Source organism: Lepidochelys olivacea, assembly GCF_965140295.1.
Source record: "Lepidochelys olivacea isolate rLepOli2 genome assembly, chromosome: 2".
Classification (NCBI taxonomy): domain Eukaryota; kingdom Metazoa; phylum Chordata; order Testudines; family Cheloniidae; genus Lepidochelys; species Lepidochelys olivacea.
In genome coordinates, this window is record NC_140412.1 from 241,226,480 (window position 1) to 241,370,658 (window position 144,179).

General features: G+C 41.4%; 1 protein-coding gene across 3 annotated transcripts; it reads right to left on the reverse strand.

The window, feature by feature from the left end:
* Nucleotides 1–16,579: 16,579 nt before the first annotated feature.
* Nucleotides 16,580–84,252, reverse strand: KIF5B (kinesin family member 5B). Of its 3 annotated transcripts, none has more exons than XM_084620691.1 (26): nucleotides 83,880–84,252; nucleotides 72,623–72,710; nucleotides 70,067–70,140; nucleotides 69,214–69,318; nucleotides 68,687–68,735; nucleotides 68,237–68,292; nucleotides 68,068–68,155; nucleotides 66,208–66,332; nucleotides 63,298–63,402; nucleotides 62,672–62,817; nucleotides 54,657–54,805; nucleotides 51,571–51,764; nucleotides 50,608–50,676; nucleotides 45,258–45,464; nucleotides 38,004–38,147; nucleotides 36,884–37,069; nucleotides 31,629–31,746; nucleotides 31,194–31,255; nucleotides 30,998–31,107; nucleotides 30,187–30,288; nucleotides 27,145–27,205; nucleotides 26,980–27,051; nucleotides 26,769–26,873; nucleotides 26,080–26,296; nucleotides 22,317–22,449; nucleotides 16,580–19,585 (listed from the first exon to the last, which is right to left on the reverse strand). In XM_084620691.1, exons 1-26 carry the CDS (start codon nucleotides 84,003–84,005, stop codon nucleotides 19,579–19,581), a joined length of 2,898 nt encoding a protein of 965 aa, XP_084476817.1. In that variant the 5' UTR covers nucleotides 84,006–84,252; the 3' UTR covers nucleotides 16,580–19,578. The 3 variants fall into 3 exon arrangements, with proteins under 3 accessions (XP_084476817.1, XP_084476816.1, XP_084476815.1); XM_084620690.1 differs by having other exon boundaries at nucleotides 36,884–37,072; XM_084620689.1 differs by having other exon boundaries at nucleotides 36,884–37,072; nucleotides 68,068–68,292.
* Between the last annotated feature and the right edge of the window lie 59,927 nt (nucleotides 84,253–144,179).

A 144,179-nucleotide genomic window follows, 5' to 3' on the forward strand; every position in this document is an offset into this window, starting at 1 on the left:
GGCTCCATTCTACCTGGAGATTTTTAGCCCAGTCATGGCACTCTGGGTCACTCTGGCAGGGAAAAAAGAGCAGGTGCACCCACAACAAGCTGAGGGACAGCCTTCAGCACGCTACCTTATTGTCATTACAATTATCCCATTCTGCAGCTGCAGGCCAGTGTTTGTAACCATGGAAATGAAACATTCATTTAATACCAACTGCATTTGTTACAGACTGACTCAATTGTCAGTGGCTGCCAATGTTATCTGACAATCCACTAAAATACTGCGGTTGGAGGAAAAACCATTTATCATCCATAATGTGCACTTTTTCAAATCCTCTCCCATGCCTTTAAAAATATTGTCCGGTCAGAGTTAAGTGGGAGAAAACCATTAAGAATGGCTCCATCTCTGACCTAAGTACATTTATTCTAAATATCATTTAATACCAAGTCATCCATGTAGAAGTCCTGACTTCATGTCCTTTGCAGAGATATTTTACAAGTTCAAGCAAAGAGTGATCAGAGTTGGGGATCTGAACTGATATCTGCCTGCAAAAATTTAGTGAATTTAAGTAATGTCAGAGGAGCATTATAATAATATTTAAGACTTTCATTCCATTTTTATGTTAAATGTGCTTGACATAAATTAACTAATAGGCCCTCAAAATACCCTTTGAGTCGTAGATAAGTTTTATTAACTTTGTTTTACAGGTAGAAACACTGAAAAAGTGATTGAGGGCCTGTTTCTGTAACTCTTATCATGACTGGTCCTGTAACTGTCCAGTTACTGGTCAGTGATTTATATTCATAATGTCCCATTTCCACCTTCCTCTCTCAATATGACATTGCATGATATAATGAGATGCTATGTGATTTATTTTTCATATATACAGTCAGTCACTGGATAGTTATTTGCTCACAGAACAGAGTAAAGTAGCTGCTTTAAATTCATATCCACCTGGATGATTGACTCATGCGCTATTCTACAGGGCTCTTTGCTGTGGAATAGAGATAGGGCACCTATCCTACAAACCCTAGGGGGAAATAGAGTTCTAATGTATGCAAAGAAACAAGACATACAACGTCTTGAAGAAAACCTCAAATCATCAAGAGATCCCGGCATAGGTACAGTCTCAGTAGCTCAGATCTCTGTTGAAAGAAGCCCATGAACAAATACAACTTTTTGCCGTTGAAAGAGAGAAGGGAAAAAAGATTCTGCTGGTAAATAGTAATATTACTACTGAACTTTCTTGTATTAATACTCAAGAGCTGCTAAGCAATGTCTTGTAATACCGCAAACTGAAAAGGAAAAGCAAATAAGGCCTTTCATATTTTTTTTTAATTCCTACTTTACTTACCTGTTAATTTTGTTTCCTGTGGCTTGTTCAAAACACCACAGACCCTGGGTTTTCCTCTTTGGCCTGTATCAGACTGAAAGATTTTTGCACCCTCTAGTGGTTGCTTGTTATTCCTGCTTTCTAACAGAAGAACTGTTAAGCTTATCTTCATTCCATAATGGGAGCCTAGCTACATTTTATCTTGGAGCCAAATTCCCCCTGGGTTCTATTGATCAAGTGAGTCACAGAAACCAAGTAAATAGGTAAGCAGGAATAATTTGCCTTACCCCCTCATGATTTAATTAATATGGCACAAATTCAGGGTCCTGATCAGTGCTTAATTTGTAATGAAAGAGGTGCGGGGGCTCAAGCAATTAGGTGTCAGGCAATTTTTTTACATTCATAACTGATGCAACCCAAGGTGACCAGGCTACTGCCAATCCTATTTGTGCCAGGACTCAAACCTGGCAAAAATTAAGCACTGGTCCTGATTAGCAGAATCATAACACACATTTAGAGTAAAAAGAAAAGGAGTACTAGTGGCATCTTAGAGACTAACCAATTTATTTGAGCATAAGCTTTCATGAGCTACAGATCACTTCATTGGATGCATCCGATGACGTGAGCTGTAGCTCACGAAAGCTTATGCTCAAATAAATTGGTTAGTCTCTAAGGTGTCACTAGTACTCCTTTTCTTTTTGCGAATACAGACTAACACGGCTGCTACTCTGAAACAACACATTTAGAGTGTGTATGTGTGGGGGAGGCAGGGGAAGGGGAAGAATACACTGATAATTAGAGGAAGGGGGGGCACCTGGGGCTAAAGGGGAGTGGGCACTAGGGTCAGGGAATGCCTCACTCTTATTCCCTATTATTCTCAAGACTCCCTAAGGGAACACTGCAGCCAAAGGAAGCATCAGCTGGTGCTTGGTTATTCAGTCCATCGTATTTAGAGTACGGCTGCCAAGCCATTGAAAAAATTAATTGTGATTAATTGCACTGTTAAACAATAATAGAATACCCTTTATTCAAATATTTTGGATGTTTTCTACATTTTCAAATATATTGATTTCAATTACAACAGAATACAAAATGTACAGTATTCACTTTATATTTATTTTTGATTACAAATATTTGCAATGTAAAAAACAAATAGTATTTTTCAGTTCACCTAATAAAAGTACTGTAGTATAATCTCTTTATCATAAAAGTTTACCTTTAAAATTTAGAATTATGTACAAAAAAACCCTGCATTCAAAAATAAAACAAAGTAAAAATTTAGAGCCTACAAGTCCAATCAGTCCTACTTCTTGTTCAGCCAATCACTCAGACCAGGGGTCGACAACCTTTCAGAAGTGGTGTGCCGAGTCTTCATTTATTCACTCTAATTTAAGGTTTCGTGTGCCAGTAACACATTTTAACATTTTTAGAAGGTCTCTTTCAATAAGTCTATAATATATAACTAAACTATTGTTGTATGTAAAGTAAATAACGTTTTTAAAACGTTTAAGAAGCTTCATTTAAAATTAAATTAAAATGCAGTGTCCCCCAGACCGGTGGCCAAGACCCGGGAAGTGTGAGTGCGACTGAAAATCAGCTCACGTGCTGCCTTTGGCACGCATGCCATAGGTTGCCTACCCGTGACTCAGACAAACAAGTTTGTTTACATTTGCAGAAGATAATGCTGCCCACTTCTTGTTTGCAATGTCACCTGAAAATGAGAACAGGTGTTTGCATGGCACTGTTGTAGCTGGCGTCACAAGATATTCACATGCCAGATGTGCTAAAGATTCATATATCCCTTAATGCTTCAACCGCCATTCCAGACGGCATGTGTCCATGCTGATGACGGGTTCTGCTCAATAACAATCAAAAGTGATGCAGACCGACACATGTTCATTTTCATCATCTGAGTCAGTTTGGTTGGTTCGGGTTCTGTAGTTTCCTCGGTTCGGGTTCTGTAGTTTCCTCATCGGAGTGTTGCTCTTTAAAGACTTCTGAAACAGTGCTCCACACCCCATCCCTATCAGATTTTGGAAGGCACTTCAGATTCTTAAACCTTGGGTCAAGTGCTGTAGCTATCTTTAGAAATCTCACATTGGTACCTTCTTTGCATTTTGTCAACTCTGCAGTGAAAGTGTTCTTCAAAACAAACAGCATGCTGGGTCATCATCCAAGACTGCTATAACATGAAATATATGGAAAAACAGAGCAGGAGTCATACAATTCTCCCCCAAGGAGTTCAGTCACAAATTTAATCAATGCATTATTTTTCTAACGAGTGTCATCAGCATGGAAGCATATCCTCTGGAAAATGGCCGAAGCATCAAGAGGTATATGAATCTTTAGCACATCTGGCAAGTAAATATCTTACAAAGCCAACTACAATAGTACCATGTGAACGTCCATTCACACTTTCAGGCGACATTGTAACTAAGAAGTGAGCAGCATTATCTCCCGTAAATGTAAACAAACTTGTTTCTCTTAGCGGTTGGCTGAACAAGAAGTAGGACTGAGTGAACTTGTAGGCGCTGAAGTTTTACATTGTTTTGTTTTTGAGTGCAGTTATGTAACAAAAAAAACCCTACATTTGTAAGTTGCACTTTCATGATAAAGAGATTGCACTATGGTACTTGTATGAGCTGAACTGAAAAATACTATTTCTTTTGTTTATCATTTTTACAGTGCAAATATTTGTAATAAAAATTATATAAAGTGAGCACTGTACATTTCGTATTCTGTATTGTAATTGTGGATGTTTTTCTACATTTTCAGATATATCTTTTTCAAATATTTAATAAATTTCAATTGGTAGTCTATTGTTTAACAGTGCAAATAATCGTGATTAATTTTTTTAATTGCAATTAATTTTTTTGAGTTAATTGCGTGAGTTAACTGCAGTTAATCGACAGCCCTAATTTAGAGGAAATATGGAGGGAGGGCCAAGTAAACATATCCATGGATGATGATGATGCTTCTCTCCTCACACGAGGCAGACACCTTAAGTTCTGAAGAGGCAGGGATCTCTATTATCCTGAATATCTCCAAAATACATAACTTGATACATTAAGCCAAGATATACCTAGAAGCTTTGCAGTCCCTTTCCTAGATGCATTGAATAGGACAAACAAAAAATCCACCCTTTCCCAAAGGCTGACACTGTCAGATACATTTTCAGAGCTTTGAAATGTCATGGGGATGGGGACAAAAATTAGACAATGTGATGTCCTGAATCAGGTAAAGGAAGGTGAAACCTGAGACTTGGAGGTAAAGGCAGATAGAGAGGCCATACAGAGGGAAAGAGCGAGAGATCTAGAGCACTTGGGTTTGGATGCATCATCAGCCCTTGCTGGAACAAGTACTGACCACAAAGAAAATGACTACTCCTTTCCCTCAAGCTTCTTGGCTACTCTGGGAGCTTTGAGACTCAAATGGTGGAAGAACCCAAAGTGCGTTCAGGAGTTTCTCACAGCTCTTGGGAAGCTGATGGGCACCTCTTACTGTACAGACACTGAAAAAATCCCTAGGACGCTACCACCTGCCTAGTCTCTGTGAGTCAAGAGAAGTTGAAAAGGTCTAGGGAAATTGGAACCAAGAGCCCCAATCCCTTCAACCTCAATTTGAGGGAAACTAGAATACAGGGTGGCGGTAGAGAGAGCTGCACCACTGTAGCACTTCAGTGAAGGCATTACCTACACCAGTAGGAGGAGTTTTCCATGCTCCTGAGTGTCATACCTGGGTCAAGCTAATACTCTAGTGTAGATCAGCCCTCACATAAAATACTCTGTAAATGCCTAACATTTCTACCAGGATGCTGAATGATCATGTAAAACGTCCTATCGTATCAGCACAGATGAAGGTGTGAAACAGATAGGATAGCACTGAAATTTACAGGTTGTTGAGCTAATTTACATTTTATACTGTTGCTGACTTAAAGCAAAATCAAGCATCCACTGGCCCCACAACTGATGGAACAGATAGCGCCAATATGATATCAGCCATGAAATGTATTTCTTTAGTTCACTCTAATTCAGTGGTCTCCAAACTTTTTTGATCACGCACCCCTATCAGTAAAAAAATTTTGAGCACGCACCCCCAATATATGTATATTTATTTATGTATAAATTATATACATGTACTACTGTACTAATATATTGTGTAAATTATAAAACACACACAAAAAATAGAAATTAAAAAACAAAACAATATTTTTAAATAATTTTTTTATTTATTAATGGTACAAACAACCTTTTTGCTCTCACTAAAAATATTATTAATAATAATATTTTTAGTGAGAGTAATGTGATTGAGTATGCTTTATTATTTTTGAAAATCTTAGTTTAACGCTTTGTGATACGGGGGCGCTCAGGGTGGGGAGGCAGGCTCTGGGAGGGAGTTAGGGTGTGGGAGGGTGCTCAGGGTGGGGAGGCGGGCTCTGGGAGGGCGCTCAGGGTGGGGAGGCGGGCTCTGGGAGGGAGTTAGGGTGTGGGAGGGCGCTCAGGGTGGGGAGGCGGGGTCTGGGAGGGAGTTAGGGTGTGGGAGGGCGCTCGGGGTGGGGAGGCGGGCTCTGGGAGGGCGCTCAGGGTGGGGGTGCGGAGTCTGGGAGGGAGTTAGGGTGTGGGAGGGCGCTCGGGGTGGGGAGGCGGGCTCTGGGAGGGCGCTCAGGGTGGGGGTGCGGGGTCTGGGAGGGAGTTAGGGTGTGGGAGGGCGCTCGGGGTGGGGAGGCGGGCTCTGGGAGGGCGCTCGGGGTGGGGGTGCGGGGTCTGGGAGGGAGTTAGGGTGTGGGAGGGCGCTCGGGGTGGGGAGGCGGGCTCTGGGAGGGCGCTCGGGGTGGGGGTGCGGGGTCTGGGAGGGAGTTAGGGTGTGGGAGGGCGCTCGGGGTGGGGAGGCGGGCTCTGGGAGGGCGCTCGGGGTGGGGGTGCGGGGTCTGGGAGGGAGTTAGGGTGGGGGAGGGCGCTCGGGGTGGGAGTGCGGGGTCTGGGAGGGAGTTAGGGTGTGGGAGGGCGCTCGGGGTGGGGAGGCGGGCTCTGGGAGGGCGCTCAGGGTGGGGGTGCGGGGTCTGGGAGGGTGCTCAGGGTGGGGGTGCGGGGTCTGGGAGGGAGTTAGGGTGGGGGAGGGTGCTCGGGGTGGGGAGGCGGGCTCTGGGAGGGCGCTCGGGGTGGGGGTGCGGGGTCTGGGAGGGAGTTAGGGTGGGGGAGGGCGCTCAGGGTGGGGAGGCGGGGTCTGGGAGGGAGTTAGGGTGTGGGAGGGCGCTCGGGGTGGGGAGGCGGGCTCTGGGAGGGCGCTCAGGGTGGGGGTGCGGGGTCTGGGAGGGAGTTAGGGTGTGGGAGGGCGCTCGGGGTGGGGAGGCGGGCTCTGGGAGGGCGCTCAGGGTGGGGGTGCGGGGTCTGGGAGGGAGTTAGGGTGTGGGAGGGCGCTCGGGGTGGGGAGGCGGGCTCTGGGAGGGCGCTCGGGGTGGGGGTGCGGGGTCTGGGAGGGAGTTAGGGTGTGGGAGGGCGCTCGGGGTGGGGAGGCGGGCTCTGGGAGGGCGCTCGGGGTGGGGGTGCGGGGTCTGGGAGGGAGTTAGGGTGTGGGAGGGCGCTCGGGGTGGGGAGGCGGGCTCTGGGAGGGCGCTCGGGGTGGGGGTGCGGGGTCTGGGAGGGAGTTAGGGTGGGGGAGGGCGCTCGGGGTGGGAGTGCGGGGTCTGGGAGGGAGTTAGGGTGTGGGAGGGCGCTCGGGGTGGGGAGGCGGGCTCTGGGAGGGCGCTCAGGGTGGGGGTGCGGGGTCTGGGAGGGTGCTCAGGGTGGGGGTGCGGGGTCTGGGAGGGAGTTAGGGTGGGGGAGGGTGCTCGGGGTGGGGAGGCGGGCTCTGGGAGGGCGCTCGGGGTGGGGGTGCGGGGTCTGGGAGGGAGTTAGGGTGGGGGAGGGCGCTCGGGGTGGGAGTGCGGGGTCTGGGAGGGAGTTAGGGTGTGGGAGGGCGCTCGGGGTGGGGAGGCGGGAGGAGGCTCAGGGCTGGGGCAGGCAGGAGGGGCAGAGCACTTACCTGGGGCAGCTCCTGTTTGGTGCGGGGGTGGGGGGTGCAGGTGGCTCTGCGCAGGGCAGCACCACCCCCATGGCCACGATGCTGGGAGCTGCTCCGCCTCCTCCCCCCGCCGGCAGGCAGGCAGGGAGGCAGGGCCACCCGGACCGCAGCGGGCCCCGGGGCCCCGGCCTGCCGCTCTGAAGCCCCGTTCGGAAGGCGGCCCTGCGAGCACCGGCCGGAGGACTCAGGAGGAGCAGGGGCAGCCCGCGGCCGGAGAGACGCGGCGCTTTCCCCTTCAAAGCGCCGCGTCTCTCCGGCCAGCTTCGAAGGGGAAAGCACCGCTTCTTTCCGGCCGCGGGCTGCGCGGCTGCCCCTGCTCCTCCACGGGCCGGGGGACTCAGCGCCGGCCCCCTGTCCCCCCCTCCGCCTGCCGCGCCCCCAATGATCGTCTTGCGCACCCCGCTGTGGAGGCCGCTGCTCTGATTCACCCTAGCTTTGCATACGCCCAATTGAACACGTTTACAACACTGGGGGGAGGGGATCCATGCACAGTTTGGTCTCAGAACAGGCCGTGGGACTAACTTCCCGTTCAATTTGCAGGAAATAGATGTGAGAGGTGACATCTCCGCTCTGTTACACCCACAGTAGCGCAGGTCGAGGATTGCTCTGGTCTTGGTTTATGCCACTTTCCTTTTCTTCCTGGAGGCAGTCCTCAAGACGCCGCTTTCTGAACAGCTCAGAAGCAGAAGGCAGTTAGTATGCTTAGCTGTGGAGCGATTTCTCTGAACTATATAAATATGTGTATAAATATTGGGGCTTGGACTAGATGACCTTCAGGGGTCCCTTCCAACCCTGATATTCTATGATTCTATGTGTAGTGTATATCAATATTCTGGTCCAGCTGTGGATCATCAGTGTTGGTTGTTCCTTTTCAAAGACATTGGTGCGGCCTCTTGAAGCTACCATGTAGGTTTAGTGACAGGTTTCAGAGGAGCAGCCGTGTTAGTCTGTATTCGCAAAAAGAAAAGGAGGACTTGTGGCACCTTGGAGACTAACACATTTATTTGAGCATATGTAGGTTTAAGGGACTTTTAAGGTAAAGTAACTGTTACGCCCCAACCCCAGTCTAATTTCTTGCACCATCTTTACAACAACCATAACCAGCAACACCTGAAGTCAACAAAACACTGAGCGAGTGACTTGTCGGCTGCTTCCCCATGCTTATTGTTAGAAAGCACATGAAGAGGGGTTGGGCAGGTTGTGCAGAAGGGACAGAGTAATGGGACAGGTTTCAGAGTAGCAGCCGTGTTCGTCTGTATTTGCAAAAAGAAAAGGAGGACTTGTGGCACCTTAGAGACTAACACATTTATTTGAGCATGAGCTTTCGTGAGCTACATCCGATGAAGTGAGCTGTAGCTCACGAAAGCTCATGCTCAAATAAATGTGTTAGTCTCTAAGGTGCCACAAGTCCTCCTTTTCTTTTTAGTAATGGGACAGTATATTGTAGGGATGGTTATTAGCATGTGTGAAGGTTCTTTTAATGGTTTCTTTGTAACACTGTCACCTTAGGAATAAATGTACCTGTTTAGAAAGGGCTGTGTGGTAACTTTAAAACATGAGCAGTTGCAGCTGTTCACAGCCTCTGAAGAGAAAGCAAAGCAGAGGCTATGGCTTTTCGGGTGGTCTGACTTGCTGGGGAATTTACAGGGGAGGCAGGGAACTGTGCATCCTCAGTCACAAGCAACATTCCCTCTAATTTTTTTCATTCATGTGCGGAATACATTTTGTTATGTGCACGGAGGTATGTGCAGATGTGTGCCACCGGTAGAAACAAAAAAAACCTACATATAATATATGTTTTTTAAAAGTTACCATAGGGATAATTATTCCAGTCAGGACAAGTTAGGCATTTTAGAACTCACTAGTCAAAGAATTAAATTTACTACATTTACGTGTAAGAGAAATAAAAATTATGAAATGTATAGACCTGTCAAAACACTAAAACAACACATTTTGAAAGAATAAAATGAGAGAGAATATATGTGCAGAAAGAACCAAGAAGTAACAACAATAATACAAGTATGTGTGAGGAGGTGTGTGCAAGAGAATGTGTGTGTGTGAGACACAGAGACAGTGTGTGTTATAGCTGCTGGGGAAGTTTCTGAGGCCTGGTCTACACTATGAGTTTAGGTCGGATTTAGCAGCGTTAAATTGAATTAACCCTGCACCGATCCACACAACAAAGCCATTTTTTCCGACATAAAGGGCTCTTAAAACTGATTTCTGTACTCCTCCCCGACCAGGGGATTAGTGCTGAAATCGACATTGCCGTTTCAAATTAGGGTTAGTGTGGACGCAATTTGAAGGTATTGGCCTCCGGGAGCTATCCCACAGTCCACCATTGTGACCACTCTGGACAGCACTCTGAACTCGGATGCACTGGCCAGGTGTACAGGAAAAGCCCCGGGAACTTTTGAATCTCATTTCCTGTTTGGCCAGGCGAGTTCATCAGCACAGGTGACCATGCAGTCCCAGAATCGAAAAAAAGCTCCAGCATGGACCAAACGGGAGGTACTGGATCTGATTGCTGTATAGGGAGAGGAATCCGTGCTATCAGAACTCCGTTCCTAAAGACAAAATGCCAAAACATTTCAAAAAATCTCCGAGGCCATGAGGGACAGAGGCTACAGCAGGGATGCCACGTGAAACTTAAGGAGCTCAGACAAGCGTACCAGAAAATCAAAGAATCAAACTGACGCTGCGGGACAGACATGCCACTTCTATGCTGAGCTGCATGCAATTCTAGGGGGGCCTGCCACCACTACCCCACCCCTGTCCGTAGACTCCGATGATGGAGTACTCTCCGCCATGTCTGAGGATTTTGCAGACAAGGAGGATGAGCTTGAGGAGAGCACACAGCACACCATTCTCCCCGACAGCCAGGATCTTTTTATCACCCTGTCTGAAATACTCTCCCAACCCAACCAAGCTGGAGACGGGACCTCTGGTGAGTATACCTTTTTAAATATAATAAATGTTCTAAAAGCAAGCATTTTTTAATGATTAAATAGCCCTGAGGACTTGGGATGCATTCGTGGCCAGTACAGCTACTGGAAAAGTCTGTTAACGTGTCTGCGGATGAAGCGGAAATCCTCCAGGGACATCTCCATGAAGCTCTCCTGGAGGTACTCTAAAAGCCTTTGCAGAAGGTTTCTGGGGAGAGCAGCCTTATTCCGTCCTCCATGGTAGGACACTTTACCACACCACGCTAGTAGCAAGTAATCTGGTATCATTGCATGACAAAGCCTGGCAGCGTATGGTCCCAGTGTTTGCTGGCATTCAAGCAACAATCCGTTCTTTATCTCTCTGTGTTATCCTCAGGAGAGTGATATCGTTCATGGTAACCTGGTTGAAATAGGGGAATTTAATTAAGGGGACATTCAGAGGTAGCCATTCCTACTGGGCTATTTGCCTGTGGCTGAAAAGAAATCCTCCCCGCAGATAGCCACGTGGTGGGGGGGGGGGCGGAGGAGGGCATTGGCGCTGAGCTGTTCACGTTTGGCTAGCAGGGATCTTCCCTGATACCAGCCACGCGGTGGGGTGAGGGGTAAAGAAATCATCCCAGAGAATTGGATGGGGGAGAGGGGGTTAGTTTGGTTTCTGCTGCTGCACGTTAACAGGAAAACCGCAGCACTAAATGGCCAACTCAACGTGCTTTACTTGGTATGGGAAAGGAGGGCGCTGCTGTTCTGAAGGTTGCAGAAGCCAAAAGACTATGGCTTACCATGGCCGCCTGCAAGCCGAATTCTGTTGCCCAGCACTGCGTGTGTGATCTCTAACACCAAAGCCGCAGGCACTCAATATAAGATGCAAAATGCGACCTCATACCAAAATCACATGTGCTATGTAATGTGAATAGTGTTGTTCACCGTGAAAGAGTACAGCCACTGCTCTGTAAATGTATCTTTTTAAATTCTTCACTCCCTTTTTTTCCTCCAGCAGCTGCAAATGTTTCAAGCCTCCCTCCTCCGTCCCAAAGGCTATCTCAGATAAGGCGGCAAAAAAAACGCACGCACAATGAAATGTTCTATGAGCTCATTCAGTTGTCTGGCACTGACAGAGCTCAGCAGAATGTGTGGAGGGACACAATATCAGAGTACAAGAAAGTGGCCGATGAACGTGAGGAGAGGTGGCGGCAGGAAGATCAGAGGAGGCATGAGGCAACGCTGGGGCTACTGCGGGATCAAACAGACATGCTCTGGCGTCTGGTGGAGGTTCATGAACGGCAGCAGGATCACAGACCTCTGCTGCAGCCCCTGTTTAACTGCCCTCCCTCCTCCCCAAGTTCCATCGCCTCCTCACCCAGATGCCCAAGAACGCAGGGGGAGGCTCTGGGCACCCAACCACTCCACCCCAGTGGACAGCCCAAGCAACAGAAGGCTGTCATTCAACAAGTTTTGAAGTGGACTTTTCCTTCCCTCCTACTCTCCTCCCACATCCCACCTGGGCTACCTTGTGAGTTATCTCCCTATTTTTATAATAAATTAATAAAGAATACATGTTTTTTAAACGATAGTGACTTTATTTCCTTTGCAAGCAAGCTGTGATTGAAGGGGGGAGGGCGGGTGGCTTACAGGGAATTTAGAGGAAACGAAGGGGGAGGGTTTTCATCAAGGAGAAACAAACAGAAGTGTCACACAGTACCCTGGCCAGTCATGAAACTGGTTTTCAAAGCTTCTCTGATGCGCAGCACTTCCTGCTGTGCTCTTCTAACTGCCCTGGTGTCTGGCTGCACGTATTCAGTGGCCAGGCGATTTGCCTTAACCTCCCACCCTGCCATAAACGTCTCCCCCTTACTCTCACAGAGATTTTGGAGCATGCACCAAGCAGCAATAACAATGGGAATATTGGTTTCGCTGAGTCTGAGCAAGTCAGTAAACTGCGCCAGCGACCCTTTAAATGTCCAAATGCACACTCTACCACCATTCTGCACTTGCTAAGCCTACAGTTGAACAGCTCCTTACTACTGTCCAGGGTGCCTGTGTATGGCTTCATGAGCCAGGGCATTAAGGGGTAGGCTGAGTCCCCAAGGATAAGTACAGGCATTTCAACTACCCCAACAGTTATTTTCCAGTCTGGGAAGTAAATCCTTTCCTGCAGCAGTTTAAACAGACTAGAGTTCCTGAAGACACGAGCGTCATGAACCTTTCCCGGCCACCCCACGTTGATGTTGGTGAAAAGTCCTTTGTGATCCACCAGTGCTTGCAGCACCACTGAAAAGTACCCAGTGTGGTTTATGTACTGGTTGCCCTGGCGGCCTGGTCCCAAGAGAGGGATATGCGTTCTGTCTATAGCCCCACCACAGTTAGGGAATCCCATTGCAGCAAAGCCATCCACTATGACCTGCACATTTCCCAGAGTCACTACCTTTGATAGCAGCTGCTTAATGATTGCATTGGCTACTTGCATCACAGCAACCCCCACAGTAGATTTGCCCACTCCAAATTGATTACTGACAGGTAGCTGTCTGGCATTGCAAGCTTCCACAGGGCTATTGCCACTCTCTTGTGAACTGTGAGAGCTGCTCTTTTCTTGGTATTCTTCTGCTTCAGGGCAGGGGAAAGCAAGTCACAAAGTTCCATGAAAGTGCCCTTATGCATGTGAAAGTTTCGGAGACACTGGGAATCATCCCAAACCTGCAACACTATGTGGTCCCACCACTCTGTGCTAGTTTCCCAGGCCCAGAATCGGCGTTCCACAGCTTGACCCTGCCCAGTAACACCCTGATCTCCAAATTGCTGGGGACTGTGGTTTTAGAAAAATCTATGTTCATGTCCTCATCACCGCGCTGCCGTCACCTCCTCGCCTGGTTTTTCAGGTGCTGGTTCTGCATAAACTGCACAATAATGCGCAAGGTGTTTACAATGGTCATAACTGCTGCGGTGAGCTGAATGGGCTCCATGCTTGCCGTGCTATGGCGTCTGCTTGGGCAATCCAGGGAAAAGGGCGCAAAATGATTTTCTGCTGTTGCTTTCAAAGAGGGAGGGAGGGTTGACTGACGACATTTACCCATAACCACCCGCAACAAATTTTTGGCCCCATCAGGCATTGGGAGCTCAGCCCAGAATTCCAATGGGCAGTGGGGACTGTGGAAACTGTGGGATAGCTACCCACAGTGCACCGCTCAGAATGTCAATGCTTGCCACAGTACTGTAGACGCACACTGCCGAATTAATGTGCTTAGTGTGGATGCACGCATTCGACTTTATACAGTCTGTTCCCAAAAATTGACTTCTGTAAAATCAAAGTACTTTCGTAGTGTAGACATGGCCATTTTTAGAGACACTGTGTGCTGTCTCTTTAAGGCACTCACAGAAGGCTCCCCTGCTCTGTCCTGAGCCCTGCTGTCTCTTCTCATGGGGAGGCAGGGGAGAGAGAGAGTGTGTGAGAGTGAGACTGTGTGAGCTGGCTGCTGGGAAAGTCTCAGAAACCATGCACTATCTCTTTAAGAAAGGCACTCAGTCACTCATGGTTCAGACCTGAGATTGCAACAGCTCCACCTCCAAGTCCTCCTGAGCCAGGCTGTTCCCTCTCCCCTACTCTGTGGAGATGGGGTACAGGTGCGGGGAGAGGAAGGGGTCACCCTGACATCAGCACCTTCCTCTTTCCCGCCCTACTCTGCACAGCCAGCAGGAGGGTCCCAGGAGCAGGTGCAGCATGGAGCAATGTGGCTGCAAAGCAGCGGGGGAAGGAGCACCTCAACACATGCTGCCAGCTGTACACACTCGGCTAGTCAACTAGGCAGCACTTGAATCTCTCCTGGGTGGCCGCCCAACAGCGCAGCACAGCTTACAGGGAACACAGGTCACAAGGGAGCATGACATGTGTCTCCACCCAAGAGATGTAAGGGCTGTGGTGCTGGAAGCCTAAAGAGTGAGTGAGTACCCTTGCTGGATCATGAAGGGGAATATAGGTGCTCTTGCCATGAATTGTGATGATGACAAAGGGGTTTAATTGTACTTGGTTTTAGAGATCGATTAAGTGATCTTCGATCAGTTGGTTGTGCCCAGGAGAACTAATGAAACTGCTTTCATGCTTATTTCTCTATCTACTATCCTTTACTTATCCTGCTGTATAATACATGGCTCCATACAAAAAAAGTCAATTAGGAAGGCTTTTGAGAAAATTGTCTTGCTTTCAGAAAGGTCTAGTAAAATTAGATTTGAAGTCTAAAGGCCTAGAGAAGGCTGAGAAGACTGGTAGCAGTATTTAAAATAAAGTACCTCCCTTACCTCTTATTTTCCTGTTTTTATGCAACATTTTAATTAAGTAAAGCTAGAAAGCATTTTGTTAATCTGGAATAATGTGGACAGAGAAAAATATAACAAACTGAGGTAACTGGATCCAGAGGCTGAATTCTGCTTTGACCTCTTAACCCTATAGTATTGAAAATTTTTGTGCAAAGTGGCCATCTTTCAGATGTATCATGATGCTGAAAGGGCAGATTTTTGTGTGTCTCTTATTTTGCTTCTTTCCTGCATTGCTGCTGAAGCAAGCCCAGATCAAGGCATACGTACTATAAGTCTGCACATAAAACCCCAGTTTCTGGAGTCATGTGAGTACAGATTCAGTCAGCTTTCATTTAAAAGTTTCTCACCTCATGATTGTGTAGAAAATGTGAATGGAGTATGACTGGTGTACTGACATCTGCCAGAAGTGGGCAGAAAGCTGGAAGCAATAATTTAGATTTGAATTGCCCCATTCACTTCATTTGGGGTGTTAACTCCAAGACCATCTGCTCTGGTGGAGCCTTCTGCCACCTTTACAATGGACTGCGCAGCAGGAAAAGAGTTTAATAGGCCCAGTCCATTTAGGCTTATCTACACTAGAAAATTAGGTTGATTTAACTACATTGGTTCAGTGTGTGAAAAATCCACAGCCCTCAGCAGCATTGTTATGGTGACCTAAGTCCCTGCGTAGACAGCACTAGGTCCACAGAATTCTTCCATCAACTTAGCTACCCCCTCTCAGGGAAGTTCATTATCTACACAGCTGGTGCTCAAAGTTTTTCAGTTGCCACCGCCCCCCCCTTACCAGTAACTGAATCTGTCTGCGCCCCCCTCTCCAATTACTACACAGCCAAGGCTTCCTCAGCTGGGGAGCTTGGGCTGAAGGCACAGCCAAGGATAGAACTGAGGGGACGAGTGGAGCTGAGGGTGGAGGTTGAACAGGGTTGGAGACAGAGCTGGTCTGAGGGCAGAGTGTGGCTGGAAGCATGGTGCTCCATCCCTGCCCCGCATCATGGCTGGCCTTCTCTCTGCACCTCCCCTCCCAGGGGGTGTGCCCCACGGTTTGATCAACACTGATCTACACCAACGAGAACCCCACCCACAGGCATAGGTAGTGTCTACACCAAAGCACTACTGTGGTGTAGCTGTGCTGCTGTAGCATTTTAAGGGTAGACATACCCTCGGTAAAAGTACTAGGGATTCACATGCTGCAGCCCTCTGGCTCTTGAAGTAGGGGGACCTTGTTGCTGCATTCCCTGTTGCCATCCCTGTCTAGAATGGGAAGGCATCCTCTGTTGTTGCATGAGAGCATAGCCACAGTATGGGGAGGACATCATGCTGCCATTGTGCCTATGACCTCAGACTGCTTTACTCCTGCCCTGTTACCCATTTTTTGCATTCCTCAAATTGCTGGGGTGAGGGAGAGAAGCAGTGTCAGCATACTTTCTCTTCCCCACTGTCACTCTAACCTGCCCTCTAGAATAGTTTATGAAACATAATCTAACCAAGGGGACGTAGTGGAAGGTTGGTAATGACTCTCTCCCATAACCAGGAAATGGTGTACTGAAGTATTTTAAAGGCAAAATAGCAGTTAATATCCATGGATGTGCTTTTATCCCATTTTTAAGAAAAAGGAACTGGCTGCTGTAGTCAGACTTTAGCCAGTTCAGTGTGACCACTATTACTGACAAGCCAAGTGAAAGGGCTGCACTGAGCAATTAGGGAAGTCTCTATACCTAGAAGTTTCTCACACCTACCACATAGGCCTGTGTATTTAGAGTGCCTGTGTGTTTTCTACATCAAGCAAATCCCCTACAAATCATTCTGAGGAGGGGTGGGGTTTTTTTTGGGGGGGGGGGGTGAGGGGAGGGAGGAAGAGAGGAGGAGAGAAGAGAGATTTTGGCTTTATCCTGATTTCATACTTAATTAGAAGCAACTGTAGGAGTCAGTGAAGATACTGGTGAAAAGGAAATCAAATCCAAGCTCTTTTCTCCATATCAGTTTATTTAGGAAAACAGCATATACTATCAATGCCTCTGTCTTTGTGGTGGGTCGACAAATCCACTGCTGAAGCAGCTCACACCATATTTAAAAGTCTTGTCATGAATAAGATGCAATCAATCTTGGAAGCTTTTCATAACATGAATTTACAAGAGTGAAAAAACGCAAACTGTTAAGACTGATGGAATAATCTTTTTCCAACACCTACACTAACCGACATTAACTACACAACAAAGGCTCTAATAAAGTGGAGTATAATGATTATAACCCACAACAAAATACATGTTGTCTTGCCAAGTGAAAAGTATTAATATGAAGCTGACTCAATGACACTATTGCAAGGTCTTAATAAAGTTCACTACATTTCAAAGTTTTTTTTCCTCTTTATTTAAACACAGATACATTTACAGCATGCAGGTAAGTTAAAACTAGATGGCGTCTTCTCCAAACCAATTATGTTTTAATGCATCTTCATGTACTGAAATTAAGTCACTGTGTTCCACAGGTAGACTTGTCATCTCATGTCAAATTTAGAGTTACACACAGCAGTGAGTCAGTATTTAAGTTATGCAAATAATTTAGTTGCTCACCATGAATAAATATTATTCCTTTATTTAAGTTCCTACTCTAAACCATTTTTAAAAAATATGATCCAGAGGAACATAAAAATAAAAACCACTCAGACTGCAAATTGAAACAGCAATGCATTTAACAGTCTATTACAGATTTAATTTACAAAACAGTAACTGTCCTGTCCATATGACCTACCATAACTGAATCAAAAAGAACAAAAAAGCCATTCCTTTGAAAATTGTAAGTTGCAATTCTTGGTAAACTTCATAAAAGCTTAAAACAAAAAAGCTTAGATATAAAAAAGTGATGTACATTTTGAGCTACATGCTAGTTACAGTTTATTTTACTGCTTATTACACAGCAATGTTCAGCACCAATACCCGTGATACATTACTTACAGGAATGAAACTACCATCTACATGAGAAAAAGATCCTGTTCATCTGAGAATATTTCCAAGGAAGCCAGTTTTTAGCCAGTGTAAAGTAAAATATGTAGAGGTCTGAAAATGTGCAATTAATATTCAGAGATAATGGACAAGGCTGTTTCCATTAGGAGGACTCCATTTAAAACCATCTATCATAACTGCCACTTCACTGTCCTCTTTCCTTGATATGCTGCCTTTATCATGCTTCAGAAGAATTTGCACGATTAGGACTGATAGAAACACACTCCAAAGAGCAAAAATAGGTCTTTAAAGGTTGAAAACTCCAAAAGATTGAGGATTTCTGGCTGATGCAAACAAATAGGTTTAAAAATCTAACCTATTACAAAAGTCAAGCTGCAGTAGTTAGCAAGGAAACAGAAAAAAGTATGTTGAATTAAGGTCTAAGATTTGAGTATGCTATATCATAGCACAAATATTTTACTTTGTATAAAAAGTTTTTTAAAAAGTGATTTACTATTGAGGTCCTTATGGAGCTTTTAGGTTTCCATTATGCCTGATGAATAGCCAAAAAAGGTCAGACCACTAATATTAAAGATAACGTTAACTGGTTCAGGACAAAACTATTTGAACTCTCTTTCATATCGCTAAGTTCCTTCCCTCTCAAAGATCTGGTAACATTTCTATCTTTTGAGAAGGACTGTTCTAAAAATATAGTGGCTAAAACCCTAGGAATAAATTACACAAATGATGAAATTACCACATTAAAAGCCTGATCCTAATCTCAGTGGAAGTTATGGGTGCTCAAAACTTCTGAAAAATCAGCTCAAAACCAAAACAGTTTATTTGTTGTTAGCCAATCCTACAGAACTATATTGCAAAGAGAAAAAGAAAAAAGTTTGATACAACTACTGTAGAGTAGACATTTAAATATTTCTAGAAGTAAACAGATTACAATACAATTCAGTTTAGCACAGTTTTTACATACGTCTCTGGGATTACTGGCTGTATCAGCTATGAAAATGTTTCTTTGCCTCCATTATTAGTGGATTTTAATTAATTATCCAGCTCTTCAACTGACTCATTTTCTCAAATTGAAAGTTTAAATTTCATCTCAAGAATTCCAGTATGTATACAGTATTGGAAACAAAAGAACTGAATCCTAAATTACTCTAGCTCATTTCAGTGTATGCTAAATTAGTGAAAAATATCCATTTGTCCAACTCAGGTGACAGTGAACAAGCTCATCAGAATGAAGCAGAATGGTTTCATTCCATCAAGCTATGCATAGAATAAAGAACAGGACAGATGAAATATTCTATTGCCAAAGCCTTTTCCCATGTAAACTTAAGTTTACTCTTGTTACTTGTACAGTATTTAACTCAAAATAACATTACAGGTACTTAATGAGATAACAGTTAAACAGCCTTGTTCAAACTGAAATCTTTAGTTCTGTGGTTTCAAGATTTAAGTGCCTGATGGCAGCTGTCATAAGCACACTTCAGTATTTTCACACTGTACAAATAATATTAGTCCTGGCTACATAGAACATCACTTAAGGAGAACTTCAATGCACAGTGCTGTTCTAACTTAGAGTGGGAAAAGTAGTGTTATTTAAAGTGGTAAAAATTAAAAAAACGAAAAAAAATGTCAACATTGTTCCACATTCCCTCAGACAATAAAATGTACACAAATTAAGCTAGGAAATTTGAACTAAGATTTTCTTAACATACATTCAACTTGGCACAGTGCAGACTAAATTTAAGACATGAAAGACAAACTGTAATGGACAGAGCTACACTTGAAGTAACATGTCATTTTTCAAGACGCCAAAATTGCACTCTAGTTTTGTTGGGAAATCAGCAGAATTTGTAGGAGGGGAGAGCGCTGTACAGGCCAGGTATATTTTATACATTTTCAAAAAATAATCCTACAATCCTCAATGGGAGAGATTATTGTCATGGAATGACACACTCTGCATGATATCCAATCATCTTCATATTTCATTTACTTTTCAGCAACTATAAAGAAAAAACAGTTAAACAGATATGCAAACATATGCCAATGACATGAAATATAATCATTTATACTAATTAAGAACAAGGTGCTTAGTGCTATTTTTAATATCCCTATCCATTTCAACCTTTAGTCGGTTTCATCAAATTGACCGTCTGAAGTTTGCTTTATACCTCACAATGTCAAAATGAGCAACAGGCATGTTTGTTTTAAATACCTTGATGTCTACAATTTACAGGAAGATAAGTAGCTTGCAGTAATTACGATTGTTTTATGTAGCCAATTCCCTGGAAGGCAGGAAAAAAGACTTCTATCCTGTGTCTTCTTTTCTATTTCCAGAAGCTGGGAATGGGCGACAGGGGATGGATCACTTGATGATTACCTGTTCTGTTCATTCCCTCTGGGGTACCTGGCATTGGCCACTGTCAGAAGACAGGATACTGGTCTAGATGGATCTTTGGTCTGACCCAGTATGGCTGTTCTTACATTAATACAAACACATAATATGCCAATACTTCCTATGACCATTGCCCATGTATACAAATTTGGCAGCTACTTAGAACTGATATTTTGGCAGTTTTCAGCATGTAAAATTTTCACTGAGGCGGGTGGCGGTTGGGTGCAGCACCTGATAAAGATGCTCTTCAAATTGTATCTTTACAGCTGTTTTAGAAAGAAGGGGGTCTTTGGAATGAGACATCCTTACCCACTAGTCATCCCCAAAAGGCTGGGTTGTAAGGGTAGTAGACTAATAATTACCCTTCTTTTGTTTTATTAATATTTTTTCATGAAAACAATTAAATTACATTACCTATTAAAAAGTGGACACCCTGTTTCTTCCAAGACCCCTAAAAGCCTGCCACTCAGTAAGTTTCAAGTGTGAAATATCCATACTAACCCTGGCAGAAATGGTTAAATAATGTACCTACATTTCCAATCTCCCACACACTCTGCCACACACCTGTTCAGAACAAAATACCATTGTTGGGTGGCTGGAAAGTGGGGAGGTAGAGAGGAACAGGTGATAAGGTTTTTGACATGATCTGCACACTGAGGAGTAATTTATGAGTTTTCAGTGGTAAAACTGATGTAACTGCTCAAAGAGAGCACAACTTCATTTGTCCATACACTGGTAATGTTTTTTTACTCTGTAAAATTAAATGTGAAAAGCATAAATACAAGGGGCCATTACCATGCCTTTGATGGACACATGGAACTTACTACCGACATCAATGGGAGGTCTGCAGATCCCAGTGTTAAACAGAAGTTTCACAACTCTTCCATTTTTTAAAAACTTTAAAAAATTCATTTCTAACTAGCCCAGATGACTATCCCTCTTTTCCTCCCCCCCTCGCTCCCCCCGGGGGGAGCACTGCAATAACCTAATGCAGAAGTGATTTTCTTAGCACTGACAACAAAAATTTAAGGCTTCAAAAGTTATGTCACTTATCTCTCTTAGCTGGCTAATCTGCTAAACTTAAGAACTCAGTCTAACAGCTAACAGTCTACCTGCTTGAATTTCCCAATGCCAACTAGTATACAGCTACGAAGAGCGGAAGTTCTTTTTCTTTTCCAAGTGAGATGACAGCTCAATAGGCAATGAGAGTAAGAGAAAGTCAATATACAAATTCTATCAATGGGAGAGAACTATGATCTGAGTATTTATAAAACAGCCAATCACCAGGGTATCTAGGTGCTAATCAACAGCCAGCATCAGTTCGCTGTCTGATACTTAAGAGACTTGGACTTGAAAATCTTGTACTTCACACTCCTGTTCCCTGGCCCCTCTCTAATCCCAGAAACAAAAAGCATAACCCCTAATAGCCTTCAATAACTTAAACCAGTGTAAAGGAAAACTTTAGAAAATATGTTAATAGTAACTAGGAAAGAATGGAACTAAGATAAAAGCCAAATTCTGAGTCTTTACGGAGAGATTTATTACATATACAGGATCTGAAGACCTGCAGGGCTCTAACTGTGCTTCAACCTAAGACGCAGACAGTTTCAATACAGAAAACTAATTGTGCAGCAGATGCTCAGACAGATGGAATACTCAAAATGAGGCCGATGTTTTACAGTGAGCAAGGGGAGCAACCAACTGCCTGCCATGAATCTATCAGTGTGAAAATATGCTTTAAAGCCCCATATCAACACTGGTACTTAAGTATGTGAAGGGTCCCACTGATTTCAGTAAGTGCTCATTTGCTGTAATATATACTCTCATGCTTTTTTTAAAATCACATACTAATCTCAGTTACTGAAAATCTGACCACTGAAGCACTTTGTATAGTACTTTAAAAAAGTAACACTGAGAACTCAACTCAAACAGCAAGAGTATTTTTACATCTACATTCGATGTTTTATGTAGTATGGTTGTGGCAAATTGATCTATACATTACAGCTTCTGTATTTTGTTCAATTAGAAGTACGATTCCTAACCCCAGAACTGCCCCTTTACTACACAACTGGACTTTGGTGTACAAAAGGAGGCAACAGTATGGGCTGCTTATTTACATATTTTAGCATAGTCCTCTAGTTGCAAGATATAACCACAGAATATTCAAGTGGTTTGTTTACACAGCTGGATGGATTACGAACACAAACTATGAAATACAGTAATTTAAGGAGACACTAAAAAACAGCCCCGAGAAAGATTTAAGAGTGGTAGCCATGTTAGTCTGTATCACCAAAAAACAACGAGTCCTTGTAGCACCTTAGAGACAAAGAGAAACTTACACTTTATCCTGCCGTCCTCCACCTCCACGCAGTGTGACTGGCTGGCTGTTTTGAGTAAACGCACCTCCCCCACGAATTGCACTTGGATGAGTTGGAGAAGCTGCTGGATGCTGGCCGGGACGGATAGGCTTAGCTACACGAAATAAAATGTGACTGTTAGAAATCATATACCAAGCAATTCTAATCATTTGACCTTTTATTGTTTAAATTCATTAATATTTTGTTTTATGACACCCTGAGAAATGCATATTTTTACTATTTGCATCATGCTTTCTAAAATGAGAAAAACATTTTTAAAATCTAAGGAAGTGATGTTTTGGGGATTATAACAACCACATTGTTATACTCAGGTGATGTATCATATGATTGGTTGTATGAAACAGATGAATGCTAATTAGGATAATTAAAATTAGGTTCACAAGGCTGCAACAACTGTTGTAGGCAAAAGCTTGCTCTTAGATGTTTAAGTATCTTTTAAAACCAACTAGGTGAAGAACTATGTGCAAATTCAGTTACTCTGTGCCTTAAGGGCCAACCAGGCTGATTCTGCCTCATCAAGAAAACAAGCTACTGAAGTTTCTGCTGTTGTTATATCTGAGCTTCTTGAGTTATGCAGTTGCAGAAGCTGTGCAATATCCAAAGGTGGAGGTGCCAACTTTTTGCTAATGGCTAAGGTGTACCACATCAGGCATTCAGCAGTTGCTGTCAGATCCTCCCTTCAAAAAGCTGAATCAAAAGATCTGCCAGTGTGATCACCATATATAGCAACAGGGTTCATGGTGGTTATGCATTCTCTTACATCCTGACTAGGTATCTTCTTAGCTGACAGCACCAGCTGGAGAAGTTTTGGGGCCTAGGCTGAAAGCTATCAGGGTGAAGTCTTATCTTGGCAAACAGCTGCTACGCCCTGACAAAAATGAAGCTATGGCCCTTATCGAGCTACAGATTCTCTTCCTCTTTAGGAATCCCCCCAGGGAGAGAATGGGAGATCAGGGACAGGAGCACTACCATCACTCTCCAGCAACTCAACATGGGAAGGGCCTTTTCTCCCTCATCCTTTCCCAATTTATAGCAAAAATCATAAAATAGGCCCAGGACATGTCCCACTCTCCTCTTAGGGCTCTGAAGTTGGAGCAATTTCTCAAGCCTAGCTGACCTCAGCAGTAGGAGAGAGGGTACAGCTCTAAAACTGGGATTTTGGAAGCACAAGAAGCTCTGTGCTTGTGTTACAGTTAAAGTTGGTATGCTCAGAGAAATCTGCATGCACAATTCTATAAAATTGGACTAAAATAGTTTACCTCCCCGCTTCCCTGTCCAGCTAGCTGTTGGCCTTTCACAGAAAGCCACTCTCTGAATAGATCAGCCCAGGGCCTTTTTCTAGCATATCAGAGGCCTCTCCCTATGCTCTGTGACAAAGGTAGAACGAGACCCTCAAATCTTCCCCATTCCCTTGTCCTTCTGGTGATCTAAGAGGAAGCAGAAATAAGGGACTATTTTCCCCCCTCAACGCAAACTACTGTCTGCACAACCAAAACCATTTTAATACAGCAGTTCTCCCCCCTACTTCTGCAGCAAACATAAGACACTTTCTGCAGGGTTTATCCTGATCCCATTTCAGAAGTATGGCTTTTGGGGGAGACAGGCAAGATGGGAAAAGCTTTTCCAGTCCTGTCTCAGGGCTTCAGTGAAGACTGGATTACGGTTAGTGGATGAGGTGGTGCTCTGCTATTGACCAGTGGGGAACGTTCGCTCACTGCACTGGCCCCACCCCAGCAGCACAAAGAAAATTTTCCAGATTCCTACTTCTTTGAGCAACAAATCTTTAAATCCATTTTCAATATAGACTGATTGGCAAGATTCTACTGTGTTTTCAGGTTTAAATAAGCAAATACTCTTGATGTTGTTTAATCTGCCATTGAAATCTGAGGTTGAAAGCTGTTACTGTATAACACAAGAAAAATGGATAATAATGCTGTGTTAGACCACCCTCAGGTTAGCTAGATCGGATATCAGAATTGTTTTCAGTGACTTCACACAAATAATAGAAGAATGTGTGTCAAGTGAACTCCTGTTTAATAACTGGTATTTTGGATTAATGCGAGCTATAAAAGAGTTGTCTAGTGACTCATACCATTTTTTGGATACAGAACTTGCTCTCTGAGCATACATTTCTTCCCAGCCTTACCAATTTCTGTGAATGCAAGACATTTTAGAGAGATTAACTCTTTTCATCACTTTCTGTTCCCAGCATTAGAATGGCCATACTGGGTCAGACCAATAGTTTGTCTAGCCCAGTACCCTGTCTTTTGACAGTGGCAGATGCGGATGCTTCAGAGGGAATGAACAGAACAGGGTGATTATTGAGTGATCCATCCTCTGTCATACAGTCACAGCATCTTGCAGTCAGAGACTTGGGGACATCCAGAGCACAGGGTTGTATCTCTGACCATCTTGACTAACAGCCATTGATGGACCTATCCTCCATGAACTTACCTATTCTTTTTTGAACCCAGTTATAGTTTCACAAACATCCCTTGGCAACAAATTCCACAGGGCAACATCCTCTTTTTAGGGATGATACCATCTTATTCTTTATGTTGTGTAATAAATCATGGTAGGTGATAGCTGCTCAGGTACTAAGCCACAGCATTAAATCCTTGAGTAAAAAGCACTATATTTTGATTGGCAAGCACCTTCAATATTTAAGCATGCAGAGGAATGGCTTTACAGATTATGATAATTACTGCGCATAGTAACTTGTACCTATCCTACTGTTTAGAGTGGAAATTAGGGTAATTTTTTATAAATTAATAAAATGTATGTTCTATTCCATGTTCTTATACGGTTCTCACCACCACAGTATCCAAGTGCCTTACAGTCTTGCATTAAGAGATTTGAGTAACATCCATCACATGTGGTTTTGTTCTCATCCTCGCTAGAGGGGAAATTTTGCAAGCAATGGAGTGTTTTGAGATTGGGCTTTTTTTGTTTGTTTTGAAGTACATGTTGCTTTGTACTGATATTAGAGAAGACAAAGTTGAAAGAATGGACCTTGCATTCGGAATGGAAGTTGATGAGGATTGTTGTGTTTAAGTTCAAAACATTGAATTACAGAAGTCTTAGATCTTGCATTTTCTCCTTGGATTTTCCAGTTTTAGAGAGACATGAGAGTCAAGTTTTGATGAGATCCTTCTATTCAAAATACATAACTAAGCAAATCAATTACCAAAAAAGTACTGTGAAAATTGTGTTTGTTACTTTAGCAAAGGCATTACTAATTTGCTAATGAAATTAAGTACACTTAAGTTTCTTGTCCCTTCCCTTGTTTTGATAGCCACTTCGTAATCTTGCCATCACAAAAGTATAACAAAGACTTGCAGAGCAAATTATAGAATTTTTTGTTTATGTTCAAACTTTTGTTTTTAAAGGAGACAGAACATTCACCTTGGTAGTTACTGTTCCGTGCAGGTGAGGTTTTATATGGTGTGAAAGCCCACCCACCGAAGAGACAAATCACGTCAACAAAGCAATGACTTACAAATATTTGCATGTACTGTACACTGAAATTAACTTCTGCAGTTTTTGTACTAAGTGATAAATCCTGCCTTTTTTCACATGTGCAACTCTCACTGACATTACTAGGAGCTGCAGGCATGTATGCAGGACAGAATTTGGCCTTAAGTTATCCAAAAAGAAGAAGAATAGAGAGGAAAGAAAAGTTAACCAAAACATGTTTGGAAACTGCGGTATTTTCTTTACTAACCAATCTGTGCAGAGTGTCCTCTTCTGGCCATGTTCTTGGATCTCACGGCTTCCTTAATACGGTCTACCTCTTGCTGATATCGTTTGCGATCACGAGATGCATTCTCTTTGGCTTCCCTTAGTGCAGACTCCAAAGCTTTAACTCTCTCAGCTGTAGCTCTAAGTCGTTTCTCCAGTTTAGGAAGCTCACAGCGAAGATCTGCATTATCACGTACCAGCTGAGGATAAGCAAAATATCTTTAATTTTTCCCTGAAAAAATAATAATTACACTGTAGCAAGATGAAAGTAACCATAATAGACGGGACAACACTTACTTTGTTGAAAGTTTAAACTGAATAAACTAATTAAAATAATAAATATGAGCAGTAAAATTTCCTGTTAAGTATTAAGAGTCAATAGAACTATACCACTTAAACTATAGATAGATACCACTGTATTATATATACACAAACACACCACCATTTCAGTCTAAATTGTAAAAAACCTTCACAGGAATACATTAGTCTATGTATTTAATATTAAAAATTGAAGTTAAAATTTGAGACAAGCAAGCATCTCTGAAGTGTATGAACAACTACTCCAGGATACAAATATGTACACATGCATTATACCTTTAAAATACATCTCGAACAAGGAACAGTTTTTGAAGTTCTAAAGTTAATTTCATTTAGTCTTAAGTTTTACTATACCTGTTTGTGGACTTTTGTAAGCTGCTCAAGATTATTCTCAAGAAAGGAAATTTTCTGTTTTTGCGCAGCACTGCCTCCCGTATCATCTGAGTCAATCTCTGCACTCTATGGTAATAACAGAAAAGAGTGATACATTACATTAAATTAGTTAGGCTCACTTACTTACTACCACATTTAAATAGAGACAAGTCTTGCTATCATGCCATGTTACCTTTTTAACTCTAGTAGCCAGATCTTGAACAAACAGCTTCCGAAGGTTGTGTAGTGTTTGCAGTTCTTTTGCCTAAAACAATAAATAAGTATTTTACAGCTTACAATTCTTAACAGGAACAAAAGTTACAAGCATTTATCTTAAGTACACATTGTAATAACTTACCACAGTCTCTTCCAAACCCTTCAAATCTTGTCTTGCTTGTTCTCTTCTGTCTTGCATAACCCTAACAATCAAAACACAATATATATATACACTAATACAGCTAAACATTTATATTTGTGTAAAATACAAACCTTATAAATCCTATTTTAGGTTCCAAAATGAAAGGAGATTAAGTCCTTAATTATGCAAAGTGCAAAACCACCCTACAATCAGTCACAAATGGCAGAGAATTCAAGAGCCCAAGACCAGAAGAGCAGGGATATGGTGAGAAAATTTGTATACAATTAGTGTTAAAAGAGATTTTAATAAGTCAGTTCAGACAGCTGAGTTATAGAACATCCTAAAACAGCTATATTAACATACCAGAGGTTGAAAAGTTCTGATTATAGGTCCAGAGCCATTGCTTGGAAAGATCTACTGTTCCTACAAATATTTCTAACATTGACTGGTCAAGGAGATAACAGATATTATGTGCGGGTGGGCTGAGGGATTTATTCAATTTGAAAAAAACTTTTCATGTTGTTTTACTGATTTCTTTCTTTATATATGAGCAGTTCAGATTTCCATTTTCCAAAAGATACAACAGCCTAATGATACCAATCACATTATAGGGCTCTCTCAATCATCCTATTTAAGATTCGTTCCTGAGAAATAAGCATCAACTTTATTGTTAAGGGCTCTGGTTTCAGCTTCTTTCAAATTATGAGGCAACTGGAGAGTTCAGGCAGAATACTGGGGAAAGGACCCAGGAACTGTATTTTGATCAAAAACATAGTGAAGGGTGAAAAGTAGGGAATCAGTGTTGGGTTTAAGGAGAAAGGAAACCAAACTTTGCAAGTTTTTTTTTCCTGTCTTTATAACAACATTTTCCTCCCACCCAGTATCACCAAAAGTCTAAATTGATTAAGCTATTCTACCACTTCTAATGCTGCAACAGGAAACGCTCATGAGCTCCAACTACATTTCAGATCTCATCTGGAGGGAGCCACAGCAAATTTATAAATATGTTTTTGAGTTTGAGACTAGAGAAGTTTTACACTGTTAGTATTCAGCATGGTCTTTGGTTTGAAAAGGCCATGCACATTTATGATACTGTACTGTATTGTAAAAAGTTAAAAATGAATACCTTGGCCTACACTTTAAAATCATCTAATTGTGATAATCTTACACTTCATGCCATCAAAACTTCATATGATTCAGTTATGCATACTGTATGAGGAACTGCTAGATTAAGAGATTAATGCTTGATATAATTTGGTCCCAAGTTGCTTTCAGATGGTATAAATACAGCACCAGAGTTTCTAACTCCTACAGTTCAAGATGGCAGATACAAAAATTGTGTTGGAATTGAAGCTTTAGGGATGTGGACATAAAGCAAGAGTTAGAATGAAGTGACTTTATGGGCCAAAAAATCGTAACCTACCAGGATATAAAACAAAGCTGCGTTTTCCACTGGTGTAAGGGCATTTGTTTAAAAATCTCTGATGATTGATAATATTAGACCTTAGACATACTTTGGCTGCCATCACTCTAAAAGGGATTTTGTTTTGCCATTGGTCATTGACTAACCAGCAGCTCCCAGACCAATGTAACCAAGTTCATAACTGATTTTCAAGTTTTAGCTACACAAAATTAAAATCTCCTACAAGTTTGCAGGCATGAATAAAAATTTCAGGTTTTGTCTTTATGGAAAACTACAATACTACAGGGCAAAACATGACACCCAGTAAATGTAAATTACATAGTTCTACCATGTCAGTCAATAAAACAATGCATTCAACTCTCTGGTAACCCTTCCAAATACATGCTCACCAATTTTCTGTAAACTAGAATATGTTCTGTGTCCCAATCCCCACATAAATCAATGAATTTTTGGACAAAGTCTTTAAAAAGATATCCATGAGAGCTCCTCTGGCTAGAGGCATTTAGAGAAATTTCTTTTTACATTTGTACATCCAATTTTGAGCCATCATAACCAATTCCCTTAAACAGTTTATTTAGTTTCCTGAAGAAGTCTATACGAGAATTCAATCTTGCATGCACTGGGCAAACCATTACCCATTTTAAATTTGGCATGTGGGTAATCCAAAATGGTTCTCCCATAAAGAAATGGCATTACAGCCAACTAAATGGTAGCATGTTTATTTTTGGGGGTGGGGGTGGGGGAGGGGTGCCTCAGAATGAGGTCACACTTTCAGACTTTGATTTTTAAAAAGAGGAAGGGGAGAACAGTGAGATGAGAGGAAGAAAAAATATTAAAGATGAGTGAACAATCCTACAAGTAGTAGCCCATTTCCACTTCAGAACAGTAATGGAATTCCTAAATCACAATAAAAACCTCAAGTAACTGTGGCTGCCATGGGGAGGGAAAACAATTCTCTTAAAACACAGACTATTCTTTGAAGCAAAGTGGCACCAAACTAATATAACATTCTAATACTGGAGGAATTATCATGACTATAGATGGTGTGGCTGAGCCAGAATAAGCAGAGTTCTGGAGGCTTTAAGTAATGTGTAAGGCTAAGATTCTGTCACAGGTATTTTTTTTTAAGTAAAAGTCAGGGACAGGCTGCGGACAACAACAACAAAAAAATTCATGGAAGCCCACGACCTTGGGGGGCAGAGAGAGACAAACAGAGCTGCTGGGGCTTGCAGTTGCTCCAGCCCTGCAGGGGCTGACCACTGCTGCTCACCCAACCAAGCCACTGCTCTAGTGTCCCCTCGCCAGCCAGTTCCGCCTGCCCCCTGCTCCAGGGCTGGATGGTGGCCAGCTGTTCCATCAACCCCCGGGTGGCCACCAGTCAGCTGTTCCAGCAGCCGTTGCTCCAGCAGCCCAGGGCTGACAGCTGCTCCGGCCCTGCCTCAGAAGTAGTCTCAGAGGTCTACAGAAAGTCACAGAACTCGTGACCTCTGTGACAGAATCGTATCCTTAGTAATGTGTTAAGTAATGAACATCTCCCACACCACTTCAGCTCACTAGTATTTACAATTTTCAGATTTGCAGCCACACATTTTCTTGCCTGAAGTATGATTATTACTTACGTAAGTTCATGCAGTTTTTTGCTTTTTTCCTGATCTGTAGCTCTCAGTTTCTCATGCTCAACTCTAAGACGTTCTTGCTCAAGCATCATCTTCTGGTTTTGGCTGGACACAGAAAGTTAGGATTAATATACAAATATATAGAAACATAATGATACTCCAACAATGCTCCAAGTCTTCATCATTATATGCCATTCTTAGCAAAACTAAACTGAGACAGAAAGTGCTCTGCTCCCTTTAATAAAGGATTATAAGGTCCAAAAGGAATCTGTTCAGACTGCATTATAAATTTAAACAGAAATCTTTGCAACTAATTGTTACGCAGGACTGATCATCTGATAGAGGATCAGCAAATGAAATGATCTGTCAAATGAATGAACTCTTTATCAAAGCATCATGCTCACATTAAACAGGTTTACAATGCTGGAAAGGTTTTTTCACTATACCAATAGATGCTTAGTATATTATCTTTATTTTATCCACACTAAAGTTAGGATTTCCAAATGCTAAATGCCATTGTTTTTTCATTACTCATCACTTGTAGAAACCCTGAAACTCAGCACCAACAGACCAGTGTAAAAAAAAAAAAAAAAAAAAAAGGTGACATTCTTTGCTTTGAGCACTGTACCTCAGGTGACACCACAGTTATCCTACTCACTACTATGAAGAATGGTTAAAGACTTAACTGAAGAACTAATTAAATCAGAATAATCAAATATTACCCAGAAATTAATATCCTAAGGAATTCAGTAATCTGCTAGGTATAAAAATTTAAGTAAAAATCAATAAAATATTTTAACAGCACAACTCTTACTCTTGGAGTTCAGTAATAAGCTTCTCCTTTGCATCAACCTCATCTCTTAAGCTACTAATTTGCTTTTGATGGGTCTCACGGTGGCTTTGAATCTGCTGCTCAACAGCTTGCTATAGAAAAAAAATATTTGTTTTACTATTTAAAATATGAAGTTTTATATAAAACTATTAAGGAACAGCAAAATACATTAACTTGCCTTGACTTCATTTGCAGTTTCGACCTTATTTAAGTGCTCCTTCTCCATTTCATGGACTTTTTCTAATGAGAAAATAAAGTTTTCAGTTACAGAGCCTAGTCAATCATAGGAACAACTATCAGATTTACACTTACGTTTCATTTTAAACCTTGAATTAGGTTGCATGAAGTTTTTCGTATGCAGACAGATTAAGGTGCAGTCTTATATCTGTATCTTAATCCTTTTCTGAATAGTTCTTTCAGACAAGTGTCTCCAAATACATTATCTCTAACTACTTTACTTTGTTTTCTAATACTTCTAAATTACACATTATATAGCACTAGATTGCTATCTTAATAAGACAAACACTAACCACATATCTTCTCCAATGCCAGTTATGCATACTGCATGGCCACATTAATGGTTACATACTTAAATATAAAGAATAATTCAGACCCTGTGCCCGAAGCTGGACTAGTTCTTCATTAAGGGAATCCACAGACTCTTCCAGTTGCCTCCTTTTTTGTTCCACGTTCTGAAGATATTCTGTCAGTGACTTGATCTTGGCTTCATGCTTTCAGAATGAAAACGAGATTAATTTACGTTTAAACTAGGCATATGAAAATGAAGTTCCATGCAAGACTTAAAATATTAAAAATTTTAAAAGGCAAAAATAACTAATCTGAAAACCAAATGCATACCAATATTCTCCTTTTTTAGAAAAAGGAAGGCTTGACCCAATTCAGGATCAAGACCCTCATAGTATGCCTTGTACAGACTATCATAATACTTCAAAAACCTCTGCTCACACGTAAATACATTGATGGAATGAGAGAAAGGCAAGCTACAGATTTTTATCTTTGCACATCAGGGGGATAAAAAATTGTTTGTTTTTTGGGAAAAATATAAAAATGTTTTTAAAATTTAAATATATTATTTAAATAATTATTTAAAAAAATAAACCTGTTTACAATTAAATCTGAATCTAATGCAAGATTTGTTAAGGCCTAAAATTATAATCTCTTAAAATATTAAAATAAAAAATATGCTGAATCCACGAGTCTATCAAGAACTGAGTTAAATGCTGCTTTTCTCTATAAAGAAAGTCAGGGGAAAAATATCTAGCTTTTAAGGTCAAACTTTATAAATATGACATAATACATCATATACTGTTTAAGGGTTTGATCCTGTGGGGGGATCCAGGGGCTGTGCTACTTGGTGCAAGAGACTGGCAAAATCATCACAGGCACTGGAATCTGGCCTCTGACTTCAGGAGACATCATCATGCATCTCATTAGGATCATCCACTCCTGTTTTATAGCTTCTCTCCACGTGATCTCAAATTATGAATATTTAAGATTCCACCTTCCATTGAAACTTACTCTCCAGCTCATGGACAAACACCGATCTGCCTAGTAACTACCAGCCCTTGCTTCCTGATGGTTCTGGACACTTCAGGTAAATGACCTCCTTGCTCTGTCTCATGGCATGTGTACACAGAGTTACAAACAGAAATCCATTAATTTCTCAATTGGCTCCCTCTGTCTCCAAACAAAATACTGCAGTGCAAAAGGCATGTGGGTTACACAAGCAACAATCCTGGATTGTTGTTAGCCCTTGTTTTTCTGGAGGTAGTGATGGCGTAGATATGTAATAAGGGAGACGTAGTGTACATAACCCAAAGAGAGCAACACTGGTGTCAAAGCAGGACACTGTGAAGAAGGGATGACATTCATTTGAGTGCAGCCTCTACTGTTGATTTCAGCACCTGGAAACAGGAGGAAAAAACTGCTGTGGCTGCACGCCATAGTCCCTGTTTGGGAACATTTTCAAGAAAACCCTGTACCTCTGAATAAAAAAAGGAACATGTGCCAAATGTAAACAGTGCAACCAAGATGTAAGATCTAGTTGTCAGAATGAAACATTATGAAAAATGCTTCTCAGAATGCAATGACTCTGAAGATGATGTGGACATGTTTGAAACAATTTGGATCAACTGATTGGTCAACTTAGTTTTGCATCATTCTTAAGCACTGCCTACCATGTTTTACTATGCTAGTGAATAATAAATTTTTGACAGTAATCTAAGCTGAGTTTTGGATGGCTTGATTCCTTATGAATTTCAAAGTGTGTGTGCTCAAATGTTTGGTATGTTAGTTTGCTGTGGGAGTAGTTATCAGTTACATTTTACAGTAACTGCTGAACTTCTGAGACAATTTTTTATTGCTAACATGATCAAATATCCTAGATGCAGATTTCCTGTTTAACAGTAAAGTTTTATCAGGCATTCATGAATTTTAACATTTAATTTTTTTTTCCCCAAGCTGTTTGGTATGTTGCTAGAAATAAAGACTTAAATAGATTTAGATAATACTTATGATTTATTATTTTCCCTATGAAGTTGGGTTTACAATAAGTTATACTATTTAAACAGCTGCAGTACGTTGAATCAATTTACAAATCTCAGTGCACCGCTTTAAAAGTGCACTGAGTAATACTCAGCGTGAGTGGGACTTTTTTTTTTTTTTTTTTTAAACATTTTGTTTCAGGGCCCAGCTTAGACATAAAGAGTTATGAACATCCATCTGCAATGTCTACAGCTTCAGAGCCATCTGCTGGTATTACCAGCAGTGCTGCAACTAACAACAGACACCAGAGAGTAAATCACCTGCTTAAAAACAAAAAAGGGAGACTTTCTTCGTCATCCAGTAAAATCGTGGAAGAACTTATCACCTGGATCAGCAAATTCCAGCAAGACTCCATAGATGAAAAAAATGCATGGTTTATTTATGCATGAAGTTCTCCCCTTTTGTCTTGTTCAGAACAAATATTTTATTGATATGGTACAATCAATATGACCAGGCTATACTCAACCCAGCAGAGCAGACATTGCTGGAAGGTTGCTGGATACAGTGTATGAGAAGGAAATGAACCGTGTGCAAAAAACATTGACAGGAAATTTGTTAATTGCGGTCTTGATGGTTTAGCCATGCACACACTGATCCAGTAATATGTGCTGTGTAACACAAGATGTGGTTGTTTATCTTACCGAAATAATTGGAGCAATCAGTAAATGCCCATATATCAGAATACTTAAAAGAAACAGTAAAAGCTATAACAAATTGGACAAAAATTCAAGTGTCAAATGCATAGCTTTGTCAGAGGCAATGCTGTAAATGTAGTAAAGATGAGAAGAAATCTAGAAGATAATGAAGGGAACCTGAAACTTATAACAGGGGGGCCACGCTCATCTGGTGCATCTTTCAGCCAAAGATGTAAATACAACTGCATGAATAAAGGAAAATGTTGAAAGAGCAAAATACTTCCGTAACAACCACTTTGCTTCAGCTTCACTAAAGAGAGCAGGAGGATCCAAATTAATTCTCCTCCAAGACGTATGATGGAATTCAGTGGTTGACTGTTTTGTGCTACTTATTAAGAACTGGCCTATTCTGATGACAATTTGTAAGGAAAATTGTGACAAAACAAATGAAACTATCTAAGCCAAAGTATGGATTTAAGAGACATGAAAATAAGCTGGAACTGAATACTCTGAAATTTATTTCCATGGCTTTGGACAAACTGCAGAAAGATTGCTGCTGTATTGCTGATGCTGTTGAAATTTGGAAGTGTACTTCAAGAGACACTGAAGAAAGAAATGCCCCAATAACAAAAGTTAAATTGCAGGCAGTAAGGAAGTGAATGGATCAAGGACTTACTCCATCTCATTTTCTTGTCAATATTCTCAACCCAAAGTACCAGAGTAGATACCTAAGTAATGGAGAAGATGCTGCTGTAACAAGGGCATCACCCATCAATCATGGCAAACCTATTAAATTTCAGGAGTGGAGGTGAACCACTCAAGTAGTACATGTCTGCTGCTGCTGTTTTAAAGAAAGTCACACCAATGAACTGATGGAAGTCTGTAGAACCAGACATTGTTGAAATGCTAACCCAGCTTTTGACAGCACTAGCTTCTTCTGCAGGCATAGAAAGAATATTTTCTTCATTTGGACTCATTCAAAGTTGACAAACTGATTGGGAGTTGAAAAAGCAGCCTATGAATAAAAATGAGGTGGGAGGGGATGATATTTACTGTTTTAAAAGTCTGCAGGACAGCCTACGTAACGTAAGAGACTTCTGTCTCATTTTCAAGAGACTTAGGTGAGTAGGAACTTCAGCTCCAGTCACTTTTACTTAGGCATATTTGAAAATTTTCCCAGCAGACCTGAAAAAATCAGTTTAATTCATTGACTATTGTTAATACTTGTTTCTTTAATAAATAACAGAGTTGTAAATGTGAAACATGTTTTGATAAGTTTATGTATCCAAAACATTTAAGGTTATTTTGTTCAATAAAAATAAATGTTATATGTGGTTGTGTGTGTTTGTTTAAATACCAGTTACCATCCTAATGCAGCTTGACACACATCAAACAAAAAGTTAATTATCTAGTAAATAAATAAAATTTCATTCACCATTTTCTAACATACTTAAAATGTATAATTAATAAGAATCTGAAAATATAAAGCTATATAGTTGCTTAAATAAATGTATATAGTTATAGTGTAGCTTCCTAGGTATCAAAAAGATGTACCAAATCTAGTGTGGAGGCTCTATTTAGTTGTAAATCAACATGTTTTAATGGTTAGATCAACCAATGACAATGCATCTTTCTTTAGAAAATAACTGAAGTATAAATGGAAAAGTTGATTCAAAATGATTATTTAAATTGCCCTGATTTAAATCAATCAATCTACCCTGTTGCACTTGAGGATTTATCTACCCAGAAATGGAAAGTTGCTTTCCCTATAAGGTGGAGATAAAGTCATACCAGTCATACAGAGAAAGGAATTAGGGGAACAGCCAGACTGTTACATATAGACAGTTAATTTGAAATTTTTGAAAAGCTCAAACGAAAAAAAGAGAGCACTTCTACTGTGATAACCTCCTCATACTGTGTCTAAACCCTGATGCCTTTCCTCCCCTCCTCCTTTCAATTTGTGTTTAAACTGGCTGTCTCCTCAGAGCACTTCAGAAAAAGGGCAGCTTTTGTAAGCTTTGAGAAATTATTTGTATGCAACACTCCTCCAGCAGCAAAAAGAATGTCAGCCAGTCACAAAGAAAGATTAACCCAGTATAAGAATGTCGTTTCAGTGTTAAATAGAAAATTATGGAAATGGAGATTTAAGTCTAGGGACCTATAGTGGGGTTTTAAGACATCCTAAACCACATACCTGTGCTCTCATGTTTCACAGGAAGCATTAATCCCTTGGTGTCTATAGTTCTCAGTGCACTTTGTATCAAGAATGATAAGATTTTTTAAAGATAATCTTAAACACTTTAGTGTATTGCCGATATTAAAAACAGGTTGAGGAATACACCATTAAGACCGTTTGAAGAAACGGATGCCTGATTTCTCACCTGTTCTACAAAAAGAAGTTCAGATCAAAACCTCTGAATTACTATTTTTAAAATCTGACTTGAAAAAGAGTTCTGTGTAAGCTCGAAAGCTGGTTTTCCACCAGCAGAAGCTGGTTCAATAAAAAGATATTACCGCATCCACCTTGTTTGTCTATTTTCAAAATTGTATGCTATAGGTTAAGTGAGAGCAACCTAGCTACTGACCAGTAACTTGATAACCAACCAACACAGGAATCATGTTTCAAAAGTGACTTGAATCAGCAAAGCTAGAGTAATGCAACATTTACCTGTGAGATAAGAAGCTGACAAGCTGCCAGCTCCTTTTCGTTTTCTTCAATTTTTTTATTGCTTTCAGTTTGAGTGCTTTCTAGCTGCTTGCAGCGTTTTACCATGGTTTTCACTTCTGATTTCATTTTGCTAATGTACAGTCTTGCAACTGTGAATTCTTCATCTATCATGCCAGTTCCTTCAGGCTGCTGAAAGAGAAATTCAGAATTTGAAAGGTTTAAGTGATCAAAATATTCATATTAAATATGGGATGCGGCAGTTCAAAGTACAATCAGAAAACAGAAATGCCTAGTCCCTAGTACACAGTCATTGCACTGCTATTCAATTTCAGACCACGTTTATCGTAGCCACCGCTACTACTGTTTTTCATTTTTTCCTCTGCAGATTTAAATAAATTCATACACAACTTATACTAGCCTTTCTAGTGGGAAGCAGGTGGGGTTAAGTCATACTTATTTTTTTCCCCTCAAGAAATTCTGACTTGTGTTTGCCAAGCTGTAGGTCACTGCAAGTGTTTACAGGTCAGCAACAAACTCTTCAAAATAATTTAGTTTGTTAGTCTATATGGGAATTTTCTAAGTGAACAGATGTGAGCATTTGAAAAGAAACTGTCTGAAGTGGAAAATGAAGTCGTCTTATACCCACAGGGAAGGTATAGGCAGCTGTAGTATCTTCTATACATGGCTTATTAGTTAACTCAATTACTCTGGAAGGAACAGCTATTCCAGAAGTAAAAGCAACCATTACCAGTCAGTGCTCGGCCTTTCCTAAGCAGGTACCATCAACTGTGCCAAATTACATCTGGTGATTTAGCGATATGGACTGAAGTGACTTAAGTTGAGGAATGTTTGCACTGTATTTGCATAGTTAGACTAAACTGTTCTTGGACATTTTTATAATAAGGCATAGTGTACAAAGTCAGTTATAAACACTGTATAAAGCTGTAAAAGGCAAATACTAACACTTGGGTTCTCTTTATCCTCTCTCAGAACCTTACAGGAAGACATTTATATGGTTACAGGTGTTATAAATTACCCTAGTTATTACATCTTTACTACACTGAAAAGATCTAAACATGAATGAATGTATCATTTTACATTTGTGACAGCTCCTCTTTACCTTTGCATCATTATTTCCTACTGCAATTCCTATTTCCGCAAGATCTTTTAATAAGGAGGCCATCATCTCTGTTGCCCGTTTTTTCTGGTGGTTGGTCATTTCTTTAAGTTTCTGAAGCTCTGCATCTATACTGGCTAAAGTTACCTAGAACAAGGAATGAAGGTGTAAAATTAGATTTTATCAGTTTAAATCCTTACATGGGAATATTTTTCTTCTTGTTTTTCATCCAGCAACCTTAAAATGAATTTTCTATTTTTTTTATTAAAAGTGCCCCAATCTGGTAACTACATTATGTTTTAAAAGTAACTGTTAAAAATCCTGTAAGCACTGTACAGTAGCATAATATGCAAGACAAAAGTTTCAACAACTAGCAGTACTTCACCAAAACTCAGAGTTCTTTTCTGAAAGACACAAAGCCCTTCAGCACACCATACATAATCCTGCAACTCTGACAATAATTCTGCCAACACCCTAGAAGAGCATTTATGGTTACATCTACCAATGTGAGACAGCACAGGGGGTTCTCTTAAAGACATTAAAATGGGACCCATCCGTATCTGCTTTAAAATGGGACCCATCCATATCATCACTGTATGTTTTGCTTGTGGGACAATTTAGATGTTTATCTGCAGTCCTCTGCACAGAAGCAGATTATATCAATTCCAGTCCATCCCTGCCTAGAGCTTTCTGAACAGATATCGCCGTGGGAGAAGTTTGTAAGCCCTGGCCTGCACTGGGGTGGGGGGGAATGATCTAAGTTACACAACTTCAGGTACGTGAATAATGTAGCTGAAGTCGACGTACTTAGATCGACTTGGTGAGTCGACTGCTGCCGCTCCCCCGTCGACTCTGCCTGCGCCTCTCGCGGTGCTGAAGTACAGGAGTCGACGGGAGAGCACTCAGGGGTCAATCTATCGCGTCTAGACTAGACACGATAAATTGATCCCCAGTGGACTGATGGCTGCCTGCTCATCCGGCGCGTAGTGAAGACATACCCTAAGTTGTCTTTTTGTGCAGTGCCACTAATTCTAGAGTAGACATTCACAATAAAGGTATAACAATTTACACAGACTAAGGATTGGCCCATCCATGTGCAACCAACAGTTAACACTAAATCCAGGGTTAGACTTAAATTGAAAAGACCACTTTATGCCAATACCAGCTGCCAAACAGAACATACTTCTTCGTTGTTCTCCAACCTTAATTTCGATAAAGTCATCCAAAACACATTTAGATTCAGCATCAGAAACTTGTACCAAAAGACTGCCTTTTCTACAGACAGATACTGGATAATGGTAGACAGATACTGAATAATGACCCTAAGAGAACAGAGGGTTGTTTTAGTTTCCTTAGTCTTTGAGTGACTTCATTTTTTCCATTCTCACAAAGGTTTGCTGCCAGGTTCTTTACCTTCTGCTGAGTATCGATACAAAGGCTTGATGAATGCCGCCATACATGCCTGCAAGCATCAATGATAAATACTTATCACTATCACCTCAAACATCACAACAACAGAGATATCAATGCATTATCAAGGGAACCTTGCACCTGATGCGTGGTCACGTCCACCCTGTAGCACGTTAGTCTGTGAATTCTTTAAAGAAAGGTGCAACTTCTCCCACAGTTTGCTGATATTTTAGCAGGAAAGACAGTCCGCACAAATGTTGCCAACACTCCTCACTCTTAGCCTTGCATCCAAAGGCATCTTGGTATTCTGAACAATGGCTAGGGGACACTGTACCATAGGCACAGTGGGAAGGACAGCCTGTGACATCCTAAACCCAAATTGTACTTTCTACAATTGAGTGTTCTGCCATACTTTACCAACTGATCTAGAGTACAGTATAAGGGCCCCTTCTGTGGGAAGCATCTCTGTTCTTGGTACCATAATACCAAAGCCCTTGGGCTTTCCTAGACAGTCTCCATCTCAAATGCGATGGCTATAGCTACCTTTAAACAAAAAACAGAAAGCTGGATCATCCTGGGGGAACCTGGCAGTTCTTGCCCTTCTGAACAGTAAACAAATTTCTAACATTCCTGTTCCTTAGCAGCATTCACTTCATCCCAGACAAACATCAGTATGCTGTAGTAACACACAGCATTGTGGCCACACTGGCAGCAACATACACTGTTTACAAAGAGACCAACAATGTGGACAAGGCAACGATGTTTATGGTTCCAAGACTCAGTGCATGGGCACCAAAGCCAATGCACCCAGGTATTGCAGGAAGCAGAGGACACTGACCATTACAGCTGTTAGGCCAGTGCTTCAGTACAAAGGCCAGGAACACCGCCAAAGGCACCAGGCCTATCCTGAAGTGATCAGAAACTTTTGGTCTCTGAAGCTAAGAGCAGAGTATGGTCCAAATCAAGCATGGTCCACTCTCAAAGCTCAAGATATACAGAGGTGACATCTTACTCAATAAAGCAGATTCAGACACCTGAGGAGTCAAAGCCTTGACAGAGCAGTAGAAGTAGTGCATGGGATCCAGCTAGGTGTTTTAAAATGATGAGAATAACACCAGTGCCTGCATTTTGGATTTATGGCACCAATATAAAGTCTCAAATCACTTTTAAGTCTTAAGACTGGTTTTTTTTTAACAGGACTTGGCTAAAGAACTGTACGAAACCAGAGGAGCTTTCAGGTGTGTTCACTGGCTCCTGGCAACAATTGTTAACATATCCCACAGCCAATCATGGATGTTTCTGAAGAATGCCACATGTAAATCATACCATTCTATGACAGGCAAGTTAAAACTGCACTCTACACAGACTTAAAAGGCTCTGGCAAAAACTATTTTAAAAAAAGGTGGAGGGGGAAGCTACACGGAGGAGACTGTTTACACTACTTCTAGTAAAAATGTGAGGCCCATCCTTGTTGCTAAGGAATGATTTACTAAGATTAGAATAAAGCTTGGAATGCAAATAGTACACTTGTATCAAGGCAATTTTCAGAAGCCAAACAATGTTCCAATGAAGTTGGGATTAATAAGCTCACCGTCACTGCACATGTTGTGACTCTCTGGACTGCAAAGTAGCACCATGAAACCCCCATATTCACCACGGTCATAGGATATTTTTTGTACACTGAATGCTGGTGCGGTCTCATTTTATAACATTTTGGATTGTATGTACTATCATGGTATGTGAAGTTATGAAGTACTGCCCTAAGCGTTAGTGAAATATGTTGTGAGGTTGGGAGACATCCATAGCTGGCCTTTCAGTAGGGACAAAAGGAACAACTATCACTGGCCAGACAGGTGTCGATGCCAATCAAGAAAAATCCACTGTCTCAGAGGCTTCTCAGTAAGGACAGCCTAACCCACCTCACAGCAAGGATCTTTCTAGCAGCTGGAAGAAAGTACAAAAGAGGGACAGTGATGTCATCACTTGGCCTCTCTTCCCCCATCTCAAAACCTGGAAGGTCATCTGAAAGACAAAGACTTTGAGCTGGGGAGATTGGTCCCAGACTGGAAAGGGCATCCAGCCTGTGTACTGAGAACTGTGAGCTGCCTGTATGATCTATTAGAGTGAGAGACTGATTCAAATCCTCCTTAGTCTGTTAAAGTTAAAAATAAATTCACACTCAATTCTATTTCTTATGTAATCAACTTTGATCTATATACCTGCTACTTATAATCACTTAAAATCTTTCTGTAATTAATAAATCTGTTTTTATATTTTACCTGAACAGTGTATTTTTGGTTGAAGTGCTTGGGGAATCTCAGCTCAGATTACAAAGGCTGGTGCATGTCCACTTTCTTTTGATGAAGTGGCGAACTAATTAATGACAGTTGCACTGTCCAAGTGAGTCTTGAGCAATGTAAGACTGTAAATTTCTGGGGTGCAAGGTTGCGGTGATTTGCTGGTGGCTCTCTCTAGGATTCATGAGTGGCTCATGGAGCATTCATATAATTTAGCTGGATATGAGGCTCCATCTGCTGATGGCTGAGTGATCACAGCGTCTCTTTTGATCACAGGAGTTTTGCTGCTTGTCACTGGCATAGCTTTGAGAGAGACAGCCCAGGCTGGAGTGTTATGGGGCAACAGTGGTCCCACAGTTCCAGGTCGTACCCTGGGATCCCTGTCACACCTGTGATCAAGGGAGGCCTGAAACCAATTATCCCAATTATGGCACAAACATGCCCAGAAGAGACAGGCCTGTCACTGACAAAGGGACACCAGTTGTCAATCGTGTTTAAACAGAAAATTTATACCCGAAACAAAAAAAAGGTAACTGGGATACATGCAGCAATGACTTGACACCTTACACCGAGTTAAGAAAAGTTAGTGATCAGAGGATCCCACTCCTAAGAAACTTTTTTGATAACTATAATCAGAAGGAAACTAAGCCTCTAAATGCAGACTGAAGTTAGCAGATTTCCAGCCAAGAGGGATGCCATAGGCCTGCTGCTGAGCGCAAAAGTTTAGGATAACTATTTGAAGTCCCAAGCTGGCTTGCACACAGACACACAAGAGGGATTCCTGGAGTTAGGTTCTTTGGTGAAGTGCAAATTTAAAAATATTTTTGTACTGGTTCTAGATTGCTCATTTATAAAGTCTTTGTACTACTCAAGTTTGATAAAACCCACCAACAAAAAGATGGAGAAACACTTTCTAAAATCATTCCAGTGTCAAATAATCCTAATTTACCAGCATTCTTGTTCTTAAAAGTATCTGCTATCCACCCAACCTAGAATGTTTGGAGAGAAAACAAAAACAAAACCTTAGAGTTTTTCAGATCAGTCTGCAAAACAACAGCAGAAAACCCTTTTAGTTTTACAGACCTATGAGTGAACAAATTTTTCATTGGAAAATAGTACAGTCCTTGTGGACACAATAGACAAAAGTAAGTTTTCAAGAAATGTGTACATCCTGTAGCAAGCAAGGCCCTTATTATTCCCAACTGCTGGAAGAAAACATTACTTTGAATATTTCTAGGACAGCAGCACTAGTATTTTGTTTGTTCCAACAAATCAGTCACCATCAGGCTAGGAGCTTTAAAAAAAAAAAAAAAAAAGCTGGGCATGATGGCAGATACTAATTGCTATTTCAAATAAGGCCCAACTAGCTTTAGGTTGCTGACAGTCAACAAATACTGCCTCTTATGTACATCTAGTCACCATAGCAGAGAGTTTAGAACAAAATCGCTCAAGCTAGTATCTCCAGTTATTTACTCATTGGCATAGCAAGGAAGTGAAATGTAAATAGAGTCAGCACAGCAAAGGGAAGAGAAGAAAAGAACATTCCCCAGACTGGAGTACAGCTGACAGAACTAAAATTTTTCATGCAAATGAAGATCTAGTCTGGTATCACAAAATGTTTTTTAATTAAGAAACTCAGCAACTGGTTGGTAAGGAAACAAATGGAAACGTCTATGTTGCCTGTATGAAACTGCACAATTTTTATATAAGTAATAAACACAAAGAAAATTGCGTGTTACTAGTGTGATGGAAGCAAAGGCAAAATTCATCCCAAAAACAGAGTAGTTCTGGAAACTGAATCAACAAGAAAAATATTTTACCTGGGTAATAGTTTTGAAAAGTATTGAAAGAATCCACAGGAAAGAGGATTAAGTAAATTATTCAAAACCTGACAAATATTAGAACTTCTGAAGCAGCTCAAATAGAAGTATAGAACAGAATCTTTCTCCATCTTTTGGTTGGTGACATACCGCTAACACCGGGACTAGGACGGAACAGACCCACGGAATGAGACTTGGACACCAAAAGCGCAAGGCAAACAGGCACTTCTCTCATCAATAATACAGTAACTGCCTACTTTCCATCCTTAACTGCTGGTAGCTTTTGAAGAGTGATACGTTTGAATTGCCTACTGCATTAACGTGTTGAGAGTCAACACCTACCTCTGCTCACTTTAGTCAACAGAACTGACTGTACAACCTGCTGCTACAGCGACTTAACAGGATTTTGAAACCCCCCCAAGGCAAATTGCAAAAATTAGCAGCTATGGAATAACTCCTCAAAAGGGCAACTCCAAGCCAAGGCTCCAGAAGGGAAATCTGAGTGGCAGATATAAATTGCATTTTCTATCTTTCCCATTAACTATGATTTGTTGTTTAGATAATCAAATCAGAACTACACCTCTACCCCAATATAACGCAGTCTTCGGGAGACCAAAAAATCTCACCACGTTATAGGTGAGACCGCGTTATATCGAACTTGCTCTGGCCCACCCCGTTCCTTTTTCACTGACTGCCCCCTCCAAAGACCCCTGTTCCTAATCACCCTCAGGATCCCACCCCCTACCCAACCCTCCTGCTCCCTGTCCTCTGACTGCTTCGAACCCTATCCACACCCCCTGCCCCCGACTCACCGGCAGTCCCAGCCCGCTCCACTCCGCCACCTCCCAGCCACGACACTCCGCTTCCTGCCGCTGGTGCGCGTGGGGAGGTTGGGGAAAGGACGCCTCCCGTACTCACCTGCGGCGGGAAGCAGAGCACCACGGCTGGGAGCTGGCGGAGTCGAGCGGGCTGGGGCCGGGCTGCTCCGCTTCCTGCTGCCAGTGAGTACAGGGAGGTTGGGGAAAGGACACCCTCTGCACTCACCGGAGGCAGGAAGCAGAGCGATGTGGCCCCAGCCTGCTCTGCTTTCCTTGCCTCAGCCCCAGCCATGTTGCTGGGGGGGTTGGGAAAAGTCCCACACTCACCTGTGGCGGGAAGCGGAGCGCTGCGGCTGGGAGCTGGTGGAGTGGAGCGGGCTGGGGCCGGGTTGCTCTGCTTCCGCCGCTGTCGGTGAGTGTGGGGGGGATCCCTTCCCCCAAGCCTCCCTCCCCCGAGCGACATGGCTGGGGCCGGGGCAAGGGAAGAGGAGCGGGCTACTCCCAGCCCCCCACTAATCCCCCGGGGCCACTCTGGCACTGCGGGGCCCCCAAAAGTGGGCCCCCCCCCCAGCTCCTGCCTCCCAGACCCGGGGGGAGGGGAGGGAGGAGCTCCTGACCGCCCCCGAGACCCTCTGCCCCTTGTCCAATCCCTCAGCCCCAGCCCGGCCTGGCACCTTTAACACGCTGCTCACAGCGACGTGTCGGAGCTTTACCATGTTGTATGTGAACCCACGTTATATCGGGGTAGAGGTGTATTACAATTCCACATCAGAAAGAAATAAAGCTAAATTTCATGCTTTAACACTCAGAAAAGCCATTTAAAAGACAACGTATGTAAGCAGTTAAAAAAATGTTTCCTAATAAAAGAGTTACGTTACAGACATTTAGTAATTCCTTGACCTGATTTCCTACCGATTTCTGATTGAGTTCATCACTAAGCAGCTCATATTCCCTTGCTTTGTCTTCTACTTCCTGAGATTTCTGATCATAGTTGACAGCAAGTTCCTCAAGGGCTTGTAGCACCTCTTTTACTTCTTCTTTAGAGGCATCGTTTTCAGCTTGGAGGCGATTCAGCTCAGCTTGCATATTGTCTTGGTCCCGCCTGGTAGATGCTAGAAGCTACAAAAGCGATAAAAAAGTAATTAAACACAAGTCGTCACTTCAGAGACATTAAGAAATGCAAGTGAGAGCCCAAACTTACTGAACAGTTTCTCCTAGAGCATAAAGCCTTATTTATTTAGAATTTGTACATGGTCTACCATCATGAAATAGCAATCCCTGAATTTAGCCTCAGTACAACCAGATTTTAAGTAACAGATGGTTAAACTATTTGTCAAGGAGAGTAGACAAAGCTCATGTTGTATATTTCAATATCTGGTACAACTGACAAGATCTGCATTTTTATTTGAAGTTAACTATTAGTCAAAACCTTGGGGGATGAGGGGAGGGAGGAGTGGGAAGGCTTGAAAATCATATAGCAGATCTTCCTGGTGAACTTTAAAGAAGTTGCTAATCATTAGTTTAATTAGAATGTTCTAAACTCCCAACTGACTTAAACGGGGCCAGTACTTCACCCTCTCTGTATTTTAATATTTCATTACTGAATAGGCACATAACCAAGCAGAATGGAGAGTTTTCAAAATATTGAAAAACTAGAGCTGAAACCATTTTCTGAAGTATGGTCAAAGTCTTATATGCTCAGGTCTTGCCTACACTACAGTTTTGTCAACAAAAGTCAGCTTTCATTGACAAAACAGTGGAGGTGTACACACTACAATACTCCTCCCGCTGATTTAATATTCCTGCTATGCCGACAAAATAAAATCACCTCAATGAGAGGAGTAGAGCTTTTAGTGACAAAAGTTAGATCAACGCATTGTCAGTATCGACACTGTACTTGTTTATGTTGCTCTAACTGGCTTCCAGGTGTCGTCCCACAATGACTGCTCTAGTCAGCAGTTTGAACTCTGCTGCCCTGAAGAAACATAGGCATGCACCCCTTCCCCGTTTAAAGGATTGTGAATTTTTAAAATTCCTCTTCCTGTTTGCTCAGCATGGACAGTTAAACACAGCATCTTTCCAGCTGACCACGCCGGCTTTCCGCAGTAGACACGCTCCTGTGTGGAGTACACCAGAGTGGTTGGATCTTCTGGGTCTGTGGGAAGAGGAGGCTGTGCAGTTACAGCTTCATTTCAGCCACAGGAACTTTGATACCTACAGGCTGATTGGTAGAGGGATACAGGAGAAGGGGCATGAAAGGGACAAGCAGCAGTGCTGTACTAAGACCAATGAGTTGAGACAGGAATACCAGAAGGCAAGGGAGGCCAACCGTCACTCTGGTGCAGTGCAGAAGACATGCCGCTTCTACAAGGAGCTGCACACCATCCTTGGCGGCGACCCCACCTCGACCACCAAGAGCCTCAAGGATACTTTGGGAGGACCTGAGGCAGGGAACAGTGGAGTCAATCCTGAGGACAAAGTGGTAAAGTGACAGACGAGGAAGTGGAGTTGGAGGCAGCTGTGGAACACATGACAGGGTCATCCAGTGGCGTGGTTAGTCTGGACCTCTTTTTGACTCCAGAGAGGTCCAGCCAGTCCCAGCACTCCAGTTCTGGTATTCCTGAAGCAAGGGATGCGAGCTCTGGTAAGCTTTGATTTTGCTTTGATACAGCACAGCGAGAAGAGATTGAGCTCTCATGTACTTTGTTATATGGTAGAGGAGGGATAAGGCACAGAAACTAACAAATTTCTATGCAGCGTGGGCCCAGCGGATAAGTTCTTTAATGTACACCAGCATGTCCCGAGAATCCGCCATGGAGATCTCTAGGAAATTTTTCTGTAGGTATTCTGCAATCCTCTGCTGAAGGTTCCTTGGCAGAGCTGCCTTGTTTCTCCCCCGACTATAGGAAACTGCCACGCCAACTAGAAATTATTTCTGCAGGGATCAGACCAACACACTGGCGAGCAGCATACAGACCCAGTCTGAAGCCACATGCATGCAGGAGATGCACCCTGCATCCTGGGTTATAGGAGTGAGATATTGGGTTTGATTACCCAATATTCAGAATACTCTCCCTAGATGCATGTAGTGACCCTCTTTGCAAACCACCCAGACCCTTTGTCTCCTCTTGCTCATTCCCCCGTTCCCAACCCCACCCCATCTCCGTCAAACGCACCACATTGGGACTCTCACCAAGCTGTGTGATAGCAAAGGGACAGTGAGAAAGAGGTGTGTGTAACTTTTGTGATTCATGGTTCTGAGTGAATTCACAGTACTGTCTCTGTTAACGGTTTCTTTGCCTTCTGCAGATGTGCCCTTGAGGACCATTCCTCCACACCAGCAGAGCGCCTCAAATCAGATAAGGCAGCAAACCAGGAGGAGAAAGGAGGATATGTTTCGCAAAGTGCTGCAAATCAACAGAGGCAGGAGCAGATGATAAAGCTACACGACACAATGAAAGGTGCAGTTATATGCAGCTGTGAGAGCCATAACTGAGAGACTGTTCCTCATTACCATGTCCCATTCGAAAAAATTTGAGAGTTTCATCCTGTTATTAAACTTTAGTCTTTGAAATGAAATGAGTCTATTTGTTTCATACATGTTAGTTGGTGGCTACTGGCAGGAGTATTTGCTCAGTACAATTAAAGCTCAGGAAGCAAGCACAAAAGGGGTTGTTCAGGGTGGCAAGTAAATATTGCCTGGCCAAATGCATCACATAAAGACATTACTGCGAATCATTGTCAAAATGCTTCTTCAAAGCCTCCTTAATTCGAATAGCCTTGTCCCTGCTGTGCCCCTCTAATTGCCCTGGTATCTAGCGGCTCCAAATCAGTAGCCAGCTGATCCACCTCAGCACTCTATCCCTGGGGAAACTTTTCTCCCTTCACTTTGCAAATGTTATTCAGAGCACAGTCGACTGAAAATGATCAACCTGCCAAAAAGGCAGCACCAGCAATCTTCTAATCAGCCAAAGTCACATTAAATGGTCATTTGGCACCTACTGAACCACTCCTTTCCACTGTCTATGTTCCTGGTGTAAGGCTTCATGAACCACAAGAGCAAGGAGTAGATGGGGTCTCCCAGAATTACTATGGACATTTGACTCTTCTGGTCAGGAAAGGAAGTCCCACTGTGCGGCTTTCTATATAGTCCAGTGTTCCTAAAGATCATGCACCTTTCCTGACCACTCCGCACTGATGTCAGTGAAAAGGCCTTGGTGATCCACAATGGAGAGTAGCCCTTCCAGTTGATGTACTCCGTTGCAAGATGGTCTGGGGCCAAAATTGGGATATTTGTTTCATCTATTGCCCTGCTGCAGTTAGGGAATCCCATTGCCTCACAGCTATCCACTATTTCCTGCACATTACCATGAGTCACAGTCCTTCATAGCAGATTAATGGCCCTGCACACTTGCATCACTGCAGCTCCCACCGTGGACTTTCCAACTCCAAACTGATTTGTGACTGACCAGCAGCAGTCTGGAGTTGCAAGCTTCCACACAGCGACCACCACTTGCTTTTCCACAGTGAGGACAGCTCTCATTCTGGAGCACTAGGATGAGCTCTGCACACAGTTCCAGGAAGGTGGATTTGTGCATCCGAAAGTTCTGCAGCCACTGCTTGTCATCCCATACATGCATCACAATGCAATACCACCACTCAGTGATTGTTTCCCAAGCCCAGAACAGACAGTCCACTATGTGCAGCTGCTCCATGAATGCCAGCAGCAATCTTGAATTATTTCTTTACATGGCGGGCAGCAGGGCAGGCAACACTGATTCACAGCTCATGAAATACTGCAGAACTAGTCCCATTGTGTTCATAATGCTCATTATGCTTTCAGGCAGAGATGGTGGGCACACAGTTAACAAGGGCTGCTGAAAAACAGCACAAGGTTGGAAGCCCATGGAATGACAGGACTGAAAGAACTGCATCACGTGAGGATGAGTATGCCCCCATGATGCACCATATTCTGCTCCCAGAGCTCCCAGCGGCAGGGTTGCACAGTGGGATAGCTTCCTACAATGCAACACTGTCGATGCAAGAGCCCTCACTGTGGAAACATTCCGCCAACCCAAGGAGTGTTGTGTGGACATGCACAACTGATGTAATTAAAGTGGCTTATGATCGTCGACGTAACTTAATTCCTTCTTCCTCATCCCCAGATGAGGCAGTTATAATGGAGCCTATTTCTTCACCTTGGGACAATTTTAAGACTCATCAGGAGTTGTTGAGTAGGATGGCTATGGCCCGAGATATCCAACTAGAGGAGGTCCAGGAAAAATCTCTCAAGCTGGTGGAGATTTTGACATCTGCGGCTCCAGCCTGAATAGCTCTAACTTAAGTCAATATAACTCTGTAGTGTAGACATGGCTCAAGACAAATATTTAAAATGAAGTAAATCTATTTTCTTACATAGGAGAGCCAGGCAAGGTTGCCCATGCTTCCCTTCTGTTTTCTCTAGCAATGGAATCATTTGCATCTAAAATTAAGAAATAATTCAGTGACTGAAGGAGTTAATTTTTTGTAAAAACATATCAGCTTTGTATGGAGATTAGATATTAAAATTACCTACTCAAAAATCTGTCAAAATTAACAGAAACAGAACGATCTGGTAAAGCTTTGTTTTTTAAATAAATTATACCAAATTAAATACTTTTGGTTGGCATTACACAGCAAGAGCAGATTAATATACAATTCATAAATAAAAAACATTGTGTCCAATACTTCCAGCAAACCTAGATAAAAGGCTAACTGTATAAAAATTATGAGGTCAACTCAATGCCTTGGAAAACTGAACAGTTTTGTGATCAAAATATGGTGGTGATTAAAATGAACACTACTTAAGAGGATTTTTCCCCTCCATTTCATATTCTTCCTACAGAGGAACACAAGTATTTTGAAACGTCTGAAGAATGAGACTTCTTGACACCCATGGAAAAGGTGGGGAAGACCTACTGTGCCAAAACTCTTAACAGACACACTAAGTTGGTAAAGGGGTTTGTGAATCTGTAGCTACTGTCTGGCCAAAGTATATCAAACTGGGAGCTCTGGATAGACACTGAACAGTTAGATTCTAACTTTAAAACTGGAGAAAGATTATGATGTGGTAAATGAATAAACCAGTTTGCTTATATAATCATCCTACTTTCAGTTTACTGAAAAGTTAGTTGTGACTTTAAGGTGGTTTTTTTCTGTATTATCCCCAATTATTTGTATCAAATGAAAAACCCAAAATAAAATACACAATAGTAAAACTCACCTCTTCCTGATCCAACATTTGTGTCTTCAACTTTTCTACTAATTGGCTCTGCTGATTGATTTCTTCATCCTGCAATTAAAACCAGCAATCCATTGAACAGTTTGAACACACAAAAATCTCAAATACAGATTAGAAGTCAGTTGTTCATCAACCTTTCCATGTTTGGAAACAATTATTAAACTAAACACAAGACCGATGATTCATGGACTCAAAAGGGATATAAAAAAAATATAGCAGGCTTCTAGTTTTATATGTATTTGTCGTAATTTACCTTGCACCCAAGTGCAAAATCCTACCCCTTTGTTATGTCACAATGTCTTCTCCAAGTTCAAGAACTAGGACATGTCCCCTCTGTAACTCCCAAGTAACCTACTTTGGATGAAAATTCTCCTAACTTCATATAAACTTCTTACTTCAAGGTATTTAGTAATATTGTTTAAATTTCAGAGATATGTAACCAAATGGCATATTTTGTAAAATATAATAATGGACAAATGAGCAACATCTCTCAGCTTTTCCAAAACAGATTACTCAAATGTCAGTTTATATGCATATTACCTTCCCCTCCCCTTAGTATTGTATCATCAGACATCCAACTAATCAAGAGCATTTCAACTAGTTGAATGCAGAACATTCTTCAAGACAACTCAACTCTACCTACATCAGACTCCGTTTTCATCTATTTCCTATGCTCTGCCCACTTTGCTTTGTTCTTTCTATCCTTCCATTCTCCGTCCCCGCCTGTTGAAACTGAGAAGGAGAATGCCAATTAGTCCCAAATGAGGTGATTGTTTCTGTTGTGTTTAATCCATGGGAACTGCAGTCAGACCATGTTATATGGATTGAGAACACCCACCATGCTCATTTGTACTAACAAATGAAGATTTGTCTGAATTAAATATCAACCACTGTAGCTCCAAATATGCTTACTAAGAGATTTTATATTTAACAAGAACAACATACCTTGTCATCAAGTTGTTTGTATAATTTAGTAATTTCTTCCTCACACTTTCTCCTTTCAGCATCAGTAAAATTACCAGTCACTCCAATTGTAGCAGCTGGTTTATCATTATTGATAGCAACATCCTTATCCACTGCAAAAGCTTCCAAGTTGGCTCTCTCTTTGTCAAACTGCTCATCAACTGGTACAGTCTCCCCTTAAGTAAAAAGATTTTATAAATATGTTCTCTTATCACAGTTAGTTTAGAAATGTCTTTCAAAGTGAACTATCCCTGAGAAGTTATATACGAGATAGTCCCTAGCTATGACAGGTACTAGTTAAATGGTTAATAAAATATTTCAGAGAGTTTAAGGGCCTGTGACATACAGGAAGTCAGACTTGATGGGCGAATGGTGTTTTCTGGCCTTAAAATTTCACCCAGTTATTATTTCAGTTAATTACTGAGTCCAATAACTTGTGTGCTTGAGTAAGCATAATTTGTTTGACTAAAGCATAAAAGCTAGATCCCTTTCTAGAAGTTATCTGAAAGACTGAGAATTCACCACTTCCTTTGATAGTTTGGTCCAGTTGTTAAAATCACCCTCACTTAAAAACTTAGGTCATATTTCTGCTTCAGCTTCCAGTTTGAGTCTTGTTATGCCTTTCTCTAGTAAATTAAAGAGCTCTTTAGTACCCAGCATTTCTCCCTGTGAAGGTACTTCTACCCTGTAATCAAATCACCTCTCAATCTTCTTATTTTTGGCAAGATAAATATATTGAGCTTTAAGTCTCTTGCTGTAAGAGGAACTCTGTGTAAGCCTGAAATCTTGTCTTTCACCAACAGAAGTTGGTCCAATAAAAGATATCAACCACCTTGTCTCTCTCTGATAAGGCATTCTTCAAGCCCTTGAATTATTTCTACGGCTCTTTTCCACACCCACTCCAATTTTTAGAATGTGGACACCAGAACTGTACACAATATTCTAGTGTCAATCACACCACTACTATACACAGGTCAAATGATCTCGCAATTCCTATAGACCCTACCTCCTTGTATGTACATCTAAGGATCACAGACATTTTAGCTGCAGCATCACACTGGGAACTCATGCTGAGTTGCTTGTCCACTATGATCCCTAGATATCGTTCACAGTCCCTGCTTTCCCAGATACAGTATAGCCTGCATTCTTTGTTTCTAGATGTTTAACTTTGCATTTGGCTATATTAAAATGCATATTGTTTGAATGGCTTTACCAAGCAGTTAAATAGTGTCAATATTTAGTATATAAATATTAGTAAGCAGTATCAAATATTTACTAAACAGTAATTACTATTTAACACTGCTATTGATACGATCAAGTCAAGTATCAATCCCTGCATAACCCCATTAGCCCTCCCACCATTCAATGATTTCCACTGATGATTACTTTGAGATCTGTCAATTCACCAGTTCTTAATCTATTTAATTTGTGCTTTAATATTGCACAGTGCTAATTTTTTAGACTGGTGTGAGTACTAAATCAAACATATTATACAAGTCTAGTTCATGTATGTAATTACCTTTATCAGCCAAACTTGCAATCTCGAAGAATGTAATCAGGTTTGTTTGATTAAACCATTCTGATTAGCATTAATTATATTCTTATCCTTTAATTAATAGAATCCTGTTAATATTAGTATTATGAAAACTATCTTCCATCCACAGACAGTAAATTTTCCAAAACGCAGCATTCTAAGTTTCTGCTTTCCATAATCCCACAAGTGCTTCCCACGAAGAACATTTAACATATTAGTGAACATTTACTTTAAACAGCCACAGTTCCCCTACAATTTAATGTATTTAAAAAGTACAACAGTTTAATGCAGGGGTTCCCAAACTTGGTTTGCGGCTTGTTCAGGGTGAGCGAGACACGAACCACAGCCACGGGGAGCTGCGAGCAGCCATACCTGTGGACGCTCAGGTAAACAAAGTGTCTCGCGGCCCGCCCTGGGCTTATCCTGAACAAGCCACGAACCAAGTTTGGGAACTCCTGGTTTAATGCAATCAATATTTTCCTAGAAGTTACACACCTAACACAAATACAGAGTCTACTGAAGTAAAAATCCACTAAATTGAAAGCTAACGCATGTCATCTCAACTGGAACGTGAAGAAATATTCTTAGCCACACGTTTCAGTAGTTTCAGTCACAATTTATTTTAAAAGGAGTAAGGACTACTGCAGTAGCCTCAAAGATTATATGCTATTTTAATAGCATTTTTCATGATGCTACAACCCTAGTTTTCACAGGCTATTAATGTGCCTGTAAAAGTTTGTTTCCTGGTTAAAACTGTCAGCGAAGTCTTATAGTAACACAAACTGAATTGGAAAAATAGATTTGGTTAAAGTTATATAAAGGTAAAAAATAGTTTACCTTGTTTAGACACCTGCAACTGTACCAAACTAACTTTTTAAAATTAATTTATTAAAACTCAATACACTAATTTGGAAAAGAATAGCAATTAATAGGTCTTACCTCAGATTCACAAAATGCAAAAATATGTGTAACACTGAAGAGTTAACCTAGAATTCAGTATCGTTATGGTTATAACGAGCCATGAAATGCAAAGCTGAAGATGAGACTTCAGATTGACACTACAACTTATGATTTATCAGTTTTTGATATATCCATGTTTTAAAATTTACTTTTCAATGATCCATAGATTCCAAGGGACTACGATGATCATCTAGTCCGGGGACGGCCAAACTTACTGACCTTCCAAGCTGCATCTGATAATTTTCAGAAGTTTGAGCCACAAGATACAATCTACCCCGCAGGGCTTCTGCCCTGATGCCCCATGACATTTCCATCCCGCAACCCCCACAGGGCAGAAGCCCCTAGCCCCACCACCCCGCTGCAGGGCAGAAGCCCCGAGCTTCCCCCACTCCCCTGTCTGATAGGTGGAGAATTGGGGGGGTGGGGGTGAGGGGCTCCAAGAGCCACAGTAACTATAAAAGAGCTTCATGTGGCTCAAGAGCCACAGTTTGGCCACGCCTAATCTAGTTGGACTAATTCAACTATCTTCACTAAGCTAAAATTCACGCAACAAAAAAATGTAATAACTTCTTACCATTGCGCCATCTGTTGAGCTCATTTTCAAGCCACTGTATGGTGTTACGCAGTGTCTTGTTTTTCTCTTTTTCTTTTTCATACTTTTTTTTCCATTGTTCTGCAGTGAGTTCCACATTGACACAGACTGTGTTCTTAATAGTCTTAGCTCTAGATAGGAAGATCAGAAAATTAGCCAGGCTGAACAAGTCTGATACGGAGATTCCAGCCTTCCCACAGCTTGGTCAGACTGATTCATTACCTAACCTATCCAGTAGGCACAAAATTGTGCCTGACTGTGTCCTTATTCTTCTTGCCACATAGAAAACCTTCAATAACTGTGATAAGACAACTACAAAGTACATCAAAAGTTAAGCAGTGAAGTCATTAAACATCCAGTCTACACTGCGCTAATCAGTTCCCCTTCTAAACCACCATCATCTTCCTTCCAACCATCTATAGATAAGCTCCATATGCTCAACCACCGCCTTAACTTCAATCATAAAGATAATTCCAGCGCCAGGCGTACGCAGATTTTAATTCTGCAAATTCTACATAAACGAAGAATCACTAATGTGGACTCAACGAAGGGGAATGAAGTAGGGTTTACACTGAGAATATATTGCCTGAGGGAAAGGATGTGCGCCCTGACAAACTATGTTCTCTAGTTTAGGCAAAAAGAGAAGTTACTGTAGTTCTTTGAGATGTGTCCCCCGACAGGTGTTCATGTGCCCAACACCCCTTCAAATGGAGATTTTCCATTATCGTTGTCTGTTGAGTCCCTGCATGTGCCACTGACATCTTCGTGTCCAATACTGAAGCTGTATCAAACTGCATGAGTGAACCTTCCTCAGTTCGTTCTCCACATCCGAGTCTCAGAAAGAAACTCCGAAGCAGAGAGGAAGGAGGGCAAATAGTGGAGCACCCATAGGAACGCACATCTCAAAGAACTACAGTTACTGCATAGGATGAGTAACCTCTCTTTTTTTGAGTAGTATCCCTATGGGTGTTCCACTTCAGGTGACTCCGGAGCAGCATCCCCATAAAGTAGAAGGAGATTCAGAGTCAAATAAGTTAAAGGAAAACTGCAATGCCAACTGCTGCATCAGATCTGTAGGCATTGACGAATACATAGTGTCTGGAGAAGGTATGTGCCAAAGACCATGTAGCAGCTCTGCAGATATCTGAAACAGGGTTGTTTTGAGTAAAGTCACAGACGTAGATTGTGACCTCACTGAATGAGATGACACACCAGTATTCCTTTTGATAGTCCCAGGATAGAAAAGGCATAACCTTTTGGTCTGTCTGCAAAGGAAGTGAACAGTTTAGGAGAGCCACAAAAAAAAAAAAATTTAGTTCTATCAAGGGAGAAGGATAACACCCTTCTGACAGCTAGAATTAGGAGGACAGCCACCTGGCTGGAACTGTTCAGTTTGGGGGAAGGGGGGAAAAACTGGTAACCAAATTATCTGATTTAGATGAAACTTAGAAGACACTTTAGGAAGGAACTGGGATGCAGCTGTAATGGAAACCTTATTCTTGTAGAATATTATGAAAGGAGAGTCAGTCATTAATGCCACAAACTCTCGAACTCTGGGGGTTGAGGTAATAGTCATTAGGAAGTCTGTTTCCATAGAGAAATTCAATAAGGAGTAGGTCATCGTCAGTTCAAGAGGAGGCTTCATATGACTTAAGAACCAAATTAAAAGGTCCCCAAATGGGGTAGGGACTTTCACCCATAGGAAAAGATTTCCCAGACCTTTCATGAACCCTGTATTTGCAGGGTGAGCAAACAGGGAGAACCTCTCAATGGTGGTGTGAAAAGCTGTCAGGGCAGCCAGAGGAATCTGGAAGGAACTACGTGAAAATCCTGCTTTCTTAAGCTGCAACAAGTATTTGAAAATGAGCAGAAGCAAGGCAACTTCATAGACAGCGTTCTGGAGTTCACACTAGTGAATAACTCATTTCCACTTTTAAAAATAAGTATTTCTGGTTGAATCTTTCCTACTATTGAATAATCTGTATTGTTACTCTCTAGAACAGGACAACCTCTAGCCCTAAAAACCACTGAGGAGCCACACCTTGAGGAGACTGCTCAGCTTCGCATGCAGCAGTCGACTGGCATCCTGAGAGAGAAGTTCAGGTGTGATCAGAAGATTTATCAGTGGATAAAGAGCTAGGTGGAACAGGAAAGGAAACCATGCTAGCCTTGAACATCAGGGCTTTAAGGATGACTCTGGTCTTGTCCTGTCTGATTTTGTTGTCATTCGGAGGATCAGAGGCATCAGGAGAAAAGCATAAAACTGCTTTTTCATCCAAGGGAGAAGGAAGGTATCCCCCCAGGAACTATGACCTTACCTTCCCCAAAGCAAGCAAATGGCATTTTTGTTTGTAGTTGTGGCAAAGAGGTCCACTTCTCGAAACTCCCAAGTCTGAAAAATACCAACTAGAATCTGGAGATCCAACTACTGTTCATAGTCTTGCGGAAAACACCTGCTGAGAGCATCAGCCATGACAACGTGTCTGCTCTGAAGTTACACTACTGAAATTCCTATGCAATGTTTTATGCACCAGTTCCATAATATCATTGCTTCGGCACACATAGAAGGGAATCTCATTCCTCTCTGCCACTTGACATAGAACATGCAGGCTATGTTGTCCATCATGACCTTGATAGATCTGTGCCCGATGAGAAGCAGAAATTCAAGGCAGGTGTATCCGATCACTTTGAGCTCCAACAGACAGAGATGGAGGGTGGTTTCCTAGGATCACCATCTCCCCTGCACGGTTAGAGAATCAAGGTGTGCCCCTCCAACCACCGTAACAGAGATGAATCTGTGGTCATGGTTACCGATGATGTTGGTTGGAGGAAGGGAACCCCTACTGCTACCTTGCAATGGACCTTCCACTAGTCTAGGGAATACTTCACCTGCTGGGGAACTGACACCTATTTGTCTAGACTGTGCCTGTTAGACGAGTAAACGGCTTTGAGCCACCCCTGAAAACAGTGAAGGCATAACCGTGCACACACAGTCACAAAGGTGCAAGCTGCCATGTGACCAAGATGAAGACAGTTTCTGACTGAAGTATGGGAGCTCCCTTGAATAGTTCTGACAAGGTGTGATAAAGTCACAAATCTGTCCATGGGCAGGAAGGCCCTGGATGCCAAGGAATCCAGGGATGCCCCTATAAATCATATGTTTTGACCGGGAGTCAGTGTGGATTTTTCCACACTGAAGACCCCAAGTCCAAGAATAGAGACAGTGCTGTCTTTGTGGCAGACAACCCCTCTTGGTATGACTGATGCTTGAGTAGCCAATCGTCAAGGTACAGAATACCTTGTAATTGCCTAACAATGCAATGTAATTGTAATTGCCTAATAATGCAAATAGGCAGTCACCATAGATCTAAGATTGGTCTCCACACTCGATTTTTCTTTAGTACAAGCGAACACCTGGGAACAAAAGGCCCCTCCCCCCCCACTTCCCCTATGCTGAGTGGGGACCACTTCTATCACCCCTAAACGAAGAAGGGTTTTATTTCTTGTCTTAACAGTAATTTAAGAGATATGTCCCTGAAGCGGGAAAGAGAAGGGGAACAAGGAGGGAGGTAAAATGGATGGCACAGCCCAAAGATATTACTTCCATCACCCATTTGTCCAAGGTGATACGTTCCTGTGGTTATTCAAAATGGAACAGTTGGTCTCCAAATGGGAGGGAGGTGGACAAAACGTTGAAGCTGGCAGGCTAATGCGGCAGGAGAGGTCAAACCCTCAATCATCCTGTCAAAACTGATCCTTCAGTGACGAAGCCTGTTGTGAAGTTGCATCAAATGGGGGGAGCCTCAAACATCTGTGTGAGAGACAGACCTGTAAGCTTGTCCTTGCCAGACATTACCGATAGCTTGAAGTGCTTTGCAAATGGTGCTGATGTGTCTGGAGGCTTATTTGGTACCAAAGAACTCAACAAGGTAACAGAACAAGAGTAAAAACTCTGATGGTACAGAACATCTGAACTTGTTCTGACCATCTCCACTAGATGGTATCAAAGCCTTTCCAGAGCCATGTTTAGCCTTAGGGCTGCGGCACTTTCCTATTTCACCAGTTCTGGTGGAGCTCCTTGCCTCCATGGTACTGAGCCTCAAGGATGACGTTTCTGAGGTGTCAACCTGGTCAGAAAACAAGGTTTTGGGGGTTGGATCCCTGAGAGGGAAATTAAAGCTCCTCTTACAATGTTTAGAGGAGGTCTGAGGATTTCCCCTTTCTGGGAGAGTGTTGCACTAAGGTCAAGGAGGTGCTAGAGACTCAGAGGGAAAACTGATGTACAGGGGGGTGCACCATCATCTAAGAAATCAAGTTGTAATGACTGTTCTTCTGAGCCCTGGATTTGAAGGGCTAAATAGAAGTTACACTTCTATAGTATGTTCGACTCTCCCAGCAGCAAATGCACTTTGTGTGTCTGTCACTAATCAGGATGGCCTCTCTACACAAAAGAGGCAACATTTAAACCCCAGTGAATCAGGCATGTCCCTCTCAGGAAGGACTTTCCCAGAGAATATAAATTTTTAAAAAAAAAAATCAGAACTAACTACTAAGGTAACTAAACTGAGAAAGAAACAAGCTCAGCAATAGCTGAGGTACATGTAAAGAAGACATGCTAAGTTCCGTCTCAGGCTGAGGCAGCTGAGAAGGAATTGAGGGCGGTTCACCTGCGCAACCTGATATAGCTTCATTGTGGGCACAGGCGTGGGAACTAGGGATGCTGCCAGCCCCGCGCCCGGAGTCCTGGCTGCCAGCCTCAGCTGGCGGGGGTGGGGGGAGGAGGTGGTGGTGAATATGGGTAAGGGTGAATATGGCTTTCAGCATCCCTACTATTAAAATTGTTTCAGCGCCACTAAGTGTGGGACACAAGGATATCATACGCGGGCTGAACGGACACTACTAATGAAAATCTCTAATAGAAAGCATGTGGGGTGCACGTGTACCTGAAGTGGAGTGCCCATAGGGACACTACTTGAAGAAGAAATGTTTCCCCATATGATCCTCGGTTATTTTTTATTATGAAACCCTAAACTCCAGCAAAGTATACTTCTCACTTCCTGACAGTCTCTAGTATGCCTCATTCCTCAAAATTGATTGCTATCACATATACACCTCTACCCCGATATAACACGGTCTCACCTATAAGATGGTAAGATTTTTTGGTTCCCGAGGACAGCGTTATATCGGGGTAGGGAAAGGAACTGCTCCCCGCCCCAGCTCACCTCCGCTCCGCCTCCTCCCCTGAGCGTGCTGTCGCCGGTCCACTTCTCCCTCCTTCCCCTCCAGGCTTGCCGTGCCAATCAAGCCTGGGAGGGAGGGAGAAGCGGAGCTGCGGCGCACTCATGGGAGGAGGCGGAGCAGAGGTGAGCTGGGGCGGGGGGGGGCCCTCAGCAAGTAAAGGGGGAGGGGGTGCAGAAGAACCGCTTGCGGTAACACGAATTCGGATATAACGAGGCAAAGCAGCCCCGCTCCCCGGAGCACTGCTTTACCACGTTATATCTGAATTCGCGTTATATTGGACCACATTATATCGGGGTAGAGGTGTACATACCTTTGGTGGATTTAATCTAAATTGTAACTAAAAAGGAATGTTACTATAAATTTTTAATTGATGCTGGTTACTCTGGAGACAGATTTTATATTTCTCTCTAAAATAGGTAAAAGCTCTCAGAAGGGCGTGAGAATTAATGTTACTAAAGCATTTCAAGATGCGAGTGAAAGACACTAAGTGTATGGCTTATGAAATGAGATGTAGGAACGCGATACATTCACGTTTTATGAAGATGAATTATTGGGAGACCAACTTCTATAGAAATTACTTAGATAACAGTTCAGAGGAGAGGAACCTGGGAAACTAAGGATGTTAAGCTCAAAACTTCAGTCTTTCAGATGAACTTACTCTCAGTTACTTAGTTTCCTTGATCTGGCAATCAGAAAACTTTTTGAATCACTCCACACAACAAATTCTTTCCATACTAAAATGTTTTCTCTGTAAGGCCAGCTGGAAACTTGATCCACTAAATTAATTCCTCGGATAGATGTGTTCTAAGTAAAACAATGGCTGGATAAAGAGGAGCAGATTAAGAAGAAAAGTCAACTCACTTTTCAGGGGATGGAATTATTAAATTGGCAGTTTAAAAATAGAGAATTAAAATCAGACAGAATAATAGTAGTGATGGGAGAACAGATTCATGTCAAAAATATCCAAATTCTTAGAGTTCCTAATGATAAGGATTGCCTGATTCCTTTGTTTTTTTGGAATAAAATGTTTCTCTATATTTTGGATTTAAATATAAAATGAGCCTGTATTAGTAATTAAGTGTTAAAGAATTCTTGCTGTAATGCACGTTACAGGAAACAGGCTAGAGAGCTCAATCAGGGCAACAATTTAAGATCTTGCCCAGAGGTAGAGAATTGTGTGTGCAGGCAGGGAATGAGTGGCACAGAGATGGCTCAAATAGTTCACAGTAACTGGGTTCAAGAATCTGACCCTTCATTTCCATTTGAAAATGGTGTAACTGATGCACTGTAACCATTCAGATTATCTATAGTATGTTAGCAGTTATCTATTTTTCAATTGTTTACTTTGCACAGTCTATTTCAATGTTTTGTTGGCAGTTACATGCCCTTCCCCAGGGACTTGTAAGGGAACGTTTACCAGTAGCCACAACAGCAAAGTGAATCTGAAGAGGCAGAGATCAGGACTATGAAGCAAGTGTCTGTTTCCTTCTCTCTCCTTCTGCCTCCATATATCTTTGTCTATTCCCCCCCTTATTGTGTGTACATCCCACCTTACTTTCTGCCCTGAAGTTTGTTATCCCATCCATTGATCTCTTCTCCCCACCCCCAGGTCCAAACTCATGTCCCACATGCTCAAACCCTCATCCACATCCACTGGGTTTTACTAGACATCCGGTAGTCAAAGACTTATCCCATCTAGGTGTTTACCCTGCACAGAAACGGAGTCCTCACTGCGTAGGGGAAACACCCACATAAAATGCCTATATCCATACACCCCCACCTGCTGGGATTCCTACCAGGGTATTGTTGCTGGATTTCGTTCAGGGACTAGCTGAACAGCATAGTTGAAATTTGAACCCCTCTTTCCTCAGCTGCCAGAAAGGAGATGCAGCGTTCTGTGTTCCCCCCCATTCAAAAGCCTGAAGAGGGCTTTGGTGTGGTCTCTGCTACTCTACCATTCACTTTTCTCATTTCTGAGTTTTCCTCCACCACAAATAGCTCCAGTGACAGCCTTTGCTACTGCTCAGTGCTTTGCTAAGCAGCAAAAGAGCAAGATCAACAATTCCCTGTTTCACTGAAGCACATAAAGGTAATGAACAGTAACAGCCCCCACCCCCCCAAAAAAATCCTCATACACTCTGGTCAGTATTTACACTGTAGCATGGTAAGAGCAGCTGCAGAAGTGAGCACTGGAACTCTGCAGTCTTAGGAAGGCAGCATTAGATCAATCTTTTCTTCCATAAGTAAACTCTGCTGAAGAGGATGATATTGGTCCACGACACTCACAAAAAAAGGTTCCTACTTGCCATGATGAGTGGATTTTTCAAGCCCTGCTTAATGATATTTTAGGCACACTACATAATCGGGCACTAAAATGCTTAGCAGTGTGTATACATGAGTTAAAGTGTTTATATTATATTTGATATAGGAACCGTAACCATCTGTAAATTTAAATTAAAAATTATTCTGCATTAGTGCCTTTCTGCACTGATCTTTTTGGTTTTTAAACAGAAAGAATGAAGTATTAATGTGTATATTTGAACATGCAGTCAGCAGCAGAATTTAAGAGCTCAACCTACTTGCTTGATAAGAGCAGACATCTTTTGCAGTTATTTCATCGAAGGCGTTTACTTACACCAATCTTACCAGATAAGATGCATGGGAGTGTAATAAAAAGTTGCTTGCACTTCATGACTTACAAGTCTTCAATGAGACAAATGTCTCTCCCGACTAGCATTTTTAAATTGTTTACTCACCTTTGACCAAACAAGAGCGTAGATTTAGTTTCAGACTCATTGTATGATGATGGAGAGCAGCAAATTACAATAGTGGTTCTGCAGTTACCACCCAATGAATCCTGAAGGATTCTGGTCATTTTACTGTCACGATATGGAACATAAGTCTGGAATGAATAAATGTATAGATTAGCATATGTTTGAAGGACTAAGTTAGAGTTGACAGACAACTATCTAGTTTGTTGGATAAGGATCTGCGCTCAATTCAGCTAAGCCCAATAAATTAGCAAGAAGATAATTTCTCTTCAAGTTCTTAAACAATGCCCAACACAGTGGTACAAGCACAAACCTTTCAAATAAGAGAGAGTTATGTCCAAGCTTTTGTACTTTTAGGGTAAAGGAAACTTCCATTAAGATATTTAATATAAGCTTATATAATGTCAGAAGATTATTTAAAATTCTGCTTTACACAGCAAGAGACACTGTTGCACTTGCAATGTAGTGATACAATGGTTGAGATTTTTAAGGCAATGTATGGGAGATGTGTGGTTAAATCCCATGCACCTCCTTGAAAATTTCAGCCCATATTTCCTGGGCACTATTACATCTGTATTCTCTCTTTTTCTGGACTTAAAAAAACCACTTACACTGCTTTCAGCCAAAGCAGAAATGACATTTCCAAGAGCTGAGAGAGACTTGTTGATGTTCTTAGCTTCATCCAGCAGAGCACCTTCTGCTCCAGTTTTACTAACCTAAAAAAGATTGAGTAAATACAAGTAAACGTTCTAGAAAGCATTTTTCAGGTTCAGTGCTTATAAAAAAGCCTGAACAGCTTGCTCTTTTTTAAAACCAAGTGTCGCTGTAGCGCCACTAACTGGCAGAGCAAGCTGGGAAAATGGATTCCCTTCCCTCACTCCACACCACCCGAAGAAAAATTCTGATTTTCCATCAAACAACAAAAGTTTTCAGCTCAAGACTAATCAGTTTTTCCAATGAAAATCAAAAATTTCCCAAGGAAAGCAGACACTTTCTATGAAAAAATTAATTGAATTGAAAACCCAATTTTGGTGAAAAGTCTGACCAACTGTACTCACCGGTCATTTAAAAAAAAGGATTGAATGCAAACAAACAATTCATGCATAATGCTAAGACTGTGTCATGGTTATTTTTAGTAAAAGTTATGGACAAGTCACAGGCAATAACCAAAAGTCCCTGACTTTTATTAAAAATAACTATGACAAAATGGGGAAAGAGGAGGGTCCAGCACCCACTGCTGCTGGGCCTCCAGGATTCCCCCTACCCTCAGTGACTGAGACTGTGGGATCCCCCTGTTCCCCTCCCCGCAGTGGCCTGGAGATGCGGGGGTCTGCCCGTGCCACTGGGTTGCCCCGCTGGCTGACAGCTCCAGCTCTGCTACTCCGGGGCTGAAGCGAAAATGTCAGAGGTTCCTGGAAGCAGGGCTTTGGAGCAGAGCCTGCGGAGCAGCAGGTTTTTGCCTGGAGCTGGATCGGAGCCAGAGCACAGCTCCAAAGCCCTGCCTGGAAGTCACCAATTTCGTGACTTCCATTACCTCCGTGACAAAATCTTAACCTTATTCATGTGCAAAAGCTAAGAAATTCGAAGTTATGGACACCAATTAACCCAAAAGTCAATCAAATCAGGCAGGAAAGTTACCATCTTAAAACAGGGAAAGCCGATATAGACCAGATTCAAAAACAGCCTCTACCACAAAAAAAACCTCAGATAAAAGTTCCTGACACTGAAAGTCTATAAGAGCAGAGGAGATTGCAGTGGAAAATTACTACAACATGACTTCTCTCAGAAGGCACTGAGGGTCATGGATAAAGATGGGAGAGAATGAAGAACAGGAAGCAAAAAGAAAAGGAGTACTTGTGGCACCTTAGAGACTAACCAATTTATTTGAGCATAAGCTTTCGTGAGCTACAGCTCACTTCCGATGAAGTGAGCTGTAGCTCATGAAAGCTTATGCTCAAATAAATTGGTTAGTCTCTAAGGTGCCACAAGTACTCCTTTTCTTTTTGCGAATACAGACTAACACGGCTGTTACTCTGAAAGAACAGGAAGCATCACCGGTTCCTGCTAACACCTGTCCCCAGATCTGCTGCCCAGCCTAGTTTCCTAGTCTAAATGCCCAACCTTGCTCTACAATTCTATGATCTGCATTTCCCTTCCCTCACATTCTCCCAATCTACACTGAAAGAATTTTGAAGTTACGTTTTATTCTATTAATGTAAACAAGTGTTAAGTGTAAACAACTACAACACAAATACATATACTATAAGGTGGGTGCACAATTTGTTGGAAAAAACTGCTCACTGACCATTTTTAGGAACCAGTAAAACAGTGAAAGGGATTTGACAACATGGCCACTTTTTTAACCTTTCCTTGTAGATCAAGTTTTCTAAACTTTTTGTAATTTTTGTTGCACTCCTCTGGCCAGATACTCACAACAGGATCAGGCCTGGAAATGCCTTTCCATGATGGCATGTCTCCAGAGGGGCAAGAAAAGGCTCTGACAAAAAACCTTGGGCTTTTTATACACTATAAATAAACAAGTGATGTCACTGTGGGTTTTTGGACCTTAACTAAAATCAGACGAAGCAGTTCAGGGCTGAAACTTGCTCTCTTCAAGGTTTCCTCATCTCACTTTGCCATATTTTTCCCTAGTTACAGGAGTAAGCATTTATTTTTAAAACAAACTAATATAACTAATTATTTCCTGCACCTGGTGGGTACCCGATTAGCCATGTTTTTCTTTATTTTTATTACCTCAACCTAAATTCTAAGTAAGATAACACTGGTATTTCAAGGGTCACTATAAACTTAACCTAAACAATCCCCCTTTCTCATGATCTTATTCTTTCTGGTCAAATGCTTTGTGCCTATCACTCATGCTACTATCCAAACTCAATTTAAACACCATAATTCACTCAGGCCTAATGCCTGATGGACTATAGGGGACAAGCAGAACCCCATAAATAGGGAGCTCACAGTACTGGCAGAGTGGTGCACAAGGTGACTCCACTTCATTCAATGGAAATAAGGAAGAAATTTCCACATAACAGCCTTGTCTCAGAATTAAGGTTTCTCAAGTGCATTTCCAGTCAGCGTGATCACCAGTTAGGACAGCGTTAACACAAGCAACCACAACCTACACAATATCCACACTAACACCACCTTCACAACAAACTCCTTTCAATTCCAACATATAACCAACCACAACCCACACCTCCCATTTGTCATATCACAGTTAAACAGGGACAATTAACTTAAATCTACTTTTTTCCATGTACAAAAAAAAAAAATCACTATACCTTTTACCAAATTCAAGCTTATCTATCAATAGGGAGCATATAAAACTAGCCTATACTGGAGTTTGGGTTTCATATATGAGCACTGGAGTTGAAACGAGTCATGAAGCTGACTGAGGAGTCAGAATTATGATTTGTGTATTCTTAGGAAGTGATACTTGAGCTCTACGTTAAACAAGGTTCTGTATGTTCCTTTAGTTTTCAAATATATAAAGACGAAGTTACCTTTTCACTACCTGCCAAGTCCACAAGGTAAAGTTTTCCACTCAGTTTCTGTTCTGTTTGAGTGTTTTCTTGTTTTACATTAATAAGGAAGATACTATGACTTCGAGAGCTGTGTTCATTCATATCTATAATGCAAATATTTAAGAATTTTCAAAACACTTGTTTATACAACAAATCTGCACTGGGTAACAATTACTCTAATTTGACCTTAGCTGAACATTTAGTATACAACATGAACCTCTCACAGTGAATATCTCTAGAGATAGACAGCCTTACAGTAGTTTGTGATGAATACAGTGTATTTAAACGAAAGCAGGCAAATGAAGGGTCTATCCCATTTTATTCAATAGATTAAGTCAGCTTTTTTCCTACACATTTCTATTAATAAAATAGAAAGTATATTGACAGTTTACTAATCTGGCCTTTTACTCTGGGCTTAAGTATTTTTGGAATTTATTAGAAACACTAGAACATTTGTCACTTTTTTTTCCAAAGCTGTTACATACTGACCCAACGTGTAGAGTTACCTTTAGAAACTATTTCATTTTTGTTATAAGATAATGATTTTTTTCTTTATGCTTTATAGCATAGGTAAGATGTGAAACACAAGTAAACTTTCAAAGACACACATTTCATATTGAATTAAAACAGTTCTTTGAGTTCAGTAACAGAAGTCTAAGCTGATTTACTTTGGAGGTGAAGAGGGAGAAGAAGAGCCCCCTATTTAGTCTTCTCTCTAGCTCTGTGTCAGATAGAAACAACCCTAAATCCCCCATAGCCCTTTAAAGATGTGCGGGTAGCTACAAGAGAAGCTGAGGAAGTGTGAAGAAGGAATAGTCCCTTGTTCCCATCCATTGCTACTTCCCTGTTCCTCAGCCTTTAAATGCTGACCAGTCCTGGTTTCTGTTCCTTGCTGCCACCAAGAAAAAAAGTAACTGTGTTTGGCTTATCACTCCTCCAAACCACTCTCCTGATCAAAGGGAGGGCCAGAGCAGGCTTGGCCTCGATATTTGATTGCCTTCCTCAACCTTTTACTGATAAAGTAGGAACAGGCAGCAGGAAAGGAAATTTCCACCAAAAACAGCAGGTCCCAACGTTTTTCTGATGAAGTCCTCTGTGGATGAAAAGCTTGTCCATTCCCTTGGCCAAATACTGCCATATTTTTTTGTTTATATTCTCTTTTCTTCTGCCTCAGTTTTACCTTTTCTGTCCCCAATGTACCATTTTTTGTTTTTCCTCTTTTTGCCATCTCATTTTGTAGCTTCCCCTCCCTACGTCCCACTCAGAAGAAGGCTACATATTGCCTACAATGAGACAGTCCACTGACAGCTCCAAAGACACAAGGCACATACTTTTACAACTTAGTACAGTGCCACAGGACCAAAGAGAGAAGCTTAGACCTATGGAATGCTGCCTAAATCTGCAGACAGGTAAACATGGTTATCTCGTGATCAGCTTTGTTATAGGCCTCTGCAGTAGTAGAGACAAAAAGCAGGTGGCTTCATGAGACACAAACTGCTTTACTTCCAGACACAGGAGTACATTCAAGGGGTGGGGGACATGGATCTGGGATCATGACCTTTCACTACTCCATGCTTGTACTCTGCCCCTACTCCAAGAAAGGGCATGCAACCTCAAGTTGAGTAACACTGTCCTAGAAACAGGAAGTTCGATGAAGGGGAGACAAACTAAATAGACCAAGATTGTTTTAATTTGTCTTAACCTACTCTTGCAGCAAGTGACACACTGAGGTGAGTTACACAAAAGTCAATCTTTCAAAAAACTAGAACCATTCACTTACATTCATAGTTTGGGCTTCTCTCATTTATAAAATCAATGAAAGGAAAAAAAACCACTTACTTGTAACTGCTACATGTCTGTTAGATTTTCCTTCATCTATAGTATCCATTACTTCATCCGGACTACATACAAAACGTTCAGTGCAGCCCTTTAAAAATTGACAAAACATAAATAAGTGATGTACATGGAGAAAAGATAGGTTAGTCAATAGCGTAACACTTATACTCACCTTTACATAAGGAACTCTGTTTTTGTCCTCGTGAACAGAAAGATTGGTCTTTGAAACTGGAAGAAAAAAAAAAACTCTACAGATAAGATATTTCATTTGTTCAAAAGAATAATGTGGTGAATGATCATATATATCCCGAGGGAAACAGAAACATTTCTCATGGTATCCCATGCAATTCTTATATTCTAACATCTGAACAAGGATTTACACAAAATGGCCATTAGAGAAACCCAAACGCTTTTATACACATAATACATTATACAAAGAAAAGGCATAGCTATACTTAATTTTACAATTGTAAGGTTATGAAAGCCAACAAAAGACTACATTGATAGTTGCCATTTACAACATATCATTAATGTGCCACATAACTATCCTAATCTGGTGGTAAAGTTTCTTTACAGTCTAACAAGTTGCTATCCCCATCCTATATAAAGGGCACAGACTTACCATCTAAAAGATCTCTTATTTTATCCAAGTATATTTCAAAATATGACACCTAATAAAAAAAGATACAGCATTAAAAACAGTAATTCATAGATTTTAGGCCAAAAGGGACCATTGTAATAATTTAGTCTGACTTCCTGCCTAACACAGGAGACTTTATTCCTTCCAGTGAATCCTGCACCTAGCCCAAGAACTTGTGGTTGAACCAAAGCATCTCTATTAGAAAAACATCCAAGCTTAATTACGACTTCAAGTGATGGAGAATTTACCACAGCCATTATCCAAGTTACCAAAGGATAACTGCCCTCACTGTTAAAGATTAGCATCTTATTGTCAATGAATTCCCTATTTATGAAAAATAGGTATTCCCAACCTCTGGGCCCAACTGTCTTTGGATTCATATCTTCCAAATAAAATGGGAGACTTGTACATATACCAAAAAACCCCAAAGATTTAACCATCAATTACTTTACTTTAAAATCAGATGCAACTTTTTGTTTCAATAGTACTTCTTAAACCGAACAATTTACCTTAATGTGGAACTCCAAATTTTCATCCATGGAGTAAATATAATTGAAGATATCTTGCACTATTCTTGGAATAATCCCCATCCCATCTGGATCATGAAGTGTTCCCTTTTGAGGGAAAAAAAAAACAACTAAATGCAATATTCTTTATCAGTTATAATTCCATGAATACCACAGATTTCTAATATTCAAAGACGACAAACTGAACACAGAAGTTACAGTGGGGGAGATTTAGGTTGGATTTTAGGAAAAACTTTTTCACTACGAGGGTGGTGAAATACTGGAATGCGTTACCTAGGGAGGTGGTGGAATCTCCTTCCCTAGAAGTTTTTAAGGTCAGGCTCGACAAAGCCCTGGCTGGGATGATTTAGTCGGGGATCGGTCCTGCTTTGAGCAGGGGGTTGGACTAGATGACCTCCTGAGGTCCCTTCCAACCCTGATATTCTATGATTCTATGAAGGAGTTGATTTTAGAATAGTAACTAGAAAGAAAATTTTTAAGAAGTCTTGCCAACCCATTTAGGACCAAGATTTGGTTAGGGTAAAAAATTATCCCAGGAATCTTTTAAATAATAAATTGAAGATAAAAAGCTGCTATTAATGGAATACTTAGTATTTCTTATTTTGCTGCTGGAGGGCCAAATAAGGCTCCACAAATTAATTACTGCTATTCCCAGACTCATGGAAATAATGATGCCCAAAATACTATATTACGATCAAGCCCACCAAGAAATTGTGGGGGAAGGGATGCCAGATGAACAGAGGAGACTGAGGACTTTTATTTCAAAAGGAGAAGGGTATATAACTATGGAAAAAATGATAAAATATTGTGAGAAAGTACTTTTTAGATACCTTACCTCCATAGTGTGTGTTTTCCCAGATGATGTTTGTCCATAAGCAAATATTGTACCATTGTATCCCTCAAGTACATCTAACAAGAAAGAATTTATGCGTTAGTGTTCTTTTCCAAGCTAACTGCCTATGGAGAAGTTTGCAAGAAGATAATTGAGTGTTTAATGGACAAATAATCTAATTTAGGATTTTGACTCCAAATGAATTTTGACCATTACAAGGTGTTTCCACTATGAACACAAGTCTAATAAAACAGAATTGCATGTTGCTAGAGTAGGAGAAGTTACATTAATAAATTAAAATGTAAACTAATGTATTACATAAGAGTTTCAGACTCAACATACAGACACTTTTAAAAGGTGAGCTGCAAAGGGGAAAAAATGGGCTTGTACCTTTTTGCTTCTTTTTAGTATACAAGACAGGGTGAAAGGCTTTTTTAAAAAGTTTACATTAGAAATTAGTGTCTTGTTTAGGCTGGAAAACTATGAGAACTGAAAAACTAGGAACACAAATACTGGGCTTCTGAGGACAGAGGAAGAAATCCTGCAACATGCTGTTATTGGATAACAAGCCCACCCAGAGAAACATTCTTTCTAACTTCCAGTAGGTTAGCTTATGCCATAAACTTAAATGTTTGTATCCTTTCTAAAGCTAGTTTTTTTTTTAAAAAGTATTGTGACTGTAATATATGTACATTTCAAATTTAGTGTAATATTTATTGAACTGATATTCTTGTTATCCATATAAATGTCCAAACTTTTTTTGAAGTCTCCTAGGTAACTTGCCTCAATGATTAATTCACTACCACAAGTTTATAATTTAATTGTGACTTTTGTGAAAAAAGAAATTTTTATCAGTGTTGAATTTGCCAGTTTCATTAAATGGCGCCTTGTCCTCATGTTATGAGACAAACAGAAGTTCCTTATCTACCTCTCAATACTATTAATTACAGTACTTGAGAGGAGACTAGTAAGGAGGAACACGATGAAAGGGAGTAGTATCAATCTTTAAAACTCTTCATGACAGTTTACCCATCCCCTTAATCACTCATCTTCTGAACTCCCTCAAATAATGCAACATCTTTTTTTGTGAAGCGATAAGTAAAGAGAACACTGCAGTCCAGGTTAGAACACACTATTTATACAATTGACATAATACTTCTGTACTATTCATCCCGTTGTTCCTTATGCCTCCTAACTTTATTTGCTTTTTAGACAATTGCTGCATATTGAGCTTAAGTCTTAACTTTGCTGTCCACACTTAGGAAATTCATAAGTTTTTACAGTTACTTTAGAACCTTGAAAGGTGTATGACTAGTTCAAATTCTCTCTCCCGATGTTCATTATTTTGCATTTGTTAACAATTAATTTCATCTGCCACCCTGTTATGCATTTACCTAGCTTGGTAAGGATCCTCTGAAGTTTCCCAGCCTTTTGCAGTCTTGCTCAAGTAATCTGTATCTGCAAGTTTGAATACCAAACTGCTCATCCCCTTTTAAAATCATTAATGCATTCAAAACGAGTGCTACTACAGACCCTTATAGCAACTCACTGCTAAACTTCTGCTATGATGAAAATTTAACATTTCTCTGTTTTATCTCTTAGCCAGCTTCTGATCCTTGCCAGTAAATTGCCTATTACCCCAAGACTAAATTTTTTTTCTTTCATAATTTGTGAAGGTTTGGTTAAAAGCCTTTTGAAAGCCCAAATAATTGATATCAACTGGGACGCCTTTTCTTTACCCAATATTTTACTGACCTGTTCAAGGGATTCTACTACAAGTAGTACGGCAAGATTTTATTCTGCAAATGATGAACTGGTTAGACTACCACATGATGATTTTCTAGGTGTTTTATAATTCTATTTTAAAAGTATTGCCTCAACCAAATTTTAATACAGTCAAGGACAGAGATTCTGTAGTCTTTAAGATGCATAAGCATTGAGGCAGGAGTTCTATCTGCACTATAGTTGACTCAAGTTCTCTTTATACAACTAAGATGATCTCAAACTTACTTAGCTATGTATTATACAAGCTTAGAAAAACATTGCATATGCTTGATTTTTGAAGGTTTATACTAATCAAGACTTTTTCCTGGAACAGGTATTTCCATAGCACAGTCTATTCTTATGCCATATTTCAACCCCATTGATTTTGGCTGCAATTTTTTTTTAAGAGTCTTGAGCATCATTTTAAAATAGAAAAGTTATATTTTCCCATCCTTTTACTTAAGAACAACTTTTCCCCTATAATTGTCCAAGAGAGAATTTTAATGGAAGAGACCTGGCCTGAAAGATTGCAACCTGACAAGAACAACATTTCAAACAGTTATGAACTGAATATATGGGTTCAGAATTGATGTCATTCATCAACTTTAACTGTAGTGATTACTGCCACTCCTGCTATAATTACTGCCACTCATGCGGTTTCTTTTAGATACAGTTTTTGGTGGAAAGATGGGTAGGAAGAGGAGAGTTGGAACTACATCACAATTTTCAACAGTAAAAGCCACTTAATAGTCTATTGATGGCTTCCTTATTGTCAAGTTCAATGTTCTTCCTTACCTTTTACAATTTTTTTAGCACAATCATTGTATACTTGTTCCTGTGATGTACTTGACTGGAATACATGGTCAAACACATACGGCTTGGACTGAAAAGACACAAGAAGAGTAAAAAATCCCAGTCACAGAAAGTAAAACTGAACATTTTTCAAATTTGAACTGTCCATATTAATAGCCTGCTTCTACAGTATCTTTTTGCTTTTGTTTGTATACTTGAAGCCTTCAATAAGAGGAACTGATTTATACACAAGTTACCAGAGTGAAAGATGAGCACATACGAATGAAGCCTTGAACTAAACATATCTGCAGCCTGAAACCAGCCTAAACAGTTTTTCAAAAGAACTTTCACCGTAAGTATGACCCAGTCTCACTTAATTACAGTTTGGCAACAAGTCAGTTCATTTTAAGTTTTCACACAAATCTTAAACCAAAATGCTCAGGTTAGTACTGTACACTCAAGAACATTTCTTCCTCTGGGAAAAGGACTAGATGGTTATTAATTCAGGATTCTGATAGATGAGATCCCTCTTGAAAGGGAAGAGTAGTAGCATTCTAGAGGAAGTATGCCAAGAAACTACAGTGCTTAATAGGCAGAAGCCAAACCTGAGGTAGCTGAAGTCTACGCTGCAAAAGCGGACTGCTACCTATATTTTATTGTCTGGATGGAAGGAAATATTCAAGCTGCTGAAGCACTGAATTCTAATTAAGTGTTTCAGTTAGTGCAGACTTAGTTTTGGACTTAGCAGGCTCTTGGAGGTGTCCATTACTAATGCTTTGGATATTCTGGTGACTACATGCTGATCTGACTAAAGAGACAATGTAGTATTATGTCACTGAGATAGAGTATGTCACTATCCCCTTTTTCTGTATTATGCTGCTACCACTCCCATCATCTGAGTGACTACTCAGACACTCATAACCACTCCCATCGGGATGGTAGATGCATTATGATGAAAGCAATTTTGTGTTTTGGGACGGGATTTCCCAAAGCACTTAAGTGATTTAGGACACAAGATCCAGGGATCTTCATCAAATCATTTAGATGCTTTTGGAAATCCCACACATGATCTATGCTAGTTTCTTTTAATACAGTCTAAGAAGTTTATCCAAGCCAAACTAAAACTGGGATGGACACTTATTAGCAAGACAGATTCCTTCTTTAACATTTACTATCAGTCTTGAGGTGTGAGGCTGAAGTTTCAATAAGCATATCTATAAAATTAGCCACTGAATAAAGGATACAGCTATAGACAGCCATTTCCTCAATCTTCCTGTAGTGACTTTAATAAAAGGAATATTAACAGGCATATCTGGTATTGTGTGTGTTGCAGGCCAACTCATAACTCACAGGTAACATTTGTCTAATATGCACAAGTCTGCATGCACTACTTCATATACACATTCCTATTGCTGGATCACGTTGCCCCCATTATCACCTTTTGTACCGTATCTACGCTATTCATATTGTGTCCAATAATATCCTAAACAAAATTTATGGTGTACTATTGATGTGGCTGGTATTCCTTCAGGTTTAGATGGAAAAATAATTTGGAGGAAGTTTCAAATTACACTTAAAAAAATTGATATTCATGAATACACTATTCCAAGTCAGTACATTTTTGAGAAAGTCTTAAGTGACTATCAACTGATTTTGGAGACTCTCTCTAGAGGGATTAAGTCAGGCAGGTCATTGCTCTTAAAACATTACATCTTGCAGTAATCCATATCTATCTTTAACAGTTAAAAGACTGCTTAACTCATCCAGTGTTTTTTCTTCACGTAAATGGTCAAAGTACCCGATTCCTGATGTTTCCAGTACAATGTTTTGTTAATTTTTAGCTTTTTATTTCCTCACATGGGAAAATGAAAACAGAGCTATAAAACAAAGCTGTAAACTGCATAAGAAATTTCCACAATTCTTTGTTAACTAGTGGATAGATAGGTTAGTGATGTTGTCCAAAACAATCAAACTGCTATATTTTATTTTGATTTAATGCCAAGTCCTACAGGAATTTCTTAAACATCACATTCAGTGTGCCTGTAACATATTTTAGTTTCAATCAAAACAATTTATTCAATCAAATTAAACTTCATGTTAGTTTAACTTTTTTGAGCTCTTTAGAGAGACAAGGTGGGTGAGGTAATATCTTTTACTGCACCAACTTCTGTTGGTGAGAGAGACAAGCTTCTCTGAAAATCAGTTTTTTAACATTCTTCCCCACATTGTAAGATATAAAATTTATCTCCATTAACAAACAGTAGGGAGGGAGGTTGAATTTACTAACTCTACTTAAAATAATTTAGCTATATCATGCCTTTATAATTCTCCTTTAAGCTGCCACTGAGATAGTACTATGAAAGGGCAGAGCTTAGAGAAAAATAACCAAATTTTCTTCCCACTCCTTTTGATTTATAGGATTACTCACTATACGTACTACGCTTTGTTGAATTTTATGGATTAGTTAAAGGACTTCTCTCTCAAACAATGAATCCCTTATTTGAATTAATCTTAAATATAAAAGTTTATACATCACAAACTTCAGGAACCCTTGACAGACTGACTTCTTCCAGAACACAGTTCCCTGTAACAAATTTATTAAATCTACCAGAATCCCCATTCTCATTACTGACCAGGAAGGTGGCAGTCTTAGTGGCATGCCCTGAAAGTTGAGTGATTACAGACCAAACCAGGAATGCAAATTCCAAAGGTTCAGTGCCCTAACAGAATAGTCTGCCTGTAATCCACTCCCTCCCATCACACTTTACACCAATGAGGCTCTAGCTCAAGCATCTCCACTGATCTATATTTGTCAAACAACTGTTTTTAATTTTAAAACAATATTTCAATGCCAGAATAAGCGGAGGTGATAAAGAACAGCTTTGCCTAGACCTGTGACTGATTTTAAAAGAACTACATATACACCTATCACAAAAAACAGTCTGAAAGATTGTTGTGTAATTCCAAATAGGTTTCACTTATTTGGCATTTGCAATATCAATTCTAGCTGTTTTCCAGTGGCCTACTTTCTCACAGCAGGACAACCAAATTTCTAAAAAAAATCTTCAGAAAAAAAAAATCAGTAGGTCTTTATACATTATTAAGAAACATAACCCTATTTTTCAGTGCCCAGATCACACCATTATTGTGGCACAAATTTCCCTCACTTCGCCACAAATAACTTAGCTGCATCAAGAGGCTATGACTGAAAACTTTCTGAGGAAAGGTACAGAATCAGGCCTTGCTCTGGATTGCAGTTTTGGGTATTACCATAAGTGACAAAAAACAAGCTGAACCATCACATACTCTATACGTTGGGTGTAATAACCCTTGTGTTACAGATATCCTTTTGACTAGGAATCAGACTCAATTGCTCAGTAAAAATATTTCACTTAACCTTGCAAATTAAGCCTATAGGTTGCCTATTCATTTGTGTGCCAAATCCCTATTTTCCAGTCTCCCCAGAGCCCACAGACCCGCAGTTAAACATCCAGATTCACCTCTTTCCCAGAGTTTGGCTGTACTGGAAACAAACATTACCCCATAAGACATCAGCCTAAGCTTCCTCCTTGGCTGCTTCTATGGTGTCACTCTATGAACCTTCTCTAAATGAACTTAAATCAGTCTGCCTCAAAGCAACATTCCAAGCCCTTGTTGAAGCTAACTTGCAGCTACCTGCCAGCATGACCCAGCAGTAGTTACTCAAATCTTGATGGAAGTTGTTTTTTTTTGTTATCATAATTAATGGCCAGTTTAGCTGTACTGGGCAACAGTTTTCAGTATTAGCCTACATTCAAATATATTCGAAACAACTGAAATGTACAAAACTTTGCTCTTCACAGATGTCCGCTGGCAAGTCATCATCTCTCAATGTCTTGTCCATAGAAGACAATTCTTTTACTCTTAATGAGACAGAATAACCTCTAACTTCAGGTTATCCTCAGAAGTACAGAAAATAAATTGTATAAAAGTGTTTATTTCTACTGCATTCATATCCTATAGTTTTAAAGTTTACTGTAAGATTTTCAGAGTCCATCCATAACAATATGTGGCTTGGATCATCTTGTTTTCTGATCCTTAATACCTGGAATAGTCTTTTCATTATTGATACTATAAGATGAGCAGCCAGTAACGTTCCATTTCTGTATCACAACATATACAATGCTTTTAACTCTAAAGCATATTCTTTTTGCTAATGTAATCATTTTAGAAACCCATTCTGTCTGACACTGTAGCCGGCTTATTCTTGGCATGAAGAGCACAAGACAGTTTATAAAAGATTGAGGCATAAAAAAACCCAGCTTTTCTCCCAATGCAAAACAGTATGACACAGTATTGCTATCACCATTTTTGCCCACAAAAAATATACAAAAAATGTAAAACTTTAGGTCTAAGTAAAGATTCTTAGGACGGAACTATCTGAAAGGGGGTTCCAAAGAGGACTGTTCTCAGTGGTAGCAGATGACAGAACGAGGAGTAATGGTCTCAAGTTGCAGTGGGGGAGGTTTAGGTTGGATATTTGGAAAAACTTTTTCACTAGGAGGGTGGTGAAACACTGGAATGCGTTACCTAGGGAGCTGGTGGAATCTCCTTCCTTTGAAGTTTTTAAGGTCAGGCTTGACAAAGCCCTTGCTGGGATGATTTAGTTGGGGATTGGTCCTGCTTTGAGCAGCGGGTTGGACTAGATGACCTCCTGAGGTACCTTTCAACCCGGATATTCTATGATTCGAAGAAATCCCAAACGGAGTGATTTTAGCAAAACTTATCCCTTTTTTTCCCCCATTAATTTGAGAGCACATTTATTTTCCATTCCCAACCCTCTTTCCCAGTTTGGAACATAATGTACTATTGCTCTGTCAGTGCCAGAGTTCAAAGTAGCAAAAAAGACAGACAAGCAGAGTCCCAGCATAGTATTCTGCTTCTAGGAAGAAAAATTATGCTTTTCAATTCTTTTGGAGTGCATGAGGAGAATAAGATGCATGTAAACTGATTTTTTGTAACTGTAGAGGGTGCAGGGTATGTCGTTGGACCTTAGTTTTCCAGTCCTCCATTCTTATTTTTCTGTGTTAAGATTGTAACTTGAGTGCTTCCTTACTTGCTTACATAATATATCATATATAAGGCTCTGTGTACTCTGCAACCTGTAGGGATAGAGTTCTGCAGCATTTCCTTTGCCAGAGGATAAATGAGAAAATACTATCAGTCTCCATTTTATGATGGCCCCATATTCAGTTTCAATACAAGAAGTTTTTGTAATGAAAATACATAATTGCAGCCGGGAAGATGTTAGGGAAAACTGGAGATTCTAGCAGATGGGTGGGGAACAGCTGGAATTTTAGCATTCAAGCAGACCTGGGACTATCGCTCTAGCTGGATGTTTGTTCTAAAGGGATCAACAGTGAAACAGTTAACAATGCTGACATTTAAAGTGTCTTTAGGTTTTAGGATGAACAGAGATTATTACTAAAATGATATAGCACAGCAGCAGTACAGTAGAATTCCTTCAGTATTGAAACAAGTCTTCTAGCCATACATGTTTGCACTATTACAGAGTTTGTCAAAAAGCCATATGCTTTGAGAAACTGTTGTACTTCTCCTAAGTGATCAAGGCTCAGCAAAATATTAAACTAACCACCACCACTGAAAAAATCCAAATACTTCAGCTATAGGTAAGAGTACAGCTTCTAACATATGCAGTCATTTTCCATATGAGGTCAGATTATAATATTAAGGTGGAGTACTTTTACAAGTATGGAAGTGGTTTTTTCCTTCTAAAATACAAAATAGCATACCATCGTCCTACTTCTGCTGTTTTGTGTAAGTGTCCCACTTCTTGCATGCCCTACCCTCTTTCAGTGTTCCATATGAATTACTTTTTCTTTCTGAATATTGCTTTCCTGCTGCCAAGACGATGAAGTCAGTAGAAGAAAGTGATCTTCACTAGTCTGGTTCTGCAAGAAAGTGACAGAGCCAAACCTTTCTTTAACTTAATATACAAAACCAGTTTTAAAGAAGTATATTCTTTAAACTTAAAGCCAAGTATATTTAGATATTCAGGGCAGGGACCAGGCCTTGCATGTTAAGGATACTACCCAGTTAATTAGAAAATACACTGAGGCAGTCAGAGATCTTCAAAAAAACAGAAAAAGATGGGAAAGGTACATTACCGAATATAGGCATTTGAAGGAAAAATAGGACACTGCTTATTTGTATGTTAATACCCAGACTGCTCTTCCAGATCTCAATTCAGACTTAAGCAGTTGTGAACAGTCTGAAAGGTCTGGGTGTGACTGAGTACACTAGTTTATTTTTTGTTTTTGGGGGGCAGAAAATCACAAGACAAGAAAGAGCACATATACAGGTACTAAAAGTGGCATACAAGCATTTCATTCCAAGTGATAATGCTCTCTGCTTGCAAACAGTTTCAAGTGTAAAAAAATAAAGGTCAAAACCACATACATATGAATATGCTGGTTTCTCTCTTCATGTGACCTTTTCAGTAAGCACTCCCCATAACTTACATTGAACACTGAAGAAATATAAATTTGTGGGTAACTCCAACAGGGACTTATAAAAAACATGTTCACTGCAGTTGTGTTAGGTTTCAGCTTGCCTTGCATACATTCTTAAACAAAAAGGCATTATAATGAATTCAGCATTAAAGAACCCAGTTTTCTCAGCATTCATGCTGTAAATATTTCAATAGAGTCATTAGCTGGAAAAGGCTTTAGTATTTTAAAAGCACGATAACTTAAAAATATCAATTTGAAAATTATGCTGCTGCTGCAATCATCAAGGAAATATCATCAGTAAGACATTAGTCATGTTTAGACAAGATTAAGTTGCCTCGAGTTAGGTGTCATAATGCTCATCATAGCCTGGTCCACACTTGAAAGCTTTACCAACAACTCACCTCTGTCAGCACAGCCCAAACCCCATAATTTGTCCTTGTCTACACACACCATCATCATTGTGCTTGCTAACTTGTTAAAAATAAAATTAAAGCACAATTCACTTTCCTAGCAAAGAGAGGAGGAGCTGTGCTAGGACTAAATTGCATAACAACATTTAGGGGGCACAGCTATTTCCACAGCCTAGTTCCAGACACTCCCAGTGCTCCTCACAGAATGCCATGTTTAAACATGAAGATACTCTACCTACAATAATTAAAACACTTAGTTACTATAAACTGTAGGATTACAGAATTTAGCTGGTTTTTTTTTTAGTTAACTTGTGTATTTGACCAGTGAATATATTGTCAGTTTCACTATTTCCCTCTACAGTCAGTTCATCCCTCAATGAAAAAATGCCTCTAATTATTTAAAGGAGATCAGAAAAAACTTTTTTTTTTTTAAAGAAATTTGTGTTCTGAATTTTTAAAAATTAGAGGGTATTTTAACAAACTAGCTTTTTTTTTTTTAACGTAGTCAATTTAAAAAAAGGTTAGGTTGACAAATTTTTCTAGCACCAAAGCTAAAATATCTTGAGCAAATCCCCAGTGTTAACAGTACTTGAAGGAATAGAATAATACCCACCCAACCTCCAAAGAACTGGAGTCACAATGAAAACATATCTTTATACTGCTATAACAAAAATGTTACATGCATACAAGTCCACATACTGTCTTAATGATGTGCATTTGTTTTTTTTTTTAAACACATGAATTCATCAGGAAGAACAGCTAGAAAAGATTCCCCTTAAAATTAACTATTTCTAAAATGAAAAAGACTTGCTTGGAATTAGAATTCAAAGCCCAAGAGATATGGCCTCATGCAAGAACAATTAAGGAGCTACATCTTTCTTGTAGCTATTGTTCTTCAAAACAAAATAATACTGCATCTCAACCACAAATTGCTGTGAAATATGTAACATCTACAACTACAATAAATCGTTTCTCTAAAAGACAGGAGAGGGAAAATACTCACTTGTCCAGGATCACAAGCATGCCTGTAGATGTATGGATGCCCAGGAAAAAGAAAACTATTGCTGCTTTCCCCAGAAAGGAAGAGGAAGTCAAGGAACGCATGTGTACGGTTAGAGTAGGACAAACGCGCAGAAGAGTACTGGGAGCATCTCTGCTCCCACTCTGTTTCCTATCTTATTTCCAGTCTTGCCCTTCTCCCAGCCAATAGGGACGACAACTCCCAAATGTTACTGGGTAGATAAGAGGCAAGCTTCTCCATATTTCAGCATGGGCCTGCAGAGGCAGAGTTGTTAAGTACCACGGGCCAATCAAGAAGGTGTAGCCTCTCCTTGAGTGAGGAGGCTGTGAAGAGAATCCTAGCCCAACTTACTGAAAAGAAGAGCTTGGCAGGCAGCTACCACTATATACAGTGGTGAAGAGAAGCCCGATAAGATATGCATGAAAAGGAGAGGGAAACGGATATACAGTACTCTGCATGGAAATAACTGAGGAAAGGCTTTAGGAAGGCTATTTCAGACAAGATATTTCAAACAGGCTAGCTGGTTAAGTGTTCAGGCTACTAGGGATCAGTGAAGCTTTGCAAAACCTAACTCACTCATCCTTGGAGATAAACTGAATGGTTATGAAAGGTGCAAGTTTGACAGTCCCGGAGAATTAGGACTTCAATTTTATTTAGTAATCAGAGGATGTGATTTTAAGTTTGGGAATCTTGCCATATATCAGGAGTAAAAATGCTTTATGTTACTGGAATGATGGGAATTCCAGCATACTCACTGTAAAGAGCATTTGTTTACAGTCCCAGTGGTTGGAATATCATGAGACAGGACTTAAAAGACTGTCAGTGGTACCTCAACCTATCAGTGCTTTCCTGGGCACTGGTCCAAGGCTGAAAATAGCAAGTCCTGGACCTAAGGCTACTGGATGTTTTACATTTGGCCTTCACTATTGCAGAGGAATACAGTTAATAAAAAAGTCATTACAATGCATGTTAATTCCCTACTAATTCTGTCAATTTCAAGCTCCATGTGGTCTCTAAGAAGAACTAGTTTGCCTCACACTGACTTAGTGAGTCTCCAGACCATTTCATCCTTCAGATGTTATTTTGAAATCTTACTAGAAAAGCAAAGCTCGCACCACTGTGATATTTTCTTTACTACCCAGTGAAAATTCTAGCTTTTCCATTAGTGGTAAAAAGTAGCGACAAGAAAACATTCAATCATTTTTTTACATTTGTAAAAACTGACCATCTTGGAGTTCTTGTGGAAGATCCTACACAGTCTACACCACAATGATAATGTTTCTCAATGTCCACTCCAAATTACCTCACTTTTATCATTTGAAACCTAAACCATGGATCCTCCTTATGAACTTCAAGCCCCTGCCCCATTAGCAATGATTGCACTTTGGTCCAAAAGGTAGTTGCTAGAAAGTTAGAGAGTGGGGACAGAAGAGAATTTATCACCTAGAAAATCTGATACATCTCAAGAATGGACTTTACAGCCTTTGATTTCAGATGGGGCACACGGTGCTCCTATGAATGGATACTCAGGACCAAGCATGAAAGTGAGCATATTTATTTCTAATAGTGACATCAGTTTTGTCATATTCTGTATTTGCTAACAGTCTAGATAAATGATGGGCAAGTTTCTGTGTAACTGTGAGAATTAATGCAGTCTGCTGCACCAATCTCTGAAATGAGGTCTTGAATAGGCCAATACCAGCTAATTTCACAAGCATTTTGTTTGCTTTTCAGTGGCCTACTTACTACTGATCAGATCTGAATTTATACCAGAAACAGCAAAAGGTTCCATATTCCATTAGCAATCCATTTGTTTTCTAAAACTGAATTTAAGTAGAAGAGAAGTAATACTTTAAAGCCTTGTGCTATAAATATGAAGCTAACAGAACCTTTATTTACTGTTACACATTTGTTCCACTTCCAAGTTAAGCTGCTATGAATAAATATGTTTAATTTGGGTTGCTTCAAGAAGAAAATAGTGTACAGAAACCTAAAATCTAAAATATTAGCAAGGTAAATTTTAAAGTATATTCCTCATTTCCTCTCTAAATTTGCAATTGTGCCACTGTGTGGCAAATTCTTCATCTGAATGCGCAGATTAAGAATGAGTACAAGTGAGACATAATTACAGAAAAAAAATCTTTACCAACAAATACAAATGATACGGGAGAAGACTGTTACTGTAAATATAGTCTAGCTCTCCATTCAATAACTCACTCTACAGCAGCTGCATTGCAAACTGGCACTGCTCGAATGATCTTTTCCAGGACACCAACAAGATCTCTTCACAGCAGGCCTCTATTCTACAGAGAGTGATTTTTATTAAATTGCAAGCAAATGTGTGATGAACCACAAAGACATAAGCAGGCTCAATTTATTTTGCTGGACAAAGTATTAGTCACTAGCCCACTGGTTGATGTACTGATCACAAAAGCCACTCAACAGATTTTCTTTTGCCAAAACTATTCAGTGAACAAATTACTCTGGTAACTTCTTTCTTAGACATTACTAATGCAGACATTAGTTGCCAAACTCATTACGTTACACAAAAGAAGCCTAGATCTTTTGCCCATTTTCTCTCTCTTCCCATACACCTATTTCTAGGATGTCTGTTCTTTATTTTAAAATTTCACTACTGTATTCACAAAACCACTATCAATAATATCCTGAAAACAGAAGAATGGAAAGCCCAATATCTGGGGCGCTCTATTCTCCTGAGTCACCCTGCTTATTTTGTACCCTAGTTCAGTGCAAACTTCCTCAGAACGATTAGTAAAGAAAGATATGAATTGGAAAATTACTACTGGTCAGTAACGAACAATCCAAATCCATTAATGGCACACACACACTGCTGTATACACCATTTTCCTCCACACATAAGAGCTGTTTCTCTAGGTCTCTCAGGTGGCGTGGGGGAGGGCACTCATTACAGCACTGATCTGCGATAAAGCACCACAACTTTCCTATGCACAGTGTATGAAATGTGCACGACGGTCCCACCTCAAATTCAAAACTGCCTCTTAAAGCCATGCCCAAAGTTTCGAGTGCTGTTTGACCAAGCCTCTGCAAGAGGCCTGCTAGGCAGGGAGTCTTTGATTGGGTGGCAGCTTTATATAGTACCTGTACTCCGCCCGGCCAAGTCAACCCCTGTGCCTGCCCTGCTCCCTCCTCTGCCCGGTCATGCCCCCACGAAGCCCGGCTGCATCCCTCGCCTGGCCCCCTCCGCTCTCGCTCAGCTCTTCTCCGACTTTTGTCTCTCCCCTTCGTACCGCGCCCATCCCCGTGGTATCCGGCCCCCTCCCCAGCCCGGCGCTCACCGCGATGATAACGGTGTCCTCTCCCTGGAACTTGGCGACATACTTGTCGCCGCGGGTCACCTCGGAGTCGTTGAGAGGCCTGAAGCGACACATCACTTTGATGTTACATTCCGCCGGGTCCGCCATCTTAGGCCAAAGCCGCCGCCTTCGGGGCGCTCAGCCCAGCAGCAGCCGCCGCCACCTCCACGCCGCCCGCTCCGGAGTCCTGCGAGCGGCCGCCGCCGGCAGAGCAGCGCCTCACTCAGCGGAGGGGAGAGGGGAAGGGCTCCTCCCTGGCCGCCGCTGCCGCCTCCTGCTCTCACTTCCTCCCCAATATGGCAGCCATGGCGGCGCCTGCAGCCGGCGAGTCCGGACCCTCCCCTCCTCGAGCAGAGGCGGTGCCGACAGCAGGGCAGGGAGGGGGTGACGTCACCCTCCGCAGAGAACACCTACCCCGCCGCCTCAGACTCACCGCGCAGGCGCGCATCGAGGACAGCGGCGACTACCACCGAAGGGCTCGTTTGCGCAGGCGCGCACTAGGTTGGGCGCCTGGAGGGAAACATGGCCACCCGCAGACGCAAGAATTTCCTGCGCAGGCGCACAAAGGGGGTTTGGGCCATGTTGTAGCGCAGGCGCAGTGATTGGGTCAAGGGGGCAGATGAGAGGTGGGGGTGTGAACAGCATGATGGAAAGGCGCGGCAGCCGAGGGCTCCCAGCCCTCCTTTCAGGCAGGGGCGGAGCTACAGGGATGCCGCCAAGGGCTCATTTACAAGGCTCTGTGCCTGTCACAGCCATCGCCACTGGAGGTGGTCAGCTCCTGGGTTCTTCCCCCCCCAGCAGTCACCCTGTTTTCAAAATACGTAAACCGGGGCAGTTTTGTGGCATCATGTTTTAGCATCACAAAATCATCATTAACCATGGCTGTGATATATCACAGATCCACCCAGCTATACCGCGGGCATCTGTATGAAACTGCTCATGAAGCACTGGGCAATAGTGTCACATGCATAGTCCGTGTGGTTTCCTATCTGTTTAAAAATCATGTCCACGTGAAATTGTAATCGGAAGCCATGTGCAGCTCCTGGATAAAGCCCTATGGCTCTGGCAACCACAGATGAGAGGCAGGGAGGGAGCACCAGGCCACTACATATTTTCACCAACTGCCCTGGAAGGGGCCAGAACAGGAACTTTACATAGAATAGACCAGGCCATCACTTTTCAGGCTCATTGCAATGTTGTCACCTGGCAAGTAATGACAGGCTTTGCCTTGAACAATGATTGGCGCAAAACACACTACACATTGAAAGTAAAATGAGTGTACTAAGCATTTCATATAGGTATTTGGGGTACCATATGTAAGGTAACATAAGAACGGCCATACTGGGTCAGACCAAAGGTCCATCTAGCCCAGTATCCTGTCTTCCGACAGTGGCCAATGCCAGGTGCCCCAGAGGGACTGAACAAAACAGGTAATCATCAAGTGATCCATTCCCTGTTACCCATTCCCAGTATCTGGCAAAAAGAGGCTAGCGACACCACCCCTGCCGATCCTGACTAATAGCCATTGATAGACCTATTCTCCATGTATTTATCTAGTTCTTTTTTGGACCCTGTTATAGTCTTGGCCTTCACAACATCCTCTGGCAAGGAGTTTCACAGGTCAGCTGTGCATTGTGTGAAAAAATACTTCCTTTTGTTTGTTTTAAACCAGCTGCCTATTAATTTCATTTGGTGACTCGTTGTTCTTGTGGTATGAGAAGGAATAAATAACACTTCCTTCTTTACTTTCTCCACACCAGTCATGGTTTTATAGATCTTTATCATATCCGCCCTTAGTCATCTCTTTTCCAAGCTGAAAAGTCCCAGTCCCTTTAAACCCTAGTCAATTCAAACCCATTGGTTTAGGTCAAGTTTAGGTCAAGCTTACATAACATCTTTCATTTTGTTTTGTCAAAGCAGTGGCAGGGATGTTGGAGAGAACTATTGAATAGCCAAGCTCATCACCTTGTTGTTCTGCCTTTGTGCTCCTGGGCTGGAAGAGAAGACACCCTCCCCCCCATCAACTGACTCATCAATTGGTTTCAAGGCTGTAACAATTTTCAGAGAGAAAGTTAAAATTTAATGAAGTTTTAAATGTAATTGAAACACAATTAAATCCTTCAGTGTGGAGGCTCTCAAGGGGTGGTTCCAAGCGGGTTTTACCACCATGCTGGTTTAAATTCAGATATACTATGAGCTTTTTCCACTGCTGGAGATTGAATCCAAGTACAAATTTACTTCTCTGTTCAGTTTAGTCTGCTCATGTTCAGAGATTACCAGCCCGCAAAATAGAAACTTTTAAAATGGCATGAAATTATTTTTAAAAAATGAGGGAGCCTCTTTCTTAAATTAGTAAGATTTAGTAGGTCTAAATGGCCCCTTAATGGTAGCTTATGTATTTTATGAACAAAAATGGAGGCTGTGCTTATACATTAAATGTGAGAATTATGAGTTTTAATGGGGACTGATCTGCCACACAGCATTGTCCATCCCCAAGACCCTTCTCACAGCAAAGACTTGGTTGAATACTGTGTGTTTGTTGGGCATAGGCTATTTAGATGGATCCTGTTCCAAAATCAGTGTGATGGATTTGCAACACAGGGGACCTTTCACCAGCCCCCTCCCTACTGCATATCCCCTTCCCTTAGCCAGGTACTGAACCAGGAAGGGGCCAGGGTCCGTTGAGAAGCAGCAGCCACATTGTGAGGGAGGAGCTGCAGAGAAGCTGAATCCAGAGAGGACCCTCAGGAAATGTACACAGAGTCATGCGTGAAATAGGCAGTGACTGTCAGACATGAGAGCAGAGTGCAGGTCTGGGTGGGACTTATGGAGGAGCAGAAGTGGTTGGGTAGGGAGCCAGTGCAGAGTGGCCCAATGAGAGGCATTAACTGAACCTCCCCTAGAAATCTGCAAATTCCTATTTGATTGAATATAAACTGGATTGGAGCATGCACCGCTAGGCCTGAAGAGCCTTGACTGCCTCAAGTGGACTGCCCCAGTGGCCCAACCAAAAACCACTGTTGCTCACTTTGAGCTTTAACTATTCAAGCCTCTGTACCTAGGGTATGTGCAAACTTCGGCTTTCCTGCCAGCCCTAGTAAAATACCTTTTCACGTAGCCATGTCTGAATGGTTATGGGGACTCACCAGGGCTAATAATGTCTACAAAGCCTACCTGTTGAAGAACCTACAGTGATTGCCTCAGAATAGCAGTGTACATGGCATGCAACTGGCACCCTAGGGTTTGGTGCACTCAGACACTGTGCAGCCCCAATAATTATACAAGCGCATTATGGATCATGCATCTGGGAATCATTCTAAATATTACCAATGGTCTAAATGTATTCAGAGCTGTTTTTCTCACTTTAATACATGATGTAATTTGTTAAAATCTAGTTCTGTGTTGTGAAGCAAGTTTTCAGTCTTCTCAATCAAGATCATGTTGTAACAAGTCCATCCTTCTGCTCTAGTTAAAACCTTTGCAGGAGCATACTGTCTTAATCAGGACAACAACAGCTACACCTCCCAGCCACATAAGTACTCTATGCAATAATTATCTGATAGGCACAGGGTGTGAACACAGTCAAATGGGGCACTGAGGCTTGATGCAATCTAACATAAGAGATATAGCATATGTATGTCACTCCAAAGTTGTGCTTATGTTTAATTGTAGTAACATATTTTAAACATAATGGCTGCCAGCCTTAAGAATATGCACTCTATATTTCTAAATAAAATAGCTTATATCTGTTTATTGATAATTTCATAATTGTGATTAGATACTTATGCACATGCCTAATTATAAGCACATTGTGCGTAAGTACCTTGCTTAAAGAACATGGAGGCAAATTATTTGTTACAATGAAAATTCCTTGTCTTTTTCTATCCATTTCCAAGCAAAAACAAATACACGAACAGCAAAATCAACAAGCTTTCCCCTTCATGGTTATTACTCACATAAACAATTGTTTCAACTGCTGAGACCTCCTTTATTTTGTAATTATCATTATCCATAACCAAAGGGAATATAAATCATTAGCTAAATATGATGAGATACTGTACATAGTGTTAAAACAACTTCAGTACAGGAGCAGGTTTGCAGTAGCTTGCTCCCAAGTACTCCATAATATCCTAGTGCTAAATTGAAGTAATTCTCAAGAAATTACATGAAGGGGCCAACTGTTAAACTTTCAAATGTTTTAAATTGTGTAAACTCCACAAATACACAGAAAGGAAGCATGAAATAAATAATTACCAATATTTGAATTACTCTCAAACAAAAGATATCACAAAGAGTTGGCTCAATGTATCAGTAAAAACACTTTTCACTTCTATGTTACCAGTTTCATGCAAACTCATTGGAATGTTGGTTGACAATACTTCTCATAATTGCTATTGAAGACCTTTTTGTGAAATGAGTTCTGCTGACCCTTAATCAGTTCTTAAGAAGTGGTGTTCCCATCATAAAAACACCAGGGAAGTTTACAAAGTTTCAGGGAAGCACAGGATTAAAAGGCATAAAGAATGAATTTTAAAAAGTCCCCAATAATTTTCCAAACAGACTCCTGGGATTATGTCTTTGGCAAATGTAGAACCTGTACTTTGATATCTCAATATATTAAGTAGTAATTATCTCACAAAACTTTGGGTGTAAAATTATGGTGAGAATTTTCTCAGTGGAGAAAATGTATTCTATAAAAATCAAGGTGACAGTCTTCTAAGAAGCCATGACTTGTGCTGTTGACACTTCAGATTGAATTCTCTTTAACCATCTGCTGTGCATACTGCTAAAGTGTTCATTGCTTTCTCAGAAGAGACTTGATTTTTGCCATGTATTAGATATATATAATTTTATATATATACATAATTTTAAAGTCATACTTTATCTTACTGATAACTTTAGTAAAGTAGGTTGGTAAAGACTGACGACTTTGGTAAAACAGTAATTTATCTGACTGATTTATGTCTGCCAGTTCACCAACAGTGTTTCTACTCATTAATGATCTTTACAAACTTTAGAACAAACTTTAGAAATTCCTCAAAGAGATTTGCAGCTACTTGAGATTTCCTATCCCTATCCAGCATTATAAAAGCAGCATCTTCAGCAAAGACGATATGCCAATTCTGAGGCTTACAGTGAAACTATATCCGAATAATGATGTAATTGACCCATCAAAATTGTTTTGGGAGCAATGACAGCAATCTTGAGTTGATCTAAAAAGATTGAACATATTTGACTAAATCTTTAAATCAAGTTTTCTTGCAGAAGCAAATAAAAGTTAATTACCCACCCTTTTAAAAAAAATTAATTAAAGGAGATGATAGATTCATCGATTGATAGCACAAGTCAAAATTCAATATCCATAATGCAAACACAAGTGCTTTTTTCATTTTAATTTTCAATGTACTGCAAATATATAGCACTTGCCAGAATTCAAAGTGTATTGCATGTCAAAGCTATTTAGAATTTGCAAATCAGTATGCAGAGGCAGATGAGAGAATGGTCTGTCAGACATGGCATCCTTTGAACAGTCTGAAATATTTTGTTACTTCACATTTCTCTTTGTATGTCTAGGGCTACCAAGAGAATTTCTGGATGCTGGTGACAAAAGCAAGCCATGGACAACATGGCTTAAAGTGGCATCAGATATATGTTAGGTCTGTTATTGTCTGACAATGGAAATTTGTCAATTTAGAATAAAAATATTTTAGGGCTCTGACAGCTTATTCAAATACATTTATAACATCTCCGCACCAACAACCAAGTTGCCTCCACATGCAACCTAGCCAATTTTAAGCCTTGCTGGATCCTTTGCCCTTTCCAAGTGTAGCTTGCTATCTCACACACATTTCTTGATTTGTGGTCTCCTGACAGTCATGGATATCAGGAATTATCTTCCTTTCATCTCTCTTACCCTGTATTTTCATGTAAGCAACATTAACATCAGTTTAATGTTTTCATTGGCATGTAACTAGGAATAACATTATGCCATCCAATCCTATAAAACTTGATTGCAAACCAACTCCACCCTTCAAGTTAAATCTCTTAATTCAAATTCACTACCCAGTTTCCATTTAAAGTTCATACCCACATTAACATGACATGCCTGAAAAAGAGCAGTTTCCCCCGCTTAGCTCAGGGAGCTCTGCAACTTGCCCAAGTTGTTGGGCTCAAGATAGTGGTGTCTGGTTAAAATTTAATGGCCTGTGATATATAGGAGGCCAGAGCATATGATCTAGTGATTCCTTCTGGACATAAATTATATGAAATGTATGAATTTCTATGGAATGTACCTCCTGTCTCAGTTATATCTGACCCCTGAATGAAGCAACAGAATGGAACATGATTTGAAGATGCAACTGCTGATGCGCATCAACTTATTCTAGTTGTACATCCTAAGTAATTACTCAACTCTTTTTCTGCTGATTAAACTGGAAACACTTAAAACAGGTTTGACTTTTCATCAAATTAACATGCTCCAAATTATTTTCATATTATTTCATACCATTTTTTAACCAGTTAAAACTCTCCTGGAGAATATTGTCCTTACATATAACATATTTATCTCAGCTTTTTTTTTTTTTTTGTAAATACTTTTTTAAATAAGTTTTTTTTATTAACCTCCCTAGCTAGAAAACTGACTCTGAAACCCATTCAGACAAATGAATATGGTTTTGGACCTTATATCTAAATTTTCAACTACTATACTATTTAGACTGAAATTTTTCCATCCTGGGTGTCTGCTTCAGGCTGTTTTCTTTATTTATTTTTCCGCCAAAACAGTTCATCAGTTTCCAAGAATGAGATTAGGGAAAGTCCTGTTGTTTTGCCATGTTAAAAAAAACATCTTACAACTGTGTCATTTAGAAGCTCTAACCCAGTCAAGCTTTGGAGCAGAGCCTTGAAATTTGGCAGGAGAAAGGGTGGGGAGAGGGAGAGGGGAGCATTTAACCTTGTGCCAGGAAAATGCCTTTGCTGTGCCCTTGTAAAACTGCCCAAATTTGGCCATTTTATAAGCCTTTGAAAAATCTAAGTTTGAACATGTTCAGTACTAGCGCTGCTGTTCCCTCATCAACTCTGCCTGCGCCTCTCATAGCACTGGAGTACAGGAGTTGATGGGAGAGTGCTCGAGGGTCGATTTATCGCATCTAGACTAGATGCGATAAATCGATCCCCACTGGATCAATGGCTGCCTGCTGATATGGCAGGTAGTGAAGACATACCCTCAGATTGGATTCATAGATTCAAAGGTCAGAAAGGATAATTTTGATCATCTAGTGTGACCTCCTGCATAACACAGGTCATAGAACTCCCCCAAAATAATCCCTACAGCATATCTTTTAGAAAACATCCAATCTTGATTTAAAAATTGTCAGTGATGGAGAATCTGCCACAACCCTTGGTAAGTTGTTTGAATGATTAATTAGGCTCACTGTTAAAAGTACTCTTATTTGCAATCTGAATTTGTCTAGCTTCAATTTCCAGTCATTGGATTGTGTTATAATGTTCTCTGCTAGATTGAAGAGCCTACTATTAAATATTTGTTCCCTATGTAGATACTTATAGACTGTAATCAAGTCACCCCTTAACCTTTCTTTTCTTTGTTAATCTAAATATATTGAGCTCTCTAAGTCTATTACTAGAAGGCATGTTTTTTAATCCTTTAATCATTCTTGTGGCTCTTCTCTGAACCCTTTCTAGTTTATCAATATCCTTCTTGAATTGTAGACACCAGAACTGGAAACCGTATCCTAGCAGCAGTCACACCAATGCTAAATATAGAGATAAAATAACTTCTCTACCCCTACTCAAGATTCCCCTGTTTATGCATGCCAGGACTGCATTAGCTCTTTTGGCCACAGTGTCACACTGGGAGCCAAAAGTTCAGCTGATTATTTACCACAACCACCAAATATTTTTCAAATTCACTGCTTCCCAGGATAGAGTCCCCCTCATGTAATATGGCCTACATTCTTTGTTCCTAGAGGTATACATTTACAGTTCGCCATAATATAACACATGTTGTTTGCTTGTTCCCTGTTAACCAGGTGATCCAGATCACTCTGTAGCCTCTTCATGATTTACCACTCCCCCAATTTTTGTGTCATATGCAAACTTAATCAGTGATTGTTTTGTTTTCTTCCAGGTTATTGATGAAAATGTTAAATAGCATAAGGCCAAGAACTGATCCCTCTTGGAACTAATTGGAAACACTCTTGTACAATGATGATTTCCCATTTACAGTTACATTCTGAGTCCTATCAGTCAACCAATTTTTAATCAATTTAATGTGTGACATGTTAATTTTATATAGTTCTAGTTTTTTAACCCAAGTCATATGCCTTTCAGAAGTCTAAGTGAGCCTATGCAAGTCACTGAAACTAAACTTTTCACAGGTGGTCACTAACTCTGTGCCTTGTTTTCTGAGTGCCTGACTTGAGACACTCGGGTCTGATTTGCAGAAGTGCTGAAAACTGACAACTGCAACCAAAGTCAATGGGAGCTGTGCTTTGAACTTATAAAGTGCCCCGTAATGCAAAGTACTCTAAAAAATCAGGTCCTTGGCATCTCAAATTGGGCACCCAAAAGCAGCGGATAGCTTTGATCTTAATCTCTCAGTGCCTCATTTCCCATCTGTAAAAGGGGATAATACCATCCCCTCATCTCACAGGGGAAAGATGAAGATAAACTAGTTAATGTTCGTGAAGCACTTGGATACAATAATAATGAGCACCATCAAAAAACCATGAGGAAATTAATATTTCTGTATTCAGAGCAGGGTATGAATAGTATGCTCACATTGAAAAATGAGGAGAAAAAATACTGAATGAGGAGGGGTGTTTAAACAAATATGAACCAAATTTTTATTTGCAGAGAGGGGTTTATAACCTCACATACAATATTATAGAGAGAAGGGACAAGTTATCATTAGTACTAATTTTGTTAGTGCTTGTCAGCTTGGACAGTTTAAACTAAACAGTTTAAAAAGAGATGAAAATATAAAAGCAGGAACACAGCAAAATGGTTAAAAGTTAAATGAAATACATGTCTTGCACTGTGAAATGACAAATGAACTAATTCACATACAATTTATTTTTCCATGCGTGGTTATTATTGGAAAAGTGGTTATATACATGTAATTATTTATTATTATTATTATTTTATTTATTTATTTGTATTACCATCGAGCCTAAGAACCCTCATCATGGACCAGCAGTCCATTGCTGTAGGTGCTGTACAAACACAGCACAAAAAGATGATCGCTACCCCAAGGAGTTTATAACCTAAGTATAAAACAAGAAATAACACATGGATACAAACAGGTGGGAGAGAAAACAGTGAGACAGTATTGCTCAGTATGATACGCAGTGGTCTGAGCACACCAGCTGCCTAAAGGGTAAGTTTTTTTATAGCTATCATAGCAAAGAGAATTTTAAGGAGGGATTTGAAGATGGATATAATGAGGTTAAACTGCAGATGTTTACAGAGAGCACCTCTCAATGAGCATGTGGGGCAGTATAGGAGAAAGCATAAAGGTGTTTAGTTGAAAATTTAACAAGCAGGCAATGGATGTTGTCACCATGAGCCAATCAGAGGTGAGTATTGACAGTTCCATTAGCCAATAAGAGATTACAGGTAGGGTGGGAATTGACCATAAAGGCTTGAAAGTAAACAGAAGCATCTTATATGTGGTGTAATAAAGAAGGGGGAGTCCCGTGGAGAGATACAAAGAGAGAGTTGAAGTGGTCAAAGCGGTGGGCTGGGGAAATGATCTGTGCAGCATGAATGGATGTAAGTGGGGCAAGACTGAATTTGTCAAGGCCAGAGAGAAGGATGTTGCAGCAATCAAGATGTGAGATGATGAGAGCTTGACAAGAGCTTGAGGAGAGCAGGATGACTGGTGTTGTCACAGTGATGGAGGATGGAGGTAGTGGGGAGGGCTTGGGTTGGAAGGTTAGGAGTTCTGGTTCAGCCATGTTCAGCCTGAGTTGACAGCCCGATATCCATAAGGAGATGTCAGAGTGACAGGCTGAGACTTTAGTTTGGACAGAGGCATTACTTTACAGATCAGACCTGATGACTGGACAACTATTTTTTACTACTTTCTAATAAATTCTGGTATTTTAAGCTCTGCAGAGCGAACAAACCTATGGGAGAAGGATCTGAGTTGTATGTTAGCTCACTTATCGGGAAAACAATTAACTAGCTTACCATATTTATTATTGGTTCTAATACATGAGTCATACAGGTGGAAAAGAACGCAGCTTGACTTTCAGAGCCCAGGCTGAGTTTGTCAGGTTGAAAGATTTTTTTTTTTTAATTGTAAAGTGAGCATAATTTCTCTGGCAATGATAGACACACCTTGGAACCTTATGCTGTTTTTACAGATCCATTTTTAGAGTACAACCGTATATTAAAATTAACCCCTGCTCTTGTCCTGAGTTCCTCATACAAAACAAACAGTATTGACTTCTGATCTTCCCATAAATGGATGTGTTCAGAGAAGTAGAAGAGTCCTCATTTGCTGGAAAGCTTGCAAAAGTTGGTGTGACGTTATTTGTCTGCGCATGCCATAGTGTCATAGCTTCAGGCGTACAAGCTTTAAAAAAAAGTGCTCTCAGTCACCTCAGAATCACTCTTCCACCACTCCCATTCATCATGCTGCCACACACATAGGATACAACAGAGGGGTTGCAATAGCTTTTCAGGGTGTTTAGTAAAGATCTCCTTTCTAACTTGGATGTTATCCAGTCATTACAACACTGAATTGGCATCTCTGAAAGCAAAGGCTTTTGGTGGTTAGTCAGAAGCTTCTGCTTCTAGAAGCGCTGATTTAGCACACACAGGAGTGGCTGAGTCAAAAAGAAAATAAGGTAACGTAGAAGGTAGTTGCTAATCACTCCATGGGTAGCACTGGCACAGCTTTTATCATCATGAGTAAATTTCATTCACATCTAGATTTCATTCATGCTGTCAACCAGTTGCAAAATTTCTAAGGTCTTACCTTTTCTTTCCATCCTTACTGCTAAAATTCTCGTTATATCCTGCCTTGATTATTGTAACATCCTCCTCTCTGGCTTTCCCATTTCCTACGCAGTCCTCATCTAATCCATACAAAACATAGCTGCTAAAATAATCTTTCTTGCCCATTGTTCTGATCATAGAATCATAGAAGATCAGGGTTGGAAGGGACCTCAGGAGGTCATCTAGTCCAACCCCCTGCTCAAAGCAGGACCAATCCCCAACTAAATCATCCCAGCCAGGGCTTTGTCAAGCCTGACCTTAAAAACTTCTAAGGAAGGAGATTCCACCACCTCCCTAGGTAACGCATTCCAGTGTTTCACCACCCTCCTAGTGAAAAAGTTTTTCCTAATATCCAACCTAAACCTCCCCCACTGCAACTTGAGACCATTACTCCTTGTCCTGTCATCTGCTACCACTGAGAACAGTCTAGATCCATCCTCTTTGGAACCCCCTTTCAGGTAGGTGAAAGCAGCTATCAAATCCCACCTCATTCTTCTCTTCCGCAGACTAAACAATCCCAGTTCCCTCAGCCTCTCCTCATAAATCATGTGTTCCAGTCCCCTAATCATTTTTGTTGCCCTCCGCTGGACGCTTTCCAATTTTTCCACATCTTTCTTATAGTGTGGGGCCCAAAACTGAACACAGTACTCCAGATGAGGCCTCACCAATGTCGAATAGAGGAGAAAGATCACGTCCCTTGATCCGCTGGCAATGCCCCTACTTATACAGCCCAAAATGCCATTGGCCTTCTTGGCAACAACGGCACACTGTTGACTCATATCCAGCTTCTCGTCCACGGTAGCCCCTCGGTCCTTTTCTGCAGAACTGCTGCCTAGCCATTTGGTCCCAAGTCTGTAGCGGTGCATGGGATTCTTCCGTCCTAAGTGCAGAACTCTGCACTTGTCCTTGTTGAACCTCATCAAATTTCTTTTGGCCCAATCCTCTAATTTGTCTAGGGCCCTCTGTATCCTATCCCTACCCTCCAGCATATCTACCTCTCCTCCCAGCTTAATGTCATCTGCAAACTTGCTGAGGGTGCAATCCATATCATCCTCCAGATCATTTATGAAGATATTGAACAAAACCAGCCCAAGGACAGACCCTTGGGGCACTCCGCTTGATACCGGCTGCCAACTAGACATGGAGCCATTGATCACTACCCGTTGAGCCCGACAATCTAGCCAACTTTCTATCCACCTTATAGTCCATTCATCTAGCCCATACTTCTTTAACTTGCTGGCAAGAATACTGTGGGAGACCGTGTCAAAAGCTTTGCTAAAGTCAAGGAACAACACGTCCACTGCTTTCCCCTCATCCACAGAGCCAGTTATCTCATCAATTAGACTAGTCAGGCATGACTTGCCCTTGGTGAATCCATGCTGACTGTTCCTGATCACTTTCCTCTCCTCTAAGTGCTTCAGAATTGATTCCTTGAGGACCTGCTCCATGATTTTTCCAGGGACTGAGGTGAGGCTGACTGGCCTGTAGCTCCCAGGATCCTCCTTCTTCCCTTTTTTAAAGATGGGCACTACATTAGCCTTTTTCCAGTCCTCCGGGACTTCCCCAGATCACCATGAGTTTTCAAAGATAATGGCCAATGGCTCTGCAATCACATCCACCAACTCCTTTAGCACTCTCGGATGCAGCGCATCCGGCCCCATGGACTTGTGCTCGTCCAGCTTTTCTAAATAGTCCCGAACCACTTCTTTCTCCACAGAGGTCACCTCCTCCCCATGATGTGCTGCCCAGTGCAGTAGTCTGGGAGCTGACCTTGTTCATGAAGACAGAGGCAAAAAAAGCATTGACTACATTAGCTTTTTCCACATCCTCTGTCACTAGGTTGCCTCCCTCGTTCAGTAAGGGACCCAAACTTCCCTTGACTTTCAGGTATGTTAGCAAAAAGAAGAAGAAACCCTTCTTGTTACTTTTAACATCTCTTGCTAGCTGCAACTCCAGATGTGATTTGGCCTTCCTGATTTCACTCCTGCATGCCCAAGCAATATTTTTATACTCTTCCCTGGTCATTTGTCCAATCTTCCACCTCTTGTAAACTTCTTTTTTGTGTTTAAGATCAGCAAGGATTTCACTGTGAAGCCAAGCTGGTCACCTGCCATATTTACTATTCTTTCTACACATCGGGATGGTTTGTCTCTGTAACCTCAATAAGGATTCTTTAAAATACAGCCAGCTCGCCTGGACTTCTTTCCCCCTCATGTTATTCTCCCAGGGGATCCTACCCATCAGTTCCCTGAGAGAGTCCAGCTTTTCTAAATAGTCCCGAACCACTTCTTTCTCCACAGAGGTCACCTCCTCCCCATGCTGTGCTGCCCATTACAGTAGTCTGGGAGCTGACCTTGTTCGTGAAGACAGAGGCAAAAAAAGCATTGACTACATTAGCTTTTCCCACATCCTCTGTCACTAGGTTGCCTCCCTCGTTCAGTAAGGGGCCTGAACTCGACCATCTCATGGTCACTGCCTCCCAGGTTCCCATCCACTTTTGCTTCCCCTACTAATTCTTCCTGGTTTGTGAGCAGCAGGTCAAGAAGAGCTCTGCCCCTAGTTGGTTCCTCCAGCACTTGCACCAGGAAATTGTCCCCTACACTTTCCAAAAACTTCCTGGATTGTCTGTGCACCGCTGTATTGCTCTCCCAGCAGATATCAGGATGATTGAAGTCTCCCATGAGAACTAGGGCCTGCAATCTAGTAACTTCCGTTAGTTGCCGGAAGAAAGCCTCGTCCACGTCATCCCCCTGGTCCGGTGGTCTATAGCAGACTCCCACCATGACATCACCTTGTTGCTCACACTTCTAAACTTAATCCAGAGACTCTCAGGTTTTTCTGCAGTTTCATACTTGAGCTCTGAGCAGTCATACTGCTCTCTTACATACAATGCAACTCCCCCACCTTTTCTGCCCTGCCTGTCCTTCCTGAACAGTTTATATCCATCCATGACAGTACTCCAGTCATGTCCTTGTCATATCATATCACCCCTTCTTTGAATACATCCACTGTATTAAGTTCAAGATCCTTGCTCTTGTGTTCAAAGTCCTGCATAACCCTATCTCTCTTTACTAATTTGTCTTTGCCTCTTTTCTTCAATCTCTTTGCTCTGCCAATGACCCCAGCTTCAGTACACTATTGTCTACTTCTGCCTGCTCTATGCTTTCTACCACATCACTTTTTACACATGAAGTGCCCTCTTGAGCTGATCTGTAAGCTACTACCAGTTCTTCCTAAAAAAACCACTACTATTCTGATGCCTATGAGAAATTAGCCAACTAGTAATGGCAAAGTAGAGGGACAACTGGAAATAGTCTATATACACTTTTGTGATGTTATTGAATTGGACTGAGACCGTATAGAACATTGTTGCAATCAAGGTCCTGTAGTGGCACCAATTCTTGTATAAAGTGGGTCAAATAAGGTGTCTCAGACAAGGTTATGGTTTGCTGGTTATGATTATGCTGTCTATCTGTGTGTATCATTTTTGTAGTTAAAGTTATTAATATTGGCTCTATACTGTCTGTAGTTCAAACTTGTGCTATGCTTCTGGGTGACCCCCCCAGACAAGTTGGTGTCAGCTCTGCCTAGCCTGCTTGATGGCCCATTAAGGATCATCAGCTATACAACTGACCCATTGAGAGAAGGCAAACACACCTTGTGACTCAGCAAGGCATGCAGGGACATGCCTATGGACTGAACTCTGAGGTTTTTCCATGCCATGTGATGTCTTTGGAACAAAGAAAGAAAGACCACATGGCAAGAGAATATAAAAAGCTGCTGCAGCTCCTCCATCTTGTCTTCAATCCTGCTTCTTACCTCTGGAGGAACTTTGCTACACTGAAGCTTTGAACCAAGGACTGAAAGACCCATCCCAGCTGTGGATGTACTCCAGAGACTTGATTTGAACCTGCAGTCTATTCCATCACTGCTACAAGCCTGAACCAAGAACGTTGCCATTACTGTATGTAATTGATTCCATTTAACCAATTCTAGCTCTCATCTACATCTTTTTCCTTTTATGAATAAACCTTTAGATTCTAAAGGGTTGGCAACAGCGTGATTTGTGGGTAAGATCTAACTTGTATATTGACCTGGGTCTGGGGCTTGGTCCTTTGGGATCAAGAGAACCTCTTTTCTTTCACTGGTTTTCATAACCATCTGTCCCCATAACGAGCGGCACTGGTGGGAAACTGGAAACTGGAGTGTCTAAGGGAATTGCTTGTCTGACTTGTGGTTAGCCAGTGGGGTAAAACCAAAGTCTTCTCTGTCTGGCTGGTTTGGTTTGCCTTAGAGGTGGAAAAACCCCAGCCTTGGGCTGTGACTGCCCTGTTTTAAGCAGTTTATCCTGAATTGGCACTCTCAGTTGCGTCCCGCCAGAACCAGCATTGTTACAAATTTGTACTTCTAATGTATTATGAAGACATGGTCTGTCATCCCCTCGATAACTTCACTTGTGTGTTGTACCCCCAGTTCTCCCAAAACTCTTCAGAACAGGGACTCTGCTGTATTCCTCGGTGTTTGCACAGCATCATAAGTGCTACTGGAAACAAATAATAGATAGTGACAACAATAGACAGAAAAGATTCCGGGATACCTGAGCTCCTTCCTTAGTCCCTGTCCTCAAACAAAAATCAGTGAAATCAGTCTAATATTCACCATAAAATGTGTATTTGTATTGAAAGGCTTACGAATAACCCTTGTAATTCATAGCACAGCAGCAGCATAGGAGAGGGGAAGAAAGAAAGTAGGGTAAGCAGACCACCGCTAAGATATGAGAATAGTTATATACCAGGCCTACTATGTGCCAGATCCTGTAAATTGATCCATGTGGGCAATAGACAGAGGGGTCTGCCTGCACAGATCCATTTGCTGGATCTATCTATATTGTCTTTGGTAGTACAGTACTGAATTTCTTCTTTGGCATTGCTATCCAGGAATTTTATTCCCTATCTTATTTACTGTATTTCTATATTTAATTCTGTGAATTTAATTTGATACACCTATTACATAACAGACTGTGATGCCTGAGCATCTACAAAGCAGGTGCCTCCTTTGTTTAGAAGGGGACACTCCTAGCAAAGTGTGGGACTAGCATAGATAAGGCAACAGCAACAACAAGAGAATTTCAGAGTAGCAGCCGCGTTAGTCTGTATTCGCAAAAAGAAAAGGAGTACTTGTGGCACCTTAGAGACTAACCAATTTATTTGAGCATGAGCTTTCGTGAGCTACAGCTCACTTCATCGGAGCTCATGAAAGCTTATGCTCAAATAAATTGGTTAGTCTCTAAGGTGCCACTAGTACTCCCTTTCTTTTAACAAGAGAATTGTAAAGCTATTTTCAAAGCTTTCAGAATCTCCTTTCTTTGCCTTTGTTCTCTGCTATTCTGTGCAGTTTAGCACATTCTCAGAATTGTTCCACGTCCATCTTCCTGCCTGGTGCTCCCCCAATCCAAAACAAATGGGCTGCTCTTTCTTCCTGTTACTCAAGTAGCACAACCTGCTGAGCAGAAGTGGGTATAATAGTTACAACAAGAAGCAAAACTTCTAGTTTTCTTTTCATTTGTTTCCTTGCAAACTTAAAAAACAGATCGGTTTCTCAAACTATGCTATGGTTCAAGAATTTTTCTCTCCGAAATTACCCCTTTTGCCAGTGGAAAAAGGGCCTATTTCAAATGAAAAATTGCTTTGAAATTCAAAAAGAAATGTAAAACGGCTGAATGTATTCAGGCTTCAGTGCAAAACGAGGCATTTTATCAATCTCATGAAAAAGTAAATTTTAGAAGCAGAAAGCGTTTGTGTCCCCCAAGCCGGAGATTTACCAGCCTGAGCCTTCCTGTGCTGAAGGCTAATGCCCGACTCCCCTCAGGCCAGGCACAGGGATCCCTGCTCTGACTGAGCCTCTCCCTGCAGCCAGCTGGAGCACACCACAGCACCAGGGCAGCACTCCAGCATTTGGGTCAGCAGACTACAAGTCAGGACTCAGAGCCAGTGCTAGTGTAATGCCGACAGACCCCGGTTGTTGGTGGGCGGGATAGAACCTGGGGCCTCTGGAACTTACACTTTGATCTTAGCTCCAAGGAGCCGAGAAGCATGAGCTAAAAGCCAACTGTTAGCTAAGGCTGTAGAGCAGACTCATTTTCTCTCTCTCTTTTTAAGTGGTCTCAGTGCCACTAGAGGGGACAGAATACCACACCCAGAAGGTGTGTGGGTTACACTAGCCCATTGGGGGCCGTAGGCAGAATATTTTTGGCCCCCCTCCCATAATACTAAAACAGGCAAATAAAAAGCAAATGAGAGTCGCATGGGCTACCTAAACAGCTGGTCTGGTTTAGGTGCCTCACACAAGAATGGGGTTTGGAGTTGGAGACTCTGAGCAGAAGAAGCCTCTCTGGCCCCATATGCCTAGGAGCCGGACATGCTTCCCGTTTCCGGGGTGGCGCATGGAGCCAGCGCAGGCAGGGAGCCTGCCTTAGCCCCGCAACACCATCAACCAGAGTCTCCTGAGGTAAGCACCACCCTGCCAGAGCCTTCACCCTCTGCCCCGTCCCTGAGCCCTCTCCTGCACCCTAGCCCCCTGCCCCAGCACTGAGCTCCCCCTCCAAACCCCTTGACTCCAACCCGGAGCCCCCTCCTGCACCCCAAACCCCTCATCCCTGACCCCACCCCAGAGCCCGCACCCCCAGCCCGAGCCCTCAGCCCCTCTCACACCCCAACCCCATGCCCCAGCCTGGTGAAAGTGAGTGAGGGTGGAGGAGAGCAAGTGACAGAGGGAGGGAGGAATGGAGGGGGCAGGGCTTTGGAGAAGGGGTAGGGCAGGGGACAGGGCCTCAGACAAGGGGTAGGACAGGGGGTGGGCTAGGGTATTCAGTTTTGTGCTATTAGAAAGTTGGCAACCCTAATCACTATCCTGTGGAATATTCTGAGGTGGGGCTCTCTCAATCTCTCTTATTAAAGTTGTTGCATTTTAATTCAATTACATATTAATTGGACTAGAGAAAGCGTTAGACTGACTCTATTGCCTAGCGGTTAGGGGGGCCTCTAAGCAGACCTACTGGATCAGACCTCATGCACAATTTAAACATCTATCTTTCCCCTGGTCCGTGATTGCTGTGGGGCTTAAATGGGAGATAGGCACCCAGGTGCCTAAAGGGAGGCAGCAGTATGCATGCTTGAGGCAGAAACATAGGCACCTAGGGAAATTGTACTTCAAATAACATAGACACCAAGCAACTGTAGATGCCTACAGAGTTAGAAAGCAACCAAGCTAGGGTTTGTGGATTGCAGTAGTGCCTAAAAATGGGACTTAGGCATCTAACTTCCTTTATGGATCCCACCTGTAACATTTAAATAAAAATAATTTAAGGGTTAATTACAAGCTCTTGTTTCTTTAAAATAAAAAGCAACACACCCAGTGCCTGCTGTGTTCCCACAAGCTAGGTTTGCCTGGGAACAGACAGACAATAGTATATTGTTACAGCTAATGTTCTACATTGCACATAGGTATAGATCTAGAGGCAGAGGGAGAAGCAGTTTCCGTAAGCATGGAAGGCTGGCTCTTTCGATCTTTAAGCTGCTTGGAGCACTTCCTTCTAGGTCTAATAAAAGTTAAGCATTTTCTTAAAAAATTCCAGGTGAGTGCTTAGAGATTGCTGAATATATAAGAAGATCCAGTTATTTCTTTGGGTCTGAAGTGCATTTTTGTTTCTTGTTTGCCTGTGGGTGTGGCACAGCTCTTTACCTGGGAGGCAGACATATCCTTAGCTATGGCTTTTTACTGCTGAGCAGTATGACTCCGACTATAAAACAGACACAGCATGTTAGACTGCTGATTACATCACTTTTAAATTAACCAGCAACCCCGACGTGGGCATGAAGCTTCAGTAAGACCCTGGAAGGCCTGATGAGATTTAGAAGATCTACAAACAGAAGTAATCATGAGTGGGAAATTATCAAGAATACAAAAGAGTCCTTACTTCTAATACATAAAGGAGGCGTGGGGGAGGGGTTTTTTGGTTTTTGCTTTACTTTAAAGAATGGTTCGATCCTGAAAAGGTGATTACTTAAGAATGAGAGCTGCTTTCTTTGTCTCTAAAAAGTTTTATTTACTGGCTTTAATGACCAAAAAAAAAAAAAGTATTGCTATTTACTCTTGTCAAACCTATTGAGAGGGAGTGAGCCAAATTCTGCTCTTTCTCTGGCAGCAGCAGGAGAGTTGTTAACTATATTCCAGCCAAGTACATCTGAGCAACTCCATAAGGAGCACACTTCAAAACCTGTGATGTTTGGGATGCTGAATCAAATCAAAAGTTCAGATACTTTTCCGATTGTTGCCAAAATTACTTAGTCAATATTATATGTTTTTAAGAGAATCCATGCTTATGCTAAAGTAAACCATTTCCCCAGCATCATCTATACTGAAATATATTATAAACTGGGTGTAAGTTTTTGTTCTTAGCTAACACAGAGATAAAATAGTATTTTGCTGAGGATTGTGAAAATAAGAAGCAACTAATATAATTGTGCTAAAAACTAGGTACAATTTCCCAACCATCTTGGATAGCAAGGGCAGACTGCATAGAAATGGAAATATTAGGGCAAGAATTATGCAAACTAATTTTGGGGAGTTTGTGCCCATGGTCACAACATAAGGTGTATATATACTCCTCAGCAGTGAGTTATATTTCTGGAACAGTCCATGCTGCTGATTGCATCCCCAGATGATCAATTAAATAGTAAAAAGTGTTTAACTCTTATCCTTCTGTATTTGTGCTAACTGATCTTTGACGAGTACTCATGGGTTAATAAATTTGGTTATTTGTGAGTATTTGATGTCTTATTTATAAAGAATCGAATCTTCAAGTAACAAAATTTATCTGAACCTTTCAAGGCTAGATGTTTTGAAATAACAGGTTTCTCTTGAGATTTCCAGTACTTCCTGACTTTGGCTGAGTCAGAAGAATAGCTTTCTAGTGTACCGCTTCCAACCCAGGAACAAGAACATTAAAATAAACAAAAAGAAATAGTAACCAAACTTAAAAGAAATTTCAGATCAGTTATTATTTTATCCAGATTAGTTTGCCTCCTTCTTAGACCACTATCTAGCAATGCTTTTAAAGGGTAAGAAAAGACTGATCTTTTATCTATTAAAAGGCTGTGTTTATAATGGGATAGCTCTTTAGAATGCTCTCTCTTTTTCTATTAACATGAAATACTTTTTTGTTTTTTTCCATAAACATATAAACAAAGTATAGATGTAAAGAGATAGCAGATTGGACAAAGTACTTACAAGGAAATTTAATTTGATATAAGAAACCAATGAGCAGGGAAACTTTAAAGGGAAATATTTAAAGGTCCAAGGCATTGCCATTATGTGAGGGAAGGAATTAGGAAAAAAATAACTTAGGGTCAGATTTTTAAGCACCCAAAAATGCAAGAGCATTAAAAATCAGACTCTCTTAAGAAGAGAGTGCAGGTTAACAATATGCCATTAACACCTTGTCAACCTGTATGAAATAAAAACAGAGGAGGAAGAATAAGAAAGAAAAGAAAAAGTTCATGAGGAACAAAAAAGAAAGGAAGTGAGAAAGAAAGGAAGAGACCAAAAGAGATGAGCATGGGGATACCAAGTAAGGACCCATTAGTTTGTGTGATGAAGGGTCTACAATAACATGTGATCATAAAAGTGGTTTTCATGGCATAAAAATGCCTTTCACCTTGCAGAATCTCCTAGGATTGGAAGAACAAAACCAGTTGCCCTCTCTGGGCAATGTTTTTTCACTATGAGGATAGATGTTAAATCCAGTTTCTACTCAGACTGGGGAGGAGACGAATTTTAATATCTCAATAAATCTCTTCTGTAAAGAGTAAAAACTCTAATGGCACATTAGATAAACTGATATGGGCTCTTCCTGCTTGAGAGTTTTGCAGAAAGTCTAATGTGGTAGTTCAGTGCTTCTGAGACATTGGGTGCAGATACTTGTCCATGTGAGGGCAGTCCTGTGACAGGATCAAAGGCTTTGTGATAGCAAGGCATTCAAGTGGATGCATCTCCAGCAGTTGGGAGGTTCTGCAAGGTTCTTGGCCTGTTGTCTGGCTGGTGTCTGGTTGAATCTGTTCAATATTTTGTTTTGGCTTCAGCGTAGGTTGGGCAAAGCTGAAGGTTATTTTACTTTGCACCGGACTTGTTTTCAAGTTCTATAACCCAGCGAGATTCTAAATTCGTCATTCACCGTGTCCTAGATGAGGAGGCTCTTTAGAATGTTAAAGAACTACATGATTCAAAATTCAATATTCAAACTGTATCAGTGAATTATTGTTATCCAGACAGAAAACCAGGGCAATTTCATGTTGATTCTTAAGTTTAGCATTGTTGCTATCTACAATAAACTTGGATCAACTTTCTGTTTCCAGAAAAGTTCTATTGATAGGGATACATAGTAACTAGGTTTGTCAAACAATTAAAAAAGTAATTGCAATTAATTTCAAGATTAAAAAAAAAGTCGCAATTAATCACAGTTTTAATCTCACTGTTAAACAATATTAGAATACCAATTTAAATGTATTATAAATATTTTTGGATTTTTTTACATTTTCAAATATATTGATTTCAATTACAACACAGAATATGCAATTCTGGAAGATGCAATTTGAATAACATGTCTTAGCCCTCTGTCGTGTACAATGTTGAGTGGTCTCCAGTCCATAGCTATCCACTTTGCAATAGCATTGGTTAAGCTGTTGTACTTTGTTTGATCCATGGGCTTGTAGCAATCCTGAAACTCTGTAATAACTCTGTCATGACTGGCAGGATTCATTTGCTGTTGGAGGGTTATCTATAGCAGAAGAACTGGAGGCAAAAGCATGTTTAGCACATAGGTGCTATTCAGACTTGAAGTACTTTGATGGTGTTGGAACTCAGCCTTGTAATAGCTACAGATAACCATCTTTTTATCCAGAGAATGATCCAGAAGTTTTTAAAAAATAAACATCCTATTCAAAAGACCTGAACTTTTGCTACTTTGCTCCATTAACTTTTTATGATATTTAATCACTCCAGATCATGAGAACACAGTGGAACTGTGCCAATTCCACCAAGTGATAAAGTACAGTAAGTGAAGAGGTTCAAAACAGAGATTTGCGATTAACACTCATTAAAAAAAAAGTAGGGCTGCCTATTAATCACAGTTAACTCATGCGATTAACTCAAAAAAATTAATCGTGATTTAAAAAATTAATTGCAATTAATTGCACTGTTAAACAATAGAATACCAATTGAAATTTATTAAATATTTGTGGATTTTTTCTACATTTCCAAATACATCAATTTCAATGACAACACAGAATACAAAGTGTACAGTGCTCACTTTATATTATATTTTATTACAAATATTTGCACTGTATAACTTTAAACAAAATAAATAGTATTTTTCAGTTCACCTCATACAAGTACTGTAGTGCAATCTCTATCATGAAAGTGAAATTTACAAATGTGGGGGTTTTTTGTTACATAACTGCACTCAAAAACAAAACAATGTAAAACTTTGGAGGTTACAAATCCACTCAGTCTTACTTCTTCTTCAGCCAATCGCTAAGAGAAACAAGGTTGTTTACATTTACAGGCGATTATGCTGCCCACTTCTTAATTACAATGTCACCTGAAAGTGAGAACAAGTATTCGCATGGCACTGTTGTAGCTGGCTTTGCAAGATATTTATACGCCAGGTGCACTAAAGATTCATATGCCTCTTCATGCTTCGGCCATTGTTTCAGAGGACATGCTTCCATGCTGATGACGCTCATTAAAAAAATCATGCATTAATTAAATTTGTGACTGAACTCCTTGGGGGAGAATTGTATATCTCCTGCTTCGTTTTACCCACATTCTGCCATATATTTCATGTTATAGCAGTCTCAGATGATGACCCAGTACATGTTCATTTTAAGAACACTTTCACAGTAGATTTGACAAAATGCAAAGAAGATAGCAATGTGAAATTTCTAAAGATAGCTACAGCACTCGACCCAAGGTTTAAGAATCTGAAGTGCCTTCCAAAATCTGAGAGGGATGAGGTGTGGAGCATGCTTTCAGAAGTTGTAAAAGAGCAACACTCTGATGCGAAAACTACAGAACCCAAACCACCAAAAAAGAAAATCAATCTTCATCTGGTGACATCTGACTCAAATGATGAAAATGAACATGCATCGGTCTGCACTGCTTTGGATTGTTATCAAGCAGAACCAGTCATTAGCATGGACACATACTCTGGAATGGTGGTTGAAGCATCAAGGGACATATGAGTCTTTTGTGCATCTGGCATGTAAATGTCTTGTGATGTCGGCTACAACAGTGCCATGCAAATGCCTGTTCTCACTTCAGGTGACATTGTAAACAAGAAGCAGGCAGCATTATCTCCTGTAAATGTAAACAAACTTCTTTGTCTGAGCGATTGGCTGAACAAGAAGTAGGACTGATTGGACTTCTGGACTTTAAAGTTTTACATTGTTTTATTTTTGAATACAGGTTTTTTTGTACATAATTCCACATTTGTAAATTCAACTTTCATGATAAAGAGATTGCACGACAGTATTTACATTAGGTGAATTGAAAAATACTATTTCTTTTGTTTTTTACAGTGCAAACATTTGTGATAAAAAATAAATGTAAGGTGAGCATTGTACACTTTGTATTCTGTGTTGTAACTGAAATCAATATATTTGACAATGTAGAAAACATCCAAAAATATTTAAGTAAATGGTATTCTATTAACAGCACAATTAACTTTTTAATCACTTGACAGCCCTAAAAAAAGGTGTTAATTTGTTTTGCATTAATCACTTGCGTTAACTGTGATTAATTGACAGCCTTAATAGTAACCTCAGAACTGCAGCTCTAGTTATTATGAGAGAGGATGGCTCATGTTTGCACCATGTATTTAGTATATAGTGCATTGCCATGGACATTTCTGCCATTGGAGAAGCTGTATTTGGGACTCCAGCTGGCTCAATTAATAAATGACATAACATTTCAGAGTTATTTTTTCTTGTGTTGGCATGCTACTGGCACTAGCTATACAGATAAAAACCTTCTCCACAATAAACCATTGTCTCAGGTCAAAATGTTGTGCATGATCAAGAATAATCCATAAAAGATTTTTATTTAAGTTTACAACTCCGTACAGTATTTTAATATTATAGTGGACCTCTTGCCTTTAAGCTGTTAAGATGTCTTCTTATTGCTCACAAAAAAACGGGCTGTTAGACTATAAAGGGATATAGCTTGCACACAGCATTAATACAGAGAATGCACATTTTAGATTCTAACTCTGTATTCCTTGCACACCCAAATCTGCCAGTGACTTCTCAATTTTCTGTCCTGTCATTATACTTCCTCTATTAAAAAGCCAATAGAAAGAAAAAACAAATAAACATTAAAGAGACAAATTCTGCATTTGCCTCTTGCATATTTGAAAGAAAAGTAATGAGCAATCAGATTTGAAGTGTAATCATTTACACAATTTAACAGAACAGCCTACCAATAATGGACTATTATGCACTTTTCCCCACAAGCTTCTACAGACATTGTTATTGATAAAAGGATGTTAAAATAAAGAATTACATAATCCTAAAGTGCACAGCCATGCATTACAATTGTTGTCTAGATGACAACAATGATGTACCATACCTAGTTAACTTTTACTTTAAGTGCTCCAAAACAGACATTCTACTGGTAAAACATTCTACTGTTCAACCTAATTTTCCCATCCATAAACAGTGATGTCCAAAATCATAAGCTTTTTAAACAGTTTTATTTAATTTACACATATTGAGAGTGATTCTGTTCAAACCATTAGACATAATTTTGTTTTGTTTCCTCTTTTCTGCCTGTTCCTCTGGAGAGCCCTTTTTCCTCAGCCTTTGGGGAAGGGACCAGCAGAGTAATCTAAATGAATTGAGTCTTCGACTGGAAAGATTACAGACTGTGTTTGTTTGTTTAATGATGTATTTATTTCCAAGGACCAGCTTTATATGCATTGGTTAAAACAATTACTCTGCAATGATTACTTAGTTTTAATTTGAATTATTTAAAATTATTCATTAAGGGCGGGGTGCTGAGCAGGAACCAGGTCTCATTATTCAGAGGCAAGACAAAGTCTCCCTGTACAATAACTCAAAAGAAAACACCCAGAGGTTTCAGTAGTTTCCTTTCATGTTTTTACAGCATAGAAAATTTTGAAGGAGGATTGGATGGCTCAGGGGCTTAGTAATGGGGAACAGAGCATTATGCTTCTAATTTATTGATTCAAATCCCACACTGGTAGTAATCAACAGTTTTTACCACACGTTGTTTATTCGGTGTTTTGTGTGAAATTATTTTGGTGGTCTCAGTCCAGTTCTCAGTGGACAGGTGTCATCATCAGCCACAGTATCACATTTGACATTAATTGTCACACTTGTGGGAAGTCTCAGTAGAAACCAAGGACTGAATGAACAAAGGGGAGTGAATTACTTTCTCATCCTTCAAACCAGTGCTAAGGTCATTAGCGGTACCTTGTAGGGAAACTTGTCCTGTTGCTGCATTCACATTATTATGTGTGAAATTCACCCCAGTGCAGGTGGCCCACACAAGGTCTTATGCATCATTAAAGTTCCACTTAAGACCTTGGTTTGGACATACTGAGACTGAAAAGAATGTGTCTTAAAGTGCTCTCAGAGTTCAACATATTCAGTTCTTCAGAACAGTACTTTAGCAATAATCTTCTAAATGCAATATTCTCCCTCTGACCACAATCTTTGCTGAAATATATTATGATACCTTTGAGGATGTTTTATACTGACGAATAGCATGAAATGTAGTGACTCTTCTTCCTCCTAATTTCTGGCCTGCCCTCATTCCAATCCCATTCAAGGATTTCAGTGCAGCAGGTAGTGGTGGAAGGATTATTATCCTTCTCTGTGAAAAGGACTCCATGTTGTTATTTAGAAATTAATTGTAATGCAATTACTTGATAACCCAGGAAACCATTCAAAACTAGAACCTGTTTGTGACTGGTACTTCTTAAGGGGCCACAAGTATACCCCCTATTATATGCTGAAAGAAGCTCCAGTCAGAGACAATTATAGAAGTAGGTATAGGAAGCACTGAAGATACTCTTTTCTGCTGACAATATAGCCTGCCTTTTCACAGGAAACTGAAATGAGTGAAAGAATCCTGTGCAACTGAAAATCAGAGAAATAAGTGGTGATTTTTAGTAGCTCTCTCCCATTACTATCAGAGCCCTGCCTGCCAGCTATCCATCCAGTCGCCATTATTGCCTTGCCACATAATTTCTAATAGAGTTTAGAGTCCACGCTGCGAATGATAGCAATGAACTCTTTGTATGCTGATCAGTGCATAATATCTACTCATTCAGTCAGCTGCTTCTGATGCAGAAAGTTAACCAGAGGAGTCTTTCAGATATCTGACTTCTTTTGTGCAGAAGCCTGGGGAAAAGTTTATTCTGAAATCATTTATTTCTTAATCAATTTGTGCTTTTATTTAGCAATGGCAGTTAAGTTTGCAACTGAGTTTCATTCCAAGACTGCTTTTTGTCTCCCCTTTAAAGTGCACAAAAAGGTTACATTGGCCTCAAAACTGATAGGTTAGATTTGGAGCAAAGGTAGACATTCTCTGCAAAGGATTGAAATGAATTTGACAAGGGGGAAGAGGTCCTGAATTATGACCCATTTAAAAATAAAGTTCAGTTACAAAACTCTTCTAGCATTGCTCACGTGCTTTCCCCTCCTTCACAGTAACAAAAAGGTGATTTACTCCACTTTTTCTTCATGTTAACTAGTCTAAAATCACTTTTCTCTAAATTGGATACTATTAATTTAGGCTTAAATAGAGACTGGGAGTGGCTAAGTCATTATGCAAGGTAGCCTATTTCCCCTTGTTTTTTCCTACACGCCCCCCCCCCCCCCCCAGATGTTCTGGTTTAACTTGGATTTAAACTTTTAGAGTGGTCAGTTTGGATGAGCTATTACCAGCAGGAGAGTGAGTTTGTGTGTGTATGGGGGCGGGGGTGAGAAAACCTGGATTTGTGCTGGAAATGGCCCACCTTGATTATCATGCACATTGTAGGGAGAGTGGTCACTTTGGATGAGCTATTACCAGCAGGATAGTGAGTTTGTGTGTGTGGTTTTTGGGAGGGGGGTGAGAGAACCTGGATTTGTGCAGGAAATGGCCCAACTTGATTATCATGCACATTGTGTAGAGAGTTGTCACTTTGGATGGGCTATCACCAGCAGGAGAGTGAATTTGTGTGGGGGGGGGGTGGAGGGTGAGAAAACCTGGATTTGTGCTGGAAATGGCCCAACTTGATGATCACTTTAGATAAGCTATTACCAGCAGGACAGTGGGGTGGGAGGAGGTATTGTTTCATATTCTCTGTATGTATATAAAGTCTGCTGCAGTTTCCACGGTATGCATCCGATGAAGTGAGCTGTAGCTCACGAAAGCTCATGCTTAAATAAATTGGTTAGTCTCTAAGGTGCCACAAGTACTCCTTTTCTTTTTGCGAATACAGACTAACACGGCTGTTACTCTGAAACTTTTCTCTAATGAGCCTTCAGATGCTTTGGGATCCTGGAAGATGCTGGAGAAAAAATGCTTCCCTGTTCTGGGCTAGGGCACAAGTGGAGAGAGGCAAGGAGGTGGGAATGGGGGGCCAGAAAGCATAAGAGAGCATAGGGAGTCTTTTCCACTGCATGAACAGCAGGACAAGATCTTTCCATAGTGCTCAAGAGAATGTTAGTAATGAGGGCCAGGAAATGCACTGTTCTGACATACCACTTCCCTAAGTCGGGGGAGTGTTCCGCAATTTAAAAGTTTACATCCAGCCTTCCAGATAGCTGGCATTTATCCTGCTGCAATGCAGTACGTAGCCTGAGATAGCTGGGAACAGATGCTGCTCTTGTGCAGAGTACATGTCTCTTTTCCCCACCCATTTTGAGGAATGCTGCTTTAGCCAGGAGGATGCCAGTAACAGAGGATTATGAAGCTTCAGAGGGGTAGCCGTGTTAGTCTGAATCTGTAAAAGCGGCAGAGAGTCCTGTGGCACCTTATAGATGAACAGACCAGCAGAGTAATTTCGTGGGTGACGAAAGCTCGTGCTCCAATACGTCTGTTCGTCTATAAGGTGCTACAGGACGCTGTGCCGCTTTTACAGAGGATTATGAGACAGCAGTCTCTGCTTCCTCTAGACTATCTCAGTACTAGCCAAGGTATGACTTAGCCAGTGGTGCAAGTATGGTGGTACAGTCCAGTACACCGTACCAGTGAGCTGTAGCTCACGAAAGCTTATGCTCTAATAAATTGGTTAGTCTCTAAGGTGCCACAAGTCCTCCTTTTCTTTTTGCGAATACAGACTAACACGGCTGCTACTCTGAAACTTAGCTGGTATGGTGTACTGGAAAGACACAGGAGGAGCCTGCCCCCAGCCCCGTCCCTAGCCCTTCCACACAGCTGCGTCTCCTGAGTCCTCCTGCCTGGGGTCTGTACAGCAGCCCCGCCGGAGGACAGGGCTGTGCAGGGGTCGGGGCTGGGGGCAGGCTCCTGTGTCTGCCCGACAGTTCCTCCTGGGAGCAGTTGTGCCAGAGGAACTGTCAGGCAGCCCCACGTTCTGCTCCTTTCCCCGCTGTGGTTCCAGAGAGCCCTGATCTCCCAGGAACCACAGCAGCAAAAGGAGCAGAACGTGGGGCTGCAGGTCGGCCTCACACCAGCAGCTCCTCTGGCACGGCTGTACCACCCCCAGCCCGGTCCCCAGCCCTTCCACACAGCTGTCTCTCCTGAGTCCTCCTGCCTGGGGTCTGTACAGCAGAAGTCTCCAGCACAGCAGGAGGAGCACAGAGCACCCTCCTTCCCCCCAGGTAACGTGGGATGGATGTGGATCATGGGGAGGGGACAGGGAGAGCGTGGTGGGCCCGGGCTGGGGGCAGGGCAGAGTCACGTGGGGAGGTCACGTGCCTCCCCCTTTGTGTCCCTCCCATGAGTGCAGCGTACCAGCAAGAAATGATTTCTACTTGCACCACTGTATTTGGCCCAAAATGTTTTGGAAACTTAGTAGTGATAAGACAACATCCTATCTCCACACTCAGCCCCTCCAGTACCCGCTCCTTGCTTCAGGAAGCTCTTTTTTGTTCTCTCTGTGTCTGGTTAACAGATTTTGTCTTTTGTTCAGAATCTTAGGGATCTGAATTAATGCTTTGAGGATCTTAGTTAATATGTTACCAAGACATCATTTTACCATCACAGGAATATCTTTTAGTTTAGAGACAAGTGCTTTGCTAAAATAGATTTGGAATGGCCTAGACATGTTTTTGTGTCCTCTTGCATCCATTACTGCCATTCTTTCTGCACTGACATTCCAGAGCTGCTGATTCATAGACTGCATCTGATTCAAAATGCTGCTGTGCATGGTTCTTTCCAACACTAAGTCTAATGCATTACTTGGACTCTTAAATCTCTGTACTGGCTTTGACCTCCAGCATTGTCTCTAGTTTGTTTAAAATCCTATGTGTTGTAAATAAGTTTCTATAGGGTCTTATCTCATTATATTTGTCTGGATTAGTTCAGTTATGACTAGGAATATAACACATGTTCTTTTTACAGCCCAATTCCTGCAGCTGATTCTGTGCAAACAGACCCTTGTGCCTGTTAGGCAGGGGTGAAAGTAAGTTAGAGGACTTACCAGTACGCCGGAGTCCTGAGCAGCGGGGTGGCCTCAACCGGAAGAGGCGGGGCCTTAAATCCCCAGGCCCTTTAAATCCTACCCCAGGGCTTCGGCAGCAGGGCTCAGATGGGGATTTAAAGGGCTTGGGGCTCCAGCAGCCACTACCACCCTGGCCCTTTAAATTCCCTCCAGAGCCCAGCCGCCGCTACCCCAGGACTTCAGCAGCAGGGCTCAGGCGGGGATTTAAAGGGCCGGGGCTTTAGCGGCGGCTGGAGCCACGGGGCCCTTTATATCCCCGCCAGAGCCCCGCCACCACTACCCCAGGGCTCGGGCAGCAGGGTTCAGGGGGGATTTAAAGGGCCCCGGGCGGGGGGGGGGTAGCGGTGGCTGGAGCTCAGGGCCCTTTAAATCCCCGCCTGAGCCCTGCTGCCCGAGCCCTGGGGTAGTGGTGGCAGGGATTTAAAGGGCTAGGGTGGTAGCAGATGCTGGCACTCCAGGGCCCTTTAAATCCCCGCCGCTGTCCCGCCTCTGCTACCCCAGGGCTTTAAATTGCCCTCTGGGAAATCCGGTCCCAGTATGGCGCACCAGCTCTTACTGGTACACCGTACACAGGGCATACCAGCTTACTTTCACCTCTGCTGTTAGGATATAGATATTCAGGCCTGCCTGTAAAGGTCTATACTTTAAAAATTCAGATATATGTTTATCATGTAGCTAGTAATAGAGATATACAAGAAAGAATCTGTGTAAGGGCCTTCTCTCACTGTGACAGTTTGAGGCCCTGTTCTTAGGCCAATGCCTTTGGCTAAGCAGAAGAGGCAGCCATAAGCTGGGAAGCGAACGGTCACATCCTCACATTCCAAACTAGTCAATATGGGGCTATTAGGAAGGTGATCCGATCTATCACCTCCAGAGAAAGGGAAGAGCCTAGAAGATGTAAAAGGAAATTTAGGTTGATAGTTTTCTGTCTGGTAAGAACTCACTTATCATTTGACACAGCTGGGAAACCCTTATGTCTTTGTAGATGTAGTTGTGAAATCCTCACTTCTGTATTGTTTTGTCATTATAGTTCACACTTCGCTATTGTTTATTTGCATGGTCTCTGTCTTTTTCTGTGATTGTTTCTGTCTGCTGTATAATTAATTTTGCTGGGTGTAAACTAATTAAGGTGGTGGGATATAACTGGTTAGCTAATTATGTTACAATATGTTAGGATTGGTTAGGTAAATTTCAATAGAATGATTGGTTAAGGTATAGCTAGGACTATTACTATATAAATTAGGGGCAAACAGGAAGTAAGTTGGGATTCGAAAATAAGGAAAAAGGAACTTGGATTTAAGCTTGCTGGAAGTTCACCGCAATAAACATTAAATTGTTTGCACCTTCGGACTTCAGGTATTTTTGCTCTCTGTTCATGCGAGAAGGACCAGGGAAGTGGGAGAGTTTGAAGGAATAAGCTCTCTAACAGTGCCCATGTGAAGCCCTATTGCCCTCAATAGGGCTCTGTGTGGGCAAAAGGGTCTGCTTATTTGAATTCAGTCACGAGACTGGGGCCATAGTCTGTAAATTCCGAAGTATTAGAATTTGTAAACTGTATTACTAATAGGCAGCTTTTCCTTTTTTAAAAAAACCTAAAATTAAGAGCTGTTCAAGGCCTTTAAGAGGTTTCATTGTTGTTTTTGTTTTTATATTTGATATGGACAAGCAAGTTTTTAATTATTCCTTAGAGTTCTATAAGATAGTATACAATACCACCTCAGTCACCAAAGACAGTACATGTAGCAAAGGAAGACACATGCAAGGTTATATTCTGGGATCTTTCTCAAAGAGTGTAGCAGGAATGCCAACTGAGTGCATAGGATCACATCTTTTCCTAAATTTTTGACCTAAATGGCAGAATACAAAATGGGAGGAAACAATAAAAACTGGCTTGACATCCACTAAATTAATGGGAGTACCCAGGCTGGGGAGAGCTCACAAGAACCCTTAGTTAAAATTGCACCATTAAGTTGATGAGACGTTTAAAACAATTTCCCTTCTGGAGTTCACCTCCTTTCTAGACACAATGGGTGAAATCTTGGTCCTATTGGAGTGAATGGGAATTTTGCCAATGACTTCAATAGGGCTAGGGTTTCAACAAAAATCTTATGAGCACTAGGAATGACTTCTATCTAGCGCTTTTGAGATTTTCTTTGTAAAAATATTGTCCAGTGTATCACTGGCTTTGTAGAGTGAAGTTTTATATGTAGACTACGTGTGGCATGTGCAGCAGCAGCACTGCAAAATTCTCCAAATCCTGCCTCACCCATTTACTTCATGAATCAACCCCAACTTGAAAGGATCATCTCTACGGTTGAGCTGGCAGTTCAGTCTCCAAGCCTCATTCAATCCTGGGCCTTCCTGCTGAGACTTCCTGTTAAGTTGCCAGCTAATGCCAGTTGTGGTGGTGCATTCTGCGATATCAACATCTGTTGAAGGGGAACATGACTGGTGACTCTAAAGTCATTTAACCAGGAAAGCTTCTTTGTGCTGCTTGTTTTTGCTATGCTTCTTTCAACACTGCTTACTTTGTTAAGTCAGAACAGTTACTGTTTTCCAAACCAAAAACAATGATGTCCTCTTGAGAAACCCTGGAGAGGGTATCCACAAACTGAAATAGGAAGTTTGGTCAGACTTACACAGCGAGATCAATTTACATTTTAGAGGGCTATATCAGCAGCAATGAAGTGACGTTGACATTAAAAAACATGGAAACTGTGATTAGTGTTAATGTGTAAGGGAGTACAAAATTGGGGGCCAGTGTAGCCCAAAAGCTGGCTGTAAGATCCTGGAAATGCAGCGTTTTCAACTCATGCAGTTTTACAGTGTGTCTACAGCAATATTTGGGGTCTTTATTAAAAACAATGTCCTTAGAGTCAATTATATAGCCACTCAGCTTTCATTTTAAAAAAAAGCAAGTTCCTAGTCCTCAGGGTTGCAGATTAATTGAAAACATTAACCCTAAAGACTCAGAAACCAGAAGGCAAATTTGGAGTCTTAGGTCCATGACCTGGAGCGGGTTGTCATGGGGGAGCCTGGGCCCACCTTCGCCACTGGGCTCTGACTCAGGGCCTTTTGAGGGCTATCAGTGATCTGGCAGCCAGGGGAGGCTTAAGGCTGCCCTCCCTGGGCCATTTCTTATCACCCACCTTACGATTGCCCCAAGGTCACTATCTGGGTTAAGGTGCTGTGAAAGATGTCCTCTGTCCACAAGGCACCTTCTGGCAGCTTCGTGTAACATGGTAGCTCTCTTCCTTTCTCAAGTGGCAACTGTCTCGCTCTTCTGGGCCAGCTCAGTCCCAGGGCTCTCCCCTGCTGGGTAATCAAACAAAACAAAGAGGGGTAAGTTTATATTAGAGGGAGAGGGGAATGCTTCCCTCTCAGGCTGTCTCTGTAGCAGATCCTCCCTTCCCTCAGGGAGGGACCTTTTGACAGTTGCTGTGAGGAGAGATTCTGCCTTTACCCCAGCTTTTCTCTCCTAGAGCTGCAGGTTGTAGGTCTACTATCTTCCCTGGGCTGCCACCAAATGAGCTGCTCCTCTGCCTTTTAACTCCCGCTCCAGTTGATGCATTTCCTAAAGGTGTGACAGTGAAGGTCTGGCTGAGTCCAGAGCACTTCCTTAACCCCTTGTTGCCCAGTGTGGGGTTTGTATACCCCATCGCAGAACCAGACAATACCTATCTCTCACTGAAGGAATACAGAGTATAACCCATTCATGGGAAGCCATTTCCACTACCTGTGGGTGAAATTCACCCCTGTGCAGATGGTCAGCACAAGGTCTAACCTCTACTTAAGTCCACTAGTGAATTTCACTCTGTGTACATCCTCTTTGGTGGTTGATGAATATATGTCTTTTCACCTCAGTGTCATAATGTCAGTCCCAACAGATGCATATGACTGAGTAGACACCTCAATGCAGGAACAGAGAGGTTTGATGTCTCCGACATCATGCAGTCCAGTCATTGTCCAACCTCAGGATCTCTTCCAGAGTCAGTTATTTGTTGTCAAAATGCCTGTTGGACCAAGCATTACCAAAAGCTATGTGCGACTTACCAGCATCAGCAGGAGCCAATGACAATATAAAGAAAAGACTTGCATGAGTCCATATTTTGTGCAATATTTTGAACTAAGCAGACACAAGGCACCAACAGGATTCTCCCCATTGCTTATGAGCACAGGTTTAATGTATAGTTGACACTCAATTTTGTGAATGCAGACTATTTGCATAACTGGTCCAATAATGCTAGACTTATCAAAGGGAAGATAGAATATGGGGTTTCTAACTAAAATGATCTGACTGTTCACAAGGGAAATGTGTAAAGTCTCTGTAGAAAATGGTGAATCTGAAGATACTTAATTTGTTCCTATTGCTGAGGAAAGGACATAAATACAACATTTGGATACAGAGGCTTCAATACTTTGATGTCAGGCTCTCACCTCACCAGAACCATCCATCCACTAACTCTGGAGTTAATCCAAACTGGAGAATTTGCTCTGTTGCTTGCTCTGTTTCTGTATATCCTTACTGAAAATGGTAAAGTGAACAAGAATTCCAGCAAATATCATCTTGTAAATCTGACTTGAAAGCACAAGGAAATAAAAGGAATTCAGATGTTTCTTGCCCTGAAGAATCAGCTGGCTGAGTAGTCATCAGTTTCTCTGCTCCTTGTAAGTAATGGCTTCTTGACCCATTCTGTAGAAACCTTTCTTTCAAGACATCTCTGCAGTGAACAACTGACTGACATTGTTGGAGTCAGACTATCTGCTTTATTTTTTGGGTGGCAGTGGTTAGGAATAAAATTTATTCATTTTTTTGCTGTAGCTGTTTATTAGTAGTGGGACTGGCTCAGAAACCCTGACAGATGGAGATTGAAATTTGGATTCTCACTAAAACAGGAGCTTTTTAAAATAGAATTGTGATAAATACTGTAATGATTCCAGTAAAAACCAAAATTCTCAGCACACCACACCGCCAACATGCTTCAGCTCTGTTTTAGGGGACAGAGTGTAGGTCAGTCTCTAGGCCATTAGGTCCTTTGCCTTACTTTTCAGTCTGTGCACTGGAGTGCTAGTTATGGTGGTGGTTTCATGATGATGATCCACGTCCATCAGGAACAGGCTTGAGACCAGCAACCCATTTCAGCTAACAAAGGTTAACTTCTTTTGTTAACTACTAGCCTATGCTGGATGTAGACAAATGTCCCCAAGGTAAGGCTCTGTATCCCATTACAAGTCCTCTGAGTGATCAGAAGCCCTTAAACCAGGAACTTCAATAATCCCAGTTTGATATATGTCAAGGAACAATGCAAATAAAACAGGAAGGGTAATGGACAAGCGGGGACAGGTGGCAACACTAGAGAAGCTGCAAGAAAAGAAGTGAAGGATGGTAAGCTAATTGGGAACACCTGTCTGTGAACAGGGGCTAATCAAAGGAGAAATAAAAGGTCATTCTTTGATACCAAATTTAAAGTGGCACGAATAAAGGTTAGGCTGATAAAGGCTGCTGCACTATCACCAGCTACGGTCAGGCACAGCTCCAAAGCTTTCACAAGAGAAGCCTGACAAAGTGTTTATCACAAATGTTTGTCAACGCTTTGTTAGTGACAGACGTGGCTGTAAATCAGAGGAAGCTGTACTCAGTAAATTCTGGATCTTTTCTTCTCCAGGAGGCCAGGGCTTGCTTGCATGCTTCCCCACATCCACCTCTTCATTTAGGTGACATCATCTCTCCTGATTGCACCCAGTATTGTGGCACATACCCTCTAGGCAGGTTCTTTCAAGTCCAGCATAATGACATCTTTGAATAGTTTTTTTACTTGTGAGTGCCATGGGCGTACCTGCAAAAATACATGCAGATTCACTGAGCCTGCAAAAGGGCACATTGTGCCAATAAAACTCCCACACTGACATTTTCAAATAAGGTAGCTGCATGTGAAAATGGGTAGCTATGCACACAATTACTTGATTTACTTGTGCTTATTGGGGGCCCACTCTCCCTGAATCTTAGGATATAATACTGCCTTCTAGAATAGAAGTTATATTGATTATCAATACTTATGCTTCAGGGCATGAACTAATCATTAGGTTTGATAGGGTTGGGAAGAAATTCTTCCCTGTGTCATTTTGTAGTATTGCACACTTGTGTGTATTATGGATGTTTTTTGTTATTCTGCAGAAACATTTAGGATTGACCATGCTGTCTACAGGATACCATACATTGCTGATTATAGGTGCAGACCAGTGCAGTCTGTTCTCATATAGCAATTCTTATTCCTATAGCAAAAATAATAAAAAGCTTAAATCACAGACATTAGTTAGTTGTGCAAAGCTGAAAGCTGCATCAGTAGTTCTGATAGGATGTGGCTTCCCACATCCTAATTATTCTGAAGTAGAGAACAAGCTTTGAACTTACAAGGGATGTTGAACCTCAGAATTAGCTATTCTATAATTGCTTTATTTTGACTTTCTATGTGATTGGGTTTTTTTATACATCTATAGATCTTTTATAGCATAGAATTATCCCAGTCAGTGACATGCAAATACAAATATATGTCTATGGAATACACAATCCACAACTTCAATATGATTATTATTAAGATTTTTTGAGGTCTTTTTGATTATAAAAAGTTTATGGTATACAGGTATGAAGTTTTGATTGGGTCATTATTTAACCTTGTCTGTTGATCCTCAGTTGTATTAATAACATCCATTATCATTATTTTTGTTGACCCATCAGCATTACCAACTCTTGCAGTTTTATCATGTCTTGTGATATTTGGTTTCTTACTTAAAGCTCCTGGGGACAAGTGATTAGGTGAGAATCTTAGCTCTCATTTTTCAAAACAAAGTAAGATTCTAGCCCTCATGGTTACAGAGAAGAACATCAGAGGGGGTCTGTCTGATGATTTTGGAATGTTTGGTGTTGGCATATTGCATATTAAAGGGCTGAGGAGATACAACCCAGTATGGTGAAGGTTTTTTTTTTTTTTTTACCTGACTCATGCTGTTGACAAGGGAAAAGATAGCCACAACCCAAGCTCATTTTCACACAAGGCAACGTTGGAATTATTTCTAGTGCATAAATTAATTAGTGTACTGTACCTGGACTAGTGAGTGAGGAGACCAATTAACTTCTCTTGAGCTTCTATTTTTCATTCTTAGTACGGAGACTAATTATTCAGCTGTGATTCATAGGTCAAGAGTAACAAGGAAAGAAAAAGGGGTGAATTAAAAACAGCAAAATAACAGCAAGTGTAACAATATTTGGAATTTTAGTGCAGCAGTAGCACCATGATCGGTAAGGCTGAAGTAGCTTCACAGTTTAACAGCTGATTTTTCTAAGTGCTGTAAAGTCTACCATTATACTTTCACTCTTGATGTGCTGGTTTTTAGAGTCTTAAATAGAGGTGTACTCAACATTTGGGAAAAATATGAGGCACTGCAGGTCAACAGTAACTCTATATTAATGAAGTTTTGGGGCAGTGGATTTTAACAAGAGATACTAGAGGTTGATAAAACATGAATACCTTACACTTCTGAGCAAAGAAAAGCCACAAGTTAAAAAAAATAAAGGTATGTAGTTGATTCTATTGTACCAAGTGCCCTTAAATCCCTCGTGTGGACATCTTGAATATTCTGATTTATTGTATAATACAATTCTTTTTGTATGTAGAGTTATTTATATAAAAGAATCCCAGAAAGCTTAATAAGTTATACCTGCAAATACAAATAAACTCTGTGAGCTACAACCCATGTTCCCACATGCAGTACTCCTGACATGACACACCTATGGACATTGAGTTTAAGGGCAGAGAGATAATTAGGATAATTTAAGCTGACCTCGGAGGTGGTGCTAGCCCATTGGGGGCCCTAAACAGGAATATTTTTTGGGAGGGGGCTCACAAGTGAAGGTCCCCTTGGAGCTGCTTGGGGCCCAAAGCAATCGCTAAGTATGTTTACGCCTAATGCCAGCACTATCTGACCTCCACTGGATATGGTAAATGTTCCATCACTCTGGCCTTAAAACGTACAGGTGAGATTCTGTGAGCCCAGCACAGAAGTCACAGCCCAAGAGGAAGGGGGATGCTAAGCTAGCTACAAGCCACCTTTGTACCCTTCTGGTCTTGGGCTGCTCCATGGACTGCAGAGACCCCTGGAGAAATCCTGGAGGCCTGCGTAAATTACAGCAGTGTCAAGGACTGCTTTATGATCTGTAGTGCTTCCTGGGATCTCCAAAGTGCTGTGTACCGTGCCTATGCCTCAACATGCCCCTTCCCCTCCCAGACCCGCTCCCAACAGGCCCTTTATACCCTGGCTTCTCAGAAGGCAGCCATATGGCTATCCATAGTGCTTGCATTGAGGGAATCCTTCCCCAGCTGGACATGGGGTTTGTAGAACTGCTTTCCACTTCTCCAATGTTTTTATGTTTGTTAAGAGGCCAGAGAACAGGTGAGGATCTCACTTTATGAATGTGTAGATGTGGTAAGTCAGAGGAGCAGCTTATAGGAACAAGGGAAAACTACAGCTCTGTGACTTTTGGAATACTCCGAAACTGAGTCTGTAAAAACAACGTGGAGTCCTTGTGGCACCTTAGAGACTAACAAATTTATTTGGGCATAAGCTTTCATGGGCTAAAACCCACTTCATCAGATGCATGGAGTGAAAAATACAGCAAGCAGTATATATATTTTACAGCACATGAAAAGATGGGAGTTGCCTTACCAAGTGGGGGGTCAGTACTAATGAGGCCAATGCAATTAAGGTGGATGTCACTCATTCCCAACAGTTGACAAGAAGGTGTGAGTATCAGCAGAGGGAAAAATACTTTTTGTAGTGACCCATCCACTCAGTCTGTAAAACAAATCTTAAAGAGGATGCCTTAATGGGAAATGTCTTGGCAGTGTACAGTTGACTGTGCTATCCATATCCTTCTGTTCCTGCATGATGATTCTTTTTAAGGTGCTTTGTCAAGAACACTTACACGGTCTTGCTCAACCAGTTTCTGTACTGAGCATCAGTTCTTGGGTGGCTGCCACTTCTGTGGAGGCAGATGGCTTCCTGCAGTTTGCCCTTTGAAGACAACTCTGAAACTCAGCAGCTGAAAACAAAAGACACGTAGTGAATGATTGCAGGTATATTCTCATCTCAGTATCACTGACATGAACGCTAGTTCCATGTGCACACCAGGGAGGGTGTTATAGAATATGTCCCTTCGTTTGCTTGACTTTTCTCTTGGTTTATTTTTCTGCTGTTGGGGGTCTGTGCACTGATGATTGATTTTCCTGACCTTGTTGAGTTTTAGCCTAGGTTAGTTTCAAGCTCTCCCCCTCTCTCCATTTGTGTTTCTTATTTCAGTTGTTCATTTGTGTTTCTTCACTGAAATTATTGGTCCAATTTATGGCAGCTTTGGCACAGCTATAGCGCTGCTCTGCAGAATAGCCAGAGTGCAGAATGCTCTGACCACTCCCTTTCCTGCCCCCAGTATGCCCCTGGCCAGGTGCTGTAAAGGGGGACAGCATAGGGCCATATTTGCCAGCTTTACATTGTTCCTGCTTTGGGAGATGTGACCCAGTGTGCCTAGGGTAGCCTTCACTGAAAATGCCAAGGTCAGGGCAGCCTGCAAAAGGGAGAGCAGTAGACTCAACAACCAGTCACAAACTATGCTTCTGATCCCCCACATTGGTTATCAAGAAGGCATAAATAAATAAATAAATCTCACAGCCCCCTTCATTGCATTCCAGTTTCCTGGGTCCCAATCAATACATAGGTCTGGTACGGTGAGAAGTTATTTAAAAACTCTGTTCACATATACAAAATGTTCTTCTGACCCCAAAGGGTCAGCCACATTACCAGGTCAATATTAGTTTGGATCTTACCCAAAGTAACATGCTGCAAGCCAATCCTTTAGTGTCTAAAACTAAAGGTTTATAATAAGGAAAAAAAGAAAGAACAAGAAGAAAGTTGTTAAATGATAGCAATCAGATATCTACATAAGACTACAAAGTCCTTATCTCAGGTTCTTAGCAGTATTGGTGAGTTGCTGGCTTGAAAGTCCCTCTGGAACATATCCACAGCTTGGATGGGTCATGCAGTCCTTTGTTCAGAGCTTCAGTTTGTAGAAAAGTTACTCCAGAGGTAAGAAGCAAGAATGAAGACGACAAAATGGAGATGATGCAGCTGCCATTTATATTCCTTTTGCCATGCAGCTTGTACTGCCTGTGTCCCAAACACAAGCTTCACTGCACCTGGCATGGAAAAGCCCTTGAGTTCTGTCCATCAGCCTGCCCCTACATGCCTCGCTAACTCATCAGGTCTACCCCTGGGCTCCTTTCAATGGGTTCATTGTACGACTGATAATTCTTGATGGGCCATTGAACAGGTCAGGCAGTGCTGATGCCATTATATCCAGGGGTGTCACCCAGAAACATTGTACAAGTTTGGAAATACAGATATACCCTATATATCTATAATTCATCATACACAAGTGATACAAACATATAAACAAGATTATCATATTTGGCAAATTATAAAATTTCCATAGATACCTTACATGGCCTATCTGGTCAGATCATTTGCATTATAATAATATTGGTATCAATAATATCACCAAGTGTTCCACATATTCCCTAAAGCGTCACTGGGGAGTTTTCTGAAAGGTCATTGCACACCTATTATGGTCCCTAAATGCTTCTGTGGTGGTGAATAGGAGATGAACCAGGAGCCAAAATGTGATCACATACAGTATATAGTACATAAAAAACTGTGTTAAAGAACACATTAAGGATGTAAATCAAGCACTTAAAAGATAGGAAATGCTAGAGTTAAGGTTGCCTGAGCAACCTTAATTCAGCTCCCTTGTGCATATGCATTGTGATACAGCCTTTTAATTACATGATCACAAACAGTACAATCCACAAAGGTACTTAGGTACCTAATTCCTGTTTTTAGGCACCACTGGGAACCACCAAACTCTTGCTTGACTGCTGCCTAACCCTATAGGCACCTAAACTCACTCAGTGCCTTAGTGTTTGCCTCTGGGAATGCAGAGTGCAGCCTAATGGTAGATACCAATCCCCCTCCTGAGCATGTGCACTACTGCCTTATGATAGACAACCAGGTGCCTATTGCCTAGATGCCCCAGAGCAAGTCACAAACTGTGAAAGATAGCCTGTGGCCACGTAAGTTGCATGCGGGGCCAAAACAAAATGCCTAGGGGGAGCCTCCTGCATGCAACTGTGAGGGGGCGTGGTTTAGCACCCTCTCCCCCCACCCCCCGCTTGTTGTCTCTTGGCTAGCTAAGGCAGCTCACTGCCTAAGTTGCTGGTTGTATAGATCGCAGTCTAAGGTGCCTTTTTCTTCCTGTTCATTGTATGGGGATCCTAGGCACCTAACTCAGGCTTTGTGGGTCACAGTGTTGTTCCTGGCATTTTCTGGGTGCCTAAAAGTTAGGTGTTGGAATGTTCTGCATCACAAGACCTAAGTTCCTACATGGATCTAGGTCATACTGTTTTTCCCACAGTACCCCTGCCTCATTCAGTCCACACACTGGATGGTGCTCACTATTCAATATTTTGTTTAATTCTGATTGTTCAATATGTGGCCTTAAACCTTTTTAATTAAAATTCAAACCCTGCTCTCAATATATTAATTTCCTCATGGGATTTTCTGTGGTGCTCAGCATTACAGTATCTGAGTGCTTCACAAACAATTAATTTAACTTCACAATACCACTGTGAGGTGAGCGAGTGGTATTTAAAGATAAGAGTTGAGGCATAGAGATTAATTTTGAAAGTGTCCACTAATTTGGGGTGCCCAATTTGATTTTTCAGATTATTTAGCATTATATAGCATTTTACACATTCAACACATAGCTTCTATTGACTTCAGTTGCAGTTGTGAGAATCAGCACTTCTGCAAATCAGAGCCAGGATATCAAGTTGGGCACCAAGAAAACAAGGAACACACAACTTAGTTTAACTGAATTGCCCAGCATGAGACAGGAACTCCGAGTCAGACAGAGATAGAATCCAGTTCTCCAGGGCAGCATTCAACTGACTTAACCATAAGATTATTCTTCCTCTTCCTGCAGTCCCCTACCCTATTCACTACACACTTTCCAACTTCTGCAAGAAATCAGATTGAGTCCTACAGACAACAGCCTCCTTCATATATACAGATTTTTTCAAGAAGGCAAGTTATTTTGTTCATCATGACAATAAATAATGGACAAAAACTATATTACAGATAAGCTTTGGGTTGTAAGACAATATATTACTATTCCAATGGAAACCTTTGGACACTCACCATAATATATTTACTACTAATACTAATAATAAAAAGAAAAGGAGTACTTGTGGCACCTTAGAGACTAACCAATTTATTAGAGCATAAGCTTTCGTGAGCTACAGCTCACTTCATCAGATGAAGTGCATCTTATGCATCTGATGAAGTGAGCTGTAGCTCACGAAAGCTTATGCTCTAATAAATTGGTTAGTCTCTAAGGTGCCACAAGTACTCCTTTTCTTTTTGCGAATACAGACTAACACGGCTGTTACTCTGAATACTAATAATGATATTTAGCTGCACTGTAATAGTATGTAAAAAGATTTTTGCTAGGTATTGATTCAAAGCCACATAAATGTTCACATCATGTGCCTGAATGTAACTCCATAATAGCATGTTTTGAAACCCTCAACCTGCATACCTAAATCTCTGATGGACTGGTCATTCTACTATGTGTACATTTACTGCCTGATGTGAATGCAGGCAAATCATCACCACCACTAGGGACAGTGCTGCCTAGCTGCAGTAAACTTTGGTACCACAAGATGGCAGAAATTTAGCTTTCTCAACATTTGATCCATAAAACATGTTACTTATGTAAAGGGTTTATTTTTTACCTTGCAAAGAGAGCTGATGTAAAAATAAAAAGAATGGAAATCACTTATTATCATAAAACTAAGGGCTGATTAAAACACACCCCGCAGAACTTAACAGTTTAAAATTGGTAATTTTTGTCTATCCTCTCAGATTGCTCTGGGTTTGTGGATTATAATGAACGTTTGCTGTTTTTTGCAGAGAGGTGTAAAGCTCCCTTTCTATTTATATGTTAAATATAATGTTGGAAGTAAAACAGAAGCGATAGAAATCTGTAAAACAAGGCAATACAAAAACAACAATGTAGCAGCATCAGGTACCAAACTGAGGCTGAGACAGTGCATCATAATGGAAATTTTGCCCTCTGTGCCATTCTCTCCTCAGATGGACAGAAGGAGCTCCATATTAAAGTGAGTGCCAGCTACACGCGTGCACACACACACACAGTTGAAAGTTGATTTGGCCACGAGCTCCTCCAGTTTGTTATTCTGCCAACAGTTAAAGTACAAATTGTACTAAATGAACAACAGCCATCAATAAATGTTGCCTGCTCCCTTTTCTTAGCTTGGCTAGGCTGAGTTGGCTTGTTGCAGAAAGGGCAGATAGCTCATTTGGTATACAACGTATGGGGCATTGGGTTTACAAGTAGAGAAGTTATGGATGTCATGGTAGGAACTAACAGCTGAGACATCACCACGAGTCTGAGTAAAACTCGTGAAACGATAGTAAAGGAGAGAATCCTGCACTGACAGTGGAGATGACCTAATAGTATTTTCTATGACTAGTGCATGTGATTCTATGAGACAATCATGGAGTTCATGATTTTAATGAATGTCAAGTATATTTAAACTAAGGGTTTTTCTTATGATACTGCCAAAAACCTGATAGATGAAAAGAAGGCTAGTTGGGAATCTAATACAAAGCTATATGAAAGAGAGGACTAATGTTACTAACATTATTTCCTAGAACTCTAATTTGGTCATCTTAGCTCTATTTTCTATTCGGATTCATTTTTAAATCTGACAGCCCCTTAATTCTTGCCTTTTTTTCCCTGTCTATTTAAGATATGCAATATGTTGTGTTACCATTTGGTGTTGGTCCTTTGTTATAAAAAATTATGTGCAGAGATTTTATACAATGGGAGGCTGAGGGCCTGATCCCAAGTACATTAAGTCAATGGAAAGATTCCCATTGACTTCACTGGGCTTTGGGTCAGGTCCTGGTGGAGGCACTCTTTTAAACAAATACATTTTGTATTATTGATTAGCCAGTAGGTAAATACATACAACAGTGCTATAACAGGTAATATCTCATACTTCCAGAAACATAGAATAACACTGGTACACTACATTAGCAATTATACACCACCTAAACATCTATATTCTTTCTTTTAATCAGATTAATCATTACTTTCCATTAAAAGGAAATCCCAACACATCAAAACAAATAACCTTAATAAAAAGAAAGCACAAAGGAGGACAAAGAGAGGTTTTGCACTTGTTAGAGCTGTTGATCTCATATCACCAAGCAGAAACATGAAGGAGACGGTGGAGAATCTCAAAAGGGACACTTTCTGATAACGACACAATAGAATGTGAATGCTAAAAAGGTGTAAACATGCCCAAAGCTCATTCACTTAATAATTCTAGAGAATACCTGTAGGGTGGTGTGTGGTGGTGGTGGTGGTGTTTTGCATTAGGTGCACAACTCCAGGGTAAACTAGCCACAGTTAACTGACATGCCAGGGAAAGTTGGTTAGAATGTTCCATTCTCTATGATATATAAATGTATTATAAAAACTATGATTGCTTTTGAAGGATAGATGAGAGAGAAAGCTCTAAATGCATTCATGAACAATAAATGTTGGCATAACATCTATAGACTCACTAAAGTCATCTCCATTAATGCATGTTTCAAATTGATTGGGGAAGGAATTGTATATTTTGTATATCTCAGATTAATTCTGGTCTGACCAGAATGTTCACACCCTGAGAGAATACAAGAGCTTACTCCCTTATTCCTAAGAGTATGTAGGAGATCAAAGAACAAAGAGAACCCAGAGATGCCCATTGAGAAGGCAAGTTTGGCATGTATATATTAACAGGCTACACAAGTGGTGCCATGATACCAAGGCATGGTGACTCCTACTCATGCACTAGTAGTTTTGGTAAAAATGATGTCCTGGCCTGCAGAGGGAAATGTTCACCTAAGAGATCATTGTGGAAGAAGCCAGATGCAGATTTAAAATCAGGATATGATGACAAAGAGCAGATTGGTCATTTCTGCCAAGGCTCTGTGCTCAGAAGAACTGAGTGCCACGTTTTGAACAGGAGCCATATCCCCCTCAGTAAGCCAAGAAGTTCCAGCAGTCTGGGACTATGCTGAATGCTTGCTCTCAGATTTTTTTTGTCTGATACCATCACAAGGCTTGTGACTGTTGTCATATATATAAAGGGAAGGGTAACCTTTATATATGCAGTAACATCAAATCCCTCCTGGCCAAAGGTACAGAATCACTTACCTGTAAAGGGTTAATCAGTTCCATTAACCTAGTTGGCACCTGACCAGAATGACCAGTGGGGAAAGAAGATACTTTCAAATAGGGAGAGGGGGAGGTTTTGTTTGTGCTCTCTGTGTGTTCCCTTTCGAGACAAACAGAAACCAAATAAATAATCCAGCTTCTACTGAAATGATGCATCTAAAATTATGCAAGGTTATCTTTTGTTTTAGCTTGTGAATTTTCCCTACACTGCGGGAGGTTATTCCTGTTTTTTTTGTAACTTTAAAGTTTTGCCTAGAGGGGAATCCTCTGGGTTTTAAATCTTATTACCCTGTAAAATTACCTTCCATCCTGATTTTACAGAGGTGCTTCTTTTATTTTTTTTTCTTTATAATAAAGTTCTGTTTTTAAGAATCTGATTGGTTTTTAGTGTCCTAAAAACCCAAGGGTCTGGTCTGTGCTCACCTAGTTTACCTATTTGGTTGGTATATTATTCTCAAGCCTCCCCTGGAAAGGGGGTGAAGGGGTTTGGGGGGATATTTTGGGGAAACAGGAACTCCAAGTGGTCGTTTTCCTGAATCTTTGTCTAACTCACTTGGTGGTGGCAGAAGTACCGTCCAAGGACAAGGAAGAATTTGTGCCTTGGCAAAGTTTTTAACCTAAGCTGGTAGAAATAAGCATAGGAGGTCTTTCATGCGGATCCCCACATCTTTACCCTAGAGTTCAGAGTGGGGAGAGAACCCTGACACTCTCTCTCTGCCCTCCCAAGGTATTTTATTGGTCAGAAGGAGAGCTCTGTGGTTCTCATACTGGCATTCTTAAAGGGTGACAGATTATTTGGGAACTCCCTGGGCCATTGGTTGTAGGATTTAAATGATCACATTTCCCGGCCTGTAACAGGATTTCTCCTCTCTGTTTATTCCCAAATTAAAATAAATTTTAAACCAAATTAACAATTTTCTTCTGTTCAGATTTCCCCTACCATGTCCATCACCATCTTATCTGAGTGCCAACTACAACTCATGTGAAACTATCATACACCCTCTGCTCTCTGTAGAAAACTGTTCTCCCTTAAAGCAGGGCTCTCCTACAGCTGTCTTACAGCCCAACCCAGCTTCCCTTTCCTGCTACCCACAGCTGTGCTTGTCATGTAAATAGACTAAGTTCCTCAGGGCAAGGGCTATGCTATTTTTTATTCACATGCACAATTATAACTATTTAGAAATAATAATCTATGCATCTAACAACATTCCTATTATGTCACTTGAGGTTAAAAAGGATGGGTACTTTTGTTAATAAAAAGAAATTAATAAAGATTTAAAACAATCAAAGAGTTTAGAAAAATGCGAAACTGCTGTTAGTGTTAATTCAGAAAGCAAATATCAAGAGCCAGATGATAAAGGAAACATCACAATTGCAAGAGGCAGCTGTAACGAATATGAATTTTTGAGCCCCCAGAGGGCACTGTTTCCTTTGCCAGATATACATGCAAACTCCTGTCTTGTTAATAAATCCATTGCCAGAACTGTACTTCATACCCATTGAACACTTGGGGCAGTTTCTTCAATTTGATTTTGTTCTCAGAAACGGTTACAAAAATATAAATAAAAAAAAATCTGTCTTCTCTTTTTCAATATCCTGATTCTGTGAATATCTCTGTATTAGGAAGGGGTAGTACCTGAACCAAAGCAGCGAGACTGGTTGATTAGCTATTATGCAGCAGTGAACAAATATATCATAGTTTAGGCAAAACAGTGCTGCATTCTCAAGAGTTGTCCTGCCTATATTTTTACAAATACAGTTCCAGTCAGCAAGTAGATTTGATGTGAATGAATTTATGACTCCTGTATCTAGGATTTGACCTTTAGTCTGGATTATTTCCATTTTAAAATGATCAGGCGTCTACATTTCTTTTGCAGGGATTGCCTTGGTAATGCAATGCATCTGTAAACAGAAGAGAGAGAGCTCCAAAAAGAAGGTACCTGTAGAAGGTATTTCCACTTTAAAAAAGTGTGAGACAAAATTATTTATAGTGTAATAAACCCTTGGAAGTCAAAACTGACAACATTAAAAACTACACTACAGTGAGTTGGAATACTGGCTGTACTAAAACTTAGCATTAAGAGCCAAAAGTGCTTTCAAATCATCATCTAATTAATCCTTACAAGTGGGTGATCTAACTGTTCATATTTTAGTTATGGGGGAAATCAGACAGAGGTAAGGAATTTGTCCAAGTTGGTTGAAACTTTAATTTTTGTTCCATGGGAAATTCTGACCTTTTCAAACTAAAACTATCAATTTTGAAATTTCGCATAGAAAGGCCATTCCAAGAGATTTTAGTTTCTGAAAAATTGAAATGTTTCCATGTTATTTTTTCTCCCAGCCAAAATGGAGCTGCTAGCTGCCCCAGCTCCCTGAGCTGCCATCAGGGGAAGCCTGGGGTATCCGCCACGATTTGAGGCAGCCCTGGAAGTCCCCCATTTTGCAGATAGTGGGTTGATGCTCTCAGGCTCCCTGCTGCAGACTCTGAGAGCCCTTATTAGGGCCAGGGCTTCCAGGCTGTATGGCCCCTGGAAGCCTGTGCTTCCCAGCAGCCCACTAGGTGAGCGGTCAGGACACCAGTCGATTTCCATTTAGAACCCTGCCTTCATTTAGGGAAAAGTTAATCAAACTCTAAACATTTCTGTGGAACATTTTGGTTCCAACGAATTGGCATTTTCTGAGGGAAAACTATTTTGTCAGAAGATTCCTGACCAGCTCCAGTCCACAGAGGGATTCTGAATGAGAGCTTGCATTAAAACTCAGGAGATCCTGACTCTTGCTCATGTATTCCGAATATTAGATCATAGCTCTCCTCTGCATCCTTTAAAGTCCACCCTTTATGCAAATATCATACTACCTGGGTGTGACATTTCCCCAGAGTACAATCTGGACTGCTGGACAGCTGTGTCCCCTTAAATCTCCAACCTTGGGTGCCTTTTACACTGCTTTTCTGTGAGAGCAACCACTCCTGGCCTGCTCACACACAGCTGTTGGCATGCAAAATCACTCCTAGCTGAATTACAATGAATGCTTTGGCCAGCCACTCATGAATTACATACAGGGCAACACCAGGAACATCCCAGTCCCAGACCTTCCCCCAGAAATGTGTGTCTTGTACTGCCCAGCTCTCTCGTTCAGGACAATACAAGCTCATCGAAAGTCCATCCTTTCATCAATGAAAATGATATGCACCAGCCTTGTTATCTCACGTGGTGGTTCCCAAACATTTCAGTCCAAACACTCATTGTTTTACTGAACCAGTAACTAGTTTATTAATTACAGAATGATAGATTTACAAGTAATGAGGCATCAAAGTCATAACTGGTTACAAAGAAAATAAAAAGATAAATCACAAACTATGCCTAACTTAACAAGCTAAGTGAACTTAAAAGCAAAAAGGTTTTTCTCACCAAAAGCTTATAGGAGCCTGGCTGAATTGTTTCAGCCAGGACCTCCCCCCCAGTTCAGTGATGCTTCCTTCTTTGTCTTTCAAGCTTTGTTGATGTCGTGAGTGGAGAAGAGGTGGGAGAGATAATTTGTGTTGTGTCCCCCCTCCATTCTTATACCATTCTTCCCTCTTTGATTACCTCCAGTGGAGGTTCAGGCAACAGGCAGTCTGTTTACCCCAAAGCTCCTAGCTATCCCATTGTCAATATATAAAGTTCTCGCTCAGACCTTTCTTACTGCCACAGAATGGCCACTTAACTAGGTGATAGTCTATAATTGTTCATCTGAATTATGCTGATACCTGGTGAGGGTGCCAGTTTGTCTTTGTCTCTGAAAAACTGGTTTAGGCCTGCCTTTCTAACTCTGGTACAAGTAACAGGAATATTATACAGAAGAATCTTACAACTTTACATACAGCGTTGATATATGTTTTACCAAGACAATAATATTCAGCTGGTTCTGAGTTTTCAAATAATACCTCACAAGGCATACTTCATACAAAATTTATCATGGTCTTGTAAAAAGGATGAAAATATGGTGGGGTGGCCAAACTTATTAACCCTCCAAGCCACATCTGATAATTTTCAGAAGTTCGAGAGCTGCAAGACACACACAATCTGTTCTGCAGGTTGGCGCCTGCCAGGGTACAGGGCTTCTGTCCTGATTGCCCCCCACACACACCATGGGGCTAAAGCCCCAAGATTCTCTTCCCCGCAGGGCAGAAGCCCCTAGCCCCACCACAGGGCAGAAGCGCCGAGCTTCCTGCCCCCCATCTGGTAGGTGGAGAATGGAGTGGGGGAAGGGGCTCCGCAAGCTGCACTTTAACTGTAAAAGAGCCACGTACGGCTCACAAACCATGGTTTGGCAGTGCCTTTTATGGGGTACAGTCTGTCACACTGGGCCAGTCATAGAACTTAAAACTTAAACAGATTTCTAACATCATGTCTTCTAATTTGTAAATGACATACTAAATGTAGCAACCTGCATGGGAGTTGGAGGGAGGAACACAGGTTGCAGGAGGAAAGCATTTGAAGGAAGCAGCAGGAAGCCACTCTGTATGCCTATGGTCTGAATGCCAGCTGCAGTTGCAACATCTCTGCTAAAAGTTCTGTTAATACAGAGCAAGTTAAGTTTTAGAAATATGAAATCCTCTCATGTTATTAGCCACTGAACAGTTTCAATTTTAAAATTACAGCTTGGGCCAGGCAAGCAGTAGCAACATGTTTCCACAAAGGGATGTGAGCTTGAAATTAGTTAGCTCTTGATTCCTGGGCTAGTAGAGGTGTGAAGTTTTATGGAAGTTTTACACTGAGCCGCTTCTGTCCAGCTGAAACACAGCATTATACTCCACAGGGGAGCTGCATGCTCTCTTCCCCACTGTGAGGAGGAATGTCCTTCCATACAAGATGGGGTTTTGGAGGTGAGAGAATCCTGGAGCCTTAAAGGTTCCAGGGTAAACAAAGTTAGAACTTATGCCATTGGCAAGTATATGCTTATGTTACATTTTGTGTTGGCTTCAAACTACAGTCAACTTTTAATCAGCCTACTTGTGAGAGGCTGGTTGTCAAGAACAACTTTATTAAGTTAATGTGGTCCCATACGTATATCTTAAGTACTCTGATGTACGAGATGTGTGAACATGTTCTAAAGAAGCAGTTTTGATAGTGCTGTGTCCACAAGCGAATGTTTTTACCTGAATGTTTACCCAAAGTAAAACATTTGTTTTAGATTCATACATTCAGATTTTTTAAAGCAATTGACCATGTGTGGCAAACAAAATCTGTATCTGATGCCAATGTATGCTAACCACTATTATAGTCTCTCTCTGTTTACCCAGTATGTGTTATGTTTTGCTGCACATGAGATAATGTCACACAACATTAGCTAAGGAGTGTTTATGGCAAATGAAATCAAATAGCTGCGATTAATGAGGCTGAATGCCAGAGTGTGTGTGAGATAATTGTAATTAGAGAATACTAACCTGATTCATAAAGTGCCCTACATTCACAAAACATTATTTAACATCTGTTCAAGCCTTATTCATTTGCAACCTATGAATGGAATGCTGATTTTTTTTTTTAAAGGCAAGGCAATCAACAGTTGGAATGGAGCTAGAAACCAATTCAAAATGACACAATGCTGTGCATTATCAGGCTTTAATACCAACGAAAATAATACAGATGCTGATTTCACCAAACTAAAAGAAATACATAATGTGACAAAGTTCCTGCTCTACCTTGGTGGGTCTTGAGCTTATTGGCGGATTTGCTTGCCTGGGAGCTTCACGGCAGCCCTCAGCTTGGCCGTTTTTCTGAATTCACAGTCCAGGTCGACCCCTCCTGTGTCTGACCAGGAGTTGGGAGGTTTGGGGGCAACCCAGGCCCGCCCTCTACTCTGGGTTCCAGCCCAGGGCCCTGTGGAATGCAGCTGTCTAGAGTGCCTCCTGGAACAGCTGTGCGACAGCTACAACTCCATGGGCTACTTCCCCACGGCCTCCTGCCAACACCTTCTTTATCCTCACCATAGGACTTTCCTCCTGGAGTCTGATAATGCTTGTACTCCTCAGTCCTCCAACACTCCGCGTTCTCACTCAGCTCCTAGAGCCTCTTGCTCCCAGCTCCTCGCGCACATACCACAAACTGAAGTGAGCTCCTTTTTAAAACCCAGGTGCCCTGATTAGCCTGCCTTAATTGATTCTAGCAGCTTCTTGATTGGCTGCAGATGTTCTAATCAGCCTGTCTTAATTGTCTCCAGAAGGTTCCTGATTGTTCTGGAACCTTCCCTGTTACCTTATCCAGGGAAAAGGGACCTGCTTAGCCTGGGGCTTATATATCTGCCTTCTATTACTCTCCTATAGCCATCTGGCCCGACCCTGTCACAATAAGTGCTTATGAATGAATTCTACCATGTATTGTGATAATACTCATAGCTAGGATAACATTGTTTATATTATGGCATCATCTGAGAAGGATCAGCGACCAATTGTGCTAGATGTTATACAAATGCATAGCCCAATCCTATAAATGAATATGCACATGAGTAACATTACATATGTGATTAGTGCCATAAACTTATATGGGACTACTCACATGAGTAAAGTTACTCACAAGTGTTTACAAGAGTTAGACTATTAAGCCGAAGCCCACATCCTCAACTACATGTAGGTGCCTAACTCCCACTGGTTTCAATGGGAGGATCTAGGATTCTCGGCCCTAGTCCTGATCCTGAAGACCTTACAGTCCGTAGCCTGAGCTTGTAATGAGTAGGCAAACCACAACTGACTTCAGTGAGGCTCTGCACAGATCCATATGCAGGCTTCAGGGGCTAAGCAACTACCAGTGAGAACATAGGACAACTGTTGAAGACTGTAGGACTAACATTATATTAATAATTAAGCAGTTTGATTTTTATTTAAATTATTTTGTTTTGTTCAGGGCTGTCATATCATGTACTGCATCTGAACGCATGAAAGCATTAGGATTTCACTTCTCTTCAAAGAAAATGTGTCACAAATATTTCCTCTTCATATTGTTATGATAATAATAATAGTGATGGGCTCTGTATAGGAAGACTATCAATCTGTATGGGAAACAACTTAGGCACATGAGAGAAGGTTACTTACTGTAATTGGAGGTTCTTTGTGATGTGTGGTCCTTATCTGGATTCCAGCCATGGGTGTGCATGCGTGCCATGTGCCAGAACTGTTCATAGTAGGGTCTGTTGACCTGCATGTGTCGACTGTGTGGTGCGTCCGAGGCTTTAAGGAGACTGTATGGGTTGATGCCACTCCAGTTCCCTTACCCAGAAGGAAAGGAGCCCAGAGCAGAGGAGCTGGAGGGTGGGATTGGAATCCATATAGGGACCACACATCTCTAAGAACCTCCAATTACAGTAAGTAAACTTTTCTTCTTCTTCAAATGATGGTCCCTATGTGGATTCCAAATGTGGAAGAGTAGTGACCAGTGGTCAGTGTGGAGATGGGCACGAGGGCTCATGAGAAGAGAGACTGTGTGCAGGACTGCTGCATCCATTGCAGAGGCAGGGGCGATGGCGTAATGGGCAGAAAAGGTGTGGCTGGAGGTCCAGGTAGCTGCCCTACAAATATCATGCCATGGGACATCTGCGAGGAAGGCCAATGTAGCAGCATACTCCCGCATAGAGTGGACCATGACCCCCGGGGGCAGGGGCGGAAGACACGAGAGAGTGTATAGCAGTTGGTAATGCACCAGATGATCCATTTAGAGAGTTGCTGAGAAAAGAGAGAGAGCGAGAGAGAGAGTGCAAGTGTGCGACCCTGGCAGCATTCGTCACCATTGCAGAAGAGTCAATTAGACACACAGAAGGCGGGGCAAAATTAAGATAAAAGGCCAAGGCCTGTCAAACATCATGCGGGTGGAGTGCATGTTCTCAAGGGGTGGCGTGCGATTTGGGGTAGATGGTCAGGAGGTGGAATGGCGAGGTCACCTTGGGGAGAAATTTTGGATGGAGGCACAGGGAAGACAGTGAAAGGTCCTCCATCATGGGTGTCCTTTCACTAACATTCCATGCAGAGGTGATAGCCACCAAAAAGATCACCTTCGTGGAAAGATGAGTGAGGGAGCAGGTGGCGAGTGGTTCAAAGGGAAGCTTGGTGAGGTTGGAAAGGACAAGGTTAATGTCCCAGGAAGGAGAAGGCTTCTGGATGGCGGGGAAGGCATTGAGAAGGCTGCAAAGGAAGCGGGAGGTAGTTGGGTGGGTGAAAATGGAAAACCCATCCACAGGCGGAAGGAAGGCACTAAGCGCAGCCAGGCGGACATGGACAGAGGAGGGGTGAGGCCTAACCAATGGAGAGAAAGCAGATAATCCAGGATGGTGGGAATGGAGATGGAGTGCAGGTGGTGCTGGTGGCACTGCGCTCAGGTGGTAAAAAGGTGCCATTTGGCTTGATAGCATGCTTGAGTGGTTGGGCATCGGCAATGGGTAAGGATGTTGCAGACAGAGGAGCATGCGTTTTCTATGTGTGAGCCCCATCCAAATACCAGGTCGTGAGATGGAGAGGGTTCAGGTTGGGATGTTGTAGCTGGCTGTTTGCTTGCATAAGGAGATGGATTGGAGGACAAGCAGAGAGATGTAGGAGGTCTGTGTACCAGTACTAGTGATGCCAGGTGGGGACAATAAGGAGAAGAATTACACGGTCATTCCGCACCTTGCGCAGGACTTGGGGGAGCAGGGGAATGGGCGGGAATGTGTAGCGGAGGCCGGTGGTCCAGGAAAGGAGGAAGGAATTACCCTGGGAACCTGGGCAAGGTCCCTCCCCTGTAACAAAAGAGGGGAAGCTTGCAGTTCTCTGGTGTGGCAAAGAGATTGTAACAAGTTGTGCCCCAGAAATGGAAGATTGGGGTCATGAAGTTCCCATTTGTGGTTGGCATGGAAGGAGCAGCTGAATATGTCCGCCAAGGAGTTGCTGGTGTTTGGAAGGTGAACGGCTTGTAGCGTGATGTTGTATTGGACACACCAGTCCAAGCCCCACACCGTTTGGTTATATAGATGACTGCTGTCATGTTGTTGGACAGCAGATGAAGGTGGTGAGATTGGAGAAAGGACAGAAAGGTTTGGCAGGCAAGGCAAATGACCCACAGCTCCAGGATGTTGATGTGCCAATCAGGTTGGTCTAGCTGCATGAGGGCACCATGCCAGAGTCCAGGGGGTTTGCAGGATGTCCAGGAATTGGTTTTGTGGATCCTGGACATCTTTGACAGGCAGACTGAGGTCTGTACCCATGCATTAAAGCAAGTCCTGGTATTGCAAGTGATTGTTGGGGGCGCGGGGGAGAGAGTGTGGGCGGGATAAGAGCACCGTCAGAAAGCACTAGCCTGCCTTAGCTGGGCAGCACTGCTGATGGGACTTTTAATGTCCCAGTCAGTGCTGCTGACCAGAGCAAGACGACCCAGTACTGGGTTGCGACCCATGGTTTGAAAAACACTGATCTATAGAATGAGGATAATGATACCCTCCCTTGTAAAGCTCTTTAAGTTCTATGGGCGAAAAGTGCTATATAAGAAAGAACTAGGTATCAGTAGTATTTTGCTGTTCCCTTTCTCATTCTGTTAAGTGTGCGAAACTTTGTCTGCACTGAGAGCAGCCTGCAGCAAGGAGGGACTAAGTTGGGCATGCAATACACTAAAGGCATAGAACTACTTGAAGCAGAGCCTAGAAGAGCAGCTGCCCAGTTCCAGACTGGGGAGCTCCTGGCAGAAAAATAGTTTGCATATGGAGCAGTTCAGTCACTGAAGACAGAGGAAGCACCCAGCCCCTAGAGATGTCCTACTAAGTTTTAACATTGCTTTTAAAAATAGTCTCCCATTTAGATTGAAGTATTGAGCTATGCAGTTTTCAGACAATTTCACGTTTATTTCTGTACTTTGGAGAAAAGGCAAACTTCTTCAGGAACGTTACAGACCTAGTTCCCTTACTAACAGACGCAGATGTACCATTATAATATTAACAAACAGGAAAAGCTCTAGTTATACAAGTGTTCTCAACCTCCTCCCACGTTAAATCAAACAGACAAAATCCCCAGACAGAATCTATCCTCTGCCTATGTTGATGGAACATGCATTTTATGAGAAAAAATATTCATGTGGATTTCAAAGAAACAGCTAATAAATTTATGGACCATCTCTGGCTAAGAAAAAAAAAAGAGTATGTTGAATATATTTTACTTGATGTTTAGACTTATGTAAGATTTAAACCCTGCCATCTCCCTCAGTGTAGTTGAATAGGCACCCAGATACTATGGTGATCAAGATAATACAAAAAATCCAGAGAAAGATTTTCATTTGATATTGTGGGAAAAAAACCCTCAGTTTTATATGTTGAAAATCAGTAGAGAGTTCATAAATGCTGTGATAGCATACTTCTTAGCTGTTAACACCACAAAGCTGAATGTAACATATTTAAGGTGAACAGTTACCTCCTATGACAGGTTTCAGAGTAGCAGCCACGTTAGTCTGTATTCGCAAAAAGAAAAGGAGGACTTGTGGCACCTTAGAGACTAACCAATTTGAGCATAAGTTTTTGTGAGCTACAGCTCACTTCATCGGATCACGAAATGTATGCTGTTGTTGTATGCCATGTCGCTGGACTGCGTCTATCACTAAGAAATTAGGTGCTGGATGGGAAGTCTGCGCCCTTTGTTGGTACACACCTCCTGTTGGACCTCCCGCTGGCTGGAGGGGCAGCCACAGGGGTCCACAGAATGACCATTACAGGGTCCATTGGTGCCTCATTCATGTGAAGGGCAATTTTTTTTTTTTTTTTTAAAATGAAGCGGATGTATGCAAAAGTCCACTAGCCCATGCTGTATCACGGCGACCTCCTCAAGGACGATGTCCAGAGAGGACCACCCTCTCAATAAGCCATGGAACAATTTGAAATCATCCCCTATGTTAGGGGGAGGAGGCATAAAGGTGTCCTCTATGGACAATGATGGCAAGTGGGTAGGTGATGTCCCCTGCAGAAGCGGGGGTTCTTCCTCCTCTTCCCCTGGTACCACTGAGGGTGCTGGTACAGAAGCTGTGGGGAATTACTGTGTGCTGGTCTGGCCGTGGCGGGCAGTCCCCCCTTGTGTGGGGCATATTACCAATGGATTCCAGTATGCCCATTGGGATGGGAGCAGCATAGGGAGTCCCCGTACCACTGTCAGTACCTGGGGACAGCATAATATGCCCCAGGAGTGACTCCTGATGGAGTCAGGAGTGGGGCTGGTGGGGAAATAGCTTCCTGTTCTTCCTCCTTCAAATAAGGAGCGACACAGTGAGTGATGTTGGGGACGCAGGGAGACTTGGTGCAGAGGGTATCATTCTCATATCGGTACCACGAATAGGGGGATCGGGGCAGAGCCAAATACCAGAACCCGCTGCCTGAGGAACCGCTGCTGTGCTGGCTTGATTGGTCCCTGGGGCTGCCTCCTTGTCAGTGCCAGGGCTGCGGAGGAGAAGGTGGTGCTGCTGGCTGTGCCTCTGTGCGTGTTGGGTGCCCCTTTGAAGCCGCCGCCTTTTGCAGCGGTGCCACACCGCCGTTTGTAGATCGCGGAGCAGAGGCACAGGGTTTTGGTTTCCCCCTCGTGCCTGCGTCGGAGCCAGCTCTTGTAGAGCGTCTCTGGCTCTAGCAGAGCCAGCGGTGCCTGGATTTTCCGCTACTTTGGCTCCCGGTGCTGACAGCACAGCCAGTGCCGGCACCGGATGCCTGCCCGCAGAGCGGCTGTAGATTGTGGCATGGAGGCACAGGGTTCCGACCTCCCCTCAGTGCCTGTGCCGGAGCCGTCCCCCACAGTCCTTGGCTGCAGTGGTGCCGGAGCTCTCCGCTGCCCGAGCACAGCCGGTGCTGTTACTGTCTGGACAGCTGGTTGTTTTTTTTGTTGGTTTGTTTTTTTAATTCCTGCGGTGGGGACCCAGGTGCTTCCTCAAGTGTCACCCGGCAGGGCACTCCAGTGTGGGGTTGGAGAAAGGACCCCTGTCCGAAGCTGCAGTTGGCAAAGTTGGGGAGTCTGTGTGTGTGTTCCGAGCTTCATGCCCTGATGCAGGTCCAAGAGACCTCTCCACTCTGTGCTGTTCTGGCCATGAGCCTGAGGCAATGCAAAACTTTGCTGCCTGCGCAAAGAAGGCATGCCACAAACACACCAACTGTGGCTGTCAGGGACAGGCACTGCGGTGCTGAAAGCCTGGGAAACCGGGGGGGGGGGGGGGGGAGAGAGTCACTTTCACCCTCAAAATGGCTGTTTTTCTGAAATTCCTGGCTGTGAGGTTTTTGGTTGTGTGGTTTTTTTTGGTTTTTTTTTTAACCAAGGCGAAAAGAAAAGGGAAACAATCTAAGTAGCTGCTAACAAGGAAACTAAGTAACTGACTAACTACAAAGCAGAGCTGCTGTTTGCTCTGGCTGGTAGCTAAGGGCAGTAGAGAAGGAACTGAGTGGGGGCTGGTCGCACAGCGTTGGTTAACTGCCTGCAGCACGCACTGCTACCAAAAGTCTCAGACTACGAATGCAGGGGCGCACAAACACCTAAAGTGGAGCACCCCCAGGGACAGCACTTGAAGAAAGCCTACTTATTTGAGAAGCTGTCAAGGTTCCTTCCCCACTCTGAACTCTAGGGTTCAGATGCGGGGACCTGCATGAAAACCTCCTAAGCTTACTTTTACCAGCTTAGGTTAAAACTTCCCCAAGGTACAAACTATTTTACCCTTTGCCCTTGGACTTCCACTGCCACCACCAAACGTTTATTTGGGTTTATTTTTATTAGGAAAGCATTGTTTGGAAACTTTTCTCCCATAAATCCTCCCAACCCTTGCACCCCACTTCCTGGGGAAGGTTTGATAAAAATCCTCACCAATTTGCATAGGTGACCACAGACCCAAACCCTTGGATCTTAAGAATAAAAAAAAAAATTCAGTTCTTGAAAAGAAGAATTTTAATAGAAATAACAGAAGTAACAATAAAAAGAATCACCTCTGTAAAAATCAGGATGGTAAATACCTTACAGGGTAATTAGATTCAAAACACAGAGAATCCCTCTAGGCAAAACCTTAAGTTACAAAAAGACACACAGACAGGAATATCCATTCTATTCAGCACAGCTTTATTATTTCTTTAAATGGCTGAGAAATTATCTAACGCATATTTAGCTAGATTACTTACTAAGTTCTAAGACTCCATTCCTGTTCTGTCCCTGGCAAAAGCATCACACAGACAGACCCTTTGTTTTTCTCCCTCCTCCCAGCTTTTGAAAGTATCTGGTCTCCTCATTGGTCATTTTGGTCAGGTGCCAGCGAGGTTATCCTAGCTTCTTAACCCTTTACAGGTGAAAGAATTTTTCCTCTGGCCACGAGGGATTTTAAAGATGTTTACTCTTCCCTTTATATTTATGACAGAAGCATTCAAGCCCTGGAGATGGAACTCATTTGGAAGATGTTCAGCTACCAATTTCAAGGTAGTGGACTTGCTTGAAGGTCTGAATCCTGTGAAAGTAGAACACAAATGTGTTAAAAGGACAGGTTATTTGGGAAAAGGTGGCAGGCTACAATTCACTGAGCAAATTAATCACCGCTACAGACTAGGGACCGAATGGCTAGGCAGCAGTTCTGCAGAAAAGGACCTAGGGGTGACAGTAGCCGAGAAGCTGGATATGAGTCAGCAGTGTGCCCTTGTTGCCAAGAAGGCCAATGGCATTTTGGGATGTATAAGCAGGGGCATAGCGAGCAGATCGAGGGACGTGATCGTCCCTCTATATTCGACATTGGTGAGGCCTCATCTGGAGTACTGTGTCCAGTTTTGGGCCCCACACTACAAGAAGGATGTGGAAAAATTGGAAAACGTCCAGCGGAGGGCAACAAAAATGATTAGGGGACTGGAACACATGACTTATGAGGAGAGGCTGAGGGAACTGGGATTGTTTAGTCTGCTGAAGAGAAGAATGAGGGGGGATTTGATAGCTGCTTTCAACTACCTGAAAGGGGTTTCCAAAGAGGATGGATCTAGACTGTTCTCAGTGGTAGCTGATGACAGAACAAGGAGTAATGGTCTCAAGTTGCAGTGGGGGAGGTTTAGGTTGGATATTAGGAAAAACTTTTTCACTAGGAGGGTGGTGAAACACTGGAATGCATTACCTAGGGAGGTGGTAGAATCTCCTTCCTTAGAAGTTTTTAAGGTCAGGCTTGACAAAGCCCTGGCTGGGATGATTTAATTGGGTATGGGTCCTGCTTTTGAGCAGGGGGTTGGACTAGATGACCTCCTGAGGTCCCTTCCAACCCTGATATTCTATGACATGGGAAAAAAGTTATATAATAATTGCTTTACTTTTTTCTCCATATATATATAAACAAACACTAACCTTTGCAGGAAGCATGGCCTGAATTTAAAGTTAAATGGAAGATGCCTAGCTAAATCCCTAGTACTTTTGAAAATCTCAACTAATGTCTAATATTTATATGCTTTAATTTGGGGTTGTTAACTGATGGTAAAGAATGGGAAAATCCCTTAACTCCTTTGATAGAGGATATTACTAAACTTCTCACTCATTATGATTTTAACATGTGTCCTGCATACCTGTTGCATAGTGAACAATTCTTATTTATGGTGCTCAAGCACTGGAGCTTTATTATCTAGATTTGCAGATGTCTACACATAAAAAGTGATCCTTCTAAAGGACTACCTTTATACAAACCACACCTAAAATCACATCTAAAGGGGAATACCAACATTCACTAGGGTTACTAACTTTAATAGCTGTGGACTTTTGAAGAAGAAAGATTTTCAGAAGCTTTCCTCCTCTTCTCCTATGCTTTGTAGTAATCTCATAATTTACTATTTTGAATTCCATGTGTGAGATTTTCCAAAGCACCTAAGTGACTTTAGGAGCACTGTCAACAGGCTTGCGTACTTAAGTGATATGGGAACACTTTTGAAAATTCCAACATGTGGGATAATTCTTGGTCGGTTTGAAGTCAACGGGAATTTCGCTATTGACTTCACATAAGGATCATGATCTGGCCCTATTTTGAAGATACAAGTTAAAATTAACGACAATTATTGTTGTGGTTAACATTCATTGTGCCTTAAAAATAAGATATTTAAAAACAGGATGGAACACAATCAATGAAAAAATGTT

What these genes read in the sequence shown, in the direction of transcription:
- KIF5B (XM_084620689.1), bottom strand. Translation starts at nt 84,005, where the DNA reads ATGGCGGACCCGGCGGAATGTAACATCAAAGTGATGTGTCGCTTCAGG. An exon ending in AAACTGCAAATGAAGTCAAG is followed by an intron (nt 31,108 to 31,193) that starts GCAAGTTAATGT and finishes TTTTTTCTATAG; the next exon opens with CAAGCTGTTGAGCAGCAGAT. An exon ending in CTTATTACTGAACTCCAAGA is followed by an intron (nt 30,289 to 30,997) that starts GTAAGAGTTGTG and finishes TTCTGTGTCCAG; the next exon opens with CCAAAACCAGAAGATGATGC.